At 44.5% G+C, this 144,179-nt stretch overlaps 3 protein-coding genes and 2 long non-coding RNA genes across 8 annotated transcripts in view; 2 read left to right on the top strand and 3 right to left on the bottom strand.

Moving 5' to 3' along the window:
* The first annotated feature begins 21,504 nt into the window (after positions 1-21,504).
* On the top strand, positions 21,505-53,191 carry LOC103190072 (collagen alpha-1(I) chain). Of its 2 annotated transcripts, none has more exons than XM_007910713.2 (53): positions 21,505-21,740; positions 23,855-24,046; positions 25,075-25,091; positions 25,205-25,228; positions 25,362-25,406; positions 25,715-25,816; positions 25,940-26,011; positions 26,540-26,584; positions 26,841-26,894; positions 27,597-27,650; positions 27,998-28,051; positions 28,566-28,619; positions 28,825-28,878; positions 29,009-29,053; positions 29,740-29,793; positions 29,927-29,971; positions 30,078-30,131; positions 31,373-31,471; positions 32,197-32,241; positions 32,577-32,675; positions 33,397-33,450; positions 33,621-33,728; positions 33,840-33,893; positions 34,335-34,433; positions 35,639-35,692; positions 36,091-36,189; positions 36,724-36,777; positions 36,891-36,944; positions 37,531-37,584; positions 37,699-37,752; positions 38,336-38,380; positions 38,503-38,601; positions 38,821-38,928; positions 39,569-39,622; positions 39,795-39,848; positions 40,598-40,651; positions 41,092-41,145; positions 41,742-41,849; positions 41,970-42,023; positions 42,832-42,885; positions 43,704-43,865; positions 44,628-44,735; positions 45,546-45,653; positions 46,546-46,599; positions 46,711-46,818; positions 47,032-47,085; positions 48,064-48,171; positions 48,281-48,334; positions 48,988-49,095; positions 49,222-49,504; positions 50,011-50,201; positions 51,530-51,775; positions 52,639-53,191. In XM_007910713.2, the coding sequence occupies exons 1-53, from the start codon at positions 21,659-21,661 to the stop codon at positions 52,783-52,785; spliced, it is 4,389 nt and encodes a 1,462-aa protein (XP_007908904.1). In that variant the 5' UTR covers positions 21,505-21,658; the 3' UTR covers positions 52,786-53,191. The 2 variants fall into 2 exon arrangements, with proteins under 2 accessions (XP_007908904.1, XP_007908905.1); XM_007910714.2 differs by having other exon boundaries at positions 25,081-25,091.
* A 12,009-nt stretch (positions 53,192-65,200) lies between these two features.
* LOC103190071 (epsilon-sarcoglycan) lies at positions 65,201-83,656 on the bottom strand. The gene is made up of 9 exons (XM_007910712.2): positions 83,567-83,656; positions 82,423-82,545; positions 80,022-80,182; positions 73,998-74,070; positions 73,203-73,401; positions 68,642-68,795; positions 67,894-68,102; positions 66,178-66,204; positions 65,201-65,785 (listed from the first exon to the last, which is right to left on the bottom strand). Exons 1-9 carry the CDS (start codon positions 83,601-83,603, stop codon positions 65,593-65,595), a joined length of 1,176 nt encoding a protein of 391 aa, XP_007908903.1. The 5' UTR covers positions 83,604-83,656; the 3' UTR covers positions 65,201-65,592.
* Positions 83,657-88,283: 4,627 nt separating this feature from the next.
* LOC103190070 lies at positions 88,284-93,436 on the bottom strand. The gene is made up of 3 exons (XR_489121.2): positions 93,301-93,436; positions 90,690-90,779; positions 88,284-88,365 (listed from the first exon to the last, which is right to left on the bottom strand). It is a non-coding gene; the product is annotated as an uncharacterized LOC103190070 (long non-coding RNA).
* On the bottom strand, positions 93,435-97,460 carry LOC121850650. The gene is made up of 3 exons (XR_006085696.1): positions 96,765-97,460; positions 94,373-94,475; positions 93,435-93,487 (listed from the first exon to the last, which is right to left on the bottom strand). It is a non-coding gene; the product is annotated as an uncharacterized LOC121850650 (long non-coding RNA).
* The window catches only part of LOC103183850 (neurabin-2), a 60,793-nt gene continuing 11,941 nt past the window's right edge, over positions 95,328-144,179 (top strand). For 2 of the 3 annotated variants that reach the window (XM_007901562.2, XM_007901564.2), the window contains exons 1-5: positions 105,194-105,374; positions 105,890-107,572; positions 131,697-131,829; positions 135,694-135,814; positions 143,163-143,267. In XM_007901562.2, the coding sequence (XP_007899753.1) occupies positions 106,061-107,572; positions 131,697-131,829; positions 135,694-135,814; positions 143,163-143,267 (1,871 nt within the window). In that variant the 5' untranslated portion in view covers positions 105,194-105,374; positions 105,890-106,060. Of the gene's footprint in view, positions 95,703-105,193; positions 105,375-105,889; positions 107,573-131,696; positions 131,830-135,693; positions 135,815-143,162; positions 143,268-144,179 lie in introns of those variants that run through there. The other variant, XM_042343290.1, reaches the window with a different exon arrangement.

Here is a 144,179-nt window from a genome sequence, read left to right on the forward strand (position 1 = left end):
GAAATGTTGTGCAAGTTTCCTTACTCCACACCCCTCGTTTATCCAGCAGTAAGTAGGAATCCAGTTGTTAGTCAATTGGTGGATCACTTGTACGGAGGTAATAATTCCTTCAAAAAAAAAAGAATTGGTCACTTCGATCCACGACTGTTTGTGGGACACTGCTGTGTGCAATTGGTGCTGTACCAAGTGTGCGGATTATTATTATTATTTTGGGTGAAGTGTTTTGAGATGCCATCCCAACATGAAAGGCACTGTGTCATATATAAGGAATTCTATTGTTATTATCATTAATAATATTTTTTTTAAAAAACAAATATACCAAAAAGTTAATTGTAGTTTTTTAAGACCTGGTCTTAGCAGGTCAGTCCAATCCCTCCCCAGACTTTCTATACACTGCGAGAAAGTTTTTCAACTTGTTTCCACAAGTTCTTGTCAAAGTGAGAAATGGCAGAGCTGAAAATGTGGCAGATTCAACTGACTACACAGACTTCTGAGACTGGAGATCTCATTTGTTTTTATCCTGTCGAGGCCGTTTTGTTTCTTAAAGATATAGGAATTGTGCAAAAAATTGCTGCGGATTCTTAAATTCGGTCTCAGTTTGGAAATCTTTTTTAAGAACTGCGGAAAAGCGGCTTTGAAGATCAGACTCAATTTTCCACCATTTTGCACGATGTTATATCTTATAACATTTCACCCACAAAACATACAGTCAATTCACTTTACAGTATATTCTGTGAAGCACTTTGAGACCTCTCAAAGACGTGATAAGGCGTTATATCCAATGCAAGGATTATTATTATTATTTATTATTGCTAAGACAAAATAGTCCTAATGAGCTAAGCCTATGGGGATTTTCGAGTCTCTGATTTCTTATCATTGATAATAGTGATAATAATACTTGCATTGCATGTAATGTCGTTTACATTGGGGTGGGGCAGGTGGGTGGGTGGGGACTTCTCAAACAATTTCACAGGATTTTAGTGTAAAATGGAGTGTGACTATATTTGATGAGCAACAACAACAACAACTTGCAGTTATATAGTGCCTCTCATGCTGGGTAGTGTCCCAGGGAGATAGCAGCAGCCAATCGGTGCACAGCAGCGTCCCACAAACAGCTTTGGAGGGAAATTGATCACAGTGACATCCGCTTTGACTTGTTTGGCACGAATACACACCTTGATTGTAATATTAACCTGGGCTTAGCAAAAATCACTTGAATATGTCTTTGAAAACTTATGGTTAATTTCTGCAGATTTCTTTCTCTTCGAGAGAGAGAATAGGTTGCAGTACTTTTCAAAACAATATAATGACAGGTTTGCTCTTCACCTGAAATGTGCCTTTTATTTGCAAAAACTACAGTAATTTATCATTATGGCCTCTTTGAGGGTCTGTATGACTAAGCCAGCTGCCGAGAAGAAAAAAATATTTAAACCCGTCTGAACTTGTTGACTCTTCCAACTTTCTTTACAATCGCCTTAGAAAGAAACGCAGTGGAACTTTGGTGTATAACATTTCAAGTATATTTTTCAATGATTTCAATATATCTGATGTGAATTATCACATCAACTGCATTATTGAGCTGTACAAATTTGAACCCATGTAAAGCAATTGTTATAATAATAATCTTTGCATCAGATATACTACCTTTCATATTGAGAGGACATTTCAAAGTGAATCGCAGGATTTTTGTGAAGTGTAGTGACAAACACAACAGCCTATTTGCGCCCAGCAAATGTCGCACAATCAGTCATGGAGTGAGTGACCCATTTTATTTGGGGGTTGTTGACCAGGACACCAGGAGAGAGAAACTCCCTTTGTTTTTTGAGTAGTGCCGTGGGTTCATTAACAATCACCAGAACAGACGAACGGGATCTCAGTTTAACATCTCATCTGAAGGATGACGCCTCCAACAATACAACATCCCCCCAGCACTGCATTGGCGTGTCAGCCTAGACTCTGTGCATTCCATGCTCTCACTTGGGGCTTTTGGAATTGGAAGTTCATTGTCTTCTACTTTATGTTTGAAAGAAGTTCAAAATTGTTGTTGCTTAATTATTGTAATTGTTAGACCACTGAAGTTTCACATTAAATAAGACGTTAAACTGAGGTCTTCCTATTTCAGGTGGGCGTTAAGAGCCCCAAGGCAGAAACTCTGTAGAGGAAGATCTGATCAGAGGTGAACATCTGCACCCAGACACGTCTTTTGACTTGAGACAGAATAAATTTATGGCTGAAAGCATGATCAACCAAAAGGAAACAATGTTCATTTTAAAGGCACATGTTTCTCTTTGTACCTGATGTCCAAGCCACTATGTTGCACCATTCTACAACAGCCTGCATAATAATAATAATAACAATGATTCCATTTGATTTTGCGCTTTATCATGTCTTCGAGATGTCTCAAAGTGCATTGCAGAATATAATGTAAAGTGAATTGACTGTGATTTTGTGGGCGAAACACGGCAACCAATTGCGCACAGCAGCGTCCCACAAACAGTCTTGGATTGAGTGGCCAATTTATTATTTTTATTAAGGAATTATTATTCCCGGAAAAGCAATCTGCCAATCGACTAAAAAACGGGTTCCTACATACTCCTAGGTAAACAGAGGTGTGTGGAGTAAGGAAACTTGCCCAACATTTCGCCCTGCCCGGGAATCAAACCCAGGTCCTCTCGCTTGCAAGGCGAATGCTCAATGTATAGCAAGATATTTGAGAACCGTAAATCTTAAGACAGTGTGAAACGACGGTATTCACAAAGTAAAATAACACCTATTAATGAGGAGCAATTACAGGTCGATGACAATAACAGGAACTTTTTAACACTGGAAAGAAAAGTAAAGTTTTCACCAGGTTGATGTATTTTACCCTCCAAAATGTGTCATTAACTCTGTAAATATCTGGTCGGAAATTCTTCCCTTCAAAAGTGCTTAATTATCTTTGGCGTTAGGTACTTTTCCCTCTTGAAGTTATCCTTTTCTTGATAAACAGTATAATGCGCCAAGCACCATCTGGGAATCACTGCAAGTAAACACAACTGAGGTAATAAGAGTTTGTAGAACATGGACCATTAGCTCAATAGCAGAAAATGCCGCCAGTTTTATTGGGTCAAAGAACTGATTTTCTGGCAATATTTTATAATTTAATATTTAAAAATTGCTATTTGGTGGAACAACAACAATAGAAACTTGGATTTTTTGGCACCCTTTAGGTACGATAATGTCTCAGAGCGTTAAGCGGTGACTAGTTCGGATGCCAAGCAAAGGAAAAGGGGGATCAGGGGGAATGAGGAAGATGAGCATAAGAGCGGAAGAAAAGGAGAAATTTTTAGGTGGGATTTAAAAACAAATAGATAGGGGTTGAGATGGGAGAGTAAAGGGAAGGAGCTCAGGAGGTTAGGGCCATAGAAGCTGAAGGCTCGGTGATGGTGGAACCGTTACAGTTAATCTGAGGCAATAAAACAGCTTCCATGTTTGGACTCCCATAAATTAGCTCGCTCGCCTACCAAGCGAGAAGACCCAAGTTCGATTCCCAGCAGGGTGAAACCTTAGGCAACATTCTTTACTCCATACACCTCTGTTTATCTAGCAGGAATCCGATTGTAAACCAATTGGCAGATCGCTTTCTGGGGGCAGTAATCCTTCCAAAAAAAAATGTGGTCACTCAATCCATTGTGGGACATTGCTGTGTGCAATTGGCTGCTGCGTTTCTCCCACAAAATACACGGTCAATCCACTTTACAATATATTCTATGAAGCACTTTGAGAATTCTCAACAACATAATGAGGATATATATTAAATGCAAGGATTGTTATTATTATTAAGACCACATTTTCCACGATTGTGCTCCAGGTTAAGTTTTTTAGACAAAATGGTTTTGCAGGACCAAGTGGGATTTGAACCCTTGACGGCCTTGAATTTGTCCCAATAAGGCAATCTTGCTCTTTTAGTCCCCTCGTGATTAGGTTGCAGAGTCTAGTCTACAGATAAATTTTGAACCATGTGATCTTGAAAGTTTCCTTCTCGAAAGAGCGAAAACACTGCAATTTCAAGGAACACTACTTTTTTTAATTCTGTTCCTGGTGTGCTATCTCAGACAGCCTCCTGGTGTGATCTGAGAGCACCAATGGAGCAGGGATTAAATTAACCTCTGGTCACATGGAGGATGATCGAGAACGTTGAAGGAATCAGCAGCTTCTGAAGGTTTTTTGTCTCTGCTTCTAATATAAACTTTTTTGTGTGTGTTCTTTATAGTGAAACCTGCTCATTACTTGCAAGCGAAAAATGTATTTTAGATGTGGGTGGTTTTTTCACGAAGGAATCAAGCGCTAGGGCTCTTTTTCGTTAATAATTATTCTTGCGTTTGACACATCGGGTTTCATGGTTTCGACGATTAATCTCAAAAGGTCTCAAACCCCTCACAGGGGATACTGTTAAGTGCCACTATGTAATAGGTAATGAATGCAGCATCCAATTTGCGCCCAGCATTGTCCATAAAGTGAATGACCAATATTATTTGGGGGAACATTGGCATTGGGAAAAACTCCTTTCACTTTTTCGAATAGCACAATGCATCTTTAACCTTTGCTTGAATTGGCAGACGGACCTCGGTTTGACATCTCTTCTAAAGGACAGCATCTCCAACAATGCAGCACACACCCACCAGCACTGCATTGGAGTGTCAACCTAGACTGTGAGTTCAAAGTCTTGAGGTGGGGTGTGAACTCACAGCTTTCTAACTCAGAGACGAGAGTGCTATCAGCCCAAAGCCCTCCGAGCCATCAGCTATTTTATACACAAATAAGACTGTCACTGCGCTAGAAACCTTTGGGTCTAGGAAATAAATAAAGTCACGTTCCCTCAAATCTGAGACGATTGACTGCCATCTCATTTAATATTCTTTCCCGGGGTTTGGCAGAATTTCATCAGGGACTAAACCTAATAAAAACTGCAACTGAGAAGCCTGACTCGGGTACGGTTCTTGTGGAAACAGATCAGTCTGATGAGAGAGGTGAGCAGACATCTGGGCAATTCAGATTAGTGAGTGATTGGCTTTGGTCCACGAGCTTCACTGTCCAAACCTGAGGGAGTCTTCACTTAATCCAAGGTTGTTGATGGTTGTCCATCGATGGGTGAGCTTTCTGCCATTCTTCAGAAATGTCATTCTTTGCTTCTCTGTGGCTCTGTGGAGTCCTGTAGCTCAGTGATTAGAGCACTCGCTTTGCAAGCGAGAGACCTGAGTTCAATTCCAGGCAGAGGGCGAAACCTTGGGCAAGTTTCCTTACTCCACACAGAGCCTAATAATAATCCCTCCAAAACCAAAACCAATAATAAATTGGTCATTTTCAATCCATGACTGCTTGTGGGACATTGCTGTGCGCAATTGGCTGCCGCGTTCGCCCACAAATATACAGTCAATTCACTTTAAAGTGTGTTCTGTGAAGCGCTTTGGGACGTCCTCCCGACGTGAAAAGCGCTATAGCAAGGATTATTATTATTATTATTATTATAAAGCCAGCCTTAAAACCTACTCTTTCAACTGTGCTTTCGATAGTAAGATAGAGGAAGAGTTTATAGAATGTATTAGGGATAATTATCTAGATCAGTATGCCGAGGAGCCAACCAGGGAACAGGCCATATTAAGCCTTGTTTTGTGTAATGAAGCAGGGCTGATCAACAAACTAGAACTTAATGCTTCTCTAGGGCAAAGTGATCATAATATGATGGAATTTAGCATTAAGTTAGAGAGAGAAGTAGTTAAGTCCGAAGCAAAGGTCTTAAATTTAAGTGAGCCAATTTTGCTGGTATGAGAGAGGATTTAACTAAAATAAACTGGGAAATTAGACTTAAGGATTTGACAGTAGACCAGCAATGGCAGACGTTTAAGGAGGTGCAAAATTCCCAGAGAGCACGTATTCCTTTGAGGAATAAGAATGCCACGGGAAAGGTGGCCCAACCGTGGCTAACTCAAGCAGTTAGGGAAAGTATAAAGTTAAAAGAAGAAGCCTATAAAACAGCTAAGATGAGTAGTAAACCTGAGGATTGGGAGAATTTTAGGGATCAACAAAGGAGAACAAAAGAAGTGATAAGACGGAGAAAATGGAATAGGAGGGCAAACTAGCGAGGAGCATAAGGCCAGACTGCAAGAGTTTTTACAAATATATAAAGAGGAAGAGGCTGTCAAAGGTAAATGTGGATCCGTTACAGGTAGAGATGGGGGGAATTACAGTAGGGGACAAAGATATGGCAGAGTCATTAAACAAGTACTTTGCTACTGTCTTCACCTTAGAAGACACTGAAAACCTACCAAGAATAGAGGGGAACCAAGAAGACAATGTTAGCGAGCAACTTGGGGAATTAATATTAGTAAAGAAATGGTTTTAGGTAAATTGTCAGGTCTTAAAACTGATAAATTTCCTGGACCTGATGGCCTACATCCTAGGGTTTTAAAAGAGGTGGCTACTGAGATAGTGGATGGCTTGTCTTTGATCTTCCAAAATTCTCTGGATTCTGGAACGGTTCCCATTGATTGGAAGATTGCAAACGTAACACCACTATTTAAGAAGGGTGGGAGAGAAAAGATGGGGAACTATAGACTTTAGTCTGTTATCAGTGGTAGGGAAAATTCTTGAGTCCTTAATTAAGGATGTCGTTATAGGATTCCTGGAAGACCATAACAAGATTAGGCAGAGTCAACATGGCTTCACAAAAGGGAAGTCATGCTTAACTAATCTTTTAGAGTTCTTTGACGATGTATCTAGCTGGTTAGATGGAGGGAACCAGTAGATGTAGTATATTTAGATTTTAAAAAGGCATTTGACAAAGTGCCACACAAAAGGCTATTGCACAAGGTTAAGGCCCATGGGATTAATGGGAACATATTAGCATGGATTGAAGAGTGGCTAACGGGTAGAAAACAGAGAGTAGGGATAAACGGGTCATTCTCGAATTGGCAGGATGTGACTAGTGGAGTGCCACAAGGATCAGTGCTTGGGCCTCAGCTATTTACAATTTACATCAATGATCTAGACGAGGACATTGAATGTAACGTATCTAAATTCGCGGATGACACTAAACTAGGTGGAATAGTAAGCTCTGAGGATGACGCAAAAAGATTGCAATGGAATATAGATAGGCTAGGGGAGTGGGTGAGTAGGTGGCAGATGGAATTTAATGTGGAGAAGTGTGAAGTTATTCACCTAGATAGCAAAAATAGAAAAACAGATTATTTTCTGGTGAGGGAGAGATCAGATAGCGTTAGTTTTCAGAGGGATTTGGGTGTCCTTGTACACCAGTCTCAAAAAGTTAGTTTGCAGGTGCAGCAGCAACTAAGAAGGCGAACGGCATGTTAGCGTTCATTGCAAAAGGTTTAGAGTACAAGAGTATGGAAGTCTTGCTGCAACTGTATAGGGCTTTGGTGAGACTGCACCCTAGAGTATTGTGTGCAGGTTTGGTCTCCTTATTTAAAAAAGGACATACTTGCCCTAGATGGGGTGCAGCGTAAATTCACTAGGTTAGTTCCTAGGATGAGGGGACTGACTTATGAGGATAGGTTGAATAAACTAGGGCTGTATTCTCTGGAGTACAGAAGAATTAGGGGAGATCTTATTGAAACTTATAAGAATCTTAAAGGGCTGGATAAAGTAGACACTGAGGGTCTGTTTCCCCTGGTAGGAGAATCTATAACCAGGGTCACAGTCTTAAAATTAAGGGTCAGCCTTTTAGAACAGAGTTGAGGAAACATTTCTTCACTCAGAGGTTAGTGAATTTATGGAATTCACTACCCCAGAAGGCTGTAGATGCTCAGTCCTTGAACATTTTCAAGGCTGAGACTGATACATTTTTTAAAAATAGAGGGATTAGAGGATATGGAGATAGGGCGGGTAATTAGAGTTAGGTCAGAAGATTAGTCATGGTCTTGTCGAATGGTGGGGCAGGCTCAAATGGCCTACTCCTGCTCCTAATTCTTATGTTCTTACGTACATTGTCAGGACCTCTGAAAGCACTACACAGGATCTTTACTGTTAAGTGCAGTGACTTTGTATTTTGTAGGCGAACAAAGCAGCCAATTTGCTCACAGCAATATCCCCCCCACACAGCTGTGAAGCGAATGACTCATTTTATCTGGGGGGATGTGGGGGCTGGTAGTTGCTGGCTAGAACACCAGGAGGAACTTTCTCCTCTTTTCGAGATGAGGCATGAGATCTTCAAGGTTCGCCTGAACAGGCAGGTGAACGTTTAATTTATGTGTCATCCAAAGAATGGCACCTCTGATAATGCAGGGATAGCTCCCCCGAGACTGCACTGGATTGTTGGTCTAGACTGTGAGCTCAAGTCGTTGCTGCCTGGCATAAAAGGGCAGATTTTCTGATATTTTAGTTAGTTTTGTGTTGTCTTTTAAACAAGTGCATGGCTCCTTATGGAACAGGCTCCCTAGGGAAACAGTGGAAGCAGAAAATATCAGTTGTTTCAAGAACAACAACAACAAACTGAAACTTATATAGCGCCTTTCATGTCGGGAGGATGTCCCAAGGTGCTGGACAGAGAGAGTTTTGGATCCGAGCTGAGGGTCGGGTTGGGGGAGGGGGGAGGGCAGGAGATCGAAAACACAATCGAAGAGGAGAGTCTTGAAGTGGGTCTTGAAGGTGGCGAGGGAGGGGATGAGATGGAGGGACTGTGATGCAGTTCCAGAGGGTAGGTGCAGAGTGGAGGATGACCCGACCGCCGATACTTGGGCGAGCAAGGCGGGGGACGTGAAGCAGGCCAGAGCCCGCTGAGCGGAGGGAGCGAACAGGATAGTAGGGGGTTAGGAGGTCAGAGAGGTAGGGGAGAGCAAGACGATGGAGGGCTTTGAACGTGAGGACCAGGATTTTGAACTGTATCCTCTGTGTGATGGGAAACCAGTGGAGTTGGGCAAGGATGGGGTGATAGGGCAAGGAAGAACAAATGAGATAGGCTTCTGCTAGAAAATAATATTTGGGGATACAGTGTATAGTTTGGGACACGACATGTCAAGCGACTGCCAGGATGGTGGAAGGCGAACTAGATGGACCTTGGTCTTCTTTCGCCAGTAAAATTCTTATGTTCTTATGCTCCTGTGGCACTACCAGAGTTTCAGATGCAGCAAACACTGTGCTTTGTGACTCGTGTTCAAAGTAAAAAGTCAGACAAACAGGGAGTCAAAACAGATTGATTCCCTGACCACTAAATCAGCCAACACTTGAACCAGATTTTAGAAAGCAGATCACTTATTAAAAGGCTTATTAAAAAGCTAACACCGAGTGGATGAAATGACTCGCACGGGACGATGTTAACTCGTAGAGAATAATAATTCCGCCTCGGGTTTAGGGCTAAAGTGCGCTCGTTCAATTGTCAACAGTTGGTGGTTGGCATTTGTCAAATGTTTTCCATCTGAACCAAGCAGAAGAAGAGGAGAAGTCACTAAACAATTAAGATTTTTCTTTTACTCACTACAATGTGCTCTCTTTTTTTTTGCTTCTCCACCTAATGAAGAACAGATTAAATCCACATGTACGGCAGGAACTAGATACGTTTGGACAAAAGGAAAACGGTCGTATCTGGGAAAATCTTGGCAAGCCACGGGTCTGATGATTTGTTTCAGCTGAGTGTGGAGTGAAAGTTGGAGAGCTGAAGGGGAGCCCAATGCTAACAGATGGAGTCAGGCAGAGAGGAACAAAGCTTTGCATGAGACTCGAGAACAAATTTCCCCAAAATGTTGATTTATTCAACAATTTTTGTGCTAGCACTCTCTTTAATTTTTACTTTTTTTATAACAACAACTTGCACTTATACAGTGGCCCCCATGCTGGGTAACATCTCAGAACACTTCGGTAGAGTCTCTTCTCTTTTTTCACACACACACTTAAATAAGAACTCCAAAACATCATTTTGCACAGTGCTTTATCGCCTCCAAAACACGTCTCAAAGTGTCTTGTGGGATTTTCTGTGACCGTGTATTTTGTTGGCGAATTTTTCGGCTAAATTTGAGCCCAGCGATTAAGTGAATGACTAATTATTATATATTTTTTATCTAGGGGATTATTGTCTAGTCTTGACACAGGAGAAAACCCCTTCTCTTTTTGAGTAAGGTCACAGAATCTTTTAACGTCCACCTGAATGGGCAGACGGACCTCGGTACAACATTTCGTATGAAGTCCGATACCTCTGACAATGCAGCATTCATCCCCACCACACACTAAAAAAGCTGAAACGGAATTCTGAATCAACATGTATTGTTTTGCACAGATCATTATTTTTGATCAATAATGGGCCAAAACAGGGTGATATCAACATATGCAGTTTGGTCAATTGATGTGAGAGCTCAAAAAAGCTATTTTTGTCAAAGGAGAGGAAACAAACAAAATCCAAAGTATCTCAATGTGGATTGATTTATATCACAGGTGTGTGCCCATTCAATAAAAATGAACTGGGGATTTGATTGCCTACAGGGTTATTATTTCACACATCTGAAGATTTAAAGTGTTGTTTCACATCTGGAAATTAACCCTCGCCATAGGTACTCCAGGGCGGGTTTAGCCTCTCAGTCCAAAATTCTGGAGGTTTAAAGGAAAGGGATTTTGCAAAGCAGGTTTGCTTTAATTAGACAGGGTTGGGGCGGTGTGGGGGGGAATGGAGGGTTTATTGCATTTTATCATATTTTGTGAATCTGCAGTCTCTTTATTCCTCCCATGCTTCTTCCCTCGTGCATGTATGCCTACAAAACACACAGTCACTACACTTTGCTGCATATTCTGCAAAGCTCTTTGAGACTCATAAAAGCATAAGAACATAAGAAATGCTAGACGAAAAAAGACAACGGTCCATCTAGCTTCCACATTCCTGGTGATCACATGCACATATTTCCTGAACTACCTCTACACTATATCCCATAATGTTATTTCCTAAAAGAAAACTATCTAATCTGTGTTTGAAGGAATCAACATTTCCTGCTTCAACCATCTCCCTAGGGAGCCTGTTCCACAGGTTCACTATTCGCTCACTAAAATAGTGTTTGCGTAGATTTGCTCTGAATTTACCCCCTTCAATCACAGGCCTCTGGTTTTACTATTCTGGACAAGTTGAAATAGCCTGTTATGATCTATATTGTCTTGCCCCTTTAGAATCTTAAAGACAGCAACCATATTGTCGCTCAATCTTCTCTTTTCCAGCGTGAACATGCCCAATTTACTTAGTCGCTCCTCATAGTCCAGTCCTTCCATTCCCGCAATCATTTTGGTTGCCCTCCTCTGCACCTTTTTTTACTGTGGCGGCCAGAACTGTAGACAGTACTATAAGTATGGTCTCACTGATGATTTATACATTGGTAGGATTACTCCACTATTTCAGCTTGCCATTGATTTTTTGATACATCCCAACTTGAAAGGGGCTCTATCAAATGCAAGCGATATTATTCGCTTCAGGCTGGTCTTAGTCAAGAATGGTTAGGAGAACATTAATGTCACTCACACATCGACCAACATGAGATGAACGTCAGTGAAGCAGGACTGTCTCGCTGTTTTTCTATTCCATCCGCGCCCCCACCATGCCCGCCACCGCCCCCCACCCCCCCACACACACACTTCTCTTGCACCCCCAGATGAAATAATTTGACATTCTTCAGCATCTTCCACAGCAATTCAACCAACAAATGCTTCTGTTCAATGAACGAAGCCAGGTGTGCTTAGCAACTTGGGTTTTAACTGATTGTGGAGTCCTGTACCATATCAGTTTAGAGCACTCACCTCACAAGCGAGATGACTTGGGTACGATTCCCTAGGCAAGTTTCCTTACTCCTCATGCCTCTGTTTACCTTACAGTAAGTAGGAACCTGGTTGATAGTCGATTGATGGATCGGTTTTTGGAGGTATTAATCCCTTAAGAAAATGATAATAATAATAATTGGGTCACTCAATCCACGACTGTTTGTGGGACACTGTTTTGCGCAATTGGCTGCCACGTCTCACCCACAAAATATACAGTCAATTCATGTTACAATATATTCTATCAAGTGCTTTGAGATCATAGAATCATAGAATTATACAACACAGAAGAAGGCCATTGGCCCATCGTGTCTGTGCCAGTGTTTTCATTATGTATTTGAATTGCCTTGGTTCATAATGATTCAACATGGTTATCTCCTTCCCCCACACTCCCTTCTCTCCTCACACTGTCCCCCCCAGTCCCCCCGTCCCCCACCTCATCGGGCTCAGTGTCCCCTCTCCCATTGTAAAGTGCTCCGAGACATTATTCTATGTGAATGTCACATATAAATGTAGGTTGTTGTTTTATTCATTATCATATTAAATACAAACAATTATGACTTCAAATACAAAATGAAACCATACTAGTTACAGCTCTCACTGTACAAATGGGCAACTTGTTCCAGTCATTAATTATCCTCTGGTTAAAGACAAACTACCGGTGTCTGTCTTGAATTTGTTTTTTTGCAACTCTAAACCTATGACCTAAGAAACAGACAGCTTGTTCTGCAAGCCAGTACAGACTTGATAGAGAGAATGGCCTCCTTCTGTGCTGCAAATTTGTCTCATTGTATGATATGGGGTGTCCCAGAGGGGGACCTTTTTGAGGTGTATAATAATATAATAATAATCCTTGCATTTGACACAGTGCCTTTTCACGTCGTTGAAAGGTCTTGAAGCGCTTCTCAGAATGCATCACAAAGTGGGCGAAAAGTGTATATAATAAGATGTGTGTCAGCCTGACTCAGTTGCTAGCACTCTCGTCTGTCTATGAGTCGGAAGATTATGGATTAAAGCATGACATTGAGACTTGGAAAGCATACAGTCTACACTGACACTCCAATGCGGTGCTAAGGGTCTGCTGCATTGTCGGAAGTTCCATCTTTCATGATGAGACGTTAAACTGAGGTCCCATCTGCCAGTTCAGGTGGACGTTAAAGATCCCACTACACTACAGATGATATGAGTTCCATGTCCGGACATCCTACAATTTCTGACTCGGGACAGAGCCCTACCAACTGAGCCTGGCAATCACCCATACATAATGTGTCAGATGGATTCTGACTGTTATTTTCTGTAGGCATCACCCCTGCTGCTGACAACAGGAGCACACCTGCACAGCACACTGCAAAGTTGTTTCATAAGGAGCTATGAAATGCATAGCTGTTAGCATAGCATGAAATGTTAGCTGCAATGCATGTGCCTTTTTTTGGCAAATATTCGGGCTGTTACTGGTGTAGGAGCAATAGAGTGCTGAGCAGGTGGGAGTGAGCAGCCACAATACCTGCTGGGACTTAAACAGGGCCATTATCTCTCCATAATGAGGCCTTGAAACCCCTCCAAAACAGCTTGCCATCTCCTAACAAGTCATGTCATGTGGGTCAGTGTCTGCACAGGTTTGATTTGATCTTGGCTGCCCACAGACGGAGATGGCACTGTGTTGCTGTCACAATGGACTTACCAGCATCACCTGGCTGATGTCCGTTTGCCACCAAAGAAATGAACGAACTCTGCTGTATCATTCATTTTTCGGTGCTTGTGGTGATCTTTGATAGCTCTTTTAGTGCTCGCTGTGAGAAGAAACCCTTTGAAACCCTGAGAAATTTGTCTAGGTTTTCACACACTCTGGAACTTGTCTCAAAACCTAGACTGCCCTGTCTCACGACCAAGTCTAAACTGTCTTCGCACCCAGTTCTGCCCTTGCCTCCACATCCAGTCTGCCAAGAGAGGTCTTCTAATTGTAGTTAAAATTAGAGAAATTTCCTTCAATGTCCCTCTAATTATGTCTTCTCCACTCCACTATCCTTCTCGATAGAGGAGTGAGTAGGGGGGTGGGAGGGAACCACATGGGTGGAGTTTCTTTGGAGCTGTTCTGGCTCCAAGTTATCCGCAGACATGGGATAAATTTCCACATGTATACGGATGACACCCAACTCTATCTATCTGCCTCCAGCCTCAACTCCAGGACTACTGGCGTCCTAACCGACTACCTGTCTGACACCAAGTCCTGGACGAGAAACAACTTTCTCCAACTGAATGTCAAGATCGAGGCCCTCCTGATTGGCTCACGCCAGGGCCTCCGCACCTCGGATGCTGGCAGCATCAGCAGCCATGGCTGCATACTCAACTTCACTAAGCCAGTCAGGAACCTGGGTGTCTTGTTTGACCCTGAACTGTATTCAAGACTGAGACAGATAGATTTCTTATTGCAAAAGGGATTAAGGGATATGCGGATAAGGCAGGGTTAGGTTATTAGCTGGAGTTAGATTAGAAGATCAGCCATGATTGAATGGTGGGGCAGGCTCGAAGGGCCGAATGGCCTACTCCTACTCCTAAATGTTATGTTATGTTATGTTATGTCCTTAATCCCCCACATCCACGCCATGACCGGCACTGCCTACCACCACCTCCACAACATTGCCAGACTCCGCCACTGCCTCACCCCTCAGGCTGCCGAAACCCTCACTCATTCGGCCGAAAACCTCACCCACACCTTTGTCACATCAAGGCTCGATTATGGAAACTCCCTCCTCATCAGCCTTCCCAACTCTTTCCTTCACAAGCTGCAGATCATCCAAAACTCTGTAGCTCGTGTACTCTCGCGGATCAGTTCTCTGTGACCCCATCACTCCCACCCTCGCCCGACTCCAATGGCTCCCCATCCCTCAGAAAATCGAATTCAAGATCCTCGTCCTCACTTTCAAGGCCATGCACGGCCTTTACCCACTCCTACCTCTCTGACCTGCTGACTCCCTACCAACCTGCCCACTCCCTTGGTTCAGCGGGCTCCGATCTGCTCCATGTCTCCCGCCTGACCTGCCCTACCATCGATGGCCGGGCTTTCAGCCTCTCTGCCCCCACACTCTGGAACTCCATCACACAGTCCCTTCACCTTGCTTCCTGCCTTGTCTCCTTCAAAGCCGATCTCAAGACCCTCCTACTTCGATCGTGCCTTCAGTCGCCCTCCCACCTCTCTGCTTTCCCTCACCCCAACCCTACTCCTCCCCCATGCTCAAGTCCTGACCCCTGACTGTCCAGCACCTTGGGACATCCTCCCGACGTAAAAGGTGCTCTATAAATGTAATTTTGTTGTTGTTGTTATGTGTTTAGCTACAGATTGTTGGAATCATGTTCCTCTGCTCAGGGGGTCTTGTGATAAGATTCCTGAGCCAGGCAGGTCCGCACTGAAACACTAATTTGCTTCAGAAAGTGACTTTGGGGTTTTCTTGTCCTTCTGATTGTATCAACCGCTTGAAATAATTTTGAAGTCTGTTCCACATGTTTCTATTTACAGAGTGCCACGTCGATGCTAAACGTTGAGAGTTCCACACAGAACATGGTATCATAGGTTCCGTTATCCCACAGGAGTTTTATTCAACTGTGTTCATAAAAATAGTGTTTGTAACAGAGGCTACAGACACTATATAGACTAGTTACTTTTTTAACGCTGCTTCCTAATGAAGTATGTGTGAAAATTATTGTCTCTCAGTGTAGATTTCCAGTAAGAAAATCTTAAAATGTACCATCAAAAATTCAACTATGGACTAAAACGAAAATCCTTCAATGTTAAAATATGAATGATGAAATATAACCATTATTACTCATTTGTTAGAAACATTATGATTAATTGATTTTCACTCATCTGTTTTCGCAGCCAGGTCTTGCACCATTTAATTTAACCAGTTTAACACTTTTGTGAAAACCCCAACACTCCACTCGTTGCACTTTCTTAAATGCTATTGCCAAGGTGTCAGACTGGTTCAGTTGATGGTACACTCACCTCTGAGTCAAAAGGTGGTGGTTTGAAGCTTCAGTATATTATGTGAAGCACTTTGAGACGTCTCGAAGACGTGATAAGGTGCTATATCAAATGCAAGGATTATTATTTATTATTGTATCAGGACTTTGAACTTGTATCATCCTGACTGGTGCTCCACTGGAAAGATGGCACCTCTGACAATGCAATAGATGTAGAGAGGGGATGCTTTTCCCTTACTGATTTATTGCAATGCACAGTGGGCAACACACAACCACTACTCTATTTAGCTCGGGCGGGGTTTGTTAATTATGTATCAAACAGACAGAAAGACTCAATTCTTTATAAAGAAAATAATCATTAGCTGGAGAGGGTTACCAAGGATGCTGTTTGAGGTCAAAATAATAATAATTATAATAATAATCCTTGCATTTGATATAATGCTTTATCACGTGGTCGAGATGTCTCAAAGCGCTTCACAGGATATACTGTAAAGTGGATTGTCTGTGTATTTTGTGGATGAAATGCGGGAGCTAATTGGGACATAAATCGTAAATCATCTTCATTGTAGAATAAAGTAACAACATTATTAGATTTAAAAGATGTCCATTCAGTCAACCACCAGCTACGTAACTATCGCCTGCCTCCAGCACTCTGGGACACTACCCTGCGTGAAGGGCGCTATGTAAATGCAAGTTGTTGTTGTTGTTCCAAAGCTGGAATCATTTCCTGGAGGTGCTTTTCCAAGGAATATCAATCACTCACTTTGTGGCTGTTTGTGGGAGAGTGTACAGGTGGCCTGGCAGAATCGCCTAAAAAAACAGTCACTGCACTTGACAGTGTATCCTGCAAAGCAGTTTCACATCTCCTCCTGACAGGAGCAGTGCCACATCAAATGAGAGGATTAATATTATTTTATTATAGGTTTCATGTTGAGCCCAAGCTACTAGGTCGATCCAAGACACAGTTATTCCACATTCTCGGCATCAGTTTGATACAGAAACCACACAGAGTCAATGACACAATGGGTGGTATAACTACAGGGTTAAGGATCCCACTCAGTGAAATATCTGAAGCCACTTGTGTCCTGGTAAAATAGGAACATAAGTAAAGAGAAGGAGGCTATTCAGCCCATCAAGCTTGTTACACCAGTGACAATTTTTTTATTTCCAATGCTCTGCCCTTTCACCCATCCCCCTTAATACCTTTACAACCCAATATTTTGCCCACAAAAATACAGTCAATTCACTTTACAGTATATCGTGTGAAGCGCTATGAGACGTCTCGAAGACCCGAAAAGGCTCTTTCTCAAATGCAAGGATTATTATTATCATTGTGGAGTCCTGTAGCTCAGTGTTTAGAGCACTCGCTTTGCAAGCGAGAGACCTGAGTTCAATTTTCAGGCAGGGCGAAACCTTGGGCAAGTTTCCTTACTCCACACGCCTAATAATCCCTCCAAAACCAAAACCAATAATAAATTGGTCATTTTCAATCTACGACTGTTTGTGGGACATTGCTGTGCGCAATTGGCTGCCGCATTCGCCCACAAATATACAGTCAGTTCACTTTACAGTGTGTTCTGTGAAGCGCTTTGGGATGTCCTCCCGACGTGAAAAGCGCTATATCAAATGCAAGGATTATTATTATTGTATTGTGGAAGAGCTCTTAATCCCAATTCCTGGCCTTTTACCCATATCCCATAATACATACCTTCCAAGTATCTATCATTCCTCTAGACATTCAAACTCATTCAGCATCCATCGATCCCTACATCAGGAAATATCATATTTGATATATCATACCCATGCCTTTTTTTTCAAAAAATGGCAATGGGTTACACATCGTGAAATTAAGACAATTTTTTTTACCCCCAAAAATATTGTCGCCATGATAGATTGCTTTGCCCTTCCAAGTTTTCAATTCAGCGCTATCTCTCTTTCTGTCTGTCTTGCTCTTTCTTTGACTTCCCACCTAACTGTACATTTTGTGATTGCAGTAACTTGTAACTGTATAACTTTGGAATTGCAGGATATGTGAAATTAAAATTCTGGAAATGATTGTAGGGGGAATAATAGTAATCTGTGCATTTGATACATCGCCCTTCACATCAGCAGGGCGTCTCAAAACGCCTCACAAGGTTTACTGCAAAGTGCAGTGACTGTGTATTTTGTAGCCAATTTGTACATAGTAATGTCCCACAAACAGCCATAAAGTTTTATCTGGGGGATTGTGGGCCAGGAGACAGGAAGACACTCCCTTCTCTTTTTGAGTAGGATCTTAAACGTCCACCTCAACAGGCCTTATCTGAATTAGGCAGTGAGATGCCAAAATGTCAATTACCAATTCACTTACCATTACAAGTCGGATGAGTTTGAGATCAAATATTACTTTTGAATGATTTTTTTCGTTGAATCGATTTGATTCAACCAAAGTGTAAGAAAATAAAGGGCTTTGTGTTTTTTTTTAAAATGTAAAAAAAAACACAGAGAAGATTGGCTTTTTGCCTCTATTGGCTACGTGAACAATATAAAGCCAAACCATCCAGTCTGACATTCCTCTTTTCTTAAGATCCAAAAAACATGTTAAGTAATTCGTCCCATCTGCAGCTGGAATAGTGTTGATGTAAACGAGTGTAACGCTTTCCAGATGATGAACTGTTTGATGAGAAAAAAGAAGTCAGTTTGCTTGTATAGACTGGGATAAGCATTGCACCACCATATTCCTGGCATCTTTTTGTCCTTCACAAATTTAGGATTGTATAATATAATAATGGTAGAGAGCTGAAACACTTTCCCGACCAGATGCAGGACTGCAAACGGGGTTAATAATGAACTGGGTGATTCAAGTTAGTTCTACAAAGTTCCCTGTTGCATATCAGTTCCCTTTGCACAATGCGGGGCAACTAGTTATTGCTTTGCTTTAAAGTTTTAGAAGCAACCAAAGGTTTTTTTGGTAAAGAATCGATCTCAGATCTGACCGTGATAATAGGTTTTATTATCATTATTATTATTATGTAAGGAAATCTGGCAGGAAGGAGGGCGAGATCAGAACGAGAGAGAGTGCTTCAAGCAAGTAGTGTGCTGAGGTGTCTGTCTTTCGATTCAGACAGAGGGGAGAATGATGAGGGAGAAGGGAGGGATTATGTCTTAAATCGTGGAACCTATTTCTGTCAATCCCACAGACTGGGAATTCTACCTGAAAGAGGAAGGATTTGAATATACTTTGAATACAAAGCCCTATTAAACCATTTACCAAACACCCACCAAACTGGGCTTAACATTCCTCGAGTTTCCATTATTATTTCGTGATATGTCTCTCTATCCCCCCCACCTCCTCCCCACACACACTCAGACACACATACACCCCCCACACACCACCACCTTAACATCAGTCACAACTTTCTTTACCCCACTAAACAAAACGATTAAGGAGTCAAACCTGCAAAAAAAATCTGCAAAGAGAAGTCTTATTTTTCTCTAATCGACGCTGACAATTTTACTTCCCTTTTCACCCGCCCCCCATTCATGATTTTAACCCTGGATTGGGGCGTTTGAGTCAAGTAATTGTTTTTCTTTTTTTAAAGAAAAACTCTTGTCACTAACTTTTCTAATTTTTTTAAAAAAAACAAAAATGTTTTTCTTGCTGCAAAAAAAACACGTAACCCTGAACTGAGCTGACACATTTCCGCCAACCCTTCGGTTGTTAAATAGATCCTTGATGGCATTCAGATGAGTTTAACTCTTTAAATCCTGTCTATGAATTGTCGGGTTTGAACAATGAACGAACAGACGTGTTAATTACACGCGTTAAAAATCACTGCGACCTCACCCCAACCTCGACATTAATTAACCATGTCATTAATTACTCAAACTTTCAGCCAAAGCAGTCACACAACACAAATTTCAAGTGAGGAATTTTTTTCTCTCTTAAATAAATAAAACGTTCAAAAAAAAACAGCTCAGCTCTTTATGTCTTTACAATCCGCAAGGGTTTTGGGTGATAACGATTTTCGCAAACGATGTTATCGAACCGAGAGAGTATCCGCAGATTAACTTGAATCTGCAAACCCCACTACCCACCCGCATTAAAAAATCTATTTTCAAACGAAAAAATTATTGCAAAACATTTTTTGCAAGATTTGTTTCACGTGCGGGAAGCACGTTATTAATAATTTGATGTTAATGTTTTGACGTTAATTGCCATTCGAAGAGTTTTAGTTTATAATTTCAAAGTATACATTAATTGGCTGTAAATCAGAAAAACGCAGGTCAGCTCTATTGCCCTTGATTTCAGTCTTTGAGCCATGTAAACCGTGTTAAAAGGGACACCCTTTTCAGCTTTCATTGAATCGAATTTCACTTTAAAAGAAATGTCAACAATGATGGGGAGTGTGTGTGTGTGTGTGTGTGTGAGAGAGAGAGAGCATCTCTCGTCAATAAATCTAATTAAGTCCTAATCGTACCTGTGAAAAGCAACGGCCGGACATTTAGCAGGTGTACAACTGATGCTAAAATAAAGTCAATTTGGCCCCAGTGCGAGCCAAACAGTTGGTATTTTACGACTTGGGTGCACTATCGAATCGTTTGAACGCTTGATTCTGAACGCAAGGCGACAGCAGTTTTCGCGGCTTCAAGGGACACTCTACACTACACCGAGCAAATATGCACATACACACACACATATATATATATATACAACTGATTTGTAGTGAAATTGGATAGAAAGAGGGGAGAAGCCAGTTCATCATCGAATACAATTGAGTTTTCTACTCTGGAGGGTTTAGACCTCCCTGCTTCATAGGAAGTTTGTGCAGTCACAGAAAATTTAATGTACAAAACCACACACTCACTTGTTAAAATTATCGATGGATTTATTTGAAAGGGTTTTTTTGGGTGTGGGGAGAAGGGAAGAGGGGAAGGATAGACTTTTTTTCTCATTCGATCAATGGGCTTATTTTTTGTGGCAAAAGTTTAGTACTGTAATTCTTTTGTTTTTTGTTGCAAAAGGGTTTCTTGGCCGTGGTGATCAGTCGTTTTAGTTTTAGCCACAGTTAAAAGTGAGAGAGTTAAAAGCAGAGAGAGAAAAAACACCCTGATCAGATGGCATATCGATAAAAGTGATTACGTGTAAGTTTGGTTCGTAAAATCGAAGCCACCCATTCCTTAGGCTTGGATAATTTCCATCTCCCCCTCCACACACACACACACCCTCTCATTTCCTTCTGTGACCCAGTCAGACTGCGACGTGTCTTTCCACTCTGGCATCTCTGAAACAATGCCAAAAAAATGGGGGGCGGTTGGAGAGTTTATGTCCCATTTTTCCTTTAGAAGAATGGGTTTCAATTAGTTTTTTTGGGGTGGGTGGGGGGAGGAGTTGTGTGTGATGGTGGCGGGTGGGGGAATAGGCAATGATGGCTCTTGAAAATGGGAGCGTAGATGAAGAGTGGGTGAGGGAGGGAAAGGAATGGGTTGTGGTGTTGGGTGGGGGGGAGTGAGAGACTAATGCACTGATCTGATGAGATCTGATGTCCAAATAGTGGGTGAGAACCAGTGTCCAGATTCCCCTTGTCCCACCAATTTAATTGGAGATGGTGGTGGTGGGGGTGGTGGAGAAGACATGTCAATTTCAGCTGGATACAAGTTGAGCATGGAGGGTGGGGACTGTGTCGATTTCAGAGGGTGAAATGGACTACCCCCCGCCTGAGAGGGGCGGCAACTGATCACACCTCCAAACTCAAGGCGAACATAAAAGGGGACGTGGGTCTGTAAACGAAGCAGTAGGAAGTTTCTGCTGGGGTTTGGTGCTGAGTTTGGAATTACACACACCCAGAAACATTGTATGTCCGGACGCTAAAGCGAGTTCCTTTTTTTTACCCCAAAGAGTCTACATGTCTAATATTTAGACATGTTCAGCTTTGTGGATACTCGGACTTTGCTGTTGCTGGCGGCAACGTTAATATTGGGACAGTGTCAAGGAGAGGATGATGGTGAGTTTACAAGTTGTTGTATGTTTTTTTTCGCCCTTCAACCTACCTTTTCGTCCGTTTGATGTTGAGGGTTTTGTTATGGTGTGTTGTGTGTGTCTTTGTCAAGAACTAATTGTTCGTTTCTAAACTTATTGTTGTTGTCCGACGGATCAAATAAAAAGTTATTGATGGGGAGGTTTTTTTCCTTTGGAAGAACATGCTGTATTTTTTTCGAGGGAGGGGGGGAAAGTGAGATAGAGATAGATAGAGAGAAAGAAGGAAATAGCTGGGGAAATTGGGGTTGACCTCAATTTTACACGGTGTAAAAGTGCCTTTTTTTCGTTAAGTTTTTTTTATGGTTTTGTGAGTTCAGGAGAAGCAGATGTTTTTATATTGAAGAAGCAGCAGCAGAAGAAGAAAAAAAGTGACCTTGGAAAAAGTTTGGATACTTTTGCTGTTTTTGTGGCAAAACGAATTCCTCTTTTTTTTGGTTTCTTGATGAGTTATGTCTTCATCCCAAGGGAATAGCGTACAAGAGAGAGAGAGAGGAGAAACAACATCTGCCCAATGTAAAAAACAAACTGGGCTTCTAAACATTGTAGAGATTTACACCGCCTTGTAGAGATAGCAGGAGACTCGCAAAATTGTGTTTGTTGTTTATTTGTGGGATTTTTTTTAATTGAAAAAAGGAGAAAAGTGAAATTAAGACTGGAGGGGATATTCAAATGTTAGTTTGACTGTGGTTAAGTCAGAAAACGAAGAAGAATGAAAGGGAAATTCTTGTGTAAAACAGTCTCCTACAGAAAGTGGGTGTGTCTCACCAACTCTTGAGTCTCAACAAGTTAGTTTAGACAGTAAGAAAACACTATCCCCAGGCAAGGTAATAATCTGGACAGTGATTTACCAGATACTTAAGGGACTGATTAGAAGGAAAGAGAAAGGAAGGGGGTGGGTGGAGGAGAGAACAAACCCAGACTAAATATTTTAAGTGGAGTTTGGATGTGAGTCAGTCCTGCCTGGATGAATATCAGTCTGGAGGCTTGAGGGAATTTCAGTGCGTAGGACGACTCCCCGTGCCAAGTTCGAATCTGCTTTTTGTTAAAAAGAAAACAAAATGCAAGCCAGGGGGAGCTGAATTGTGTAAGGGAAAAGATTACGGTTTGGAAATTGGAGCAATCCAGATGTTTGCGTGTGAGATGCAAAGCCACTACAAGTTGGAAGGAGAGGCTCTGTGCCACAACTCAACACTGCCATCTACCATCAATGAATCGAATAGGTACAATTTCTCCCCTTACCCACCCCACCCCCTCAAGCTCATCCCCTTTTTTCATTAAAACTGGAGTTACACTTCTGGAAAGTCTTAAATAACCATTTATTTAACAAAAAATAACAAACATTAACGTGTTTTACAATCAATTTTGATGGGAAATGTAAAGGATGAAAGTGACTTGGCCCAGTTGGGTACCATTTCTCATGGCGAGTTGGTTCAGTTGGACAATTGGGTCAAACACCCCAATGTTGGGTTATAGGGCCATCTAGTGGTTCTTCTCTTCGTTCATAAATTGGATTGGATTTAACAATCCTACTTGTTCTGAACACTTGAGGGAGCCTGAAACAGTTGCGGGTAGAAACAAAATGACCACCAACTGGCAGCAATGGTACAAAAGTGACAGTTCTGGGATGGTTAGAGTTATGTATTAAAACTCATAATGTTGAACTGAAACACAATAAAGTGCAGAGTGTGGATTTCAGTTGTGTGCAAACTGTATTGGGCACTGATGGAGGTAACCGAACCACGTTGTTCAGTGACTTTATCTGTACAGTATTTAATGTTAATCAGTGTGGGTTTTCTCATATCTCTCAATTTGGACCCGACTCCCAGCTCGTGTCCGAAACACTGACTGTCCAGCACCTTGGGATGTTCTCCTGATGGAAAAGGCACTATACAAATGTAATTTCGTTGCTAAGCAACAAATAACCTGTTAGTTATGCTGACCTTACCTCCCCTCTAACTGATGGTGTTTTGTATTTTTTTCGTTGCATTATCATTTGGCTCATGTTGTTACATTTCTACACCTGTGAGAGGGTACTGGAGACACTAGTGGTTGGTGAACTTTGTGTCGGTTTCCTTTCAGCTGAAGTTGGGAGCTGTGTAAAGGATGGACAAAGGTACAACGATAAAGATGTCTGGAAACCAGAACCATGTCAGATCTGTGTCTGTGACAGTGGTCAAATCCTCTGTGATGACATAATCTGTGAGGAAACTAATGATTGCCCCAACGCTGAAATCCCCTTCGGAGAATGTTGCCCTATCTGTCTCGGGGACCGTAAGTGCAAGACTTTTTTTTTTGTCTGCAAAATACACAGTTATTACATGACACAGTAACTCCTGTGATCCGTTTTGAGGCTTCCTCTCGATCTGAAAGGCTCTGTTTCTAATGCAAGGATTATTATTATTATCACCATCCTTCAGTGTTATCAGTTATTATGTGATCATGAGTTTGCCCTTGATTTCAGATGGCAAAATGCACGATGAAATGGCCCTCTATGATCCTCTGAATTTAACAATGGTTAGAAATTGGTGACATGTGGTCCTCATCTGAGCTTAGGAGACCCATTCAAAAATAAAGGGAATCCGATAGGAGTAACAGAATTGTGATCATTGCAATAATTTTGAAAGCTATTGGGCAACACATGCTCATGTTGTCACATTATAGGAGCAATATACCATTGCGGTAGAGTGATGATTCTTAGATTCTCAGCACTTTAACAGCAATAATCGTCGTTGAATTGTCAGTGATTTTTGTTAATAATACAGAAATATTTTATAGAAACCATTGGAAATTGCATTGAATGTTTTGCCCACAAGTCATTCTGCAACATACTAGTGATGTTCACTATGTGTTGTCAAATTAATTATATTTAATTTTTTTTAAGTTGGGGGGTCGGGACAAAAACAAACAAGGAAAACAGTGCAATGTCCCATTCTTGATCACGAGATAGAGTTCCAATGAGCTTGATTCACACCAGTTGATGCCATTAATGACATAGTCAAATCAAGACATTAAATGATTGTAATAAAACAATTGGGTGATTATTTCTGTCCCCTTCCCCTCCCCGCCCCCCAAAAACTTTTATTCTGTTCAGGATAAAAGCGGACAGCATTCACTCAATCAATCATGTTCTCCCCAACCCACAAAAAAAAATGAAAGGATATGAAATACAGGTTATACAGAATTTTGACTTACTGTCACACTTAATAGTATTGTTGAGCAATGAGGCATATGTTTACAAGCTGAACTTCACAACTCAAAGACTATCTCTCTTTCTCTCTTTCTTCCCCTCTTCCTTCCAGCTACAGGCGGAGATCAAGTAAGTACAGACTCTTTCTTTACAAAATTCTGAGTGACATTGATGTGAAACTTGTTGTGGTCCATATGTTTTTGCTTGCATTGTTCTAACCCATTGTCTTTTGTTCATTCCAGTACCCCGTTGGCCCTGAAGTACAGGTAATCAACTAATCTGCCTTTACTATGCGCAATATAGCACAACTGATCTCAAAAATACCTTTGGATGCGCTGCCAGTGTTTCCACTTATAAAATGAACTTACAGTTGTGATTTTCTCTGGTTTTATTTTCCAGGGTCCTCCAGGTCCCAAGGGAGATCGTGGTGCAAAGGGTGATTCAGTAAGTAATTGTTTTGTGTTTTTTTTTTTTTATTTAGCTTAAAACCGCCTCACTATTGCTGTATTGCTATGTACGCATCCCGAATGCGTTGCTGCTTTTTTAGACACCAGAACAAACACCTGTTGAAAGTGTGAGGACGACGACGCCTTTTCATTTTAAGAAACCCATGAAGAAATACTGCAAATTGGACACCAATGCAGCAAAAGTGGGAGCGCTATCCCCACTGTTTCTGTGCAACTTTAGTTTCTGTTGGCTTCTTTATTTTTAGTGCGTTATTAACCCCAAACCTTTCTACCCTCTCAATTCAGGGTCTTCAAGGTCCACGAGGAAGAGATGGAATCCCAGGCCAACCTGGTCAGCCAGGGTCCCCTGGTCAGCCCGGTCCCCCAGGCCCACCTGGCCTTGGCGGAGTAAGTCAGCTTTTCATTTGCATTGCTTTCGTGACTTTCCGTCAATGGCTGAATAGTTTGACGGCTCTTAGACAGTTTTGCAGCCCGAGAGAGAGTATTTAACAGCATCTCGCTCTCTTCCAGAACTTCGCTTCTCAAATGTCTGGCGGCTACGACGAGAAAACATCTGGTGGCATCCCCATGCCTGGACCTATGGTAAGAACTCTTTCTTTATTCTCTGGCTTCTTAAGGATAAAGAGCCAACCCTCTCTCTTTGCTATGAAAAAAATGGGTGCAGTTATTTGAGCACATGTGAATTCCTTCAAACACAATTAGATTAGTTTTCTTTAAGGAAATAACATTACAGGATATAGCATGTAGGTAGTTCGGGACTTATGTGCTTGCGACTACCAGGATAGTGGAAGTCAAACTCGATGGACCTTGGTCTTTATTTCGCCTGGGCATTTCTTATGTTATGGTCTTACGTTAACATACAATGAGAACACATCTGGGGAGGGTTTCCAGCTGTGAGAAGCAAATGCAGGCTGTAACTTAATGTCAAAACAAATTGTGTGACCTTCAAATGCATTTGGATCACGGTGAGTGCTGTAAGCACAGTGGGATGTCTGTAACAATTCGATCCAATCCAGTCTAACCCCAAAAGGTCAAATGACATGCATGACAACTCCACAAAGTATCTGGCCTCTTCAATAAGTCATTTGTTTCTTCTCTGTTCTATTTCAGGGCCCAATGGGACCCCGAGGACCTCCCGGCCCATCTGGACCATCTGTAAGTCCAATTGCCGCTAACTCACTGGTCTCCCTGCCCACCCACCTGCTTTCATGTCTGCCTGTCTGCCTGCCCGTTGTTTCGCTGGAAACATTGACCTGCATGCTCTACTCCCAACAGATTTTTGCCCGATTTAAGAAAAGAAAATGTGAAAGAAGAGAGAGAGAAAAGAATAACATGGAATTTTTTTTCAAGAGCCCTTTAAAATCAGGGGTCCACCATTCACACAATGTTCTCTTGTTTCTCCAATCCCCAGGGCCCCCAAGGATTCCAAGGACACCAAGGAGAGCCTGGCGAGCCTGGTGCAACCGTAAGTAACGAGAAACTGCATTGTCGCGCTTGGAGTAACCTCAGAGACAGTCAAGAGGAGTAACTTTGCAAATTACTGACCCATGCGCAGGGAGAAACTCTATTTGAGAGGCTTGACTCCCAAATTAACAGCCCTGAACAAACACACACTGCTCATCACCCAGCAATGACCCTCAATGCAGTACAATGAACAACAACAACAACAAGATTTCATTTATAGAGCACCTTTCACGTCGGGGGGACGTCCCAAGGCACTGGACAGTTGGGTCAGGACCCGAGCAGGGGAGAAATGGTCAGGGTGAGGAGAGGGAAGGGAGGGAGTGAGGAGGGGGTAGAGAGTCGAGAGGGGAGCTGAAGGCACGGTCAAAGAGAAAGGTCTTGAGACCAGCCTTGAAGGAGGAAAGGTAGTCAAGTTGACCATAGGAAACAGTGATCTTTTGATTGCTGTTGTTTCTTCTCCCCGCGCCCTCCCCCTTTTTTATTTTATTAAATAAAAATAAATTGGTCACGTCAATCCACATCTGTTTGTGGGACACTGCTGTGCGTAATTGGGCTGTCAAGTTCGCCCACAAAAATATACAGTCAATACACATCCGTGTATCCTGTGAAGCGCTTTGAGACGTCTTGAAGACGTGATAAGGCGCTGTATCAAATGCAAGGATTATTATTGTTATTAATATTGGGATACATTTTATTTCTCCAGGGTCCAATGGGTCCACGTGGTCCTCCAGGACCTTCCGGAAAGAATGGTGATGACGTAAGTACTGATAAGAGTGTGGATGAGACTCTCTTAACAGGTGCCTGCTTACCTGCCATCGGGTTAAGGGATAGAACTGATTTGAGTGAGCAGAATCACAGTAGAAGTCATTCAGTTGCATTCAATAACGGGAAATCAATCTTTCTTGTTGAACTGCCCTGATTCACCAGTGGTTAATGAAATCGTACATGGGAGGCTAGTGTTAAGATGGGGGCTTGTAACACCATTGACCCACATCATGATTACGTGTTAGCAGTGATTTGGAATCAGAGTCTGATTTCTTTTGTAGCTTAAGCTGCGTCTTAACCTTTTTTTTCCCTTCTATTTCTCCCCACTCTCTTGTTCAGGGTGATCCCGGCAAACCTGGTCGCCCTGGTGAGCGTGGAGCCCCTGGACCCCAGGTAAACCATCTCCTACATTTATCGCTGAGTAGACATGTTTAGAACTATGGAAATATACAGACGATGTCTCCTCCCCCTTCCCCCCCACCCCACTAATTGTGCCTGTACCAGCTCTTTTAAGAACAATCCTTTCAGTCCCATTTCCCTGCCTATTACTTGTATATTTCACCACAAAACATACAGTCAATTCACTTTACAGTCTATTCTGTGAAGGAAGCGCTTTGAGACACCTCAAAGACATAATGAGGCACTGTATCGAATGCAAGGATTATGATTATTATTATTTATTATTGTTCACTGTCCAACTTGAGGGATGGGGAAAGAAAACTTAAGGCGAAAGATTTTGATCGAAAACAAACGAGTAAATGTATAATTTGCATCAGGATTAAATCCTCACCCAAGATCACACTGAGTTTATCTATATATAGAAGGGATAGGCATTACTGCAACAGGCAAACAAAAAGACTATGGACTTGTGTGTCCTTACGTCTCACATGTCTTTACTCTTTCCTAGGGTGCACGTGGCTTCCCTGGAACTCCTGGACTTCCTGGCACCAAGGGACACAGAGTAAGTCTGTGTTTATGTGGTTCTTTATGTGGTCAGATGAGCAAACTTGCAACCTTATTGTTGACTGAGCAATTGCAACACCCACTCTTTATATAAAAAAAAGTTCACAACTATTGAGTAACCAATGCCATGGTGTGAATGCCACACACAAAGCGAAAACACGGTCAGCGGAATGCTAAAACATTGTCTTGTTATTCCTTTTCAGGGCTACAATGGTTTGGATGGCGCAAAGGGTGAATCTGGTCCTGCTGGCCCCAAGGTAAACACTCTGTTTTCCTTTCTTGGGCTTTAAAAGGCTCTTTCGACCCTAGTTCTGAAGACCAGCCGATATTATTTGGGCTGTGATGACGCTGTGCTCTGATTGCATTTGTTCTGTTCCTTCTGTACAGGGTGAGACTGGTGCCTCAGGTGAAAATGGTGTTCCTGGTGCAATGGTAAGCACTTTTCCCCCCATCTCCTGCAATGACCATATTCGATCCACAATGCTAGCCTGACGCCTTTGCAGTAGAGAGGCTTACTAAATGCGAAGGACAGGACGGGCCACACTTCGGTCACATTTTAGCAGAGTAATTTATCAATGTTTCCTTTGCATTGTAAAATGGCATTGCCAATAACCACCAATATGCCTATAAAATACACAGCCACTGCATTTTACAGTATTACCTGTAAACAGCTTTGAGATGTCATCCCCATGTGAGAGGCGCTGCACTGAATGTGGATTAATATTACCATTATTATTACTTATCATGACTCATGTGAGTCTGAATTGCACCTTACACCTTACAAGTTTCCTTACTCCACACACCTAATAATAATCCCTCCAAAACAAAAAACAATAAATAAAATTGGTCATTTTCGATCTACGACTGTTTGTGGGACATTGCTGTGCGCAATTGGCTGCCGCGTTCGCCCACAAATATACAGTCATTCACTTTAGAGTGTGTTCTGTGAAGCGCTTTGGGACGTCCTCTCGACGTGAAAAGCGCTATATCAAATGCAAGGATTATTATTATTATTATTCATAAGGTGTGAACGTGCAAACTAAATCACATACTTTTGCACTTAGAGTCAAAACGCCTGAAATACGATGGAATAAGATGATTTTGTTTTATTTTGCTAGGGTGCTCGTGGTCTTTCCGGTGAGAGAGGGCGCTCTGGACCGCCAGGACCCACTGTGAGTACAACATTGCAAGTTGATTCCCACACCTTGCGTGGTTTCCATCGCACCCCATTCACTTTGCCTTGTCCCCGCCCCCACCTCGGGAGCTGGCGTTGCTAATAAATTCTCCCCTTTTACATTATTCCAGGGCGCTCGTGGTAATGATGGTGCTCCTGGTAGTGCTGGCCCTCCCGTAAGTATCTTGGCTTGTTTGCCTTTTTGTTCTCAGCATATTTCTAACAAAGAGGAGATCTCGCAGACTGAAATGTAATCGATCTCTCATTGCATTCATTTCTTAGGGCCCTGTTGGACCTGCTGGTGCTCCTGGTTTCCCCGGTGCTCCAGGTGCAAAGGTACAAAACTTTTTTTTACCAGAACAGAACACTGAATGGTTGCGTTTGAGACTCACCTCACCTACCCACAATATAATATAGAGGGCTTTTCAATGGGCACTAAGAACATAATAGTGGGCATCAATCTGCATGGACAGGTCAGAGACTTGGAGGAAATCTTACCCCAAAAGGACACCCAACGCTTATTCACAATATCAGTGCAAACATGGTCAGGGCTTTTATCTAGAAGACTAGAATCTACTGTGTTTTAGGCTGAGGTCTTATTTTTGGGTTGTCTGGCAACCTTGGCTGGACCAGGGTTCTAAGATTCTAGCTCTTGTTTTACTATGAACACTTGTACTCAACTGGACTGAGAATGGGAGAGTCACAAAGGGATAGGAAATATCAGGAGCATTAAGCACTCAGGGGAGAGGTAGAGTTATGTATACTCTAAAATCCGAAGAAAGAGCATTTTTCCTGAAGGCTTGGCCATGGAGGAGACTGACGGGTTAAGTTTTGAGGCATTCACTGACATACCTCATACTAAAGCCACATTACACCCTCCTCTGTTTCTTTAAGTCACCAACGTTGGGAGCAAAACTCATTATTTTTACATTTCTACAGATATGTTTTGCTCATTTTGACTTAACCTGTTCAAATAGTCCTGCATCACACAGACTAGCAATGACGTTGGGTTGGGAGGTTGTCATTCCTAAGACGTTCAAGGAACTATGATGGAGCTAGGCAATGTCTCTCAAGCTATTTGGCTCATACCAAATAACTCTCAACAGAGGGTCAAACATTGCTCTTTCCTCTATTGCCTTCCTCCCAATGTGAATGAGCCATTCGGACCACCATAGATGTTTAGCAATAGTTTACCGACTACTAAGTTTCAAAAGTTTTTCAGGACAGTTTTGGGGGAACTCAACTTTGAGTTATTGGTTCAGGTGGAACTTCTAACACAGAGGCTGTTGAGAATGTGGAACTCCAAGCCTTAAACTGTGATCTTGGCAGAAAGCATTGATTAGTGGAAACTTGTGGAGAAAGAATTGAGTATGGCAGAGAAGGAGAATAGCAGGCCTAATGTGGAGGACAAACATGGGAATTGACAAATTGGGAGCGAATGACCTATTTCCATGTTGTGTTGTATAGTTCGGTGGAATAATGCTTGGAAGGGCACTATGCCTGAGACTGTATCGCTGACACTGAGCATCGCTCAACATGTAGCGTTCTATAATGTTATCTCTTTGCTTTGAATTCAGGGTGAAATCGGTGCTAGCGGAAGCCGTGGTGCTGAAGGAGCCACAGGAGGTCGTGGTGAAATTGGCACCCCTGGCCCCGCTGGCCCAGCTGGTGCTCCTGTAAGTCGACAACAACAACTTGCACTTATGTAGCGCCTTCCACGCGGGGCAGCATCTCGGAGCACTTGATCTTCGGTCTTCAGCGTGGACATTCAACTGCAGTGTCACATTAGGCATGGGAACCAGTTGACAAATCACAGTAGAAACAACACTGGACCCATCAGTCTTACAAAACACCCAGTCAGTCACTGCACTTCACAGTAAAAATCCTGCGAAGCGCATTTGTCACTTGCTCCTGATGTGAAAAGATGCAATAATCAAACTCAAGAGTCACTCGATGCCTGAAAAGACATCACTCTGTAAACGATTGAACATTGTGGGACGTTGCTGTCTGTCTACATTTCTGCATTCGTGCAGTCACTTTGCATTACGGTAAACCCTGTGAGAAGCACTTTGAGACCTCTACCTCTTAACATGAACATTCGGCGGGAGAGGGGAAGAAATTACACCTGGGTCCAGATCAACGCCTCTGGCATGACAAATGTCCAGAATTTGACTAATTGATGAAATTGGCCTTAACTTTCAAGCCTGCTTTCCTATCAGTTCTCAAAGGAAACCCACGGAATCAAACAGGCCTTGAAAATTGATTTAAGAATTTGCCAAACCATCGAGTGAAAAGAGTGAATCAAGAGACTCTGGTGGAATTTCTCTCCCGTCAAATTGGCGACTGCGTTGTGTTGGAAGTTCTGTGTTCTTACCCCTGTGTTTTCTTTTTTCACCACTAGGGCGCTGCTGGATCCGACGGCCAACCTGGTGGAAAGGGATCAACTGTAAGTAACTCATTTAATTGGGGAAAAAAAATCAATTGTGCTCAAATGTTTCAGTGAGAATCTGAGTTATCTGACCTTGTATCTAGTGCCTTCAGCTTCTCTGCCCCCACCCTCTGGTACACCATTCCCACAGTCCCTCCCTCCGCCTTGGACTCCTCACCTCCTTCAAGATCCGTCTCAAGACCCTCCTCTTCGACCATGCCTTCGGTCACCCTCCTGCCCCTACCCAACCCTGCCAGCCTTCCACCCCTCCTGATCCCAACCATCAGCTTGCGTGCGGATCCCTGACTGACATGAAAGGCTCCATACCAATGTAATTTTTTCTTGTATCCCAGGGCGCTCCCGGAATTGCTGGTGCTCCCGGCTTCCCCGGCCCACGTGGACCCGCTGGTGCTCAAGGTGCTGGAGGTGCTCCTGGACCCAAAGGCAATACTGTAAGTAATCGGCTGAGCCCACATAATGGACTGGACTGGGAGTTGGTTACAAGACTGAGACTGGGAGAATCCCATTTGCACTCATTTTGGTGGCTTTCCGGCATGATCGATCAATCACTCTTTGATCCCCAAAAATATCAGCATCTCAGTTGGTTCGCTAAACTGAAAAATGACCTCCGATGCCTGGCCGTTCTAGTTCACCATTTGCATGAGAACAGTGCCATGGGACGTCCAATACATCCATTCCATTGGAGTTTGACCCATTTAAGCAACCAAGCAAGTCAAATTTCCAACAACTTTCCAAGTATTGTTGGCATAAGTGGTTAAAATAACTCATCAATAGATGGGAGAAGATGTTGAATTTAAGTGAAAGTAACAGGTGGAGGAGATAGTTGAGCATCCATCACACAATCTCTTCAAACCAGCCAACGTTTCATCACGTTGAGCACACAATTAAACATTTGTTCGCGTTAGTGCAAATGATGATCATATCTTCTCTCCACCCTTGCCTGTCATATCTTCTCTCCACCCTTGCCTCTCCAGCCTTGCCTTGCCTGTATGTTTGAGGATGTAGAATTGTAGGCAGAATAATTAACTTGAGACCAACATCAACTGTAATGCTGATGGATTACAAGATAACTGAGTGGACCTGAAAGAACCTGGAATGTGAAGCTTTTTTTGATTGACCGATTGGGGCTTTAACATTGTCTTCCTACCTTAGGGCGAACCTGGTGCTCCTGGAGCCAAGGGTGAACATGGCGTGAAAGGTGAAGCTGTAAGTACATTGTTTCACTTACAATTAATAATCCGTTGCAATCACTGGAGCCCTTGCGGCTGTGATTATTATTGCATTATAACCCGATCGACTCGAAGAATAATACACTATTGCAGCAGAATTACATAAGGCATCCACTGACGATACAACTCTGATTGATCAATCTCTAGGGTCCTGTTGGCCTTCAAGGTCTGCCTGGCCCAGCTGGTGAAGAAGGCAAGCGAGGTGCTCGTGGTGAACCTGGTATTCAAGGTCTGGCTGGTGCCCCTGGTGAACGTGTAAGTTGAGGAAGTTGACATTGAGATAAATAATCGAGCTTCCATTTCCATTTCCAACATCGGCTGCAGTTTGGCAACACCTTATAATGATCCTCTCTCTCTTTATTACAGGGTGGCCCTGGAAGCCGTGGTTTCCCTGGTTCTGATGGTCTGCCTGGTCCTAAGGTATGTCTGTTACCCTTTATACCCTTTGTGCTCTTGTAGCTCAGTGTTTTAGAGCACTTACCTCACAAGCAAGAAACTTGGGTTTGATTCCCGGCTGGGCGAACGTTGGGCAAGGTTCCTTACTCCGCATGCCTCTGTTTACCTAGCAGTAAGTAGGAACCTGGTTATTAGTCGATCGCCGGATCGTTTTTCCGGGGGTAATAATTCGTTCGAAAAATAATGATAATAATTTGGTCACTTCAATCCACGACTGTTGGTGGAACACTGCTGTATGCAATTGGCTGCTGCGTTTTGCCCACAAAATATACAGTCAATTCACTTTACCGTATAATCTGCGAAGCGTTTTGGGACGTCTTGAAGACGTGATAAGGCACGATATCAAATGCAAGGATTATCATTATTATTGTTAACGTGTCCTTGTGTTTTTGTGTTGTACAACAGGGTCAGCTTGGTGAGCGCGGTGGAGTTGGTGCTGTCGGTCCCAAAGGTGCAACTGGTGAACCTGGCCGACCCGGTGAGGCTGGGCTTCCTGGCCCAAGAGTAAGTATTTCACACCTGACCAAGCAGTGAGCGAGTGCAAATGCGTTGGAGGCGAACAAGGCCAAAATGAATCTATCCGAGAAGTAAAATCAGATCGCTAGGAACGCCTGCAGAGATGCTGTTTGTGGTGTCACTGCTGTGTGCAATTGTCTGCTGCGTTTGGCCCACAAAACATACAGTCAATTCAATTTACAATATATTCTGTGAAGTGCTTTGAGACGTGATAAAGCGCTATATCAAATGCAAGGATTATTATTATTACTATTATAGTGACCGTATCTATTACAAAGCCATGAGCCAACAAAGTAAATACACCTATTTTATTGTGCACGGACTGTTTGGCTTGTGTCATTGAGAGAAAGGGGCAAAAATCCATGATCTCTTTGCAATATTGCAGATGACATTAGAACATGCACTGACTTAAGATTGTTCGAAAACCTTTGTCCTATTTGCTGGTTAAAAAGTCAGCCATTATGGTATAGGGACTTAGACCGACTCCATTTATGTAACATTTGCGCAGCTGGTGTTGCCAGGGATATCTAGATATCAAGAAAGATAGGACAGTTAAGAGGTTTTCTCTCTAGAGTTGAGAGGGGGACCAGATAGAGGTGTTGAAAGGATTCCATAAGGTGGATGTTGATGGGTTGTTTCCACCTGTTTGAATTAAAAACTGGAAGGTATAAATATAAGCTAGCCAGGAGCACATCTAAATGGAGTTTAGCAGGAACTTCACTCGGAGGGTGGTGAGAACTCATTGCCGGAAGCTGCGGTCAAAGCAAAGAGCATCAACATATTTAAGAAGAAACTTGATGAGAGAGAGAGAGAAGGAAATAGAGGGGTATAGGAGAGGTTATTGGAAGGGTGGGGACTCGTGTGGAATATTAACACGGTCACAGACTGATTGAATATCCTGTTTCCATGCCATATGTAACTCTATATGCAATCCAGAATTGAGCAAATTGTTAAATTTAGTAAATCGTTGAGAATTCAATATTAAGCTTGAAGTTTTTTTTCTCTGGCCAAATTAATTAACAATACTGGACATATCAAGTAAACCTAGACCCGTTGCATTTCTAGCATCAGTATCAGAATTCAGGCCCACTGTTGAGAAAGATCGGTTAATCGTGTGAGTTAGAACTTCTCATCGTCCATCTCACCCGACGATCTCTCTATAATGTGACCATTTGCCTTTCTTCCTTGTCTAGGGTCTGACTGGTAGCCCTGGAAGCCCTGGTCCTGACGGAAAGGCTGGCGCAACTGTAAGTACTTCCTTCTTCCCTCCTTTTCCTAATAACTCTACATTGGGTGGGTACAGCAGCAAAAAAAACACACATAGTGACGTAAAATAGCTCACACACACATTTGTTTAATAAGACCATCCCTGCTGCCTATTATGTTCTCGCAATCCCAAACGTAGAAATCACTATTTTATTCTCAGCTCTCAAAAACACAATCCAACAATACTTCCAAAATCCCTTTAGTTACTTCCCCCTGTATCCTGCTTTATACTTACGGATCCCCTTTCATTGATTCCCAGTCATTTCTTCTTAAAGGATATCCAACAACTGCCTGTTATTCCATTATTGGGCTTGACACTTGTGGGGAAATTTGCATATATCTCTGTTGCCTAAAATGTATAATTTTTAACCTTAAAAAGGGTCCTCCTGGTCAAGATGGTCGTGCTGGTGCACCAGGAGGTGTTGGTGCCAGAGGTCAACCTGGCGTCATGGGATTCCCTGGTGGTAAGGGCGCTGCTGTAAGTATTCGCATCGAATCAACACGACGTGCTTTCTGATCGCTTTGGTGACAGAGAGAAGAGTAGAAGATGAGCCAGCGTTAAATGCCCCCAAGGCATCCTCCAGCTTTAGGAGAAATTTCAATCCTCTATGCACTTATTTTACGGTGTGTCGGCCTGGCCAGAAGGTTGTGGGTATAAATCTACAGTGTTAGGGATTTTGAGCTCACAGTCAAGGCTGAGTCCCCAGTGCAGTGCTGCTTTGTCGAAGGTGGACATTGGAAGATTCTGAAAAGAGAAGGGAGTTTCTCCCATTGTCCTGGCTGACAATCCCTCCTCTGATTAAAATCGATCATTTACTTTATGGCAGTTTGCAGAATGTCGTGAACGCAAATTGGCCGCAAATTTACGTTGAATCCTGTGAAGCGTTTCAAAACAACCTCCTAATGTGAGGAGCGCTGCATCACAGGGCAAGGATTATTAATTATTAATATTATCGACTATCATGCACTGCATGCCACAAGCCCCTGTTAAGTCTTGTCTTTTGTTGTACAGGGCGAGCCTGGCAAACCTGGTGAGAAGGGAGTTGCTGGACTTACTGGTGGAGTGGTGAGTACATTGGTTTCCATTGGTTCTTATTTCAAGGCATTTATTGCCAATTAGATTAAGTTACAGCATGGGTAAAGGTGCATTGAATCTCTTTATACCTCTTTCCTCTTTAGGGTCCTGCTGGCAAAGATGGTGAAGTTGGTGCCCCTGGATCTCCCGGCCCAGCTGTAAGTAAACATCTAATGAATTGTATGTGAGGGTGGGTGGGTGGGTGGGTCAGAGGGGAGAATGCTTTGAAACTAAGTCAGCACATTATAGCCTCGAAGAATCCCCGGTTTAACACTGCAGACAATAGAAATTCACACAAAATACATGTGGACATCTTGACTCTTCGTGGACAATTTTGCCAAGTTTGCCAACTTGTACAGCATAGGTTGTAAGGCAAAGTACATGCTGAAAAGATGGTGTGGAGCGTGGTGGAGAGAGAGAGAAGGCAGGATTCTCCCTGAAGCAGAGTTTGATGGGTCACTGGACTCATTGTCACTCCTTGCCCCTGCCCCAATCTCTGGAGGCCGTTTCCGTCCAACAGTTACCCTTCAAGGCGGCTGAGTAGCCACTTATTTTAGTGCTGATTAATATAAACTCTTCAGTAAAAAAAGAATCTCCACATGTAAGATTTTTAAAATACGCGCTTGCTACACTTTACAGTAAAATCCTGTGAAGCCCTTTGCTGCGTTGCGCTGATGTAAAAAGACACTGTATCAAATGCAAGGCTTATTAAAACATATTTAATCAATTTTTTTCCAATCCTAGGGTCCTGCTGGAGACAAAGGTGAACAAGGTCTTCCAGGACCTGTTGGCTTCCAGGTATGAACAACTTTTACAATCCCTTTCACAAAAAAAAATCAGTGCAAGGGTATTTTTTATGAATAAAAGCCCTAATGCTTTACTCATGCATTATATTTGTATCTTACTTTATAGGGCCTTCCCGGGCCTCCAGGTGCTTCTGGTGAAGCTGGCAAACCCGGTGAACAGGTAAGTACCTCAAAGGGAAGGTTACATTTTGTGATACTACGACTAGCATGCATGAAAAACAACAAAATACTGGTCAAAATCCATTGCAAAGTGCTTTTCAATGCGCTTGATGGAAGGCTGAAAGTGCGAGTCCCTTGGCTGTATTTAATTGGCCATTGCAAAAGCCCGCTTGTCAAGGAAAAATGGAGGATTATTATTTTAGTGTTTGCTTCATCTGACACTGAATTTGTGGGTAAGTTTACAATAATTAATAATCTCACAAAATCATAGAAATTTCAGCACAGAGAGAGGGGACATTTGTTAAGCGTTGCACTAACTTCCCCCCCTCCCTCCCCAGATGTAGCTAAGCAACACCTGGCAAAAAGTTTGTTCTAAATTCCACACCTTTGTAATGCGTGGCTGGTACAGTGGTACATGGAATGAGACTGGAGTTGCGTTCTGTGTTCGCGGGTTGACAACGAAGGAGAGTATACTGCAATAATGGGCAGGGTTAGAATGAAAGCCTTCTCTAGAAGTCTTGCAGTATTGTCAAATCTATGAAAAAGTCAATTAATCTAATGCTTATTTCTTCTCTTGTCCATAGGGTGTCCCCGGTGATGTAGGTGCTCCAGGTGTTGCTGGTGGAAGAGTAAGTCTTTCCAATACTTTTCAGTCGATCTTCCTCGCTCTCCACTCTCCCTACCGATATGACTTTGCTTCATTGGTTGTTACCATCTATCTAATGGGATGTTGGGATCTCCTCTGCTCTAGGGTGAAAGAGGTCTCTCAGGTGAACGTGGTGCTACTGGCCCCATGGGTTCTCCAGGTGCTCGCGGTTCACCAGGCGCTGCTGGTAATGATGGTGCCAAGGTACGTTCACGCAACAAATGTGCAGGCCACACAGACACACACACACATACACACACACAGACATCTGCACACAAATGTACACAGACATACATGGGCACAGAGACAGACACACATTCATGCCACACATACACATGCAACTCACACACAACACACACACACACTTACACAGACACACACATACATTTGGTGCAAGGTTTAATTGTTCCTCATCCCCTTTAGGGAGACCCTGGTGCAGTTGGTTCCCCTGGTGTCCAAGGACCCCCTGGCCTCCAAGGCATGCCTGGTGAACGTGGTGCTTCTGGCCTTCCTGGTATCAGGGGAGAGAGAGTGAGTATCCGCATAGCCATCTATATTAACACTCAGATACGTCCAATGGAAAGGTCCTCAAACCAGTAGATAGTGTCAAACAAGAGATAACAACAGGAGCTCAGATGATAAAGGCCCTTTCATCCCATTTGATCTCATCCTTCCACAATGTCTATGCTCCCATTGCCGTGTCAGTCAAGCTGTTTTTTCCAATGATTCCCAGTGTCCTGGCCTGAACCTCCTTCCTGTGACCTCGGGTGACCCATTCCAGTCATTAATTGCCCTCTGGTTAAAGAAATACTTACTGGTGTCTGCCCTGAAATTGCCCCCTTCCGCAAACAACGAGCTAATGCCTGCTTATTCTACTGTATCAGTACAAAAGATCTGGGTTTAGTTACTCAATCCCATTTAAAATCTTGCATGCCCTGCAAGGTCCCCTCAGCGATATCTCTTTTCAATAGGCCTAGCCTGTCTTATCATCCCTCATAGCTCAATCCTCTTACACTGGGGATCACCCACATTGCTCAGGGCAAGGGCGGGTATTTGGAGTTGAAGTGCAGATCAGCCATGATCTTATAAAATGGTGGAACAGGCTAGAGGGACTGTTGTTTCTATGCTATCCTCTGCCCTGCTTCAACTGATGTAATTCTCTCTCCACTAGGGTGATGGAGGTCCAAAGGGAGCTGACGGTGCCCCTGGCAAGGATGGAATCCGTGTAAGTAGTTGAAAACGATAGTTTTGACATCACTCCTATTAAGCAGAAGCTTTCTGTTAATGCATTAAAATAGACTCATTCCATTGCCATTTGCTGGTGTACAGATTTCAGCACAGTCAATATTGGCTGACCACGGAGAGTTTCATTTCAATAACCCTGTTATCTTGTTTAGGGTCTCACTGGTCCAATTGGTCAACCTGGTCCTCCTGGTACATCTGGTGACAAGGTAAGCTTTTTCATGTTCTCTTGCTGTTAATACTATTTTTCCGTAAAATTGGGGTTAATCATCCATCCAATGTGGGTAAATCTCCAAAGCTTGCTGTAAACAATCTATCTCCTGGATTTTGTTGTGATGCCTGAAATCCCTTTCAGAAATAGTTGTTTTTTCGTCTAGTCATCCGTACCATTCCATGTCCGCTTGAGCCTGAACGTAATTTCACTGAATAATAATTTTTCTATCTTTTGGTTGGCGAGTGTCTGACTGACATATTACCATTACCGCGCTTAAAAGCCTCCATCCAAAGTATTCCACGTGTTTCAGCATGACTGGAATGGCTTGTGCTCCTTCTCTCCCGGGTGAGCCACTCTCTGCTGAACCAAGCACTCTCTGCTGGGCAAGAACCAAGACTTGGCGGGACCCCAGACTGTGCAAGGAGAGGCCATGGGAAGGGGGTGGGGGGTGGACGGGGGTGAAGAAGAGAGGAGGAGTGCGGTAACGTCTGTAGGTTAACTAGTTGATTTGCCAGTTTGACTACTAATAAGGCACTAAAACACACAGTCACTACACTTCACTTTATAGTAAAATCCTGTAAAGCGCCTTCAGAAGCCCTCCTGACATGAAAGGAGTTGTATCAAACGCAAGGATTACCATTGTTGTTTAGTGGTTTGTATTGGGATTTGGAAAAGTGCAGCAAATTCTCAGTGTGTCTGTAACTCCCGACGGCATTAATGACCACCTTTATGATCTGTGTCTAGGGTGAAGCAGGTCCTCCTGGCCCAGCTGGTCCCAGTGGTGCTCGTGGTGCTGCAGTAAGTGACCTTTACACAAGGCTTGACTTCAGTGAACAGTATGTCAGGGTTTGCCTTCTCATATAAATGTAGATAATTCCATTAACTTCACGGCTCTTTGTGTGTGCCTACAAACACACAGTAAAATCCTGGGAAGTGCTTTGGGACGTCTGAATGAAACAATATCAAACACAAGGATTATTATTATTATTGTGTTTGTGTGTATACACATATATATATACTGGTGAACTTTCTTTGAGATTTCTTTCAAACTTTTAAGCATTCAAAAAACACAAGTATGCAAAACAAGTGTACAACATACACATGCGAGTGCCGCAATGTGCTTTAAGACCTCCTCCCAATGTGAGAAGCACCATTGTGAATGCAAACATTCTTCTTGTTATTAATAATAATTTTCTGAACTCCAGGTCTTTAAATAACCTCTACCTTTACTATTTCAGGGTGAGCGTGGTGATCCCGGTGGTGCCGGACCTGCTGGATTTGCTGGTCCTCCTGTGAGTATCCCAGTAACAAAACTTGCAAAAACACAACATTGATGGCCTTAATCCTTCAATGGCAACTTTCTTTCTAAAACACCCGTAGAAGCATAAGGAAGTTAGAGCACAGAAGAAGGCCATTTGGCCCAATCATGTGTCTGTGCTGGCTCTTTTAAAGAGCAATCCTTTTGATCCCATTACCTGCCGTTACTCTCATAGCCTTGGCTTGGCAGCAAGCAATATTCAAAAGCAAAAATCACAGACGATACGATTGTTAAAAAAAATGAATAGCAAGCACCGTTATGATTTGAGCAACATTTATTTACGACAAACTTTCGGAACATTCATCACTTTAATTCATAACCAAAAGCCCCTGATTGTCCAGCGCCTTGGGACGTCTTTGGGATGTGAAGGGTGCTGTGTAAGTTGTTGTTTAACTGTTGCATTTGTGCACTATGAGCACAAGGGTGGGTTGGCGGGTGGGTGGGTGTTTGGGGGGGACACTCAATGTTAACTCTATTTAACATTTGCACTGGCTTTTAATGTGGTGTGCGGAGTTGGCTCTCAAATACCAAAGGGCTCATTGATCTTTTTTCTGCTCCTGTCAATCACAGGGTATTGATGGTCAGCCTGGTGCTAAGGGAGAGGCTGGTGATCCAGGTGCAAAGGGTGATCCTGGTCCCTCCGGGCCATCTGGTCCAACTGGAAGCCCTGGTCCTTCTGTAAGTAAAACACTTCTTCTGTAATAACCTTCTCTGATTGGTATGCTCCTATTCCCCTCCAGCGGAGCTGACTTAGGTAACTGGCTAATCTCAAGTCTCTTCTCTCTCCTCCACACACAGGGCCCGGTCGGTGCCCCCGGATCTAAAGGCAGTCGCGGTGCCCCAGGCCCACCTGTGAGTTCACGGCTTCAACTCTCCCCCTTTTCTCTCTCTCTCTTTCTCTCTCTCTCTCTCTCTCTCTCTGTCTCCTCTCTCTCTCTCCTATCTCTCTCTCTTGTCTCTCTCTTGTCACTCATACTTCCCGTTTGAGCAAAGCGAGAGTTTCAGCATCGGCAAAGCACGCAAATGTGATGTGCACTTGAGTCTAAATTGAACTGTTGCTGCTCACACACAATAGGACATAGCTTAGCGCACAAATAGTTTTCAGGAAGTGCACACCTTTGCTTAGAATATGTCCTAGACATATATATTTTTTTAATTATGCAATTTTACGGCTTCAAAGAGAATTCAGCAACAGAACTTGCCAAAAAATTCTGACATTTAAATCGAGTGAATCCACACCTGGGTAGAATTTTGGCCCTAATCATATCTGCCAGATGCAGACAAAAAAAGATTAACATGTAGGACTCGTGGAGTTCTGTAGCGTGATGGTTGGCATGCTCGTCCCGTAAGCGAGAAGACCCGGGTTCAATTCCTGGGCGGGGTGAAACCTTAGGCAAGTTTTCTTACTCCACACGCCTCTGTTTACCTGGCAGTAAGTAGGGACCCGGTTGTTAGTTGATTAGCAGATCGCTTTCCGGGGGTGTAACCCCTGAACGCAATCCACAAGTGTTTGTGCTGTGCGCAATTGGCTGTAGGGTTTCACCCACAATCAATTCACTTTACAGTATATTCTGTGAAGTGGTTTGAGACGTCTCACCAACATTGTATCAAATGTAAGAATTATTGTTATTAGCATTAACAGCTTTCTGCTCTCCTCTAGGGTGCAACTGGCTTCCCTGGTGCTACTGGACGAGTCGGTCCTGCTGGCCCCTCTGTAAGTGCCTCGAACTCTTATCCTCAGAGAAAAGCAATGTTGAATCGGGGAGTTTTGTAACAGGAACCATTAGTGTCTGCTTAGCTTATTGGTCCTGATCTCGGCTGTGGGTTCAGGTCCCCACAGGCCGGATATGAGGTCACAGGCCAGGCTGACGCCCCGGTGAATAACCATGAGAGCAACAGAGGTGCTGTCCTTTGGATGAGACGTTAAACCAAGCTCCCGTCTACCTATTCAGGTGGACGTTAGAGATCCAGCGGCACTATTGGAAGAGAGAAGGTAGCTTCTCCCTGCCCAGCAATCCTCCAGATAAGTTTAACGTTCACCTTGTAGCTGTTGGTGGGACATTGCTCGGCACAAAATGGCTGCTGCATTGTCTGCAAGATGCACAGTAACTACACTTAACAACAATTGCCAGTGGAGCGAAAGGCACTTTCCTCGTTCTGTTTGTGCCACCATCGGTGGTCGTGCTTTCAGCCACTGCACCCCCTCCCCAAAACTTCATTCTCTTCATTTATCCCCCTAGTTTGCCCATCTTCAGATTCTATCTGAGGATCTTCCTCTTTGACTGTTCCTAGGGTCACTTCCCTTCTCTCCCCAGCTCAGGGTCAGCTTCTGCCTCTGTTAGAGATGCTACCCCTGCGTGAAATGGCGTGGATAATTGCAAGCTCTTGTTGCAATTGAAGCTCTTCGAGATGTTTCCGTTGGCGTAGGCACTCACACCGCCAGGAAACGGGGTATTCGAGGAGTGGTCAGTGAGGTTATGAGCTGGAAACGATTGCGCTTTAAGCTTGAACGTCTCTGCCATTGGCTTCTAGGGAAACACTGGCCCTGCCGGCCCAGTTGGTGCTCCCGGAAAAGATGGTCCTAAAGGAGTTCGCGGAGAGTCTGGTGCTGTTGGTCGTTCAGGAGAACCCGGACCTGCTGGCCCCCCAGGACCATCTGGCGAGAAAGGATCCACTGGTGCTGATGGTCCTCCTGTAAGTAACTCAGTACAGGTTCCACCTCCACCCCCCCACCCTGACCCCAACATGCACACCAAATGCACACCTCGCTTCTCATTTCAACTCGGGTCAGTACAGCTTTGTTCCGACCAAAAATTTAGACCGTGCGAGTGCAAAAGAAACCCCTCTTTGTCCCCAACCTTGAAAACCCAAACCCTGATATAGAACCTAAGAATTAGGAGCAGGAGTAAGCCATTTGGCCCCTCTAGCCTGCCCCGCCATTCAATAAGATCACGGCTGATCTATTCTAACTCCACCTACCCGCATTATCCCCATATCCCTTAATCCCTTTATCCACAAGAAATCTATCAATCTCAGTCTTGAATATGTTCAAGGACTGAGCATCTCCAGCCCTTTGGGGTAGAAAATTCCATAAATTCACTACCATCTGAGTGAAGAAGTTTTTCTTCAAGTCAGTACGAAAGAGCTTACCCCGAATTTTAAGACTGTGACCCCTCATTATAGCTTCTCCAAACAGGGGAAAAAGTCTCCCACTTTCTATTCTGTTGTGCCCCTTAATAATCTTATAGGTTTCTATAAAATCACCTCTTATTCTTCTATATTCTAGAGAATATAGGCTTAAATTGCTCAACCTATCCTCATAACTCATCCCCCTCATCCCTGGTACCAACCTAGTGAACCTACGTTGTACTCCCCTCCAAGGCGAGTACATTCTTTCTTAGATATGTGTCTGGAGATCGGATGCTAAATGGTGCCATTTCGTGTTCTCTTCTTTAGGGCCCCGCTGGTCTCTCTGGAGCTCAGGGTCTTGCTGGACAACGTGGTATTGTTGGTATCCCAGGAATCAAAGGTGAACGTGGTTTCAGTGGTCTGCCTGGCCCATCAGTAAGTAACCGATCAATCACTTTGTCCTCCCAATTTTACCAATACTATACGCTTCACCTCTTCACAGAATACACAGTTAATTCACTTTACAGTGTATTCTGTGAAGCACCTAGAGGTGTCTCAATGACATGATAAGGCCCTATATCAAATGCAAGGATTATTATTATTAGCTAATTAGTTGGTTGCAACACATTAAAGATAAATGTTCTCAGAACTGTTGATGTAAATACTGAGGAGAGATATCCAGCAACTTGCGAAGTGCTCTTGTTTACATCTGACTTTGCCAACACTCCTCTCTTGGACGGAGAGGCCTGAAAGGAACCTTGGTTGAAGTGTTTCTAAGATCGCAAAAGGTTTAGAGATGTTTGGATTCTGATAAGTTTGCCCAGACATTCCAAAATCCACAGTTCATATCTTCAAAATGAGGGCAAAAAAAACCAGAATAGAAAACACAAGGGAATTGTTTTTTTTCCAGTAAAAGAGTGATGGGAATATTTAGATTCAATCTAGACTGTGCACGTGGCTAATCTCTTCTCCCTGACACACTGCAAAGGGTTTCAAAGAGGAACTAAGCTTGTGCTTGTTGGCTAAAAAGGGTGAAAGTTAGTAGATTTGGAGATGGATCCTTGAAGGAATCAAGTTCCATAGATTACTGTTACCCGATTCTTAACTCTTCTTTTGATAAGCAGTGAATCTTATATTTGTTGTATACTGTGTTCTGTGTTTGTTGATAGTTGCGCTGTTTGTCCTAATTCTCTTGTTGGCAACCTCTGTTGGGATTCAAGCTAAAACGATTGTCTTTGCTACTAGGGTGAACCTGGAAAGCAAGGTCCAGTTGGTGGACCTGGAGATCGTGGTCCTCCCGGGCCAATGGGTCCCCCTGGTTTGTCTGGCCCACCTGGCGAAGCTGGTCGTGAAGTATGAATATCTTTATTGAACACTGGAGCTCTCTTCCCTCAATCCCTTCTGTCTTACCCCCTCCCTTCTTGTCTGAAGACCTTCCTTTTTTGATCGTGCTTACAGTCACCTTCCCTCTCCCTCTCCCCCTGGCTCGTTGTCAGACCCTACTCTGTGTGAAGGGCGTTATATAATGCAAGTTGTTGTTGTTATTGTATTTGTTAGGAATAGCAATCTTTTAGCATTGTAATTGATCACCTGTGATCATCTCTGCACAATGAGGACCTATTCTCTAACCGCCAACCAAAGCTGTCAGTGGTAGGACTCTTTCCTCTGAGCCAGAAATTTGTAGGTGGAAGCCCCCATTGAGATTTTGAGCTCACAGGTCTAGGCAGACACCCCAGTGTATTACTGGGGGGAGCGCTGCATTGTTAAATGTGCCATTCCTTTTGGATGAGGCCTCAAAATGTGGTCCCATCGGCGCCTGTTCAGGTGGATGTTAAAGATCCCGTGGCGCTATTCAAAAAGAGAAAGGGGTTTCTCCTGGTATACTGGCCGACGATTCCCCCTGAGTTAGTGATTCATTTCATGGCTGTTTGTGGGGTATTGCTGTGGACAAATAGGCTCTCACGATCACCCACAAAATACACAGACATTGTGCTTTGAAACGTCCTCCCGATGGACATGAAAGACACTGTATCAGATATAAGGATTATTAATGTAAAGATTATTTTTATTTTACCTACAACAATATCAAAATAAATTCTCTAAACCAGCGCACGGAGGTAGCGCTGAGGAACGAAGGTCTAGTTGATGTATCATTCACAAGAACCATGTGAAAAATCAGCTTTTAAAAAAAGGGAGTTGGGTGTGAACATTAAATGAAAGTGTAACACAGATCTTTATCCTGTAGGGCTCTCCTGGAGCTGAAGGTGCTCCGGGTCGGGATGGTGCTGCAGGTTCTAAGGTCAGTTGTCCTTTCTCCATCGTTAGCTTGTATACTTGCAATTACCGATCAATTTATTTTCAACGCTCTTCCCTCCTGATAACTGACTGATGCTTATTGTCTGGTATCTAGGGTGACCGCGGTGAAACCGGCATGTCTGGCCTTCCCGGTGCCCCTGGCGCTCCTGGTGCTCCTGGCCCAGTAGGCCCTGCTGGCAAGAATGGTGAACGTGGTGAGACCGTAAGTATTCATATTGGGTTGTTTTTTTGCACCACCTTTCCATTTCACTTTAAAACGTGATACATGGTAGCTACCCTCTGGCTACCCTCTGGCTACCCTCTGGCTACCCTCTGGCTACCCTCTGGCTACCCTCTGGCTACCCTGTCTTATATAAACCTAGGAAAAATTTCTGTTTTTTAAAGTGTGATTTGACTTTATTTCTCTCTTTTGCAGGGTCCCGCAGGCCCTCAGGGCCCCGCTGGTCCAATGGGAGCCCGTGGAAGCACAGTAAGTATCTACCTTGTCTCTTTCGTGATGTTAATATCACTTAAAATTTACCACGCAGCTGTTTGTGTAGGACATTGCCACGTGCAAACTGTCTGCCGCTTTCGCCTACAAAATACGAAGTCACCGCACTTGACAGGAAAATTCTGTGAAATACTCCAAGATATTTTGATGGTGTGATAAGGCGCTGTATCCAACGCAAGGTTTACTATAATTTAGTTGGATATGGTTACTCACCGCTCATTGGAAGAGTTCAATTGCTGCAATGGCTCCATTCTCAACATCTTCCCTTTTAAATTGGCCTACAAATATCCAGTCACTACACTTTACCTGTTGGTTTGAAATCTAAGGCATTGCACCAAAACAGTACCCATTGCCTTCGTTCCTCTGGGTCTGGCCTCCTCCTCGTCTCCCGAGTCCTCCGCTCCACCCTCGGCGGCCGTGCCTTCAGCCACTATGCCCTTAGGCTCTGGAATGGCCTTCCTCACTCCCTTCATCTCGCTCCCTCCCTTCCCATTTTCAAGTATCTGCTGAAGACCTTTCTTTTTGATCGCGCCTTTTTTCACCTTCCCCCCTCTCCCCCTGGCTTGGTCCCGGGATCCATTACTGTAAAGCGCTCTGAGACACCGTCCAGTGTGGAGGGCATTATATAAATCCAAGATATTATTGTTATTGTAAATGCGAGGATTTTAAAAAAAAGGACTGAATTATGGACGCCTAAACTCTGAGTAAACAAATTCGATCAAATTGGATTGCAAATGCAGCAAAGTGCATTCCCTTTATTCTATGGAGAAATAAATCATTAGTTTTGAGGAAATGCAGATTAAAAAGGGCCTCTCAAACTTTGCAAATGCAGGTATTGTGATTGAACTCAGTGGGGGAGGGGGTGGGGGGAATTAGCAGAGCTTGTCCAAAGCACTGAAGGGAAATGATGCAAATGTTAGCCACTAAAATAGCATCTTGTCTTCTCTTGTGACCTAGGGTGTCGCAGGTCCTCGTGGTGACAAGGGTGAAACTGGTGAGTCTGGCGAGAGAGGAATAAAGGGTCACCGAGGATTCCCTGGTTTGCAGGGTAGCCGTGGGCCACCCGTAAGTGCACTTCACTCATTCTGTCTTGAGCTTTCCTTTCTAAATCATTCTGCCGCCTATTTGCCAGTCGTTTTTGTGTCTCAAAACATTTTTTCTTCTTGTTCCAAAGGGTCCTCATGGTGAACAAGGTCCCGCTGGATCTTCAGGTGCTGCTGGAGCAAGAGTGAGTATTGTTAAAAATCCAGCGACGATTCCGCTGTGCGATCACCACCACCCCCCCACCCACTTCAAAACTGGTCACTGTGTCTCTCAGTCCAATTTGTGTGTCAGCCTGGCTCAGTTGGTAGCGCTCTCACCTTCTGAGTCAGAACGGAAGGCTCTGGGTTCAAACCCTCCCCCACTTCAGGACAGTGCGAAGCTCCATCCTTCAGGTGATACGTTAAACTCTGGTCCCGTCTGCGCCCCGTCTGTTTGGGAGTATGTTAAAGATCCTACAGAGCCACTCAAAATGTATTAGCAATTCACGAACCAAACGATTCGGGAGATGGCGGGCCTCAAATATTAGGGGCAGCCACAAAAAAAACAAGAAAACTGCGTAGCTTTTTTTTGGCTAGTTAGTAAATTCTATCTGGTAAATTAGATAGAAAATAATATCTCGGGATATAGTTTGGGACATGACATGTCAAGCGACTGCCAGGCAAAGTAGATGGACCTCGGTCTTCTTTCGCTTGAGCAAATTCTTACGTTCTTATGTCGTGTGTGTCGAACATCGTGGATAAGTGTGTCGAGTGTGTCGAGTGTGGTGTGATTTCTGGCGGAGGCTGATGTGAATATCAGAAGGCTGAACCATCATCAAATGCTTTGTTTCCCTTTCAGGGTCCCTCTGGTCCAGCTGGTACTTCTGGTAAAGATGGTCCTAGTGGTTTGCCCGGTCCCATTGGACCTCCAGGTCCTCGTGGTCGCACTGGTGAAGTTGGCCCAGCTGTGAGTAGTCTTTCTTGATCCCCGTCATTCATTGTACAGGACTGCTTTGAAATCGACGTGTATTTTGACCGTAAACCCCTAAAACTCATGTCTTGACCGACCCATCTTGTCTCATCCACTGTACAGGGTCCACCTGGACCCCCAGGTCCCGCTGGTGCCCCCGGCGCTCCGGGCGGAGGCTATGAATTTGGTTTTGGAAGCTCATCCCAGCAAGAGAAGGCCCAAGATCCCCTGCGCTACTTCAGAGCAGACGACGCCGGTGTTGTCAGAGATCGCCACGCCGAGGTCGAGACCACGCTGAAATCCCTGACCAAGCAGATCGACAACATCCGTAGCCCTGAGGGAACCAGGAAGAACCCAGCCCGTACCTGCCGCGACTTGAAGATGTGCCACCCAGAATGGAAGAGCGGTGAGTATCCATTATCCAGCTCGCACTCCCTAACCATCGGCGCCTTTGCGGGTGGTTTGAAGGGGGTCCAGGCTGTGCCCACCTACCCAGGTTTGCCTTGGATTACTGTGACCTGCCTGTATCAAGGGCAGGTGAGCGAATCGCCTTTGGAGTCAGTTTACTCAAGGGACATATTGCATTTCAATCAATGCTGTACATTTCAACATTTATTTCATTGGTGATTTTATGTCATCGCTTTCGATTTTTTTTTTTACTTAGTTACCCGGGTGTCTGAAACACACGCAAACGCACCACTGCGCTTAAGATTACCCAAACAGGACTTTGTTAGCTCGGCGTCTACACTCAAATAAACTTTACAATGGGTTATAAATAAAATAGATCTGCGTAAACTTATATTTTAGTTGGACGAAGCTTAATTTATTGGATCGGTTTCAAACTCAGCTGAGAGTAGCCTGGATGAATCAAGCGTGAAGCCTTATTAAGATGTGCCTCATTTTGACCCACAGGAGACTACTGGATCGATCCTAACCAAGGCTGTTCTCTGGATGCTATCCGCGTGTACTGTAACTTGGAAACTGGTGAGACCTGTGTCTACTCAAGCCCACAGTCCATCCCACAAAAGAACTGGTACACAAGCAAGAATCCCAAGGAAAAGAAGCACATCTGGTTCGGCGAGAGCATGAACGGTGGCTTCCAGGTATGTTATTCCTAATGTCAAACCCTAAACCGGAGCATTGAGGCTTCTGATGCTGTCTCCTTCTAACAGATTATTAGGTTGAAAACGAATCGAGAAGTGAATCTGTTTGAGGCAAGGGTCATTTTATCTCTTGCAAGACCAGATAACGGGGCTACAAAGTGCACTCGCCTTTGGCAATCGTGGCCACTGATAGGATGTCTCCATTGTGGTCATTCAGAACTCTGCAGCTCATGTATTGTCCCACACCAGGCTTCGCGACCACATGACTCCCACCCTCGCTCGCCTCCACTGGCTCCCCATCCCCCAGAGGATCAAATTCAAGATCCTTATCCTCACCTACAAGGCTATTCCTACCTCTCTGACCTACTATCCCCCTACTTACCTGCCCACACCCTCTGTTCCTCTGGCTCCAGTCTGCTCCACATCCCCTGCCCTAACCGCCCTACCATCCGTGGCCGGATCTTCAGCCCCTAGGGTCTGGAATGCCATCCCCCAGTGCCTTCGCCGCTTCCTCCCTTTCCTCCTTCAAGGCCGGTCTCAAGACCTTTCTCTTCGACCATGCCTTCAGCTCCCCTCTCGACTCTCTACCCCCTCCTCGCTCCCTTCCTTCCCTCCCCTCACCCTGACCATTTCCCCCCTGCTCGGGTCCCGACCCAACTGTCCAGCGCCTTGGGACGTCCTCCCTACGTGAAAGGCACTCTATAAATGAAATCTAGTTGTTGTTGGCATTTGTGGAGTCCTGTAGCTCAGTGGTTAGAGCACTCGCTTTCCAAGCGAGAGACATGAGTTCAATTCCAGGCAGAGGGCGAAACCTTGGGCAAGTTTCCATACTCCACACAGAGCCTAATAATAATCCCTCCAAAACCAATAATAAATTGGTCATTTTCAATTTATGACTGTTTGTGGGACATTGCTGTGCGCAATTGGCTGCCGCGTTCACCCACAAATATACAGTCAATTCACTTTACAGTGTGTTCTGTGAAGCGCTTTGGGACGTCCTCCCGACATGAAAAGCGTTATATCAAATGCAAGGATTATTATTATTATTGTCAGAAGCATTTGCACCAAGCGGAATTCTTGACCACAGTGATTCTTAGAGTTTGACAATATCGCCCACAAAATATAGTCAATTCACTTCACAGCATATTTTGTGAAGCACTTTGAGATGTCTCGAAGACATGATAAGGCGCTATATCAAATGCAAGAATGATTTGTTATTATTTTGTATCCCCCCACAAAAAAAGTGCAACATCTCATCCCAAAGTGACAGTCCCTGACTAAAGGAACAAGCCACCAATGTTTTTTGTTTCCCGCTCCTCTCTTTGCAGTTTGGCTATGGTGCTGATGATGGTGTACTTGCTAGCGACGTTGCCATCCAAATGACCTTCCTGCGCTTGATGTCCTCCGAGGCAACCCAAAATGTCACATACCACTGCAAGAACAGCATCGCCTACATGGATGAGGAAGCAGGCAACCTGAAGAAGGCTGTGCTTCTCCAGGGCTCCAACGAAATTGAAATCAGAGCAGAAGGCAACAGTCGATTTACATACAGCGTCAGCGAGGATGGTTGCACGGTGAGTCGCTCAATATTGGCATTGGCGCTCCATGCTTATCACCCTTCCATAAAGTCAGGACGCTCAACGGACAAGGGATGGGAAGCAGATTCAATAGCGAATTTCAAGAGAGAAGTGGGTAGATATTTGGGGAGTTCAAATTCTCAAGGCTATAGGGAGAGAGCGAGCCGGGGAGTGGGATTCATTTGGATAGTTCTTTTTAAGAGTTGGCATGGGTCAAATGGCCTCCTTCTATACTGTATGATTTTATGGTTCTAACTCTTAGCGTGAGCGAGTTGGGTTTTTAAGACTCTGGCCAGAGCTAGTCTCGATCTTTAACTTATTTAACTTATTATAACTTTAAGTTGCTTTTTAAAGGCCCGGATGTCAAAAGTGGTTTATACCTCAGGTAAAACAAGAGCGATGGGTAAAACTGTTAAGTTGAGCGGGTTGTACTAGATATGAGTGGGGGAAAAGCAGAGAAGCAAGCTGCTCAGTGAGTCAGTGACTGGAGGGCATCAAAGTAAGATAGCAGCAAACCAGGGTGACGAGAAAAATCTGNTTTTTTGTGCATAGAGTAGTTAGGATATAGAATGCCCTGAGGGGAGAGGTAGCTGCAGAATCCATCTTAGCTTTCATAGAGGATCCAGATAGATAACTAAAAAGGAGTCAACTACAAAGATATGGAGGAAATGACGGGTAAATGGGACTGAAAAAATGCTCTTTAAGAACCGGCCCAGTGATGATGGGCCAAGCGGCTGTTTTCTGAGCTGTAGATGTCTGCAGTTCTACCAAAGATCTGCCGTGATCTTGTAAGCTGGTGGAACGGGCTCCATGAGTTTCATTCTTATACTGATCCTTTGTGTTTTTCCTTTGACCCACAGCGACACACTGGTGAATGGGGCAGGACAGTCATTGAATACAAAACAATGAAAACATCACGACTGCCAATTATTGACATTGCACCTATGGATGTTGGTGGCGCGGATCAGGAATTTGGCGTTGAAATCGGCCCAGTCTGCTTCTTGTAAAATGGACTTGAAATTTACTTGCAGTCATCTCTAAACTTTTTAATGCATTGAGTTCTAATTCATTCAACAGCAATGGTCCACTTGCTTAAACTTCGGGCCTCAAGACGGGCAGGAGAACAACAAGGACACTTTTTTAATGTTCTCTGTTTCTATGGCAACACGAAAAAATAGTACTTGTCGGTGTTAAAACTCTTTACCCCCACCTGTCCCTCCACACATTCCCCCCACTCTACCCTCCATCCCTCTATCCCACCCACCCACATTCCCTTCCCCCCCTTCACCCCACCCACCCTCCCAGAGTTAAGAGATCACTGCAGGTTACATTTGCCATATACCACTGCAGAGGAAAAAAAGATTGTATTGTACCGTTTTTCAGGTGGCAAAAAAATAAATTTTAAAAAATGTTGAAAGTTTGTTATTGTCATTCTAACACATGATGAAAGAGCGAGAGAGAGCGAGGGCGGGAAAAAAAGCAAAGAAAAAAAAAAGCAACAGAAACGAAACCATCAAAAAACAAACGCAAATCTTTTCTTTCCTACCTTCTGGCACACGCAGACCTTTTAAAACTCTTCACGAAGATTGAACTTTGTAAAGTGCTACCTCACAAAGATTTTAAGGTGCTACCCAGTGCATCAGTGTACCGGGAAACATTACACACTTCACAGCTATCACAATAGAGAAGGTGCTATTTGTGTTTATGTCCTTACCACAGGCAGCTTTTTTGATCGGTGCTAAGAAACATTCCTCGATGTCTAAGAAACAGTGAATATGCAGATAGTCAAAATGAGGTGCTATGTAAAAGTATCTGTTTATACTGTAGGAGAAAACATTTTATGTACAAGAGACCNAAAAAAACCACCACAAACTTGCCTGTCTTACTCACAATTTATGCATGTGGATCTCTCCTCCCCCCCAACCCCTGCCCCACCCAACCACCCACCCACCCCAACTTTGCCATTTTTCTCGTCATCTCAGTGCCTTTTTTGTGCTTTTTTTTTAGTAACAGCTTTTTTTTCTACTTTTAGAGGAGAAAAAAAAGAGGCAGACATTTCCGGGGCAAGTACATGGATAATGTACCTATTTTGTATATGTATAATAATTTGAGATGTTTTTAATTATTTTGAATGCTGAAATAAAGCATGTTTAAATGATCCAATAAACCCTGTTCGATTTATGTATTCTTCACTCACGGTTTTCACTCTTTATAGCAGATTAAACTCTACAGCAATTACCTGACCCCCTTTTCCCAAGCCTTGGCTCTCACCAATCTGCCTAATGCTCTCTGCAGTTAGGTGACCGGGGTGCGTTCCCAGACAGGGGAGGTTTGAACGAGAGTGCATTGCATTCCACACCCAAGCGCTATTTCCACGTATAGGTGGCCTGCATGGAATTCTCAGTTTGGTTTGAATACTCTTAAGCACGGCGATGGGGTTTCCGTGAGTGTGTGTGAAACCCTTGTTTGATTCCCCCACAAAAAAATCCTTTAGTGTTTACTCCTAGCTGCTAGCCGATTGACTCAAAAGGTTTTTTTTGTAAAATAAATCAATAACACAACCAAACAGCTTATGAAAGCAACATAGAAAGCCAAGATCTGACATTGACAAAGCACAATGGATAAGGAGACAAAAGCTGTATAATGAGAAGGAGCTGAGACCAAATGTCAGGAATGATAAGAGTAAGAAAAGTAACTAAAAGGCTTTATTCGCTCAGGTGGAACCTGCGGCTGGATGTGTGGCAGCAACGAGGGAAGATAGGTAAAGGGGAGAGGAATGTGCACAGTAAGAAATTAATAGTTGTCTTGGGTACCAGATGAGAATGGTGGAAGATGATCTATTGATATCACACTGGTGGTCACCATTTAAAACTAAAGCAAGTACTGTATCAGCACAATTATCTGCTGCGTTTCACCTACAAAATACACAGCCTCTACACTTTACAGTATATCCTGTGAAGCGCTTTGAAACATCTCAAAGACATGATAAGGCGCAATGTGCATTCTGGTATATTGTGCCCTACACTGACTTGTTCCGACCTTTACTCTTTGGCCTTTTTTAGTGGCATATCATTCACAGCACCAGACGCACACAGGGCTAAGGCCAGGGCTCAGTGTGGAAGCGCAAAGCCACAGTGCAACCCATGTTGGCTCCTGATGTATAAAAACAAATACCTTCAGAGGGGACGGTGCTGAGGGAGCACATTTTTGGAATGTGATGTAGGCTTGACTATGTGTCACACTGGCAAACAGGGCTTTGCGCTCAACACCAGAGGCATAGCTACAAGTGGGCCTGGGTGGGCAACGGAGCATTGTGGAGAGCAGCGGGAAGAGAGCTGGAGAGGGAGGTATGTGTGTAACATTGCGCATGTGTGTGTGTAATACTGTGTAACACTCTGTACGTGTAAATATGTAACATTGTGTGTGTGTATAACACTGTTCATGTATGTGTGTGTAATACTCTCTATGTGTGTATGTGTGACACTGTGTGTGTGTGACACTGTGTGTGTGTATATGTGTAACACTGCGCAAATGTGTGTGTAATACTGTTCATGTATATGTGTAACACTGTGCTTGTGCGTGTAACATTATGTATGTGTGTGTAAAACTGCGTGTGTGTGTGGCACTGTGTGTGTGTAATACTGTGTGTGTAACACTGCGTGTCTGTATATGTGTAACTCTGTGCGAGTATGTGTCTGTAACATTCCGTGGGTGCATGTGTGTAATTGCCCATCATCCACCATAAGTTGGTGCCCACCCAAATTTCCATTCCTAGCTGTGCCACTGCTCAACACAGAATAAAATAATAATAATAATCCTTGCATTTAACAAATTGGCATCCAGATTTCGGCCAGTTTGCACACAGCTACACTGCACAAACAGCCCGTGAAGTCAATGACCATAGTAATAATACAATAATGATCCTTAGATTTGATACAGCAACTTTTATATCGGGAGGATGTATCAAAGCGCTTTACAGGACTTACTGTAAAATATAGTACCTGTGTGTTTGTGTAGGTGAAACTGTAGGGTATCAAAACAGTTTTAAGTTTTGAATACTCAAAGGATTATTTTCCCTTAAATAGTACAAACTATTTAGTGAGGCAAAACCATAGGCAAGTTTCCTTACTCCACACGCCTCTATTTACCTAGCAGTAAATAGGAACCCAGTTGTTAGTCAATTGGCAGATCGCTTTTCCAGGGGTAATAATCCCTTCAAAAATGGTCACTCAATCCACGACTGTTTGTGGGACATTGCTGTGTGCAATTGGCTGCCGCATTTCGCCTACATACACACAGTCAATTTACTTTACAGTATATTCTGCAAAGCACTTTGAGACATTTCAATGATGTGATAAAGTGCTATATTAAACGCAAGGACTATTATTTTTATAACAGGAGAGGGATTAACACAATGTGATTTACATTTATACGGTATAGCGCTTCTCACGTTGGGAGGTAGTGTCAAAGCGCTTCACGTGCTACTTTTAGCAATGGTTCATTTATAAATGTGACAATTCTCTGCACGTCTCAAGTGTGACTTAGGGACTGCCCAGGACTTGAGAGCATCGCATTTCCAAAGATTCCAGTTACTTCCCAAAAAGGTCCTGCCTCTAAGCCATTGCTCCAGCCCTCTGAGAGTGTGTTCATCCAAACAATTTTGGATTTCTCAGTTTGCCGCTCTACAGAGTTTGTGCTGCAGTCTCAGCTGAGGTCTTAGGGGCAGCTTTAAGGAAAAATAGGATTTCGGAATCAGTTAGGTCAAACATGTTTTTTTTTAAAAAAGTATTTTCTGTGGTGTGAAACCAAAATTGTTTCATTCTATTCCATTTGTCTAAAGCTAGAAATTTTGCCCAGAATGTGGCGTTCCGTTTTGCTTTGGGGGTGGTGTGGTGGGTGAGAGGATGAGGGGGGAGGGGAGAGATGATGGGGGGAGAGTGGGGGCAGCACTGTGTTCAAGTGGACAAAAAGGCTTTATTGAAGGAGAGTGTGAGGGGGGAGGAGGTCACACAATGGGGCAGTGTTCACTGGGCAGACCTGTAACTGAAAGACACTGTCTGATTCCCAGCGAAGGAAAGTAAGCTCTCTTTCCCCCCTGACATGTTATTTCCAGTCTTTTTACTTTAGTCTCAGCTGGGAGGAGCGAGAGGAACGCAGCACAGATACTGAGAGTCGTGAGTAGGTTGCGAAATGGACACGGAAACTACAGCAACAACAACAACTTGCATTTATATAGTGCCCCTCACACGGAGTAGTGTCTCAGTGGTTCGAACTCAGCAAAGGAGCCTTTAAATCTTCTGAATTTTCATTCTTCTGTTAGCAACTGCCTCTTGAGTTTGTGATTTGTTTGTTTCAGGTACCGTGGAACCGCAACTGATCTATACAACAGCGACAACGACAACAACAACAACGACAACAACAAAGCCACCTGGAAATGGATTGTAATATGACACAAAATAGAGCAAGTTTGTCTGCTTATGTTCCCATAAGTTTGCTGTGCTTGTCAGTGCATCATTTCAAAAAGGGTTATTTAAGTGAGGGTGTGGGTTCAGTTCCCAGGGTCGCTGGGTAAACTAACGAGACGACCAGCTATCGTATTAAAATGAGAGATATCAAGCCATACATTTGAATCTCACATAATTTTGTCAGTGTGATAACAGACATATTCCAAATGCATGCAATAATTGTGTCCCTTTTTCAATTGTAACTTTGCTGATCCTTGTTCAATTAATGAGTGGAAGATAAGCCGGAAGATAATCACATCGAATCTAAGCATTTCATTCCCTCCCGGGACGTGATATTTTGTTTTGTTTCAGGCAAAAATTTGAATTAAGACAGTGGGTTTCGTATATGCAGATAATTTAATCCTGTATCTACATATCCCAGGGCACAGCCAAGCCTGGACTATTTGTGGGGCACATGGGCTGCCTCGTTCGTCTACAAAAGACACAGTCAATACCTTTAATTCCGTCAATTGAATACAGTCAATTCATTTTACAGTATATTCCGTGGAGTCGTATACAGTATACTCTCATGGAGTCCTGTAGCTCAGTGGTTGGAGCACTTGCTTTGCAAGTGGGAGACCTGAGTTCAATTCCAGACAGGGTGAAACCTTGGGCAAGTTTCCTTACTCCACACAGAGCCTAATAATAATCCCTCCAAAAACCAAAAAAAAAAATTGGTCATTTTCAATCTACAACTGTTTGTGGGACATTGCTGTGCGCAATTGGCTGCCGCGTTCGCCCACAAATATACAGTCAATTCTCTTTACAGTGTGTTCTGTGAAGCGCTTTGGGACGTCCTCCTGACGTGAAAAGCGCTATATCAAATGCAAGGATTATTATTATTATTATTATTCCGTGAAGGGATTTGAGACGTCTTGAAGACATGATAAGGAGCTATATCAAATGTAAGATTTATTATTATTAACAGAAAAATTCTTTCAAGCGAATTGAGAGGTCCTGATATGACTGTGTCAAATGCAAGGATTATTATTATTGTAATTGTTGTGGATTTCAACAGATGTTTTGAATGATACGCAGCACTGTATTCTGTCCTGAACTGCTCCTTTAAGGGCTCAAATGTAAGTATTACTACCTTTTTTGTAGACTGGTCGAACGCTTGAAAAACATTATTGGGTAACGTGACTTTTAATAATTATTTTGTTTTAAATGTTATGTGTCTTGAATTTATTTTAATAATTTTTGAAAGCGGAGTTATCCAAATGCAATGGAGGGTGGTGTTTATGATCATACTTTTCTTAAAATTAGAGGCAATGTGAACAATGTCACTTTCACGTGAAAACACACACCAGCTGTTAGTGATTTCCTGTGGTGATCCATTCACTCACAAGTAAAATATAAATTATTCCAAGGAATGGGGGCTCAGTTTAATGGAGCTCCGTTTAATACTGTATATGTGGCACACAGGAAAAAAAAGCAGTGCTTGAATATGGAAGGAATTGAGTGGCGATAAACACAACACAGAGCCGCCAACATCGATTTTGTGGAGGTTTAAATGTTTCGCAGTAAATTGCAAGTACTATTAAACCGCAGGAGAACGTTAAAGAATATTAATCTCTGTGGATTTATTACCACCACAGCTTATTGCAGAGCAGAGAGGCAGCTGTGTTATTTGTTATAGTCCACTTCTTTGACTGTTTGTTGCGGTGTTTTGAAGGGTTTAAACGACTGCATAGACGCCATCCAGTGTGAAGGGGCTATATAAATGGAAGTTGTTGTTTTTGCGTGAGTGTTTGTTAATTCTGTGCTAGAGATCGCCTACTGCTGTCACACCAGCGATATCCTGCGCTGGAATCTTTAAGTGTTCTTCAGTCCAAGGTGTGTGGTAACAGGGAGCTGTAGATTGCTGCCTCTCTCTCTCTGTTTCCCTCTGGAAGCAATGCTACTTGTAGTACTTGTTGCAGTGTAATGCTCCCCAGCTGGGCAGGATTGAGTGTAGTTGTGCAAAGTGTTGGTTTTCTAGTTTTGGACTTTCTGGGTTTTACCTGAGGGATCGCTGAAGTGTGAGTGATGTGCAGCACCGTTGCAGTGTGTGAGACATGAAGCAATATTGCAGCGTGTGAGAGATGCGCAGCAGTAAGTGTTGTAGTATTAAAGTGAGTGAGAGATAATAATAATAATCCTTGCATTTGATATAGCGCTTTTCACGTCTTGGAGGTGTCTCAAAGTGCTTCAACAGAATATACTGTAAAGGGAATTGACTCCATATTTAGTGGGCGAAACACAGCAGACAATTGTGCACAGTCGTGGATTGAAGTGACCGAATTATTTTTTTTTGAGGGATTATTATCCCCAGAAAAGCAATCCACCAATCGACTAACAATTGGGTTCCTACTTACTGCTAGGTAAACAGAGTGGCACAGAGTAAGGAAACTTGCCCAACATTTTGCCCTGCCGGGAATAGAACCTAGGTCTCTCGCTTGCGAGACGAGTGCTCTAACCACTGAGCTACAGAACAACGCAGAGAGATGTGCAAGGCTATTGCAGTGTGTGAGGTTATTGCATAAAATCCAAACGTAATGACCCCTTTATTGGGGAACGGGGACGTTTTAATAATTGTTTAGCTTTAAAATTCATGCGGCGTTAATTTATTTAAATATGTTTTTGAAAGCAGAGTGAAAGAAACGTGGCAATGGTATGTTATGATAATATTTCTCTTAAAATCAGAGGCAATGCCAACAATGTGATTTTCAAACGTAAAAACGCAAACACACACATTACAACAAACACTCGTCAATCAATCGTGTTTGAAGTTGTATTTTGCACGTGAGAAAGAAACACATTAGGTCAATACTCTTGAGGTCCGCTGCCAAATGTTGACAATAATCTATTACTTATTTTAAGTATCATTAAAGGAACTGAAATGGGGGAACCAGTAGATGTAGTATATTTAGATTTTAAAAAGGCATTTGACAAAGTGCCACACAAAAGGCTATTGCACAAGGTTAAGGCCTATGGGATTAATGGGAACATATCAGCATGGATTGAAGAGTGGCTAACGGGTAGAAAACAGGGAGTAGGGATAAACGGGTCATTCTCAAATTGGCAGGATGTGACTAGTGGAGTGCCACAAGGATCAGAGCTTGGGCCTCAGCTATTTACAATTTATATCAATGATCCAGACGAGGACATTGAATGTAAGGTATCTAAATTCGCGGATGACACTAAACTCGGTGGGAGAGTAAAGCTCTGAGGATGACGCAAAAAGATTGCAATAGGATATAGATAGGCTCGGGAAGTGGGCGAGTAGGTGGCAGATGGAATTTAATGTGGGGAAGTGTGAAGTTATTCACCTAGGTAGAAAAAATAGAAAAACATCTTCAAGGCTGAGACTGATAGATTTTTAAAAAACAGAGGGATTAAGGGATATGGGAATAGGACAGGTAATTACAGTCAGGTCTGAAGATCAGCCATGATCTTATTGAATGGCAGGGCAGGCTCGAGGGGCCAAATGGCCTACTCCTGCTCCTAATTCTTATGTTCTTATGAAAGCAACTTTTTGCTGCAAAGCGTGGACACATCCAACGCTGTACGTATATTTTTTTTCATTAATCTGTTGAATAAAATGTTGATATGAATGACCCCATTACTTGGTACTGTTATTACTGCTGTATATTCAGCTCAAATGACACTAAACTCTAAACGCCAACAACAACAGCAACAACTTGCATTTTTAAATACATTCATTTCTGGGCATCGCCCTTTAGGCATTGGAGAGGGTGCAAAGTAGGTTTACCAGGATGGTACCAAGAATGAAGGACTTTAGTTATGAGGAGAGGGAAGCGAAACTAGGATTATTCTCCCTAGAGCAGAGAAGATTGGACTGGGAAAAATTGTTTCCACTGTCATGTGGGTCAGTAACCTGAGGACACCGATTTACGATAGTTGTTAAAAGAAACAGAGGGGAGTTTGGAAAAAAAATTTCACCCAGCGAGTTGTTGGGATCTGGAATGCATTACCTGAAAGGGTAGTGGAAGCCGATTCAATAACGACTTTTAAGAGAGAAGTAGATGGGTATTTGGGGAGGACAGGATTGCAGGGCTATGCTGCAAAAGCGGGCCAACGGGATTGAGCTGGAAGCTCTTTTCGGAGCCGGCGCAGAAGCGATGGGCCAAATGACCTCTTTCTGTGCTGTCTGATTATATGATTCTATGATAAAGTGCTCTTCACATAGAACAATGTCTCAAAGTGCTTTTGTCCTGAGCGTTGCCTTTTATTGTACAAAGATAACACAATATCTTCAGCAATGTGTAGCAATGACCTTTTTTGTTAAAAAATCAACTCGCTAAATTAAAGTTACACATAAAATCTTCCATTACACAATTTGGTCAGAAACAATCCCATTTTGGTTCATTTATAAACGATTTGGTTTCAACCGAAACATTTGCCGTCATTGTCCAGAATCATTTGAATGTGGCACCGAAACCAACGTTTATTTAAAACAATTTTATGTCCTTTAATCTTTGCAGCTGGTTTACATACATGCCCAAAATTAGCTGTGCAGCAAAGATGGCCATTATAAATGTTAACACAAAGCCAAGTATACATACACTAAAAAGATTATTTTGGTTCCTGGTCTTTGTCAGATTGAGTACAATCCTGTCTTTTCCTTATTCACCTAGTTTAAAAAAAACACAGTTAGTGCTCCACAATTACTTAGCATCAACTTCTCAAATGCCCTCTTTGCCGATCTCCCCAGTTCCCCATGCACAGATTTCCAGCTGATCCAAAACTCCACTGCCTGCATACTCACCCGCACTGAACTCTGTACCCCCAATACACCGGTTTTAGCAAGGCTCCATTGGCTCCCTATCACACACACTAAACTCCATACACCCATCACACCAGTCCTCGCGAGGCTCCAAGTCTCCCTATCACCGAACAGATCGATTTCAAGATCCTCACGCTTGTTTTCAAATCCCTTCATGCCCTGGCCCTTCCCTACCTCTCCCACCTGCTTACTCCCCAACCCGATACCCGCTGCCTCCACACGACTGGCTCCAGGCTCCTGCATGTCCCTCGTGCCCTCCGTTCCACTATCGGTGGCCACGCTTTCAGCCACTACCCTCTGAATCTCTGGAACACTATTCCTCTATCCCTCCTCCTTCCGCATCTTCAAGTCACGCCTGAAGACCTTCCTCTTTGACCAGTGCCTACAGTCACCTTCCCCCACTCCCCCTGGCTCGACGTCGTGCTCCGTCTTCTGTCAAGCACATTGGAATGCTGCACTGCTGTAGCATGAGCGAAAAACATTGTAAAGTGTAGTGACTGTCTAATTTTTAGGTGAATGCAGCAGCCATTTTGTGCACAGCAATGTCCCGCAAAAAGCCGTAGTGTAGTGAGAGCTTTAAGACGCCTTGTGATTTTCAAACTACTTTTAATTAATTTCTGCTTGTATTTAAATATTAACCAGTGTCTTGTTGTTATTGAGTCTTTGGCTGATTTCTGCAAGAGACCAAATCCATACAACGTGAAAACAGGAGTGAGATTATTCAGGGATTTATTGTTGTAGTACACTTTGCTCAACGGTAGGTGTCGTGAGTTATAGTCAGTGAGTGGAGCTTGTAAATATTATTGTGGTATCATAAATAAATTTAGACAGACTTCTCAATGGATTGCAAACCCTGGTAATTCTTACACATGATTCCTGAACCCAATCTCCCACCACCTCCTGCTCGGGTCCAAATCCCTGACTGTCCAGCGCCTTGGGATGTCCTTCCGATGTAAAAGGAGCCCTACAAATGTAATTCTGTTTTGTATTATATTAATGATCTGATCGATTCACAAAACGAGGACAAACGTACCTGGGCTATGCTAGGGCTCACTATCTGAAGAAAAGATAAATAGTTTTGAAACGTTTTGAATCAAGAAAAAAACAGCGAATAAATAGTAATAATGATAAATAATCCTTACATTTGATATAGCACCTTTCATGTTGGGTGGACGTCCCAAAGCGTTTCGCGGGATATACTGTGAAGTGTAGTAACTATATTTTGTAGGCAAACTGAAACTATTTCAAGTTAAATCACCTATCATATAACGTAGAACCATAGAAATTTATGACACAAATGAAACCCGTTTGGCAAATCCTGAATGGAGTTGAGGTACAGATGAGCCATGATTTAATAGAATGGCAGAACAGCTCAAGGGGCTGAATGGTTTATGATAATAATAATCCTCGCCTTTGATATGGCGCCTTATAATGTCTTTGAGACGTCTCAAAGGGCTTCACAGAATATACTGTAAAAAGAATTAACTGTATAGTGTGTGGTGCAAACGCGGCAGCCAATTGCGCAGAGCGTCCCGCAAACAGTCGTGGATTGAGTGACCAAATATTTTTTTTAACTCCTTTTCTTTTCCTATATTCATCTCAAAGCATTTTACAGAGAGGTTGCTGGGCTCTGAGCAGAGAGAGTGGGGTGGAGAGAGCAAGGGGGAGGAGGCTAATGACCATTCTGTTGTTTTATTGCACTATTTATAAATGTGCCTGTTGCAAATGAAAGTGCTGTATGAATCTATTGCTGAACTGCGTCTGTGATAAATGAGAACACCAATGTACTTCGAGTAGCTATTTAGGATCAGGGTTGCAGGGGAAAGAAAGGACACCATAAAACCATGAAATTTATATGAACACCAAAAATAATAAGATCATTCAATTTGTTTTATTGCTCTCTATTCATCCATGAAGGAATTCACTGCATGTATTATTAGATTATTATCATAAATAAATGGGTTTGGCTTCTTACATATGAATAAGTGCTGAATATGTTCATTGAAGAATAATAATAATAATCCCTGTGTTTGATATAGTGACTTTCATGTCTGGGAGATGTCTCAAAGCGCTTCACATCATGTACCGTAATGTCACAGGAATGACTGAGAAAAGCTAAGAAAATAATAATATATAATATACAGAGCTCAGCTATAATATAACAATAATATAATCCTTTCATTTGATATAGCGTCTTATCACTTCTTCGAGACGTCTCAAAGCCCTTCACAGAATATGCTGTAAAGTCAATTGAATGTATATTTTTGTGGGCGAAACGCGGCAGTCAATTGCGTACAGCAGGTTCCCACAAACAGTCGCGGATTGAGTAACCAATTTTTAACTTTTTTTAAAGGAATTATCATCCCCAGAAAAGCTATCTGCCAATCGACCAACAACCAGGTTGCTACTTACTGCTGGGTAAACAAAGGCGTGTGGAGTAAGGAAACTTGCCCAACATTTCGCCCTGCCGGGAATCGAACCCAGGTCTCTTGCTTGGGAGGTGAGTGCTCTAAGATGAGCTACAGGACTCCATTTAAAATAGACTGAAACGAAACCCAGGCTGAATCTCTCCTCTCAAATGGGATGCATAATCATTGACTGTGCTTGGTAGCTTTCTGAATCATATTTGCTGCAAAAATAATTTTCTTCCTGTTTACATTTAATGCCCTAGCTTTTGGGAATGGTGACATTAGGGCAGAGTGCTCGCTCAATCTCATTCTCTTTTGTGACCAAACATTGCAATCAATATTTCTTATTAAAATGTACCAATTCAAATGCATATTAAACATTAGGAAAGAAAGGGGAAGTGTACAAATATATAGAACACTCCCCAAATATAGAATTTGGGTGCGAACCCCAACACTTGCTCATCAAAAAAGTCGTCTCACTTCCCACGTACAACTCCTGTAGCTCAATGGTTAGAGCACTCGCCTCGCAAACGGGAGGTCCTGGATTCGATTCCCGGCAGGGCAAAATGTTGGACAAGTTTCCTTACTTTACAGGTCTTTATTTACCAAGCAGTAAGTAGGAACCCAGTTGTTAGTCGATTGGCAGACTGTTTTCCCCCTATTTTCAAAAAAAATTATAATTTGGTCACTCAATATATTCTCTGAAGCGCTTTGAGATGTCTTAAAGACATAAGGAGCGATATCAAATGCTATTATTGTTATGATTGTCATATTATTATGAAAGAATGGCCGATTTCCAGGTCACCAGGTTGCAGCTGACATGACTTCCTGTACTTTGCGTTTGAGCTGAAATCAGTGCAGAAGTGCTGATTGGTAATAACATCAACAATTACGGCCTCTTTATAGGGTGACTTGGGAATTATACAGAACTCACGTCTCCCCAACAATCGGATTATAACGGGGCAGTACTGCGTGTCAAAGAACAACAATGACAACAACAAGTTACACTTGTACTGCACCCTTCATGTTGGAAAGACGTCCCCGGGCTCTGGGGTCCTGTGTTAAAGCCGGTACTGGATCCCATATTTCTGCTATGGCGAGAAACAGAGAAACTCATTGCTGAGTCTGGATAAGAGGCACTCGGGAACTATCGAAGTCACAGGAGGAAAGTGGGGGAACTCTTTGTCCAGTTCTGACGTTGAACATCGGCAGAGTGGAGAGAGGCTGTGGCACATCACGGGCTTTGGCCATTTGCCTGAGTTCATTGGTGTTGCCTTGAATTGAGTGATGATGAACAAGTTGGATGCTAAAAGACAAAGGGTACAATGTTAACGGCCTCCGCTTAGTCCGTCCACAGAACCGTAACTATAACCTGTGTTACAATACAATACCATTACCATTTATACAGCAATAGGAGGGCATCGCAAAGAGCTTCAGCGTTGTTGGCTGAGCACCTGAGCTGGAGGTGGTGGGAGCTGAAGAGGGTGGGGGTGCAGATGGGAAAGACGACCGAAAACGGTACATCTCGATATAAGACCCCCGAATGAGGGGAAGGGCTGTGTCAGAGGGACTCTGCGATAGAGCTTCACACAAACGGTGGATTTAAAATCGTTATCGGGAAGAAATCACAAGACGCGACACAAACGAGACGGAAAACAGCGCAGTTGCTCAATTGGGAGCGAAAGGTTGTCAACTTACTCTGATGTCTTGGTGTCTCTTCTTTCTCTGGGAATATAGCGAGAAAGGCAAATATATCAGGAGTTCAAACCAAATAGAAACCGCAAAATGATTTCAGTCATCAACGAACAGCGCAGTGCACAACACACACATTACACCAACAGCGCCAACAGTACTGATGCGGAAAAACCATCCGCAGCGCTTCACAACGGTGGAGTCAAACATCAAAAGCTCAGAGGAAATCGGGAGGACCGTCAGCGTGAAGGTAAAAGGGGAAGGAATTTAGAAAGGGGATAAAAACAGATGGCGAGACGGAGAGGGATGGGGGGAAAGCTCAGGAGGTAATTAAAGGGAAATTTAATATGCCCATATGATACTTTAAATAACTTCCAAAGAGACGTACTGTAACCTAACACTACATTCCTGCTGATAACATTTTAAGAAGCCATTTCAGTTTAATAGAACTCACCGCTTCACTTAAATCGTTACTTTCCATTAAACGTGTTAAGTGCCTGCAGTTAATTCCAATATCAACCCCATCCCCACAACGTGGACACAACTGACACATCTCGTTTTGTGGTAGAGATTTAACAAGTCAGAAAATTTTTAATGCTGACGGATTAATAGGAGCAATTAAGCCAATTATTTCATCTTGAATCCATCCAGCTGAAACCCGCAACAGTTTGTGAATTGATATTTGGTGGCTTTACTGAATGACAGGTGGAGTCCTGTAGCTCAGTGGTTAGAGCACTCGTCTCGCAAGCGAGAGACCTGGGTTTGATTCCCGGCAGTGCGAAACCTTGGGCAAGTTCCCTTACTCCACACATCTCATAATAATCCCTCAAGAAAAAAACCCAAAAATAATAATTTGGTCACTCAATCCATGACTGTTTAGGGACACTGCTTGGCTGCTGCTTTTCACCCACAAAATATGCAGTCTTTACAGTATATTCTGTGAAGCACTTTGAGACGTCTTGAAGATGTGAAAAGACGCTATATGAAATGCAAGAATTACTTTACAGGACTATATTACTGTCCCGGCCTTTTTTTAGTTCTGAATTTGAGACTTTAAACTCTTTTATTTGCACATTACTTTGATTCTTTTGTCAGCCTGGCTCGGTTGGTGGCGCTCTTGCTTCGGAGTCAGAAGGTTCTGGGTTCGAGCCCCCACGTCGGGACTTGGAACTCATGTAGCGGTCCAGTGCAGCGGTCATGTCAGAGGTGCCATCCTTCATGTGGTCATTAAAGATCCTATGAAAACTATTCAAAATGTGAAGCGAGTTTCTCCGGTGTCTGGCCAATCACCAGCTGTTTGTAGGACGCTGCCATGCACAAATCGCCTTCTTCCAGAAAACGCCAAGTTATACCATCAAAAAACCATGTCATATGTGGCATGTAAAATAATAATCCTTGCATTTGATACGGCGCCTTATCACGTCCTTGAGACGTCTCAAAGTGCTTCACAGAATATACTGTGAAGTGAATTGACTGCATAGCTTGTGGGCGAAACGTGGCAGCCAATTGCGCACGGCAGTGTCCCACAAACAGCTGTGGATTGAGTGACCAAATGATTATTATTATTGTTGTAATTTTTGATATCACACATCATGTGATATCATGCGTGATGTCACGGGAGAAGTTTAAAAATCCTAACAGTGGCACAGGCAGCAATCGAGGGGTTAAACGATCAAACCAACACTGCGGGTGAAGGAGGAAAAACATTCAAAGGAAACTCACAGTCCCTCTCGACGGCAATACATTATGTAGGCGAGAAGTAGAAACAGAAGCACAGCAATAGCTAAGGGGACAGCGATTGTCACCGCATAGTCTGAATATAAGTCTCGTCCTTCCAGGGAGCTGGAAGGTGGTTCATACTCTCCGCCCTCTAGGACTCCATCACCAGGAATCACGTCAGTGTCAGGCTGTTCGGGTTTGCTTTTATCAAACTGTGAAATACAGTAATGCACGGCACGTCAACTTTTTTTGTACAATGGCTTCAACATTCGAATCCTTCTGCCAGCGTGTCCTTCCCCGCACCACCCCCCCCACACACAGCGCTATTCAAAGAGAGAAAGGAGTTTCTCTCTCCCAGTGCCCTGACCAACAATCCACCCCACCAAATAAATTTGTTGTCGCTCATTCACTCCACAACTGTTTGTAGGACATTGCTGTGCGCAATTGGCTGCCGCGTTTCGCTCACAAAATACACAGTCAATTCGCTTTACAGTATATCCTGTGAAGCGTCGTTGAGACATGAAGCCTTATTGCATCCCAACGACGTGATGAGTCATTATATCAAATGCAAGGATTATTATTATTTTTATTATTATTACTTCTGTGACCTGGTCACTCCCTCCATTCGGCTAGTTTCTTTATTAATAATAGAAGGAAACCTAGACAGATATCTATTTGACCTTTACTGATTTAACTAGTTGTTAAGACGATTCCCTCCTATCTCTCTCTGTGACCCAGTGGTATGACCTACCAATACAATTTTGCACCAGTCAAGAATGAAGTGAGGACTGAAGTAATCCTCACAGCTCGTGGGGTCCAGATTCTCGTCACACAGCTTGTCAGGGTCCGTTTCCTCCTTCAGACAATCGGGAAAGGGAACAGCAGATCCCACTTTTATGTAAACCCTGGGAAACAAGCATTCCGCATCATACAATGTCAAATGCATTTGTACTCTGGAGTCCTGTAGCATAATGTAGCAAGTGAGAGGACTCAGGTTCGATTCCTGGCTAGGGCGATACCTTAGGCAAATTTCCTTACTCCACACGCTTCTGTTTACCTAGCAATAATCCCTTCAAAAAAATATATTTGGTTGCTCAATCCACGATGATTTGTGGGACGCTGCTGTGCGCAATTGGCTGCTGTTTTTCGCCCCAAAATATACAGTCAATTCACTTTACAGCATATTCTGTGAAGCGCTTTGAGACTTCTCGAAGGCATGATAAGGCGCTGTATGAAATGCAAGGATTATTATTGTTATAAGACAGTGGAACAAGGGAACACAGGTTTAGAGTTTTAAAGGGCATTTTCAGGACAGACAGGAAATATTTCTTTATCCAGAGTGCAATTAACTATTGGGAGAGGTTGTCGGAAAGGGTGGCTGAGGCCAGGACACTGGATTCATTTGAAGAAACAGCTTGATGGTGTGATGTAGGAGAGGGGGCATTCTGGACAGATGAGATCAAATGGACCCGAAGGGCCATCTTTATCTTAACAAATCTTGTGATTTTGTGATCTTGGCTGAAAGTTTAAGAGTTTGAAACTCAGTTCAGAATTAACAGGCATTTTGACTGAATAATACACTATTTGCCAATGGGTCACACATGTTAAGCACATCTCTTGTTTCTCTTCTGCACCACCTAAAGTACAGTGGAAGCCGGTTTAGCCAGACATATCGGGGATGGACGTTTTGTCCGACTTAAGAGGTGTCCGAGGTTAGCTGAAATATCGTTCTGCCCAGCATGGGAGTACCGCAGACAGTGTATAATAATATGTAATAATGTTGTTTCACTTTAAGCAATGTTAACTGACCGGTTCAAGTTAAAATACTCTCACAGAAACGCAATAAAATATATTTAACTTTGTACTTTCCTACCCAGCAGAGGAGATTCCTCCCTCCCTGTTGCCATTTCCGTTGGAATTAGCAATTAACAGTGACGTTGATGTGATTGACAGCCTTGTGAATGGACAACCCACTCACTCACAAGCGGCTCAGCTGTCAATCAATCGCAATTTGACTCCTCCCATTCCCTTTTTCTTTCTCCGAACTCCACTGCCCCCCCAGCCCCCACCCCTCATTGATTGACAGCCCAACTCCAGCTGCTTGTGAATGGCTGGAGTTCGCTGTCAATCAATTGCAATTTCACTCCTGCCATTAACATCCGGGAAACCCCAATGGCTGAAGGCTCGACACGCAGAAGGCCCGAGTGAGTAAATTCAGCAGCGACAGTGGGGCATTTTGCCCGGATTCTTGGCCGAATTAACCGGCATATTTAATACAAGTGAACCGGGTGGGGGGTGCGCTGGCGTTTTGTTCGATTTACCCGACGTCCGAGCTTAACCAGCATCCGGCTAAAGAGGATTCCTTCATGTATTTCATTCACTAAGTGGCTACCTTAAATATTACCTTAAATATTACCTTAAATATTACACTTAAATGTACAGCTGCAAATGTAATAATCCTTAACATTTCATACAGTGCTTTATCACGTCACTGAAACGTCACAAATTCTCTCACAGGATTTACTGTAAAATGTGTCTACGCAACACCCTTGTGGAGCCTGTAGCTCAGTGGTTAGAGCACTCGCTTTGCAAGTGAGAGACCTGAGTTCAATTCCAGGCAGAGGGCGAAACCTTGGGCAAGTTTCCTTACTCCACAGAGAGCCTAATAATAATCCCTCCAAAACCAAAAACAATAATAAATTGGTCATTTTCAATCCACGACTGTTTGTGGGACATTGCTGTGCGCAATTGGCTGCCGCATTCGCCCACAAATATACAGTCAATTCACTTTACAGTGTGTTCTGTGAAGCGCTTTGGGACGTCCTCCCGACGTGAAAAGCTCTATATCAAATGCAAGGATTATTATTATTATTTGTAGGTATTTGGCCCATGCGTTATTTGCTAAGAGAAGGGAGTTTCTCTCCCTGTGTCCTGGCCAATGGATAAATCTGGTCATTCACTGTATGGCTGTTTATGGGATATTGCTGTGTGCAAACTGGCTGTCGTTTTCGTGGCATACAGTAAATCCTGCGAAGTGTGATAATGTGCTCCATCAAACACGTGGTTTATTATTACATACTCACAGTCACACAACAATAAAATAAATACTGTGAAGCACTTTGAGGCGTTTTGATAATCAGGCTCTGCATCAAATGCAAAGATTACTATCAATGCAACAGCAACGACAACTTGCATTTATATAGTGACCCTTTATGTAGGGTAGAGTCTCTGAGCATTATTTATTTGCAATAAAATATAGACAAGCTCATCTAGAAATATCACGGGGATAACTCTGGTTCAAGGAATACCTTGATGCCGTGAGGCAGGGGAATGAGTATTTTGGAAGGAAGTGGCCCCTTTGTGCTAAAACAATGCTCCCAATAAGATGTCTGTTGTTCCCTCAAAGCAGTGCATCAGCAATGAGCCTTGACGGTCAGAAGTGGCTGTATATCAGTAACTTAAGATCATCTTAAATTGATCTCTGTATATGCTGTGTGTGTGAAGAGGCAGAGCTAATGGATTCAGTTACAGGTTAATCCTCTGCACTAATTGGGTTCTCTACATAGGCCACGGTTGCCATGGTAAATATTGCTGGCTGCCAGATTTCTCCTACTCCATCCTTAAAAACACGGTTCGTCTTTGCAAAAGAATTCGAAAATTAACCTCTCTTGACTTCGTGGCTGTGCGCAGAGCTGGGGCTTGTGAGAGGGAAATAAGGGGACGGGTGTCTTTATTTCTGAGTCTGTGGTTTGCTGTGCAAAAAAAAAATGTATTAATTGAGCGTTTTGCCTTTCCTTCTGTGATGGAGCATTGCAGTGTTTTCCTGCATAATAATGAGACGGAGCCCATTCTGCGGTACATAACACTGATCTATTTATATTTGTTCAGGGAGTGAATAAGAAGTGTTCCCAGCCCTGTAGGTAAAGGTGCGCTTCATTATTGCAAACACTGTGTTTGGTTATGCATATTTTAACCCTTCAATAGAACATTCTTCTACACCACAAACCGACAGATGCTGATGTATCACAAACCAAGGCACACTGAGCGGTACTTTAAGTAGTTTTTGTGTCTTTACTCAATAAATATAGGTGTGAGGAATTTATTCTGCCAATTGGGTCTGATTAATTTAGTCACGACTGTTTGTGGGACGCTGCTGTGCATAATTGGCTGCCATGTTTCGGCCACAAAATATGCAGTCAATTCACTTTACGGTATATTCTGCGAAGCCCTTTGAGGCGTCTCGAAGACGTGATAAGGTGCCATATCAAATGCAAGGATTATTATTTATTATTATTTGTGTCCATGGCAAATCAGATTTGTTGCTCCATGTGCAGGAAACAAAGAACAGCAGGAACTTTCTGTAGACCACTTCCTGCTTGTTTGCATCTTCCTGGTTGTGAAAGTTACCCTTATAAAATTGCCTCTCTCTTTTACTGAGCCTGAGCGGAATCCAGATCACGATCTGGAACTCTATCCCCCAGTGCCTTCGCCGCCTCCTCCCTTTCCTCCTTCAAGGCCGGTCTCAAGACCTTTCTCTTTGACCGTGCCTTCAGCTCCCCTCTCGACTCTCTACCCCCTCCTCGCTGCCTCCCTCCCTCCCTTCCCTCCCCCTGACCATCTCCCCCCCAATGCTCGGGTCCTGACCCAACTGTACAGCGCCTTGGGACGTCCTTCCGACGTGAAAGGCGCTCTATAAATGGAATCTTGTTGTTGTTGTTGTTGTCTGCCACCTGCTCACAGGGCATTTGCGGTGGTTCAACAAAGATATTTTCTTATTACCATTAACCCCCTCAATCTTTCTTCTCGCCCTCCCCCTCTGTTATTACTTAGTTAACTCCTAATCCTCAGGGACATATATGGTACTCGCAGGTTTAATAATAATAAATTAATAATCCTTGCATTTGATATAGCGCCTTATCACATCTTCTAGACCTCTCAAATCGCTTCACAGAATACACTGTAAAGTGAATTGACTGTATGTTTTTGTGGACGAAACGCAGCAGTCAATTGCACACAGCAATGTCCCACAAACAGCTGTGGACTGAGTGACCAAATTATTTTTATTTTTTATTTTCTATTACTTTTGAAAGGATTATTACCCCCACAAAAACGATCCGCCAATCAACTAACAACCGGGTTCCTATTTATTGCCGGGTAAACAGAGACGTTTGGAGTAAGGAAACTTGTCCAACGTTTCGCACTGTCTGGGAATCAAACCCAGATTCTCTCTTTTGAGAGGTAAGTGCTCTAGCCACTAAGCTACAGGACTCCACAGTAATGCAATAAGAATCTATAATAAATCACTCTCTTACCCCTCTTTCCTTCCTTTGATGGGCAGCGGAACCCGTCCTCCAACATCTAGTGCTGAAGTGATGTTAATAATGACCAAACGATCAGTTTCCCAGATCTTCCCCATGCTGCTCCTGATATATTCCTGCTCTTGGAGGGGCAGAACTTCCTCCACATTCCTGTTTTTCACAAAGAACTCAGCCTCGTACAGCAGCTGAAGCTCTGCAGCAGGAAATAGATAAATTAGCTTAGTCTAAACCCAACACACACGACAACTTGGATTTAAGATGTCAGCTTGGCGAGGTCGATAACACTCTCGACAAGCCCCAACTTCTGGACTTTGAGCTCACAATGTCCAGGATGACCCTCCAATGCATTGCTTAGTGAGCCGCTGTATTGTTGGAAGTGCCGTGCCTTGGATGAGACGTTAAACTAAGGCCCTGTCTGCCTGTTCAGTTGGATGGTAATAATTCCTCCCCCAAAAATAAATACTTTGGTTATTGAATCCACGACTGTTTGTGGGACACTGCTGTGCGCAATTGGCTGCCACGTTTCGCCCACAAAATACACAGTCACTATGCTTTACATTATATACTGTGAAGCGCTTTGAGATGTCTCAAAGACATGATAAGGTGTTATATCAAATGCGAGGATTATTGTGATTGTTATTTATCAACTGCGCGGATTATTATTATTGTTCTCCTACATTTATATAACATAGCACTTCATCAAATTAAGTACATAAAAGAGAGCCTTTCTTTGTCCAGGATACAGAAACTGAGTTTGTCAAATGGTTAATTAATGTTGCAGAGTCCTACCCATTGGCGGTTTGACGTTAAAGATGAGCATTTGTCTCATAGTTTCGAACGTGTCTCTGTTGTAAGCAGTTACCTGGACGAAAGAAAAAAAATATTTTACAGAAATTGTGTCCAGTCAACAATAATAACAATAATAACAATAACAAAAATATAACAATAACAACAATAATAACAATAACAACAATAATAACAATAATAATAACAGCAACAATAATAACAACAGCAACAATAATGACAACAGCAATAATAACAATAACAGCAATAATAAAAATCACAACAACTTGGATTTATATAGCCGGACGGCGTCTCAGAGCGCTTCACAATAACAGATCCCGGGGCCGAGCTGGGGGAGGGGAAGAAGGTGACCAAAGGCGCGATCGAAAAGAAAGGTCTTTAACCGAGACCCGAATGCAGGAAGAGAGTGGACGAGGCGAAGGGAGTGAGGAAGGGAGTTCCTGAGCCTCGGGGCATAGTGGCTGAAGGAACGGCCGCCGATGGTGGAGCAGTGGATTCAGGGGACAAGGAGGAGGCCAGACCCGGTGCAGCAAAGGCAACAGGCACTGTTGTGAAGAGAGAGGAGGTCAGAGAGGTTAGAGAGTGCAGAGGAGTGGAGGATTTGAAAACAAGAGTGAGGATCTTGAAATTGATCCTCTCTGGGACAGGCAGCCAGTGCAGTCTGGCAAGGACTGGGGTGATCGGGGAGCGGAGTTTGGTGCGGGTTAGAATGCGGGCGGCAGATTTCTGGATGACCTGGATTTTATGAACAGTAGTGAGGGGAGACTGGCGAGGAGGCATTTGAATAGTCCAGCCAAGAGGTGACAAAGGCATGGACCAGGGTTTCGGCGGCATTTGGGGTGAGAGATTGGCAGAGACGGGTGATGCGTCAGAGGTGGAAGAAAACGGTGCTGGTGAGGGACTGGATGTGGGGGAGGAAGGATAATTGGGGGTCAAACCTGACGTCAAGGTTGCGTAAGGGTTTGGAAAGTTTTAGGGGCAGGTCGGGTATGTGGAGGAGGTGAGAACTGTGCGATTAAAGATGTTGACAAGAGCCACAGAGTATGGCTTCCGTCTTGTCAACATTTAGCTGAAGGAAATGCGGGCTCATCCAGCTCCTGATGTCTGACAGGCACCTGACAGAACATCAGAGGACTGGGGGTCGCAAAGTGAGGTGGAAAAATAGAGTTGGGTGTCGTCCGCGTACAACAACAACAACAAGTTTCCATTTATAAAGCGCCTTTCACGTCAGGAGGACGTCCCAAGGCGCTGCACAGTTGGGTCATGACCCGAGCAGGGGGGAAATGGTCAGGGTGAGGGGAGGGAAGGGAGGGAGCGAGGAGGGGGGAAATGGTCAGGGTGAGGGGAGGGAGCGAGGAGGGGGAAGAGAGTCGAGAGGGGAGCTGAAGGCTCGGTCAAAGAGAAAGGTTTTGACACCATCAGCATCCAAGGCTGCACTCTCCACCTCTCAAAGCCAGTCAGGAACCTCGGCGTTTTGTTCGACCCTGAGCTGTCCTTTCTCCCTCACATCCGCACCACAACTGGCACCGCCTTCCATCACCTCCGGAACATCGCCAGACTACGGCACTACCTCACCCCTCACGCCGCTGAAACCCTGGTTCACGCCTTTGTCACCTCAAGGCTGGACTATGGGAACTCTCTCCTCGCCGGCCTTCCCGCCACCTCCCTCCACAAGCTGCAGGTCATTCAGAACTCTGCAGCTCATGTACTGTCCCGCACCAGGCTTCGCGATCACATCACTCCCACCCTCGCTCGCCTCCACTGGCTCCCCATCCCCCAGAGGATTGATTTCAAGATCCTCATCCTCACCTACAAGGCCATTCACGGCCTTGCTCCCTCCTACATCTCCAACCTACTATCCCCCTACCTACCTGCCCGTACCCTCCGTTCCTCTGGCTCCGGTCTGCTCCACGTCCCCCGCCCCAACCGCCCTACCATCGGTGGTCGGGCCTTCAGCCTCTCAGCCCCCAGGCTCTGGAACTCCATCCCCCAGTGCCTTCGCCTTGCTTCCTCCCTTTCCTCCTTCAAGGCCGGTCTCAAAACCTTTCTCTTTGACCGTGCCTTCAGCTCCCCTCTCGACTCTCTTCCTCCTCCTCGCTCCCTCCCTTCCCTCCCCTCACCCTGACCATTTCCCCCCTCCTCTCTCCCTCCCTTCCCTCCCCTCACCCTGACCATTTCCCCCCTGCTCGGGTCATGACCCAACTGTGCAGCGCCTTGGGACGTCCTCCTGACGTGAAAGGCGCTCTATAAATGGAATCTTGTTGTTGTTGTTGTTGTTGAGACCGGCCTTGAAGGAGGAGAGGGAGGAAGCAAGGCGAAGACACTGGGGGATAGAGTTCCAGAGCCTCGGGGCTGAGAGGCTGAAGGCCCGACCACCGATGGTAGGGCGATTGGGGCGGGGGACGTGGAGCAGACCGGAGCCGGAGGAACGGAGGGCAGGTAGGTAGGGGGATAGTAGGTTGGAGAGGTAGGAGGGAGCAAGGCCGTGAATGGCCTTGTAGGTGAGGGTGAGGATCTTGAAATCAATCCTCTGGGGGATGGGGAGCCAGTGGAGGCGAGCGAGGGTGGGAGTGATGTGGTCCCAAAGCCTGGTGCGGGACAGTACACGAGCTGCAGAGTTCTGAATGACCTGCAGCTTGTGGAGGGAGGTGGCGGGAAGGCCGGCGAGGAGAGAGTTCCCATAGTCCAGCCTTGAGGTGACAAAGGCGTGAACCAGGGTTTCAGCAGCGTGAGGGGTGAGGTAATGCCGTAGTCTGGCGATGTTCCGGAGGTGATGGAAGGCGGTGCCAGTTTTGGTGCGGATGTGAGAGAGAAAGGACAGCTCAGGGTCGAACAAAACGCCGAGGTTCCTGACTGGCTTTGAGAGGTGGAGAGTGCAGCCTTGGATGCTGATGGTGTCGGCGCCTGAGGTGCGGAGACGCTGATGCGAACCAATCAGGAGGGCCTCGGTTTTTCGCACGTTGAGCTGAAGAAAGTTGTCTTTCGTCCAGGACTCGATGTCAGACAGGCAGCTGTCAGGACATCGGTGGTCGTGGATTTGAGAGTAGAGGAGGAAAGGTAGAGTTGGGTGTCATCCCCATACATGTGGAAGTGTACCCCATGTCTGCGAATGACATCTCCAAGAGGGAGCATGTAGATCAGAAAGAGGAGGGGGCTAAGGTTAGATCCTTGGGGTACCCCGCAGGTAACCGGATGAGAGAGGGGGGAAGAGCTGTTTGTGCAGATGTACTGATGGCAGTTTGTGAGATAAGACTCGAACCAGGGGAGTGCGGTCCCACTGAGGTGGATGACAGAGGAAAGGCGGTGGAGGAGGATGGCGTGATCAACTGTGTCCAAAGCGGCGGAGAGGTCCAGGAGGACAAGGAGGCAGAGGGAGCCCTGGTACGGATGTCATTTGAGACTTTCACAAGCGCAGTCTCTGTACTGTGGGCAGGATGGAAACCAGACTGGAGGGGTTCGAAGAAGGAGTGCGAAGAGAGGTGCGCGGAGTTGATTGGCAGCAACGCGTTCTAGGACTTTTGCGAGGAAGGACAGGTTAGAAATAGGGCGGTAGTGGCTGGGGTTTGAGGGATCCAGGGAAGGTTTTTTGAGGAGGGTGGTGATGACAGCAGTTTTGAGGGGGGCAGGGACTGATCCAGAGGAGAGGGACTGATTGATGACATCAACCAGTAGTGGGCAGAGAAAGAGGAGCTGGGTGACCAGCAAGTTGGTGAGGAGGGGATTGAGGCAGCAGGTGGTGGGTTTCATCGAAGTGATGGTGGGTTATATAATAATAATAATAGGGTTAGAGGGAGAAAGGAGAGAAGGGGAGGAAGGAATGTAGGATGGGGGTTGGTAGGAGCTGATGATGGGGCGGATGGTGGTGGGTGACAAGAAGCAGGAGGATGAGACTGCGTGGCGGATATTATTTATTTTAGATGAAAAGAAGTCCACGACCTCCTTGCACTTCGGATTTAATGTGAAGATTGAGGAAGCCTGAAGAGGAGCACGGAGGAGGTAGTGGGTGGTGGAAAAAAGGACTTTGGGTTGTTTTTTGCCTCCAAGATGATGTTGGAGTAGAAGGCCGTTTTTGCACGAGTCAAAGAATGGTGGTAGCTGTGGAGATGCCTGAGCCACAGTTGGTGGTGAAATGTCAGGCCAGTTTTCTGCCATCTGTGCTCGAGCAGCCAGGTTTGGGTTTTTAGGGAGCAGAAATGACTATTATACTAGGGGGATCAGGTGGGTTTGGAGATGGTCCCTGGATTTCAAAGGGGACGAGAGAGTTGAAGGTGGAGGAGAAGCGATAATGGAGCAGCTGGACGGCTGCTTCAGGATCTCTGCAGGTGGAAGGCCAGAGGGATAGGATATCAGAGGATGTGAGGGCCTTTGTGAGTGTCTCAGGGGGTAGCTTTTTCCACAGGCAGTAGAGTATGGTTGAGGGCTTGGTGGAGGAGAGAGGGGTGTGAGAAAAGAAGGAGATGAGGAAGTGGTCTGAGATGGCCTTGTCCATTATGCTCAGGTTGGAAATGTCAAAGCCGTGGGTGATGATAAGGTCGAGGGCATGGCCACGGTTGTGGGTCGGTGAATTTATGTGAAGGGCGAGGTTTAGGGAGGAGAGGAGGGCAGTGAAGTCAGAATATGTGGTGCAAGGGGAGTTTAGGTGGAGTTTGAAATCGTCCATTACGAGCAGGCGTTCAGAGCAGAGGACAGGGAAGAGAGGAGAGTAGCGATGCCAGAGAGGAAGGAGCCAGAGGGCTCAGGGGAGCAATAGACCAGAAGGATTTTCAGTTGGAGAGAGGGATGGAAGAGGGTGAGGTGCTCAAAAGAGGGGAAGCAGCCAGAGGAATAGGGGAAAAGACCAAGGGAAGCTTTGGAGATGAGGGCCACCCTGCCACCACATTGGTTTGGATGGGGGGGGGGGGGGGGGGGGGGCTGGAAGGTGTAGCCCGGTCATTGGGGGAGAGCCAAGTTTCTGTAAGCCCAAGAATGTCAAGGTGCTCATCCAGGATGAGGTCATGGATGGTGAGGGCTTTGTTTGTGAGGGAACAGACATTTTGAAGGGAAATGCGGGTGGGTTTGCTGGTGGGAGGAGAGAGTGATATGGAGAGGATTTAGGGTGTACAGAAGAGATGGTTGTGGAGTGTGGGGGAGGGTACGTATGAGGGAGGGGGAAGTTGTGTTTGCCTTAAGGAGGCGCTTTGTGCGAAGGGAGTGAATGATGGGACACTTGGGGTCGCTGCCCTGGGACAGCCAGTGCCTGGAGCCACAATGGGTCCAGCAGAGGATGACCAGGCTGGAGCAGAGGGAAGGGGTGATGGGGTCCAGTAGAGAGAGAAGGTGGAGGGCGCGGTGGGAGAGAAGGACAGAGTGGGAGTAGCGGATAGAGGGGGGGTGGGAGGAGAGACACTTAGAGTGGAGGTGGAGGCTCGAGTCGGGGCAGCTTTATTGTTAATAACAATAACAACAATAATAACAATGACAACAATAATAACAATAACAACAATAATAACAATAACAACAATAATAATAACAATAGAAATAATACCAATAATTAAATAATAAACAAATGCAAGTGTTACAATTATTTGTGGCTCATGGTTAAATGTTAAAGTTATTTCGATAATGCAGTGATTATCAATTTATTTTTGGTCAGCTGGGCATCTGAACCATGCAATAAACTCATAGCTGCTTAATAGTATCCAACCAGACTGAGATTTCCATACAAGCCATCGACACAATTGAAAGCTAAGTTTGTCTGGAATGGGGGATACAATACAAAATTACATTTGTAAAGCGCCTTTCGCTTTGGGAGGACGTCCCAAGGCACTGGACAGTCAGGGATTTTGGACACGAGCTGGGGTTTGAGATCAGGCAGGATGGAGGGCAGGGAGGATAGGAGGATGGCCAAAGGCGCAGTTGAAGAGGAGAGTCTTGCCTTGAAGGAGGAAAGGGAGGGAGTGAGGCGAAGGGAATTTGGGATGGAGTTCCGAAGGGTGAATACAAGGTAGAATACCAGGTCAAAGATTTTACCTCAATTACAGTCCTTCCAATATCGTTCAACGTGGGTGTGCCATAGAGTATTCCATCATGATGTACGGTTCTCTGTGTGTAACGAAGCCACTCAGGCCGGTCAGGGTGTCCTTTCAGATTGGTGGCAAAGCTGAGACAATCGTTGGTGTCGGAAATTATGTCTGAAACGGGTGGTTCGGAATGAAGACAAGAACTTAACAATTAATCATGTCACCCTGGCTCAGTCGCTAACACTCTCATCTCTGAGTCACAATGTGGTGGGTTCAAGATCCATGTCGGGATTTTGAGCTCACTGTAAGCTGAACTACCATTGTCGCGGGTGCCTGAACAGCTACACATGGGACCTCAGTTTAATAATAATAATAATAATAATAATCCTTGCATTTGACCTAGCGCCTTATCATGTCATTGAAAATCTGCTTCCAGAATTAAGACTCCACTTCTAACTGTGTTGCACAATTATGTCCCGATGATACATTTTATGGCAATGGTTTTAAGCCTAGGGTAAATTTGGGTTCCCTGATGAAATTTTGTGATTCAAAATACCCATTTGTTTCGATTGCTAGCTCACTGATTCACCAGTTGAACCTCCAATAAGGCTTAAAATGTTAGCAGATGTTTAACATACAGAGTGAGCATTGTTCAGGGGAGTGTGACCTCAGTCTGACCGCACTAACATTCAGTGGGTATTAGTTTTCAGAACAAATGTGATCATTAAAAAAAATTCTAAAGTCATGGATTCTGACTTTAGCAGGGAGATTAGAGCACAAAGTTTCATTCCGAGTTGTTGGGTGATAGAACTCCCTGCCAAGTGAGGTGATAGACCAAGTAGAGGCAGAATCCATATATTTGTTAGGTCAGGGTATTAAGGGATATGGGGCAAGGTTGGGTAATTGGAGTTAAGGTACAGATCAGCCATGATCTTATAGGATGGCAGAACAGGCTCGGGCTGAATTGCAAGTATATGTCTACGTCCGCACCAAGTTCTGTTGGGCACTTGACTGTGACCTCCAGCGCCTTGCCCCTTCCTACCTCTGTGACTTGCTAACCCCATATCAACCTGCCTGCTCCACGTCCCTCACCCCACCATCGGCGGTCTGGCCTTCAGCCTCTCTGCCCCCACCCTTTGGAACTCCAGGCCATATTCAAGCTTCGCTCCCTCCTTGGCTCTTTCAAGGCACGTCTCAAGACCCTCCTCTTCGTCCTCACCTTCGGCCACCCTCCTACACTCCCTGCCCTCCCTACTTTACTCCCTCATCTCAAGTTTAAATGCAATGGGCTTTTGAAACCCAATCCCTACTCCCATGCCAGGCACTCAAAGCGAGGCCATTTTTGAATGCGATGACCTTGTTTAATTGAAGTACAGATCAGACCGAATTGATTTATTTCGCCTAAAGAACTTCGGTCCGTTTTAATTTGTGGAGTATTTGTGAAATTTGTTCTATTTCAAGGGCAATTCTATGCTGAATTTCTTGTCTGTTGGGAACTTGACTGTGACCATCCAGAACCATTCAATTTTCAGCCCTTAATAATCTTCAAAAGGAAGATACCATTAGTATTTCTTGCTAATCTTCTTCAGAGCCATGGCCTCAAAGTTGATTGAACAGTTTTCTAATACACTGCAGGTGGAATTTTTTTACACCTGAGTCTGGATTTACTCAACATTTTTCAGAGCAAACTTGCAAAATATATGAGAGAAGGGAATAGAGGGTGGAGGACAGGGGAAAAGCAGGGGTTCGGCTTGTGTGGAGTATGAATATGTGCGCAATTCGCTGTTGCATTTCGCCCACACAATACACAGTCAATCCACTCCATAGTATAGTCTGTGAAGGCGTCTCACTTTGAGGTGTCTCAATAATATAATAAGGTCCTGTATTAAATGCAAGGATTATTATTAATATGGACGACTGTAGTTGGTCTGAATGGCCTGCTCCTGTGCCATATTATTCTACTGTGTTTTCGTAGCATTCCAGGGGTTAATACAATACAATACAAAATACAAAATTATATTTCTATAGCACCCTTCATGTCGGGAGGACGTCCCAAGGCGGGGATTGTACCCGAGCAGGCGGGGTTGGGTTCAGGGAGGGTGGAGGGTAGGGGTAGGAGGTTGGCCGAAGGCATGGACGAAGAACAGGGTCTTGAGACGTGCCTTAATGGAGGCAAGGGTTGGAGCGAGGCGAAGAGAATGCGGGATGGAGTTCCAAAGGGTGGGGGCAGGAGGATGTGATCAAGGGCTGAAAATTGAATGAGTCTGGGCGGTCACAGTCAAGTTTGCAACAAACAACAGATAATACCCCTGGTTAGCACGATAGAATATACGAGCAAGGGTTAATCCTACTTGATTACACTGTTCCCTGAGCGACCAGCTGCAACCACAAAGTGGAAGTGTTTTGCTCACTGCTCTGGAAGGAGATGAGGCCATTTTGGAAGTCCATCCTTTTCAACATGTGGATAAATAGGACCCCAGCCACAGGGGAGGCAATGTGATCGGTAAACCCCCAGCAAACCGTAGTGAGCAATACTGCAGGCAAAAAAAACCACATCAGTCAGATAAATTGAAAGCACGATATCAAATGCATAGATCATTTATTTACCGGGGCGTCGGATGGCTAGTGGCAGGCGAAAAAAATACACGTAATGACTTTCAAATGAGTAAAAGTACTTTGGAGGAAAATCTTGAAGTACTGTAAGAGTATTTTGCCACCAAACACACAGTCGGTACAGCTCACAAAACTTTGTGAAGCATTTTGAGATATTATTGACATTACAGGCACTATACCCAATGCAAGCGTTGGTATTAATTTAACTGGAAGGTTATTGTCAAGCTTCGATTGAGAAACTGAACAGAATGTCAAATACAAATGAGCGTGGGTTATTATCAGGCAGCTTATAATGATTGTTATAATGAATACATTTTGGACACAGAGTTTCCAACATACAAACATACTTCACGGCTGTTTGTGGGACACTGCTGTTTAAGGGCTCTAGGACATTACCCTGCGTGGATGGTGCTATATAAGTGCAAGTTGTTGTTGTTGTGTGCACATTAGCTGCTGTGATCTCCCACAAATACACACAGTCACTGCACTCACTTTACAATATATGTGAGGGGCTTTGACTCATCCTCCCAACATGAAAAGCGCTATGTCAAATGTCAGGATTATTACTGTTATTCTAATACAAATGTGCTCCACACTGTGGGTAGAACAACAACAGCAACAAATTGTATTTATATAGCGCCCTTCATGTGTGGTAGCATCCCAGAGCGCTTCAAAGTGGTGGAGTCTGACAACGAGCCAGGGAGAGAGGGAGGGAGTGGGGAAGTGACCGTAAGCACGATCAAAAAAAGGAAGGTCCTTAGGCGAGATTTGAAGGTGGGGAGGGAGAGAGGGAGCAAAGCAGAGGGATTGAGGTAGAGGGTGACAGAGTTTCGGGGCATAGTGGCTGAAGGCATGAGGGGAAAACAGGAGGCTGGAGTCAGCTGAGCAGAGGCAGCGGGTGGTGGAGTTGGTTTAGGAGAATGGAATAGAGCAAAGACTTGCCTGCAGAAGCACACAGCCAAACCTCGGCTTTCGCCATCGTCCTCTGAAGTTCAGAGTCAGAGTGCTGTCGCTTTGACAGACAGCAACATGTGGAGGTCAGACGCACGCGATCTAACTCAGAGAGCTGTATGCGGCTGCACTATTTTTAAATGTCTCTTCAGTGCTCCTGACAGCTGTTTGCTAGATACTTAAAGAAAAAAAACATTCCCTTTTCTCAGCTTACCCAAAGTTGCAAACTTGGGTCAAAAGTCAGCCACCAACCTATCGCATCTCATTCAAGTGTTGAGCCTGTACAGCAGTGTAAGTTATTCTATAAAACCTTGTCTGAAGTACATCGCCACTAAAATGCAGCATTATTATTATTAAGATTATATTTTTTATTATTATCCAGATAGTGCACTCTCACGAAAAGTTAGAATTATACAAAAATGTCTGCCAGGAAAATAACGTTGCATAAATGTACAACAACAACAACAAATCACATTTGTCTATTGCCTAATTAAACAGTGACACTAACTCCAGGAATGACATACATTGCAAGCACAAAGGGGTTACCAGATACAAATTGTCACTGAAGCACAATCAGAATGTAACTTTAGTAACTTGTAAAGTAACCAGGTTAATTTGATCAAATGAGTAATATTGTTATTTTTAAGTCCTGGGTGGGACGTAGTATATATAGTTAATAGCTATCTTGGGATCTTTTTATAGGCTGTAATGCTCTATCACTTTGTATTAGCGTCCCAGCCCTCTGGAACACTGCCCTAAGTGAGGGGTGCTAATCAAGTTGTTGTTGTTATTGTTATTATTTCTTTGCGTAGAGGGTGGTGAGAAGGCGGAAGCAGGCACATGCAGTGGGAGAAAGCATCTTGGGCTTCAAAGATCTCATGGCAACATTCGAAAATGGTGATCGGAGCGTGAATCTTGATGGGCAGCAATGAAGTACAAAGGTCGCAAATTAGCATCCCAGAATGGGAACCAATTCCCCAAGCGTTTCATTTGCCCCTTGTCCCCAGTAAACCGGCTGTTGGGTGGTCAAAATCTGAAAGAAAGCTGTGCAATAGATCACTTCTAATTGTGAAAGGCACAGAAGGGGATTTTTTATTCAGTTGGGCAGACGGACAAAGAAAGATAGGCTTCACTGGAAGTTGATGTGCTGGCTCTGCATACAGCTGTTCTGTATTCAGCCTCCGGAGCATGTGTCTAACAAATGGCTTTCTGTCAGAAATCAGAGCTACCGAGTCTTCAAAGGGCGTATCTGCTTTCTTGCTTGTTGTGAATTAGTCAATTCATTCTGGACATTGCCAGTCGACAGTCCTGCCTTTGTGTGCCAAGCTTTTAACAGGAGGGCAGAGAAAACACTGAACACTAAACAATATTTCTGACTGTTTTTCAAAATCTAGTTCATGTAAGCATGCACCCTGCAGTATTAATTGCATGTGCTACTACCAGACTGCAGAGACAGTGCCATGTCGGGACATTTGCAAGGGTCCATTATCAGCCACTGAAAGAAAGAAAAGTTAAGATATTATCCAGCCCTTTCTGTGTCTTGTGCACTTTGCATGTGTCCATTGCTTCTCACATGACTCCACAGACCCAAACTTACACTTAGATTTAGCCTGTAACGCCACTCATACAACAATAAGAATAATCCTTGCAGTTGACACAGCGCCTTTCACACCAGCAGGATGTCTCAAAATGCTTCACAGGATTTATTGCAAAGTGTAGTGACTATAATTTATAGGCAAACGTAGCAGCGCAGCCAGGTCCTACAAACAGCTGTGAAGTAAATAATAATAATAATCCTTGCATTTGATATAGCGCCTTATCACATCATTGGGATGTCTCAAAGTACTTCACAGAATATACCGTAAAGGGAATTGACTGTATATTTTTGAGCGTTTGTCTGGGAGAATCATCCATTAGGACTCCAGGTAAGAGAAAATAGTGCCGCGGGATCTTTAAGGTTCACTTGAAAAGACAGATGGGACCTCACATTAACGTCTCACCTGAAGGACAACACCTGCAGCAATGAAGGACTCCGCCCGCACCCAGCACTGCATTGGAGCGTAAGCCTAGACTGGGAGTTCAAAAGCCCTGAGATAGGGCTTAAACTCACAACCTTGTGATTCAGAGGTGAGAGTGCTACCAACTGAGCTAGGTAACTAGCACCTCAACAGCAACAACTTGCATTTATATAGCACTCTTCACGTGGGACAGCATTCTTAAGAACCTCTCGTTCTTAAGGATGTTGGCAATCTAGTTCTTAATGATCCTTCTTTCACTGATGGATATTTTAGGCTCGCAATCTTTTCTTATCTCAACATTTACATACTTCCTTTATTGCCAAATTAGACTGCTCGAAGCCTGGTGGGTTTTGTGATAAAGGATGATATAGAATAACAGGTCGCTGTGGCACAGATGTGATAACTTCCTGTCATGGAAATTCCGAGCTAACTCAATGGTTCTGTTCATTATTCTCCATAATAATTTCTTAACTCTTGAAAGCATGAGGTTATCCAAGGCTTGAATATGCTTCCCCAAATCTGGAGAGATATTTACAGCAACTCTCTGTACACAAGCTAAAATAAGCAACCCTTACATTTGATAAAGTGCTTTTCATATTGGGAGGATGCCTCAAAATGCTTTGCAGGATTTACACTGTAAAGTGTAGTCACTGTGTTTTGCATTCACACACGCCAGTCAGTTTTGCGCACAGCAATATTCCACAAACAGCCATGAAACGAACCAACAATTTTATTTGGGGGATTGTTGGTTAGGACACCAGGAGAGAGAAACTCCCTGCTCTTTTCGAATAGTGTGGCAGGATCTTTAAAGTTCACCTGTTCAGGCAAATGGGGCCTCTTTGTAATGTAGGAAGACACCTCTGACAATGAGGCTCTCCCCAGCAAAGTGTCAGATAAGCTGTGTCAGATATGTCCCAACATAAGGGCTTGAACCCACAACCTTCTGACTCAAAGGCGAGAGTGCTACCAGCTGAGCCAGGCTGACACCTGGTTTATTGAACACAATAGATGAATAAAAGTAGATTTTACTGACATGACAATACGGCTGTGTGTAAAAATACTTTAAAAACGGTTTAAAATCGTGCCCAGATCTAAAAGGATAACTGCTCTAAATGAAAATTGAAACGGGCTGCTTTCAAATCTCTTTGAAATAGAAAGTCAGAAATTCAGCATGACATCAAAAACTGCTTTATAGTTGATCATTATAATTATCTATTTTTAACGGGGAAAAGTTAAATTTGCCTGACGCACACACATACCAAACAAAAACTGTAAATATTTTAAACTCAATCCCACACCTTTAAAATTAAAATGGGATTCTTATCAGAGAATTAATGCCAGAGTTTGCAAATGCAAGAATTATTATTAATATTATTATGTCCTCCTGACGTGAAATATCAAATGTAAGGAATATTTTTTAATAAATAAATTGTGCCAGAGGTGATCCTAAAAAGCCTGGAGAGGAAACTGTGAGGTCCACTGTCTTGAGGATCTTATGACAATCTTGCGTTCACAAATATGTTTCTCGATCACAGTCCACACAGTGACAAGAAGTGAAGTGAAAGAAGGCAGATTAAAGGGCCAAGTTAATCCTTAAATCTACGCTCATTTTACGGATTGATACGTGCAGCACCAGTTTAGGTTGGCCTTGCAGAAATCTCTAGGAACCAGTCTAGCAGATAAACATCTCACTGAGTTTTAGTGAACAGTCCCAGACGTGAATGACATCCAGAATGAACTTTTGTGCAGACACTCGGGGCTGTGTAGTCTCTCAATGGCATTGCAGTGGAAGCTTTCACTTGTTCTTTTTTCAGAGACGATTATAAGATCTTAAGTACTCACAGAGCACGTGACAGTTGGAAGAGAGTGTGCTCTTGGCAATCTGAGTTGGTTGTGGATTCAGTGGAGCTCAGCTATAATAATATAATGATAATAATCCTTGCATTTGATACAGCGCCTTATCACGCTTTTGAGACATCTCAAAGCGATTCACAGAATATACTGCAAAGTCAATTGACTGTATATTTTGTAGGCAAAAAGCAGCAGCCATTTGCGCACAGCAGCGTCCCACACACAACTGCTGTCCTTGCATGTATCTTCTTAGACCAGTGCTCCCCAACACACTACAACACGATACAGATTCACATTGCTATTGTGTCTTTCATGTCAGGAGAACGTCCCAAGAAGCTTGGTGTCCCTAGGCTGTAGAAACGGACGCATGTTATAATGGATGCAAGAAGAGACTTGGTACAGTTTCAGGTTTGTGCTGTTCAAGTGGACCTTAAGATCCCATGGAAACTATTAAAGCCCTCTGAGACACCATCGGGCATGAAGGGCGCTATGTAATGTAAGTTATTGTTGTTATTCTAAAAGATAAATAGAGGGTATTAGGAGGGCTTGTGTACAGTATAAACATCGGCACAGACTCGTTGGGCTGAATGGTCTGTTTGTGGGCAAAAAAGTTCACTGTATCTCTATGTTATTCTATGTATCAGGAACTCTGACTGTTGCAGACTGGGTCAGAGCCCAATCTCTGCTACCCCGAGAGATGCGATTGAATACATACTGAGGACTCGCCGCCTAATCTGTATTGTTCCCCTGATGAAAGGTCATGGACCTGAAATGTTAACTCATTTGCCTCTCTCCATAGATGCTGCCTGACCTGCTGCGTGTTCCCAGCGACTCCTGTTTTATTTCAGATTTCCAACATCTGCGGGATTTTGCCTTTTGTTCCTTTGGCTGAGGATTTATCAAACAAGCCATCAGCGACAACTGTTAAAAGAATTTTAATGCAATTGAGACATCTCAAAGACATTTTAAGGTACTGCATCAAATGCAAAGATTATTATAATAATTATAGCTCCATTCAGGCTCGACTGTGACACCCTCTAGAGCAGGGGTGGGCAAAAGACGGCCCGCGGGCCATATCCGTCCCGCCAAATGATTCTATCCGTCCTGTCATTGTGTGCAGCAATAGAAAAAATTATAGTTTGTTCAGTCCCAGAAAGTAGCACAAATTTGGCATTTGAATCAGACCGAACATCAGCCAATCACACGGCTTAGCTGTGCGCGCGCTCCCTCCAGTGCTGAATTAGGCTGACGTCAGAAATGTACGGATCGGGAAATTTTCAAACATGCGGTCGGCAACCGCAGCGATACTGTTCACTGAAGAGAAAGTTAATTCGAAATGAGTTTATCAAAGAAGCGGAAAGTGGACGCTGAAGGCCGAATATTCAACAAAGAATGGACTTCTACATTTTCTTTACCAGTGTGGGTGGAAAATAAAACAAATAAAATAAATAAAATAAAAATAAAAATAAATTAAAAAATAAAATGAAGAAAGAAAATAAACAGTGTGCAGTTACAAAATAAAGTGAACAATTTTGCATATTTTTCACTGGCACTCGATGAGAGTTGTAATATCAAAGATGCTGCCCAGTTGATAATTTTTATTTGAGGTATCACCAAATATTTTGAGCTCACAGAAGAACTACCATCAATGCAGTCAATGAAATATATGACAACTGAAGAATTTTTGGAGGCAGTAAATAATGTATCTTAAAATTAGGAGTGGAGTGGGAAAAATTGGTGAATGTGACCACCGATGAAAGCCCAAATCTGACAGGCAAAAATGTTAGGTTACTGAAAAGAATTCAAAATCAAGTCAAAGATACAAATCAGAACAGAATATTGTTTTTCTACACTGCATTATCCACCAAGAGGTATTCTGTAAGAGTGGTCTAAAACTAAGCAACGTTGTGGACACAGTTATGAAAGTGGTGAACTGCATTCGGGCAAGAGGATTAAACCACAGGAAATTTGTAACTCTGCTTGAGGAATTGGAATCCGAGCACACGGATGTTCTGTATCACACAAATCTAAGATGGCTTAGTTTAGGAAAGGTCTTGAAAAGAGTGTGGGAACTGAGAACAGAGATTGATTGAATTTTGGACATGAACCAAAAGATTCGGATTTCCCACAGCTGAATGATGCAAATTGGCTGTCTGATTTCGCATTTGCCGTTAATATCATGGGCCACATGAATGAACTGAATTCAAAACTGCACCGGAAGGGGGCCTTTGTGCACGATTTGTATTGCAGGGTCAATTCATTTATGATGAAATTATTTCTTTTATCGCATCAGATAGGAAACAGGCTGTTCGCCCACTTTCCCACTTTGCAGCAGATTACTGTTTGCGATCAAAGCCTTAAAAAATATACTTCGTCACTACTTGCCTTACATGCCGAATTTTCTCGCCGATTCCAGAATTTCAATTTGATCGAAAATGACCTGTCTTTGGTCTCTTCACCTTTCTCAGTTGATGTTGACAAAGCCCCAGTTGGAGGTCAAATGGGGCTTTGTCAACATCAAATGAGAAAGGTGAAGACCTTCAACTTGAGCTTATTGACCTGCAATGTGATCCATTGCTTGGGGAGCAATTCAAATTAGTGTCGCTTCCCAGTTTTTACACCTCTCTTAATGAATATACCTTTCCAAAAATAAAGGCTCATGACTGGAGGATGCTTATGCTGTTTGGATTCCGTTGCAGTTTTGAATTCAGTTCATTCATGTGGCCCATGGTATCATCGATGCGAGGAGACATTTTCTGTGATGAAATTCAATAAATCAAAACATAGATCTGTGATGACTGATGACCACCTTGCAGCAGTACTCTGCATTGCAACAACGGAGACGATGCCTGACTTCAATTGTCTGGTTAATGCACATTAGCGCTTTCATTCTTCCCACTGAGTGAGCTTGTCACATTCTCATCAATATGTGAATAAATGAATAAATATCGAATAAATGTCTGCTCAGTGAGTTGTTTTTATTTAACCTAATTTTAATGAATGTCACCCATATAGACTTTATTTTATACACGTAAGACTTGATTTTGAGCTATTATTAAGCATTTGCATCTATTTTAAGTGTGTGGTCCGAAGCTTCACAAAACTCGTGAAGTGACCCGCCAGCCCAAATAATCGCCCACCCCTGCTCTAGAGTCAAATGGTCTGCTGACACTCACTGAAAGGCTCACTGTAATCACTTGGTTGGGCAGGTTGGCAGGTGGACGGGTGCAAAAGGAGGGACTCACCAAAGGGCAACCCATGTCCGTGGAACCATACCCCAATGAGAGGAGGTCAGACCAGGAGGAGTGAGAGGCGTGGGCCAGTGGAGAAGAAACCTAGAAAAATAATTAGGGTTTAAAAAATTATGTGATGATAATGATGACAATGGGTGAAGCTATTTGCCCTTTCTCCATAGTGTATGGTATGTGTGTGCAGTGTGTGTGTGTGTGTGTGTGTGGTGTGTCTGCGTGTGTGTGTATGGTGTGTGTGTAGTGTGTCTGTGTGTGGTGTGTGTTTGTGTTGTGTGTCTCTGTGTGTGTGTGTGGTGTGTGTAGTGTGTCTGTGTAGTATGTGTGGTATGTGTCTGTGTGTAGTGTGCGTGTGTAGTGTACGTGTAGTGTGTGTGTGTCTGGGTGTAGTATGTGTGTGTGTGTAGTGTGTGTGTGTGAGCGCAGTGGGTTTTAAGAAGATTTAAAACAATTATTTTTAACGTGCCAATTAAAGGTTCAAGATTTATTTGTTGGGGTGGTTTTACATGTAAATGAAGGGTTCCAATTTTTCATCACCGCTAATGAGAGCATCTTAAAATACCCTGCCTCATCCATTTATTGTATGCAAATTGCAGCTGACACACGTATCTCTCCAGAGAGGATGGCAAATCACCTCTACAAGCTCGGTGTTGAGCTGACATCAGCTCTACTTGGCTTCCGAGCACCATGTGAACATGTTAGTCTACTTGCATTGCAGAATTTAGGTGACAGAGTTCAGGAGAGAGCGCAAAGACAAAACTCTCCCATTTTCTCAAGAGCAGCCTTGTGCAGTGGAATTTAACTCGGCCTCAACAGACAAACTGCACGTTGTAAATGAGACCCAGGTTATACAGCGCCTTGAGAGGAAACCGGAGGATGGTTTTCACGCACAATGAGCCCAGCTGCTGGCAGTTTTTGTCAGGCCTCAGCAGTTGCACAATGAGCATGCTCCATCCTTCAGAAGGAATGGAGTGACATTGGGTTCATCTCAGTCTCTCAGTCTCTCTCTCTGCATTCTCGTTTCCTCCTCTCTCACTCTCTCTCCATCCCTCTCCATTTCCCCCAATCACTCCCCCCCTCTCTCTCTCTCCCTCAATTTCTCCCTTTCTCCCGATCACTCCCTATGTGAAAGGCGCAATACAAATGTAATTTGTTGTTGTTGGTATTGTAGGCCTCAGCACATTTCGTTCCTTGATTGAAGAATCTCATAAATATTTGTTTTGAAATCCTCACTCTTCCCAAATAATAATAATGATAATAATAATTGTTATGTCTGATATAGCCGCCTTATCACGTCTTCGAAACATCTTAAAGCGCTTCACAGAATATACTGTGAAGTGAATTGACTGTATATTTTGTGGGCGACAAATACTGATAACAATAACCCTCGCATTTGATGTAGCACGTTATCGTGACGCCGAGATGTCTCAAGGCGCTTCACGAGATTTTACTGCCAAGTGGAGTGACTGCGTATGTAGGCAAATGCCCAGCAGCTGATTTGATGACAGCAACATCCCACAAACAGCCACGAAGAAAACAACTACTTTTTTTAATGGGGGGATCGTTGAACAGAACATCAGGAGACACTCCATTTTCGAGCAGTATAAAACTCTTCAGCGTGGTGACAGAAATTAGGCTATGTATACCCCTGATTCATTGTGTTCAACATAATCTTAAAAAAACACTCATCTCTACATGTTTGTTTTGTTTCATTACTTTCCCTTTTACTTTGGTATGTTGTTCAAAAGAACAACAATAATAATCACTGCATTTGCTGAAGCACCTTATCAGTAATCAAGACATCTGAAAGTGCTTGCAGATTACACTGTAAAGTGTAGTGACTGTGTATAGTGTGGACAAACATGGCGACCAGTTTGCTCACAGCAACATCCCACAAACAGCCATGGAGTGAGTGATTCATTTTTCTTGGGGGATTGTTGGCCCGGACACTGGGAGAGAGAAACTTCCTTCTCATTTTGGATGATCATTTGCTTGTACAGAATTGAGTAACTTTGAAATTTCGACTGGCAGATAGACGATGATGTGATGAATTTACAACTGCTTAAGTCAAACCCACATGGGAACTCATTTTTCTTATCTATTATTATTATTATTATTATTATTATTATTATTATTATTATTATCTGTGTCGACAGTGATTCGCTGTGTTGAACATAAGGGACTTCAATTGGCTTTTGACTTCCTGCTTCCTTTCTCCTTCACTATCTACAAAATAATAATAATTTAGTGACTCAATCCATGGCTGTTTGTGGGACACTGCTGTGCTCAATTGGCTGCTGCGTTTCGTCCACAAAATATACAGTCAGTTGACTTTACAGTATTTTCTGTGAAACACGTCTCGAAGACGTGATAAGGCACTATATCAAATACTGTCATTGAACTACATTTGCCACCTACCTGCCCACCTCAAATGCAACAATGATTATTATTATTATTATTATTCCCAGTTTAGAGAGTGGCAGGAAAGAGTGATTTGAAATCAGTTACAGTCCCACCCATCAACTCCCTATTGCCTTTCGTACGTCTGCATTTTTGAATGGTGGTGGAGTTACCGAGCAGGTATGACTCCTGGCAAAGTCAGTCTTACCAGTCAAGTCCCAGCTCACGCTTGCAATGGGCTCTGCTGTTCCGCTTGTTTCCTCTCTCAGATAAAGGACAGTCAGGGGATTCCAGATGCCAATGGTAGGACACAGCTGAGATCCTGTCTGCCTGTTCAGGTTAAACATCCCATAATTCTGCTCAAAAATTGAAGGGAGTTACTCTTGCTGTTCTGGCTTTAGAGAGAGAGAGAAAAAATATGAGTCATTCTCTTCATGGCTGTATGTAGGGCATTGCTATGGCCAAATTGGCTGCCGAGTTTGCATGAATATATAATAATAATAATCCTTGCATTTGATATAGTGCCTTATCAGGTCTTCGAGACGTCTCAAAACACTTTCAAAAAATTTGTTTTGAAATCCTCACTCCTCCCAAATAATAATAATGATAATAATAATTGTTGTGTCTGATATAGCTGCCTTATCATGTCTTCAAAACATCTTAAAGCGCTTCACAGAATATACTGTGAAGTGGACTGTATACTTTGTGGGCGAAACGCGGCAACTGATTGCACACAGCAGCGTTCCACAAACAGTCGTGGGTTGAAAGACCAATTTGTTCCTTTTTTCAAAAAAATTGTGAAGCCAGTCATAATGGTGACACCCTTGGTGCGCCATGCAACAGAGAGTGGCACTGGGCTGTGGATCAGTTCAACAATAGCAGTACTAAACCTATATCCTGGTCATTCAATGTGATCTGTGATATAGTGTTGTGGGATGCCTGTAACTTTGCCAACATTTTTAGGGGGAGGAAGGGAGGGAGGATGTTGGAGGGACTCTGGGATGGAGTTCTGGGGCAGAAAGGATGGGGTGTGTGAAGCAGGCCAGTGTTTGCTGAGTGGCTGAGGGTGTGGAGGGGGAATTAGGAGCGTGAGGAGGTCACAGAGATGGATTGAGGGTGAGGGTGAAGTTGAAGGTGAGGCAGTGGAAGCAGTGGATAGAGAGGATGAGGATCATGAATCTGCCTGCCGAGCGAGGACGTGGGTGATGGGCTCAAGGAATAACAAGTGCACCACAGGAAAAAAACACACATTTTGTCCACGCTGATAAGAAGTCACTTACTTATTCATTTCATAATTTCCGCCACCAGAAGAGGTCACTATTTTACTCTGATCCCATCCCAGTAATGAGAACCTGGTTCATCCCAGGGAACAAGGACCTATGTCTATAAGCAAAAAAACAGGGGGAAGAAAGTCTAGAATATTACTGGAGGCTACACGTCAACATCAACAACAACAACTTGAATCTTTATAGCAACCTTCTTCGGGGTAGCGTCTCAGAGCGTTTCACAGTGGCGGGGGTGAGCACAAAGAGGGAAGTCAACACACACAAAAACCCTCTCAAAATAAGTTCTGTGCCTCTGGAGAGATATGTGTGTGTGTGTGTGTGTGTTGGGGGGAGTGGTGGAGACAAACAAAGGCTATAACTGTTCTTTCTGGAGGTAGGGAACATGGGGCTTATAAAGGAGATATGGGATTGTAATGGAGATATCTGCTATATAAGTGAGCTATGGGGACGAATATTTTTTTTCTGAAATCGTGACTGCACATTTTTATGATGCAAGATATATCTGTGTAACTGTGCCCACACCCAAACTACACATAGAAACACATACACACACAGACGTAGACAGACACACATACAGACACACACAGACATAGAAACACAGACAAACACGCACAGACACATATATAGCACAGACACATACACAGACATAGATAGACAGACACACACACACATACACACACACAGGACAGTGAGTAGGGATAAAATGCACAATGAGGCAGGTTTTACATCACTGAGTGGGGGTTGGAGGATAAGAGGCCAAATGGTCCTTTCTCAGTCTAGACAGCTTTGTAAGCTTAAACCACAGTCTCAGTCTCTCTCTCACACTCACAACAAATACATCGACAATGGCATTTGAGCAGGAAAGGAGTGCTCTCACACGTTGAAAAAAGATATAACAGGATTTGGAAATGAATTGCAAAGCATTATTATCATTATTATTATTATTTGGTGGGGAGGGATGTGCAATGGTTTTTCAAAATGCAATCTAAACATCTTTACCCTCCTTCCTCCTAAAAAATATGTACATACAGGGATAGACATTGGGTATGGGTTTGGGGGGAGAGAGAGGTGTGTGTGTGTTTGGAGGAGTGGGGGGTGGGTAGAGCTGTACGTCAGTGCTGGCAATCCTTTGTGGTGTGTGGCTGCTGTTCAGTGCGGATTGCGGTACATCTCTTTGGGGGAAGAGACAGAGAGACGCAGAGAAAGAGTAGAAACAACAGCAGAGACAGCTGGAGCTGGTGTTCACTCCATCGCTCTGTCTGCCACCCTCCCCCCCTCCTCCTCCCCCAAGGACTGGATCTGAAGGTGACAGCAGAGGAATCGGGTTAGAGACTGAATATTTCCTTATGTCTGTGCTTTCAATTCCTCCTTCTCACTCTCTCTCTCTCTCTCTGTCTCTCTCCTTCTCCCTTCCTCCCTCTCCCTCCCTCCCCCCCTCTCTGCAACGCTTTCGGGATCCTTTTTATGTATGTACGTAAGTGTGTCAGTGTGTGTGTGAGATATAAGATAATTTCCTCTCCAATTATTAGCAATAATACCCAGGAAAAGCCATCCAGGCCTTTTTTTTGTGTGCGTGTGTAGGGTCTCCCTTTTAGGTTCCACTGTTCCAGATATGATTGATTTCCTTCATTTTGGACCAATTTTTTGAAGTCCACACAGTCACACGCAGACCCTCTGCTTCTTATATACATGTGTTTTTTTTAGTATTTTAACATTTCAAAGAAAACCTGGGGTCCTCCCACTTATTGATAGGTGCAAATTGACTGCTTTGAGACGTTTGAATCAAGCAATAATAATAATAGTAATACTAATAATAATCCTTGAATCCGATATAGTGCCTTATCACGTTATTGAGATGCCTCAAAGGCGCTTCAGAGCACATACTGTAAAGTGGGTTGACTGTATTTTGTGGGCGAAACGCAGCAGCCAATTGCGCACAGCAGCGTTTCACAAACAGTTGTGGATTGAGGTGACCAATTATTTTTTGAGAAAGATAAGGCCCCCTATGCCAAATACAAAGATTATTATTATCCTGGAATCCTGTTCGCCATGTTGTTTGTGAGACAGTGTTTGGTGCAAATTACCGTTGTGTTTGCCTGTGTCGCGTTCAACGTTTCCAAGCCAAAATGTTTATGTTTATGTGAAAGGCACCAAGTAAATACAAGTTACTGCCATTATTCATGAACCGCACAATAACCCACCAAAACACCCAGGCGCACTTTCACCACCCAATCTTGCAAACTGTTCCTTGGCCGAATTTGGAACTGTTAATCATCGATATTTATTGAACCGTTTGGATGACGTTGAATGCCACTTTGGAGTAACTTCCCTTGCATTGCTTCAAACACAAAGAGGGTGGAAATTGGTGCTAAGATAGTGGTAATACCTGCGTTATTTCTTGGGTTCAGGCTGACAATCCCACACTCGATCCACTCACTTCATGGCCATTTGTGGGACACTGCTTATTATTATTCTTATTCTTATGATGATGATGTGAAGCTTTGTCCAAGTCAGTCACTGGCGGCAGAGATTTTTCCTATTCAACTCCTGTTAACCCTGCAGGCTAAAGCCTTAATGAATGGGTAGGATGTACTTAGCTGGAAGCTTGCCAGACAGTGCTCTTAACGGCAAGCTACTTGGTTTGAGCTGGCTAATTTCAGCAGTTACCCCAACACACACTCTGGGGTCCCCTCAACTCTCAACCCTCACCAATCTGCACCCAATATTCTCTGAATTAGTTAAACAGCGTATGCCTTTCTGGGAGAGAGAGTATGCATTCCATTTTCAACACAGAGATCTTTCCATGCATGGGTGGCATTAATACGTGGAACTCTCGGTCTGGAGTAGATACTCTTAAGCGCTCTGGTACGCTACCCCTTGTGAAGGGTGCTATATAAATCCAAGTTGTCGTTAAGCACAGTGATAGGTTCCTGCATGGACAATAAATTGTTTGTATTTCATGCACAAATTCTCCGCAGTTGCTCTGCAAATGTGTTCTATTATTCTAATCTGTGTGAAAAACAATAATAGTGCAATAGCCTAATTTGTTAGAGAAAAAAATAGGTTATCGCAGATCAGTAATATGTAGGTTAGAATCTGAAGCAGTTTCAGCACTTGAGTGGTTTCATAGAGGACACTGGCTAGCACTTCACTGACTTGCGCTCCAGTGAAGTGCTCTTGACAAGTCCTCCCAACATGAAAGGCATTTTAAATGCAAGCATTATTGTTATTATTATCACTATTATTATTATTATTATTACTATCATCATTAACAACAACAACTTGCACTTATATAATGCCCTATACCCAGGGCCAGCGTCTCAGAGCACTTAACAGAGGCAGAGCCTGACTCCAGCCGGGGGGAGCGGGCCGTAAGCACTGTTGAAGAGGAAAGGTTTCAGGCAGGACTTGAAAAGGGGAGAGATGGGACAAGGCGGAGGAATTGAGAGTTTTCCAGAGTTTCGGGGCGTAGTGGCTTAAAGCACGACCTCCAATGGTGGGGCGAAGGATGCAAGAGTCGAGCAGGAAGCTGGTTGTCAGTCGAGCGGAGGCGCCGGGTGGTAGATTGGGGAGTGAGAAGGTCGGAGAGGTAGGGAGAGTGTCAGGGGGGGAATGGATTTAAACACGACTGTGAGGATCTTGAACTGTTCAAACCACACACAACCAAACAATCGCTCGACGCTATCAAATGAGACAGGCGAAAATATTAACGAATTGTAGGTTAAAGTGAGTGGATTTTCATAACTTGTACATCTATGTTTTTGTGCTAATGTACACATTAGGACTGAACACTGCAAACTTTATCCTTATTATTTCAAATTAATGGTCATGATCCAACTAAGGATGATCTTTGGCAAACAACTGGATGTTATTTGCATGCATTTTTATAATAATATTCCTGGCATTTGGTACATGACCTTTCACATCGGGAAGACATCCCAAAGTGCTTCACAGGATATACTGTGGAGTGACTATGGATGGAGTACTGTAGCGTATTGGTTAGAGCAAGCTAGTGGACATGGGTTGGGCAAAACCTAAGGCAAGTTTCCTTGCTCCACATGCTTCTGTTAGCCTAGCAGTAAGTAGGAACCCAAGTGTTAGTCGTTTACACATCACTTTCCAGACGTAATAATCTCTCCAAAAATAAAATTGGCCACTCAATCCATGACTATTTGTGGGACACTGGTGTGCGCAATTGGCTGCTGCCTTTCTCACACAAAATATACAATCAATCCACTTCACAATATATTCTGTGAAGCGCTTTGAGATTTCACAATGACGTGATTAGGCGGTATATCAAATGCAAATTATTATTATTTGTGTATTTTAGAGTTTCATAAATCCCCTTTAATTTATATTTCTAAAAGAAAACAATGTGTTATTGGATTCTACAAACATACTACCTTTTAAGGTAATATATTCCACAAACTGAGTGGAGTCCTGTAGCTCAGTGATTAGAGAGCTTGCCTCGCAAGCGAGAAGACCTGGGTTTAATTCCCAGCAGGGCAAAATGTTGGACAAGTTTCCTTACTCCACAAGCCTCTGTTTATCTAGCAGTAAATAGGAACCCGGTTGTTAGTTGATTGGCGGATCGCTTTTCCAGGGGTAATAATCCCTTGAAAATAATAATAATAATTTGGTCACTCAATCCACGACTGTTTGTGGGACACTGCTGTGCGCATTTGGCTGCCGCATTTCGCCCACAAAGCATACAGTCACTTTACAGTATATTCTGTGAAGCACTTTGAGACGTCCCGAAGACATAATAGGTGATATATCAAATGCAAGGATTATTATTATTGCATTTATTAATGCACTTTGTATCTCTTCATTGATCAATTTGAAACACTTTGTATTACTATAATGAAAAGGAATGAATTGCAATTTCTAAACCAGATCTGACAGTTTTTTGACAAAGCATCGTCATTGCAATCTTTTACATACATTGTTTTTCATTTGTTTCTTTGATTTCTTTAGGTCCATAGCTTACCCCTGCTTTGTATTTACGTTGAGTGGTAGGAAATGTACTTTTTGATGATCAAAGTATCAAAGTATAAACAATGATAATAATCCTTGCATTTGATATAGCGCCTTATCCTGAAGTAAATGAGAATTTCCTTAGCAAGTCTTGGCTTTGGTCTGATCTCTTTACTCAGTGAACACACCAGGTTCACAAACTGTATCTATTTCTTCATGGGAGAATCCTTTTATTTTTAATGAAACTTCGCTGCAGAATTGTATCGGGATATTCCCACATTCAGACGTGTGCATTGTTTATTTTGTTTAGTGATCTGCTTTTGTCTCCACTGTAAAGCATATCTTTCCCTTACGTTTCCGTGAAGAACACAGACATTAGCTGAATAGCACACGTACACATCCACTCAAAAGCTATTTCTGGTAGCTTTTGTTGCAGACATGCTAATCAATTAACATACAACAACTTTTGTTGATACAGTGTCCTTCACGAGGGGGTAGCATCTCGGAGCGCTAACGGTTTTGGAGCCTGCCGCCAAGCCGGGGGGAGGGGGGAGGTAACCGTAAGCATGGTCAAAGAGGAAAGCCTTCAGGTGTGATTTGAAAAAGGGAAGGAAGGAGGCAAGGCCAAGGGATTCAGGGAGTTCCAAAGTTTCGGAGAGAAATGGATAGTGTAGTAGGGGAGCGGTGAGGAACTGTTGAGTGGGGAGATGATGAAAGCATGGATGAGGGACTCGGCTGAATTGGGTGTGAGGTATGGTCGGAGGCGGGCAATGTGCTGGAGGTGGAAGAAAGCGGTCCTGGTTAGGGGACTCGGATATGAAGTAGGAAGGACAGCTGAGGTTCGAACCTGACACCCAGGTTCTGCACAGGTTTGCTAAATCTTAGGGGATGTCCGGGGAAATTGAGGAGGTCAGAGCCACAGGAGAGAAGATGTTAATGGGAATGTGGCTTCCTTCTTGTCGACATTCAGCGGCAGGAAATTTGTGCTCATCCAGGTCTTGATGTCTGATAAACAAGCTTGACAGGACATCAGCAGATCTGGAGTCACAGCTGGAGGTAGAGAAGTAGATATATGTTCAGTCGCAAACATGCAGAAGTTTACCACATATGGATGACATCTCCGAGAGGGAGCGTGTAAATGAGGAAAAGGGGACCAAGGATGGAGCAGAGGTGAAGCGATGGCAGTTGGTTAAGTTGGCCTTGAACAAAGCGAGTGCGGTCCCACTGAGGTGGATGAGGGAGAAGAGGTGATGGCGGAGGATAGCATGATTGACCTACATATTAATTAATTTGTTTTGTACATTTTTGCCAATTTAATATGTACATTTTTGGTAACTGCAGGAAGTAGTTTAAGAGTGCCTTCGTATTTTTGCGCTGGTTTGAAATATGCCTTTAAAATAATAATAATCCTTCCAGAAAGATATATTTGATGTAGTACCGTATCATGTCGTTGAGACTATCTCAAACGAGTTCCACAGGATTTTTACTGTGAAAGTGCAGTGACTGCGTATTTGTAGGTAAATGTGGTTGACAATTTTCACACAGTGACGTCTCACAAACAGTCATGAAGTGAATGGGCAATTTTATCTGGGGGGAGGGTGGGGGTTGGGAATTGTCGGCTGGGACACTGAACAGGCAAACAGGGGTTCGGTTTAATGGCTGATCATACCAAGCAGTACTCTCGTCCCCCCCACACCCGCTTCCCTTTCCCATGTCCCCCAACCCACCAGCACTTAATAGGAGGGTCAGCCTGGACTGTGGGTGAGCTCAAAGTTAGAAGGTGGGGTTGAAGGATACAGGATTGGGATATAGCAGAGCAGCAGTCAGTTTACGCTGAGGGATGACCCAGTCCTCTCCCCCCTCCCCTTACACGCACACATCTCCCAATTCCCCCCTTTACACATATAATAATAATAATAATAATAATAATAATAATAATCCTTGCATTTGATATAGCGCTTTTCACGTCAGGAGGACGTCCCAAAGCGCTTCACAGAACACATTGTAAACTGAATTGACTGTATATTTGTGGGCGAACGCGGCAGCCAATTGCGCAATATACCCCCAATCCGCCTTCCACTTTACACACATAGCTTTTAATTCATTACCCCCTCTCCTTATACATTTACCCCCTAATTACCCCCCTTACACACACATTCCCCAATTCCCCCCTTACACATATGCCCCCAATTCTCCCTACACATACCCCCTAATTACCCCCCTCCCCTCACACAAACACTCCCCCAATTCCCCCCTTACAAACACACACACAATTCCCTCTTACACTTTCGAACATACCTTCCCAAATTTCCCCTCCTGTGAACACACATGTCCCCCCCCCCCCCCCCCAGCCAATCAACAACAAGATTCCATTTATAGAGCGCCTTTCACGTCGGAAGGACGTCCCAAGGCGCTGTACAGTTGGGTCAGGACCCGAGCATTGGGGGGGAGATGGTGAGGGGAGGGAAGGGAGGAGGGGGGAAATGGTCAGGGTGAGGGGAGGGAAGGGAGGGAGGAGGGGGAAATGGTCAGGATGAGGGGGGGGGAGGGAGGAGGGGGAGATGGTCAGGGTGAGGGGGGGGAGGGAGGAGGGGGGAGATGGTCAGGGTGAGGGGGGGGGAGGGAGGAGGGGGGAAATGGTCAGGGTGAGGGGCGGGGAGGGAGGAGGGGGAAATGGTCAGGGTGAGGGAGGGGGAGGAGGGGGAGATGGTCAGGGTGAGGGGGAGGAGGGGGAGATGGTCAGGGTGAGGGGGGAGGGAGGGAGGAGGGGGAAATGGTCAGGGTGAGGGGAGGGGGGGAGGGAGGGAGGAGGGGGAAATGGTCAGGGTGAGGGGAGGGGGAAATGGTCAGGGTGAGGGGGGGAGGGAGGAGGGGGAGATGGTCAGGGTGAGGGGGGGGAGGGAGGAGGGGGAGATGGTCAGGGTGAGGGGGAGGGAGGGAGGAGGGGGGCGATGGTCAGGGTGAGGGGGGGGAGGGAGGAGGGGGGAGATGGTCAGGGTGGGGGGGGGAGGGAGGAGGGGGAAGATGGTCAGGGTGAGGGGGGGAGGGAGGGAGGAGGGGGGAGATGGTCAGGGTGAGGGGGGAGGGAGGGAGGGAGGGAGGAGGGGGAGATGGTCAGGGTGAGGGGGGGAGGGAGGGGGGAGATGGTCAGGGTGAGGGGGGAGGAGGGAGGAGGGGGGAGATGGTCAGGGTGAGGGGGGAGGGAGGGAGGGAGGAGGGGGAGATGGTCAGGGTGAGGGGGGGAGGGAGGAGGGGGAGATGGTCAGGGTGAGGGGGGGAGGGAGGGAGGGAGGAGGGGGGAGATGGTCAGGGTGAGGGGGGGAGGGAGGGAGGAGGGGGAGATGGTCAGGGTGAGCGGGGGAGGGAGGGGGGATGGTCGAGAGGGGAGGAGGGGGGTGGTCGAGAGGGGAGGGGGGGGTGGTCGAGAGGGGAGGGGGTTGGTCGAGAGGGAGGGGGGGGTGGTCGAGAGGGGAGGGGGGGTGGTCGAGAGGGGAGGGGGAGGTGGTCGAGAGGGGAGGGGGGGGGTGGTCAACAACAACAACAACAACAAGATTCCATTTATAAAGCGCCTTTCACGTCAGGAGGACGTCCCAAGGCGCTGCACAGTTGGGTCATGACCCGAGCAGGGGGGAAATGGTCAGGGTGAGGGGAGGGAAGGGAGGGAGCGAGGAGGGGGAAATGGTCAGGGTGAGGGGAGGGAAGGGAGGGAGCGAGGAGGGGGAAGAGAGTCGAGAGGGGAGCTGAAGGCTCGGTCAAAGAGAAAGGTTTTGAGACCGGCCTTGAAGGAGGAAAGGGAGGAGGCGGCGAAGGCACTGGGGGATGGAGTTCCAGAGCCTCGGGGCTGAGAGGCTGAAGGCCCGACCACCGATGGTAGGGCGGTTGGGGCGGGGGACGTGGAGCAGACCGGAGCCAGAGGAACGGAGGGTACGGGCAGGTAGGTAGGGGGATAGTAGGTTGGAGAGGTAGGAGGGAGCGAGGCCGTGAATGGCCTTGTAGGTGAGGATGAGGATCTTGAAATCAATCCTCTGGGGGATGGGGAGCCAGTGGAGGCGAGCGAGGGTGGGAGTGATGTGGTCCGAAGCCTGGTGCGGGACAGTACACGAGCTGCAGAGTTCTGAATGACCTGCAGTGTGGAGGGAGGTGGCGGGAAGGCCGGCGAGGAGAGAGTTCCCATAGTCCAGCCTTGAGGTGACAAAGGGTTTCAGCCGCGTGAGGGGTGAGGTAATGCTGTAGTCTGCCGATGTTCCGGAGGTGATGGAAGGCGGTGCCAGTTGTGGTGCGGATGTGAGGGAGAAAGGACAGCTCAGGGTCGAACAAAACGCCGAGGTTCCTGACTGGCTTTGAGAGGTGGAGAGTGCAGCCTTGGATGCTGATGGTGTCAGCGCCTGAGGTGCGGAGGCGCTGACGTGAGCCAATCAGGAGGGCCTCGGTTTTTCGCACGTTGAGCTGAAGAAAGTTGTCTCTCGTCCAGGACTCGATGTCGGACAGGCAGCTGTCAGGACATCGGGGGTCGTGGAGTTGAGAGTAGAGGAGGAAAGGTAGAGTTGGGTGTCATCCGCATACATGTGGAAGTTAACCCATGTCTGCGGATGATGTCACCACAGGGGGAGCATATAGAGGGTGAAGAGGAGGGGACCGAGGACAGAGCCCTGAGGGACACCACATGAGACAGTACAGGGGGTGGAGGAGAAGCCATTCGTTGAGACAAAGTGGTCGAGAGGGGAGGGGGGGTGGTCGAGAGGGGAGGGGGGTGGTCGAGAGGGGAGGGGGGGGGTGGTCGAGAGGGGAGGGGGGTGTGGTCGAGAGGGGAGGGGGGGGTGGTCGAGAGGGGGGGTGGTCGAGAGAGGGGGTGGTCGAGAGGGGGGGGTGATCGAGAGGGGAGGGGGGGGTGGTCGAGAGCGGAGGGGGGGATAGTCGAGAGGGGAGAGGGGGGTGGTCGAGAGGGGAGGGGGGGATGGTCGAGAGGGGAGGGGGGGGTGTCGAGAGGGGAGGGGGGGATGGTCGAGAGGGGAGGGGGGGTGGTCGAGAGGGGAGGGGGGTGGTCGAGAGGGGAGGGGGGGTGGTCGAGAGGGAGGGGGGGTGGTCGAGAGGGGAGGGGGGGGTGGTCGAGAGGGGGGGGTGGTCGAGAGGGGAGGGGGGTGGTCGAGAGGGGAGGGGGGTGGTCGAGAGGGGAGGGGGGTGGTCGAGAGGGGAGGGGGGTGTGGTCGAGAGGGGAGGGGGGTGTGGTCGAGAGGGGAGGGGGGTGTGGTCGAGAGGGGAGGGGGGTGTGGTCGAGAGGGGAGGGGGGTGTGGTCGAGAGGGGAGGGGGGTGTGGTCGAGAGGGGAGGGGGTGTGGTCGAGAGGGGAGGGGGGTGTGGTCGAGAGGGGAGGGGGGGTGGTCGAGAGGGGAGGGGGTGGTGGTCGAGAGGGGAGGGGGGGTGGTCGAGAGGGGGGGGGGGTGGTCGAGAGGGGAGGGGGTGTGGTCGAGAGGGGAGGGGGGTGGTCGAGAGGGGAGGGGGTGTGGTCGAGAGGGGAGGGGGGTGGTCGAGAGGGGAGGGGGTGTGGTCGAGAGGGGAGGGGGGGTGGTCGAGAGGGGAGGGGGGGTGGTCGAGAGGGGAGGGGGTGTGGTCGAGAGGGGAGGGGGGGTGGTCGAGAGGGGAGGGGGTGTGGTCGAGAGGGGAGGGGGGGGTGGTCGAGAGGGGAGGGGGGTGTGGTCGAGAGGGGAGGGGGGGGTGGTCGAGAGGGGAGGGGGGTGGTCGAGAGGGGAGGGAGGGTGGTCGAGAGGGGAGGGGGGGTGGTCGAGAGGGGAGCTGAAGGCACCGTCAAACAACCACCAATGAAACGGGCGGACACGGGGCGGAGGGCGGACGCGGGGCGGAGGGCGGACGCGGGGCGGAGGGCTTTAGGACCCGCAGGAGGGGAGGTTGACAATGTAAGAAGAAGGGTTGAGAGAGAGGGAGAGAAAAAATCTAATATTTGGCCATCAAAAGGATACACGGAGAGCACTGAGAGAGGGAAAAAAGCAGCAATTCATCCCTAGGTTTGTGTTATTGATCCTGTGGTTGCATTTACAAGAGATTGACTGTATTTCTCGGTGTGTGTGTGTATCTGTGTGTGTGTGTGTCTGTGTGTGTGTGTGTGTGTGTGTCTGTGTGTGTGTGTGTCTGTATCTGTGTGTGTCTGTGTCTGTGTGTGTGTGTGTCTGTGTGTGTGTCTGTATCTCTGTGTGTCTGTATCTCTGTGTGTGTCTGTGTGTGTGTGTGTCTGTGTGTGTGTCTGTATCTCTGTGTGTCTGTATCTCTGTGTGTGTCTGTGTGTGTGTGTCTGTGTGTGTGTCTGTATCTCTGTGTGTCTGTATCTCTGTGTGTCTGTGTGTGTGTGTCTGTGTGTGTGTGTGTGTCTGTGTGTGTCTGTATCTGTGTGTGTCTGTGTGTGTGTGTCTGTGTGTGTGTGTGTCTGTGTGTGTCTGTATCTGTGTGTGTGTCTGTATCCCTGTGTGTCTGTGTGTGTGTCTGTATCTCTGTGTGTGACTGTGTCTGTGTCTCTCTATTGTAGATGGAAACAGCATCAGCAGCGGATTGTCGGGCGATCACAACCCACTAGTCGCTAGAATGCGATCGGCAGTTTGATTTCCACCCCTTCCTCCTGCGCTGACCTTTCACTAACTGAGAGCCGGGAGGGAGGTGGAGGGCGAAAATGCGGCTGGGGAAGCGCTGAGAGCGAAACATGATGAGACATGACACGTCTCCGCTAGCTGCCGCTAGCCCGAGGAGCCTATCCCCACACCAGAGCGCCTCTCAGGAGGACCACACACCCGCCAAGGACGCCCAGGGACCCGGGGTGGGCAATGGGGACAAGACCCCCACCGGGGAACTCGAGGGGAGTCGACAGAGGCTGGGCAGGGGCAAGAAGTATGGCTCCAACGTGCACAGGATCAAGAACATGTTCCTGCAGAAGATGGTGACCACCCCGAATGAGGCCACGGGCATCCCAGCCAAGGGCAAGGAGCGCTCCGTCCGGCTGTCCCTGCCCCGCGCCAGCAGCCTCAATGAGAACGTGGACCACCAGGCCCTGCTCAAGCTGGGCACCAGCGTGTCCGAGAGGGTCAGCCGATTCAACACCAAGTCCGACCGGCCCTTGTCCAAACTCCAGGAGACGAGAAAAATCTTTGAGAAGAACATCCAGGAGAAGAACGTGGCCCACCGGGCGCTGCTGAACAAGGAGCGGGCGGGCCTCAAGGATGGCAAGCTGGACGTGGTGGTCCGGTTCAATGGCAGCACCGAGTCGCTAGACAGCTTGGAGACCGAGGCCATCTCGCCCACCGTCAGCCAGCTCAGTGCCGTGTTCGAGAGTGGGGCCAGCAGCAAGAGGAAGGCCGGCGGGGCAGAGAGGGCGAGGCAGGCTGGGTGCCCGCCCAACGCCAAGGCCGTCCCCAAGAAGTCAAGGGCCTTGGCCAAGAGCCAACAGGATGCCGGCAGATGCGAGGGTGGGGGCAAAGCGGAAGGCGGCTTCTCCCTCGATCAGTTGGCCGTGGGCATCGGAGGGCAACAGGTGGGAGGCTCAGGGGGCACCTCACCCTCTGCCAGTGCATTGGCCAGTAAACTGGCATCGCTGGTCAAACATGGGGACAGCCTGAAGGAAAGCAGGGCCCCCCAGCCCGCCGCGCTCAGGCCACAGAGCTGCGAGGATCCCGGGGTCATCAGGCCAGTGGAGGACAGCGGGCAGGGCAGCCCCGAGCCAGGTCAGGGGGCATCAGCCAGGGAGACCGGAGCGGCCAAGGACTCGGCCAATGGCTGTGGTGAACTCCAGCAGGGAGACGTGGCATCAGAGAGCTGGGAATCCAGTTGTATGGAGACCCGAGCAGCAGAAAATGGAGAGATCCCACAGAGGCAAAGCCTGGAACGTCTGCAATCGGCCTCCCTGGATTCCACAGATGGGCTGGCCAACCAAGGCGAGGGGTCCCTGCCCTCGAAAGGAGACAGCTCTGAGGACGGAGAGCAGATCAGGAACGAGCTGGATCTGTACGATCATTGCAAGAGGAGCGAGGACTTTTCGGAGGCTGATATGGTGGACATAAGCGCCTTCAGTGGGCTGGGTGACGAGTCTGAAAGCAGTGTCCTGGATGACGACGAGGATACGTTTGAGCCCGAGAGCGGCTTCACCGAGGTCACAGGATTATCGGACGAGGAGGAACTCGTGCCACATCGGAAGATTCGCTTCAGCACGGCACCCATTAAAGTAAGTAAGTTCACCTGAAAGAGAGCTCATTCGTGGTAAGTATGGGAACAAAGGCAATTTACTCTAAATTTCCACCAATTTCTTCCCCTACCCCCCACTTCCCCCTTCACTTAATATTTGAGGGCACAAGTGTTGAGCAAATTTCCTTGCTCCACACACCTGTTTACCTAGTAGTAAGTAGGAACATGGTTGTTAGTCGATTGTCGGATTGCTTTTCCGGGGGTCATAATCCCTTAAAAAAATTATAATAATTTGGTCGCTTATTCCACAACTGTTTGTGGGACACTGAGTGTGCAATTAGCTGCCGCATTTCGCCCACAAAACATACAGTCAATTCACTTTACAGTCTATGCAGTGAAACGCTTTGAGATGTCTCAAAGACGCGATAAGGGGCTATATCAAATGTACGGATTGTTATTATTATTTACTTGCTTGGTCTTCAGTCACATATCTTTCTCCTTGCTGTATTTTAGGAGTGTAGTAAAGTCTACCTCAACAACAGCAAGAATTATGTAAAAGAGTATTTTCTGTTTGGTTTATTTTCTTGATGGGGCTTGGAGATGGGACAACTCAGAATAATTGTGTTATTCATTTCTCATATGACATAATAATAATTAATAATCCTTGCATTTGATACAATGTTTCTCACATAAAGAACATCTTGGAATGTCTGTAAAGTGTCGTGACTACGTTTGTTTACACCTGGCTTCAGAAAGAGAAGAAAGTTTCTCTCTCATAGTATCCTGGCCAAACAATCCCCCAAATAAAATTGTTCAATTGCTTCATGGCTATTTCCAAGATGTCACTTTGCACAGTTATCACTGCGTTCACCTACAAGATACACATTCACCAGGCTTTACAGTAAATGCTGTGAAAAGCTTTGAAACATCCTCCCTATGTGCAAAGCACAATATTAAATGCAAGGATTAATGTTATGTGTCGGCAAATTGCAGAGGTTTATGAAGTCATTTTTTAGACAACGCCTGATGGTATAAATCATAACTGCAGGCTCAAACAATTTTTGGAAAAATCTGGCTTTGCGAGACAGACTTTTTTAATGACAGTATTATTGATGTAATAATCTGCTCTGTAAAGTTTATTTCATGGCCTGATCAGGAACCTTCTCAGATGGATTCTGGTTCATTCTTTTATGGAACGGAATTTGGCTTTGTTTCTCCTAAGGTCAGATTGTCGTTTTACAATGCCAATCTGACGTTATGAGAAAGAAAAATCTTTAAGGCAATTAGCTTTAAGCACTCAGTCATTTTGGAAATCCATGACAAAAGTTAATGAGATGATCTTGCAGGTGGGTGGACTCAAACAGAATGTATTGGTATATGTGGGCTGGCACTGTTATGGAGCTTGCCATGTACTGTACTGTAAAACTAATTGGAAGTGCTGCAGCATTGGAAGACAGAAATGATGCTTCTTTTGTGATTCAAGGAGTGAAGTTATGCTGAGCCTTATTGGGCTGAGCTGGTTTCAAGCTGACATGCTCGATTATTGGAATGTCTAAGTCGAGTCAACCCTCCGTGTCTCGATAGTCCGGTTCCTGAACCAGACGGATCCGTAGTACTCCAGGTTACTGCTGATGTCAGGCCAGCCCAGCCTGGCTTGTCAGCAGGGCTTGGAGAAACAGATGGGTCACTAGGGACAGAGATTCTTGCCACTCAGCTCCTGTAAGCCAATGTCCTAATATGTAGGGTGGTCTTAGATAGTCGAGCAGCAGAAAGCTTGCCAGACAATGCTATCGATGGCAAGTTATGCAATTTTAGCTGGTTAGACTCCAGCAGTTATTGTATTGACTTACTTGATCATTCTTAAACACATATGGTGCAAGCCACGTATCTAGCTACACAGTGAAATTACCAGGTGTTTATTCAGATTGATGCACACAGGAGGCATTTGTGTACCACGAAAGTCGTTGTAACTAACAATGCTTTTTTTGTTTTTTCCCCCCCTAAATAAGGTTTAGCTTCCAAAACAGTGGAAAAATGGTTGCAGCAGTACTTCCTGTCAATAACAGGAAGGGGCTGAAAAAGCTTCCAGTAAAGACCGTTCTGAATGGTGTTAAATCAAATGCAAGGATTATTATTAAATCAAAGCAATGTTTTTGATAATGGACCTCTTGTTTAAGTGGATCTCTCACAAAAATAATGGAACATTTCTCAAATAATATCCATTTATTCCTAATGCAGTCATTAATTGTCTTTGTCTTGTGATCTTTGACAACCACTGTATCCACTTATAGAGCAGCCAGTGACTGGAGGACATAATCTAACAATAATAATAATCGTTGCATTTTGATATAGCGCCTTATTACGCCTTTCAGGTGTCTCAAAGAGCTTCACAGGATATGCTGTAAAGTGAATTGACTGTATATTTTGTGAAATACCCTGACAAGTAAGATGGTCGAGGCAAAGTCCATTGTGGATTTCAAGGGAGAAGTAAAAGTGTATTTGAAAGATAGATAGGCTTGAAGGAGTATGCGGATAAGGCAGGGCAGTGGGATCCAATGAACAGCTTGTTCTGAGAGCCGGTGTTGACTCGATGGGCCGAATGGCCTCCTTCTGCCCTGTCAATGTATGCTTTATCCGTTTTCTGCTGGTGCTGTGACTTTTCTTAAGGAAAGCTCGTTTATTGCTTTATAATGACAAGGTTTGGCCAAGTGGTTTGGATTACGATTTCTAAAAGTTTGAGGAGCATCAGGATGTAAATCGATGTAAAGTCACAGTCACTACACTTTACTGTAAATCCCCTGAAGAGCTTGCAAGAGCTGTATCAAATGCAAAGATTATTATAATATTATTCGCATTCATAACATCCAGGCTTGGCTACGCAAACTTCCTGCATGTCGGCCTCCACAACTCCTCCCTCCATAGGCTTCAGATCATCCAGAACTCTGTAGCCCATGTCCTCTCCTGTACCAGGCTCCGTGACCCTATCACCCCCATCCTCGACTGACTCCACTGTCAAGGTCCTCCATGACCTTGCTCTACCCTAGTCCTGCGATCTCCTAACCCCCTAACAACCTGCCTGCTCCCTCTGCTCAGCGGGCTTCGGTCTGCTTCATGTCCTCCAACCTCGCCCACCCCACAATTAGTGGGTGGGCCTTCTGCCACTCTACGCCCCACCCTCTAGAACTCCATCCCGCAGTCCCTCCACCTTGCCGCCTTCAAGACCCGTATCAAGACCCTCCTCTTCGACTGTGCCTTTGGTCACCCTCCTTCCGCCACTCCTACACTCCACCCTCCCCGATCCCGACCCCTATCTCGGGTCTGAAACATTGATTGTCTGGTGCCTTGGGATGTCCTCCCGACGTGAAAGGTGCTATACAAATGTAATTTTGTTGTTATTATTTTATCTTTCATCAACCTTTGAGAGCTACAGTAGTGTTATTGCACACCATAAAGAATTAAAGCAGGATTTGACATATGTGCTGTCTCTTGACAGTCCTGCAGAGATACAATATGTGTTTTAGACTGTACATGTCTCACTGTTTCCTGTAATATTCAGACTCATTTATAATCAATACTGCAATTTCTCTTTTGGGAAGAAAAATGCAAAAAAAAAGCATCCTTCGATGGAGGCATCCAATCGATAAGTGACATTGCCTCTATATCTAAGTATCTCTGATATTTAACTGCAGCTTTAAAGGACCTTCAGAAGACCTCACAATATTATATGTATATTTTAACGCGTCTATTTCCCGTTCAACTCAATGCTTGATCTAATACAGGAGTGAGAGAATGTAATTGGACATGATCTAGTGCTCTGGGGCTCTACCCTGCGTGAGGAGCGTTACATAAATGTAAGTTGTTGTTTTTGATTGGCATTGTGGATAAGCAGACAGAATGGATAGATACATAGAAACAGGAGTAGTCCATTCAGCCCCTCGAGCTTGTTCCACCATTCCGTAAGATCATTGCTGATCTGTACTTTAAGTCCAATTACCCGCCCTTGCCCCATATCCCTTAATACCCTGACCTAACAGATATTCATTGGACATTGGATCATTGGACATTACGCAAAATACAAATTGGCCTTAGTGCTATCTAAAAGATTACTTCATCAGGAGTTTTACTGTCAGTGTAGAATCCTGCCTCATTTCTCTTTGCCACTTTCTCTCTGCCTCTCTCTCGTTGTGAATGTCTATGTGCTTTTCTTAGTCTCTCTCTGTCTCTCTGAGAGTCTTAATAACTTCCTAGTTCTCGTTCTCTTCATTATCTCAATTTACAGCCCAAAAATGTATACTAGAAAAATACAATGACTTATCTTTACATTTGTGTGAAGTTGCTGATATCCCAATGTGGTGGGTGGGGAGGGTCAGAGAAACCTTAAGTTACTGCACGTAACTTCACACATGCACACATACAACAGCAATTTTTGCTGGTACAACACATCCGACTTCCACTTTGAAGCCTGTGCTGATAAATGGACATGCAGATAATTGTCTTGCGGATAAATGGTGTTCATCTTTTGTCCATCAAAAAGAAAATTGATCCATAAAGAGTTAAGTCTGCATCTTCCTCATGAGGCTCACAGTTGTTTTCAGTTCAATTACGATTCATTCGATAGATGCTATTCTTTCAAGGAATAATAATCTTTGCCATTTGGTGCAACGCCTTTTACATTGGGAGCACGTCTCAAAGTGCTTTGGAGGGTTTTATTGTGAAGTGTAGTGACTATTTTGTAGGAGAACGCAAAAGCCAATTGGTGCACAGCAATGTGCAACAAACAGCCTTGAGTTGGATAACCAATTTTTGTCAGGGGGTGTGGGGGTGTGATTTATGTACATCTCTTTATTTCACTGTTTTCCCTTCTTTGGTTATCTTCCTACCGCATCGCAATCGGCAGAGAAACTACGTGAACGTATGTTGATGTTGTGAAGGGCGTGCAAGCTGCACGTTCAGGGAAGACTTTTAGGTGCTACAGATTCCAAAAAAAAGTCACTGACACGATTTGGTAGAGTTCCAGGCTTTTTTAATGTGTCGCTTGTCTTGCCTGTTAAATGGGGTCAGTCAGGGACACTGAGGGACTAGGGAATTAGTAAAGTCTCTGATGCAATTTCTCTGCAGTTCCTCTCTGATTTTGTGCCTATTCTAATTCCTATTCAAGCAGGGTTTTGTGTTGTTTGACAAAGTTGCAAGATCGTTTTTTGGTTGAAGAAGGTCCTTCCGTCTTTCTGGGATCTCATTTCCTCCCATCACACCATCAACCCATCGCTTGCAATATACACAGTCACTACACTTGGCAGCAATTCCTCTGAGGTATCTAGAAGTCTTGATAAAGCACTAATATCAGATGCAATGATTATTATTAATAAGAAACAGGTAGGACAGCACACTCTCAGGCATGCTTGAAATTTGACTCAAATGATGCCTTAATTGGACTAATTCCCCATTTCTTTGACATAAACTGTGTGCAGCTTATAATAATAATAATAATCCTTGCATTTGATATAGGGCTTTTCACGTCTTCTAGACTTCTCAAAGCGCTTCACAGAATATACTGTAAAGTGAACTGACTGTATATTTGTGGGCGAACGCGACAGCCAATTGCGCACAGCAGTGTCCCACAAACAGTCGTAGATTGAAAATGACCAATTTATTATTGTTTTTGTTTTTGGAGGGATTATTATGGCATGTGGAGTAAGGAAACTTGCCCAAGGTTTCGCCCTGCCTGGAATTGAACTCAGGTCATGCAAAGTGAATGCTCTAACTACTGAGCTACAGGACTCCACAGCTTCATAGATAAAGGAATATTAGTGTGTGTTGCTGTTAAAGCCAATGCTCTGTTCACAATTGGGTTACTCAGGGCTGATTGTTTAGTTATTCCACACAGTGAATAGAGCAAGGACTCTCTGAATTCTTTCCTGAAAAGTCCTTTTGCCCTTCCTTCAAAATCCCTCCTATAAACTTCCTCTTTGACCAGTCCTTTTCAGTGATCCACTGTCAGGCACTTGCAGACAGTCGGAGAAAATTTCTCTCTCCTGGGGTCATGGCCAACAATCCCCCAAATGAAATTGGTGATTCACTTCATGGTTGCTTGTGCGACATTGCTGTATGCAAATTGTCCCCTACATTTTGCCCACAAAACACACAGTCATTCCACTTGACAGTATCTACTGGGAAGCAATTTGGGATGTCCTCCTGACGCGAAAGGCACTACACCAAATGTAAGGATTATTATTATTTATTGGTATTGAAAGTCCTGCATAATCTTGGGTTTTAAGTCAATGCAGAGAGGAATTTTCGGGGCTCGAATAAGATTGAATCAAGCACCAGAAAACAGCAGGAATCACAAGATTATATTTTGCCAACAACTTGTGGATTCCAGGAAGTTATGAAATGAGTAATGAATTGCTGACTTGTTACTCAATAGAAAATGTGCCGATTTTGACTGATCCTACTGTGAGTCATGTGGAAACTCTCCAATGTTTAAGGAAGTGTCTCATAACTCTTTAACACATCCCAAACGCAGAAGCATTTAATTTGGACGTTAGGAGGTAGTTTGAAGGCATACTGTAATCTACTACAATACAGGGTGAAATGTTGGGCGAATTTCCTTACTCCAAACGCCTCTGATTACCCAGCAGTAAGTAGGAACCCAGTTGTTAGTAGCTTGGCTGATTGTTTTCTAGGGGGTAATAATCCCTTCAAAAAATCCATGATTATTTGTGGGACACTACAGCACACAATTGGCTGCTTCGTTTCGCCCACAAAATTTACAGTTACAAAACTTTACAGTATATTCTGTGAAGCGCTTTGAGACTCTCTAGACATGGTAAGGCACCATATCAAATGCAAGTATTATTATTATTATTATTATTAGTATAATCCTCGCTTTTAATATTGCGCCTTTAAAGTCAAGAACATCTCAAAGCACTTTGCGGAGGTTTCAGCAAAGTGTAATGCAGTGATCGTATAAGTTTTGTGAGAACACGGGAGCCAATTTGCACACAGCAATGCCCCATAAACCATGAAGTGCCCCATGAAGTGAATGACCAATTTAAATGGGGGGAATTCTCTTCTGATGCCCACCTGAACAAGGCAGACGGGACTACAGTTAAATGCATCACTGCAATGCACTGGGAGTCATCTTAGGCTCAACGTCGCGATGTCAGATTATGAATGTTGATAGTCGACTGGCGGATTGTGTTTCTGGGGGTAATTGTTCCTCTTAAAAAAAAGTCACTCAATCCACGATTGTTTGTAGGACAATTGGCTGCCACATTTCGCCCACAAAATATACAGTCAATTCACTTTACAGTATATTCTGTGAAGCGCTTTGCGACGTCTCAAAGACGTGATAAGGTGCTATATCAAATGCAAGGGTTATTATTATTAATAATATAAAACCGCCTGACCCAGACTTGAGAGTGCTACCGACTGAGCCCGACTGACACCATAAAAAAGTAACCATTAAAGATAACACAGGTGAGGAGGTGGTCGAAAATAGGGAAAATTAAGAATATAATTACTGGGTACTTTGGGGAAGTTAACAGCTTTATGAAAGAGCTAGAAATAGAATAAAACTGGAATCTCCTACCTGTGAAATGAAAGACCTCATGAATCGCCTTGTAACGAGCGGAAAATTTGCAATAATGATTTGGTTTGAAAGTTTACGGACGTCAAATTAATGTTCTTGTTTTTATAGGTGCCCGTGAAATCATCTGAGAGATTAATGGGCTGGGCACCTGGCAATGAACGCTTTAATGTGGGGATGGGAGGAGGAGAACAAAGTGTGGGGGGTGGGGGAGAGATGAGAAATAATAAGGGTTTAGGTTTTATTTTTATTCTGACGCTCAGAGCATATGAAAGCAATCTCAGTGCAACTGGAAACGTGTGTGCTGCAGGAAAAGTCCATTGTTATTGGAAAAACTGAGTTATTTAACCCGGGACATTAATTTGCAGATTAAAACTGCAGCCTTTCGAGTCTTTACACAGGGCCAGGCAAAACCTCTCGGTGGTTACTCTCGTTATAGCTGTTTGCAGGACATTGCTGCCACAGAACCAGCCAGCCGGGTTATTGGAAAAGGATTCTGAGACCCTCCTCTTCGTCTGTGCCTTCGGTCACCCTCCCACCCCTCCACGCCCTCTATCCCTCTTGATCCCAACCACCAGCTCGGTTGCAGATTCCTGACTGTCCAGTGCTTTGGGACATCCTCCTAACGTGTACGGCGCTGTACAAATGTAATTTGTTGTTGTTGTTGGAGCAAGTCTTACATTTGATTCAGTGTTGAAATGTCCCCAAACAGTTTACAGTTACTGTAAAGTGTGGTGACTTTACTTTGTGGGCAAATGCAGGAACCCATTTGCGCATAACAACGTCCCACAAAGCGAATGTCTGATAATATCTGGAGGACTGTTGGCCTGGACTTTGGGAGAAACTCTTTTTTCTTTTGGAAAAGTGCCACTGGATCTTTAACATCCACCTAAACAGACACAGACGGGACCTAGGTTTAACGTCTCATCTGAAGTACGGCATCTCCAACGATGCAACACCCTCCTACCAGAGCATTAGCTTATCTTACAGCTAAGCTATGACACCAGAGAGAAATCTGCCCTAAAAACAGGAAAATGGTTCAGTTTACAATGGTCGGGCACTTCATTTCTCAGTAATTAATCTTGTGTCAACTCAGTAAAATAGTTGTGAGAATAGCAATTGTGACATATCTCCTTCTGCCCAGACATGGGCGTCAGTGTGGCTATCAGTCTACTCCCTAGTAACCACAAACCCAGCATTGTGTTCCCCATACTGGATTAAAAGGATGAATGAACTGCAGAGAACAGCGAAAAGTGAGTCAGGACAATGAGTGAGCTATAAGTGACCTTCCCACCAAGTTCTGCTGTATGGTAGAGATGTTGTAAGTTTATTGTAGCATTACAATGTGCAGTCAATTAATTTTACAGTATATTCTGTGAAGCGCTTTGAGACGTAACAAAGATGTGATAAAGTGCTATACCAAAAGCAAGGATTATTATTATTACTCATTTTAGTCATAGAATCATAGGATATTACAGCACAGAAGGAGGCCATTCGGCCCATCGTGCTTTTACTGGCTCTTTTGAAGAGCTACCCAATCAGTCCCACTCCCCCGCTCTTTCCCCATATCCTTGAAAATATTCACTCTACCCCCTATATCCACAACATGCCTCTGCTGGTGCTGGCTCCTCCACAGAAGCTGTTTATTAATGTCCTGCTTTTTTCCCTCCGCATCCTTTCTTTTTAGATACAGTATTGAGCCGATTCCCCTTTTCTCTGTTGTTGGTGTCTCAGCGTGCTTCCATTCAGTGCTCGCTGAATCCCAGGAGCTGCGTTCCGTTGGGCTCTTTGACATTGTTCTCATTCTGCTGCATCTCTCACTTACACTGGCTACAGTAAACCATCTATGCTGCAACCTTTGCCAGAACGTCCACAAAGACAAGAGCAGGAATTAAAAAGGAAAGAGCAGAGAGAGAGAGAGAGACACACACACACATACTCACGGACTCACAGACTATTAGCAGGGGATATGGTTCTGTTGGGACCTGATACCTTAAATTAGATCACTATTTTTTCTCTGTTGCTTTATAATGAACCGTAGCAAGCCTGTGGAAGGTTAATGAGGACAAGCCAATAAAAAAAATCAAGCTACAAAGCTGCAGCCCGACGGCTTCGAAAAGGTCCAACTGTCACATATTGTATAATAATTCCGATGTAGAAATACAGTCACTATAATGCAAACCGAATGGAGTAATCTACAGCAACAACAAAATTACATTTGTATAGTGCCTTTCACGTCGGAAGAACGTTCCAAGGCGCTGGACAGACAGAGTTATGGATCCGAGCTGGGGGTCGGGGTGGGGGAGGGTGGAGGGCAGGGGGGGAAGCAGGAGATCGAAAGCACGGTCGAAGAGGAGGGTCTTGAGGTGGGTTTTGAAGGTGGCGAGGGAGGGGGCGAGACAAAGGGACTGCGGGGTGGAATTCCAAAGGGTGGATGCAGAGTGACGGAAGGCCTGTCCACCAATAGTGGGGTGAGCAAGGCGAGGGACGTGAAGCAGGCCGGAGCCTTCTGAGCAGAGGGAGTGATAGGATGCTAGGGGATTAGGAGGTCGGAGAGGTAGTGGGGAGCAAAACCATGGAGGGCTTTGAAGGTGAGGATCAGAATCTTGAACTGTGTGATGGGAAGCCAATTGAGTTGGGCAAGGATGGGGGTAATCTAATAGTAATAATACCTGTATTTTATACAGTGCCTTTAATGCAGTCAGTACATATCAAACTCTCCAGAGTGTGGACTATAGAGTGCAGTGACTATGTATTTTGTACATGGCAGCCAATATTACGCACAAGAACGTCCCCTAAACAGCCATGAAGAGAGTGACCAGTTTAATTTGGGAATTGTTGGCCAGGGCATCAAAAAACATTCCCTTCTGGCATATTGCCATGAGATATCTTTAATGAACTTGCAGAAGGGAGCTTGGTTTAATGTCTAATTCAAAATACATCCCCATCTTCAGCCCCTCACACACAGCCACACACACACACACACACACACAAACACATGCACTAACCCAGCACTGCATTGGAGTGTCAGCCTTCAGCTCAGAAACCTGACACAATCTTCTGACTCAGAGGCAAGAGTGCTACTAACTAAGCCATAGTCACACAACATATTTCACAGTTTTCTTTACTCAGCGGGTAATTGATGACTGGCACAGGTTGCCAGGAAGGGTTGGTTGAGGCAATGATGATGGGGCTCATTGATAAAGCAGCTTGAAGCTGTGATGAGTGGACAGTTGAGTGAGTGTTCTGCAGGGATGATATCAGATGACTGTTTGTGGGACGCTGCTGTGCGCAATTGGCTGCCGCATTTCGCGCCCACAAAAATTTACAGTCAATTCACTTGATAGTATATCCTGTGAAGCGCTTTGAGATGTCTCGAAGATGTGATGAGGTGCTATATCAAATGCAAGATTTATTATTAGTAGTAGTGTAATTATCAGATGAGCCAAAAAGACTTCATCTAAAATTATCTTGTGAATACAAAAATACAATATCTGAACCTAAAGTGGAATTGAACTAAAACTCCTGGCCAGATAGTACGTGTTAATATAACTCCCATATAATATACAGTATATTTCGCTTACAAAATACACAGTCAATTAATTAATTTTACCGTATATTCTGTGAAGCGATTTGAAACGTCTTGAAGACTTGATAAGGCGCTATATCAAATGCGAGGATTATTATTATACTGAACTTGCCTTTCAGCAGGATCTAGGTTCAAGTCTAGAATGGATTGATGGGATAAATGTCATAGGTTCTAGGAGCTCAAACACAAATTCCATTGAACCAGTAGACCCCAGCTCGGAACTGCAACACAATTGAGTGTGTGTTGAATATTTAAAGGAATAAGTGAAATAGGTTGTGTCACAACATGTGGTGAAACAATAGAATTCCTGATCCAAGCATAATTTTTGATTGAAGGATTTCTTGGCAAAGTCTTGCCGCACTTCATTCAATTTCAGTTTCACGATCTGGCTGTCATCCACCAACCAACTGCAGAGAAAAAAATCCTCAATCGATGGTAATAATAATAATAATAATAATCCTTGCATTTGATATAGCGCTTTTCACGTCGGGAGGACGTCCCAAAGCGCTTCACAGAACACACTGTAAAGTGAATTGACTATTTGTGGGCGAACGCGGCAGCCAATTGCGCACAGCAATGTCCCACAAACAGTCATGGATTGAAAATGACCAATTTATTATTGTTTTTGGTTTTGGAGGGATTATTATTAGGCTCTGTGTGGAGTAAGGAAACTTGCCCAAGGTTTCGCCCTCTGCCTGGACTTGAACTCAGGTCTCTAGCTTGCAAAGCGAGTGCTCAACCACTGAGCTACAGGACTCCACGTAATGGTGATAGAACCATCCTTTGCGAAGAAGGAAACTTAAACTGCATTTAACTCAAACCATCTCCTAATCTCTCAAAAGCCTTCATCAAATATACAGTCAGTTCACTTTACAGTGTATTCTGTAAAGCGCTTTGAGACGTCTCAAAGACGTGATAAGGCGCTGTATCAAATGCAAGGATAGTTATTATTATTATATGACACTTGTCATTACCCCAAGCTACTGATTGTCACTCTTCTTCATTATTCAGTATTGCAAATTAAATTCCCCCAAAATTACTTGTCCTAAAAGTGATAGTTTAGACCCTTCACCCCTAACCTCTAGGACTCTGTCCCTCTCTATCTAGCTTGACTCCTGGCTAAAAAACTACCTCTTCAACCATGCTTCCTTCACCTCCTCCTTCCTCCCCACCCAAGTCACACCGCGTCACTTTGAATCTTGTAAATTCTTGACCCGGATGGAAGTTTTCCCTGAGTAGTGTCTGTTAAATCATCTCTAACTTCTGGAACTCTCTTCCTCTGACACTCTATCTCATCCCCGCTCTTTCAGTCTTTATTTCCCATCTCAAATCCTTTTTTGAACGCACCGAGACATTACCCTCTACAGTGAAAGGTTCTGTTGGGACTTGGACCCTCTATATTCTATGCTGACACTCACGTTGGAGAGACATTGAACCGTGGACGTGTCTGCCTGTTTGAGTGGTTGAAGATCCCACTGCACTATTCAAAAAAGAGAAAGTAGTTCCTCCCGGTGTCCTGGATAACAATCTTCCAAATAAAATCAGTCACTTGCTTCATGGCAGCTTGTGGAACATTGCTGTGTGCAAATTGGTTGCTACATTCGGCCACGAGATATGCACAGTCACACCATGTTACAGTATAACCTGCTATGAGACCTCTCGACACTATGATAAGTTACTATATCAAAGACAGGGCCACAAAAGAAGCCAGAGTTGGCAATCTGGGACAGGGGAGATGGACAACAGCAGATGGCTTAGGTGAAGGAAGGCGCCTAGAGACATTTAGAAACGGCACGCAGAGTTAGGAACTTTCTGCTCGATTCTGCGTCGTCTTGAAATTCAAGACAGCGCAGTCTAACCGGCTAGGATCAGGCAGAATTTCAGGCCTGGGGTGTGTGTTGCTGCTTCAAACACATGTGACTAAACGTATAAACATGTTTCGCCCACAAAATATACAGTCAATTCAGGTTACAGTATATCCTGTGAAGCGCTTTGAGACGTCTCGAAGACATGATAAGGTACTGTATCAAATGCAAGGATTATTATTATAAATGTTGTCTGCTGTAAGTCAGAAGGGCGTCTGGTGTCATTCTGTATCTTACTTCAGTAAATAGGACATTTCAATGAATTACAGCCTTGAATATTGTACAAATTATATGGGTCGAAATTCTATTTTCTTCGAAAATCCCATTGAAGGTCTTGCCAAGAGACCGCAGGGTCTTGTCATTAGTTATTTTTGTTCAATTTAAATCCTGTCAATGAGATTAAAGACCACGACAGTTGCCGTTTTTTTTCTTACCCACCAAGTAAAACACCCGGGTATTTTTTTGTTTTTGTTTTGCTGTTTTGTTTTACTCTGTGGCATTGAGGAGAGGGAGGTAAAGAACACAACAGAACAACTTGCATTTATATAGTGCCCTTCACGCGGGATAGAGTCCCAGAGTGCTTCACAGTGGTGGAGTCTGACAACGAGCCAAAGGGAGAAGGAGGGGGTGAGGTGACTGTAAGCATGATCAAACTGAAAGTCGTTAGACAGGATTTGAAGGTGGGGAAGGAGGGGGCAAGGTGGAGGGATCGAGGGAGAGAGTTCCAGAGTTTCGGGGTGTAGTGGCTGAAGGCACGGCCACCGATGGTGGAGCAGAGTGCCCGAGGGACATCTAGGAGTCCGGAGCCAGCTGAGCGGAAGTGGTGAAGTGGTGGGTAAACAGGTCAGGAAGGTAGGGAGTTGCGAGGGATTGAAGTGATTTGAAAACGAGTGAGAGGATCTTGAAGTCGATCCGTGAATGAAGAATATGCACAATTAATGCACATGTACATTTCTAAAGAAGTCTCTTGTGGGGTACTTTGTCAAAGGCCTTTTGGAAGTCTCCTGTTTGATAAGGTGGTTCAACAGGTCCAGGTGTCAGCCTGACTCAGGCAGTAGGTAACACACTGGCCTCTTTTGAGTCAGAAAATGCCCCCAAACTGGGCAAGTAAATAAAAAAACAACGACTCGCATTTATACAGCACCCTTCACAGATGGAGTAGCATCTCAGAGCACTTAACAGTGGTGGATTTTGATGTTCAGCTGGAGAAAAGGGGCCGGTGACCTTAGGCAAGGTCAAAGAGGAAAGTCTTAAGGTGCAATTTGAAGTAGATTGAAACAGGTAAATAATAATAGTAATAATCCTTGCATTTGATCTAGCGCCTGATCATGTCTTTGAGACGTCTCAAAGCACTTCACAGGACATACTGTAAAGTGTAAGTGACCTTGTATTTTGTGGGGAAACGCGGCAGCCATTTGTGCACAGCAGTGTCCCACAAACAGTTGTACACAAAAATGGTATTTTATGGAGAGTGAATCATCTGTGAAGTGTATCTAAGTGGCTGAGGGTCTGTCGTTAGCCTTGTATCTAAATCACTAGTAGGAGGCAATATTCTGTATGACCTGCTTTCTCCTCCTCTCCCCCAGTGACACCATTTCCCACTGGGATCAGTTGTTTCAAAAGAGTTGATTTATCGACTCCAAAATGTAACTTGCAGGAACGACACTTAGTCCTGCCATGTCAGACTGCCTGGCACTCGCATCTAGCCTGAAATTCTACCTTTACTGTCGCGATGAATAGCAAACATTGTTTGGCCAACATAGCATGTTATCTGATCCAGAGCAGGGAAGGCATGTCCAAGAGCAGTCAAATTGCGCTTTGAGATGGTCAAGGATATTGTCGTCCCATTTCATTTGCTTATTCTATGAGTGTCTGTTGTGCTTTTTTCTGCTTTTTTAAAGCCATGTTGCAAATTCGAATTTGTTTTTAGCTTTGACTTCCAAAACCTTGGAAATATAATTAACAATCCTTGCATTTGATATTGTGTCTTTCATGTGTGGGAGGACGTCTCAAAGCGCTTCAGGGTGGTGAGATCCAGGGGACTCCTCTGAGCTAGATGGTGTGGGTTCACATCCCATGTAAAGGACTTTGAACTCACAGGCTGACATTCCAGTGCAGTGCTGGGGGAAAGCGCTTCATTGTCAGAGATGCCGCTCTTCAGATGAGACATTAAACTGAGTCCTGTTTGCCTGTTCAGGTGACGTTAAAGACATTACTCAAAAAGAGATGGGAGTTTCTCTCGGTGTCCTAATTACCAGATAAAACTAGTCATTCATTTCACAGCTGTTCGTAAGATATTGCTGTGTGCAAATTTATCTGCTGTGTTGCCTCCAAAATACACCTTACTTATACTTACTTGCTAGCTAACTAACTAACTAACTAACTAACTAACTAACTAACTACGTATCCTGTCAAGTGCTTTGAGACATTTTGATGACGTGATGAGGTGCTGCATCAAATGCGAAGAATATTATTATATCATAGGAGTCCTTTCTATTTTCTTTGTAAGGTGTCCTGTGTAGAATGCATGGAGGTTCCAACAGAAATGGGCATTTTTACTGCAGATGAATGGTTGTGAAATTCCACCTATTTCAGCTGTTAAGACTATTTGGTCTTTTCTTTGTCATGCAGGAGCCATGTTTAAGAGTATCCAAGAGTGTGACACATTGGAATCTCCCTGTGTCTAGAAGGAAACGCACACTTTCTCTCCCTAGGATACAGTTCCGCTGACCTAATTCCGGAGAGCTTGAGGCTCAGGTTTGCAAGATTCCCTTAAGGCTTGAGGGGGTCTCCAGAGTATGTGTTGGGGGTAACTGCTGGCCATGAATTTTACACGGGAGCCCTTATGAAGAAAATAGATAGGACTCCAGGTTTTAGATCGCTCAGAATTGTGGAAAATTCTTTGTTTCAGTCTTAAATTCGGAAGCCATTGAACACAAAACTATTGACATGTAATAAATGCGATCAATTTCAATCAGTTGATCGAACCCACTGCCTATCGGGGGGGAGTGAATGGGTTGAATAACGTTTTTAGATCACATGCAGTATGATTGTTGTCAGTCGCACTAAATGAACATGCTCTTTTTTTGTTATTTTATGAGCCATTCTACGCAGAAGAATTGTTAATTGGGCAGAAAGATGCAATGGGCGTCGGGGTGAAAGGACCACTGTTAAACAACGTGCACTGAATTCCCAAAGGGACTGCTGGCTGTCTTGTGTGCGGGTGTTCCTTGTGATTGGGAGCTGAGCCTTTCTCTGCCGCTTGAGGTCATTGTTAAAGCGAGCACGGAGGGAATGTTTGTGAGTTACAGCCTTTTCACACCAAAGATTTTACTTCTAGACACAGGGACATTCCAGCTTCAGTTGATTGCCTGAGGCTTCACATCAATGCCAGAGCGGTTAAACACGTGTGTAAACCGATACGCTTCACAAACCACAAGAATAAAAAAAAATCCTTATAGCACCTTTCACATTGGCGGGATGTGTAAGAAGAGTTAAGTTTTGCCGACTATTCTGTAAAGTGGCAGAAACAGTAATCTGAAAAATATTGAGAACTTGTAGTTGAGTCATAATTTGTTGAGAGGCTTAAGATTTTAGAGTGTAATTTTTATGTGTACATAAATATCTGTGTTCATATATCATATCATCGCCTAAAGTCACCACACTTTACAGTATATCCTTGTGAAGCTCTTTGAGACATCCTTCCAATGTGAACGTCACTGTACCTAATCCTGAACACAAGGGTTATTACGAAAGTGACACTCTGGCTCTCTCTTGGTAGCACTCTTTACTCATGGGCCTTCACAGGCAGATTGGATCTCGGTTTAACATCTCATCCGACAATACACTGCATTGGAATGTCAGCGTAAACAGTCTGAGTTTCAGAGTCCTGACGTGGAGCTTGAACCCACAATCTTCATGACTCAGAAGAATGAGTGCTTCACACTGAGCAAGTTTCCCTTCAATTTGATGCTCAGGAAATCACGCAGCCCAGCCTGACTCATTGGCAAGATGGGCAGACCAGTCATGGGGGGGGGCAGAGAATCCTCCCACTCAGCCTGTTAACCCTGCGAGCCAAAAAGTCCTGATGGATAGGGTGGTCCTAGCTGGACAAGCAACAGGAAAGGTGTGTGTTGATCCCTTGCAGGACTGCACATTGCCTTCTCCAGCCTAAATAAAGCAGTGGTCAGCAATGATCAAGAAACGCAGTTACAGCTTGGGGGAGTAATATAATCAAAGCTTTCATGACCTTATAGATAAAACACACCGTACATATGGCTGAGGGATTTGGGCATCAGACTCCTATTGAGATCTGAACCTGCAACCAACCTATGACTGACCTTAACTCCTGCTCAGCCAGGCTACTCAGGAAGTATGGCTGCTGTGAGCAGGTGCTCAGAAGCAGACCATAGCTTCTGGGTTTTATGAAGAGATCGTCCTGAGAAAATTCCCACTTTGGAATCAAACAACATAGCTACAGTAAAAATCCTTTCTCCATAGATGCTGCCTGACCTGCTGAGTGTTCCCTGCGACTTCTGTTTTTGTTTTCAGATTTCCAGCATCTGCAGTATTTTGTGTTTTTTTTTAACAGAAAACTGATAATTGGTTGCTCCCAGAGAAAAAAGGGCTCAGTGACAAGTTACCAGGAATGGCGAGTTAGGCAAATATATAGATACATAAACAATTGTGGCCAGGATATTGACAGCATGATGACTTAAGCGGTAGGGACAAGTCAAGCCAGGATTAAGTTAACAGGAGTTTACTGTCTAATAATTATAATGTTTTGATATAACCCTTAACACATAGTCGAAACGTCTCAACGTGCTTCACAAGATTTTACTATAAAGTGCAGTGACTGTAATTTGTAAGCAAACGCATTTGATATAGCACCTTATCACGTCTTCGAGACGTCTCAACGTATTTCACGGAATACACTGTAAAGTGAATTGACTGTATATTTGTGGGTAAAACGCGGCAGCCAATTGCGCATAGCAGTTTCCTGCAAACAGTCATGGATTGAAGTGACCAAATAATTATTGTTTTTTTAAGGATGTAAAACAACAACAACAAATTTCATTTACACAGCATCTTTCATGTCGGGAGGACGTCCCAAGGCGCTGGACAGTCAGGGATTTGGACCCAAGCTGGGGGTGGGATCAGGGAGGGGTGGAGGGCAGGGAGGGTAGGGGGAGGAGGATGGCGAAATGCGTGGTCGAAGAGGAGGGTCTTGAGATGTGCTTTGAAGGAGGCAAGGGAGGGAGCGAGGCGAAGAGACACATTTCTTCATTCGCCGCCTTTAAGGAATTGAGAAAAACGGGTTGTGAAAATACAAGGCAGCTCCTCCTTTAAAGCAAAATTAAATTTAGAACTTCTATCTCAAATTACTCCAGAATTTGTGAGGCACAAAGTACACTTGAGAGGGTTCAGGGTGAGTCAGAGCAAGATCCAAAGTCACTTCTTGTTTTGCGTGTAGCAACTGGGCCGGTGAGTTCCATTTTAACTCTTGTTTGACCTACAGAGCTTCCTGATGTACATTGTTGCTCCATATCTTATTATTATTATATCTGGAACTCTGTTATGTGCTGCTGGGATCCGCTTTCTCCTTATCTCTGCAGCGCACTGAGCCACTCACACTACACGTTTATAAATAACGTTGATCATCCTTGCATTTGATATGTCTCAAAGCGCTTCATGGGATTCTGCTGTGAAAGTGCAGTAGGGATTGTGTATTTTGTTAGGTCAACCAACGCATCAGGCAATTTGCGCATAGCGACGTCCCGATAAACAGCAGGAGCTGTTGGTCAGGAAACTAAGAAAAAAACCCTGAATAGTGCACTTCAAGACTTTTATTTTTGTGTGAATGGTGCTGGATAAACGCAGATCACGGTTATAAGTGTTATTGTTAATAAGTTTAAATCTATTCAGTGTTAAATAGCCATTTCGGACAAACACATCCCAGCTTTTCTGCCAACCCTTTGTGTACAACCATTCTTCGATTCCCAATTAATGCGTTCAGTCCAAGTGTTGAGTTGGTGCCAAATCACATGTCAATCTGTCACTATTTTCCCTCTCGGACCCTTTCAGAATTCCGAGCGAGTCTATTTAGACCCTCTCTTAACCTTTCCAATCCAGTGAATACACCCCCTGTTTTTAAGACATTCTGTTGACTATTCTACAGACCACTGTGCAACCGAGTTCTCTCTCTCTCTCTCTCTCTCTCTCTCTCTTTCTCTTTCTCTGATTAATTGTCCAGGATAAAAAATGTAGAAACAAAGCACACTTTATCCCAATACCAATAGGAAGCACATTTGAGCAGAAACCCCAGCAGAGCAGCAAGAGAACCACATGAGAAAACAAAACAATATTACATATTGATTAGCGAGGAAAGTGGAGTTTAATGGGGATAAAATTATTTGTGCAACAAGTTAACTGCCATAGAAGTTGCTGAGGTCACGGGATGAGACTTCCAGCTCAGCACTTCTCCAAACACGCTCTGCTTTTGTTTCCTTGTGGACTTGTGAATAAATAAAAGCTACTTGTGGTGAAATTCTTGATAAAATGCTGAATTATTTTGCCAAGATATGTTTTGGGGGGAATCAGCACTGTGCTGGCATTGGGATCTCTGCACGCAGTTAGCCCACCATGCAAAAAGTTGTAGCAGACCCATTTATTTGTGGAGTCCTGTAGCTCAGTGGTTAGAGCACTTGCCTCACAAGCGAGAGGACCTGGGTTCAATTCCCGGGCAGGGCGAAACGCTGGGCAAGTTTCCTTACTCCACATGCCTCTGTTTATCTAGCAGTAAGTAGGAGCCCGGTTGTCAGTCGATTGGTGGATTGCTTTTCCAGGGGTAATAATTCCTTCAAAAAAAATAATAATAATAAATTGGTCACTTCAATCCACAACTGTTTGTGGGACATCGCTGTGCGCAATTGGCTGCCACGTTTTGCCCACAAAATGTACAGTCAATTCACGTTACAGTATATTCTGTCAAGCACTTTGAGATGTCTCGAAGATGTGATAAGGCACTATATCAAATGCAAGGAATATAGGATGATTTTTTCCCTCTTAAAAGCCCAAACTGGACTTTGCCTCTACCACTTTACTTGGCAGGACATTCCATGTCCCAACATGTGTGAAAAAAAATCTCCTTTTGCTCTTCTTGTGACTATCTTGTATCTTGAAGCCTTTGACTTCACTAACTGTGGAAATGGTTATATAAATGCTCGTTATGAATGCAAGTTGTTGTAACTCAATTGTAAGCTATGAATTATTCAGCTCGAACTAAATTTCAGCATTGAAGTCCAGCAAATGTAGAAATTTTCTTAAAACTGGGAAAGTTAAACAGCAGAACAATAGGGCTTTACAGTGTCTTACATTCGTTGGGTGTTATTACAGATAATTAATTGTGACTGGGCTTTGTGATATCATTTTAATCTTTCCTTCAGTAATTGGCTGATGCAAAGTGCTTTTTATCAGAGACTAAGCTGCGTTGTGGAGTCCTGTAGCTCAGTGGTTAGAGCACTCGCTTTGCAAGCAAGAGACCTGAGTTCAATTCCAGGCAGGGCGAAACCTTGGGCAAGTTTCCTTACTCCACACGCCTAATAATAATCCCTCCAAAACCAAAAACAATAATAAATTGGTCATTTTCAATCTACGACTGTTTGTGGGACATTGCTGTGCGCAATTGGCTGCCGCGTTTGCCCACAAATATACAGTCAATTCACTTTACAGTGTGTTCTGTGAAGCGCTTTGGGACGTCCTCCCGACGTGAAAAGCGCTATATCAAATGCAAGGATTATTATTATTATTATTATTAGTTTATAAAGGGAAGAACTTGCCGTAGTTTTCCTTTAGCGCTTCGTGAACCCGACCAGCCTGACACATGGGGCTCATTCAACAGCTGGAAGAGGTTACGGGGGCATGTTCTCATTTAAGAAGGAGCTCGATCCTGCAATGGGAAAAGGCAGAAGAGTTGACGTTCAGCATTGATGAGATCAGATGGGTCCGTTGTCTTTTAAAGTGCCCAGGAGGATATCTCAAAACACTTCTCGAGATTGTTCTGTAGATTGTAAGGTGTCGTGACTGTGTATTTTATGGGTGAATACAGTGACTAGTTTGCACACAGTAAAATCCCACAAACAGCCATGAAGTGAGAGACTGATTTTATGCTGTGGCTTGCGTCTGTTGTCCAGGACACTGGGAGAAATAAACTTTCTTTTCGCATTGTGTCACAGGATAATAATAATAATAACAATAATAATAATAATCCTTGCATTTGATATAGCGCCTTGTCACATCTTCAAGACCTCCCGAAGCGCTTCATAGAATATACTGTAAAGTGTAGTGACTGTATATTTGTGGGCGGAATGTGGCAGCCAGTTGCGCACAGCAGGGTCCACAAACAGTCGTGGATTGAGTGACCAAATTATTATTGTTTTTTTCCTTGAGGGATTATTATTAGGAGTGTGGAGTAAGGAAACTTGCCCAAGGTTTCGCCCTGCTGGCAATCAAACCCAGGTCTCTCGCTTGTGAGCCGAGTGCTTTAAGCACTGAGCTACAGGACTTCACAAGGGATCTTTATAACGTCCACCTGGACAGGCACAGGTGAGATCTCATCCGAAAAGTGGCGACTGCTTCAATTCAGCACTAGCCGCAGTCCTGTACTGGAGTATCAGCCTGGACTACATACTGGATTGATGTGGATTCGGAACACACAAGCTTCTGACTCAGAGACAAGTGTTATCAACTGAACCATGGCTTGACAGCCACAGCGAAACTCACCACCTCATCCCTTTTGTCTCTGACTAATTGAGGAAGAGTGGTAAGGGACCTGGAAATCAGGTTAAAAGAATAAGAGGAAGTGGGTTAGAATCCGTCGGGAATCCAAAACAGCAAGATCTAACGCAACTTTGGGGCCTTTTGAAGGAGATTGAATTTACATGTTAATGGTAACGACTTTCCCTCAAACCCTCCACCTCGCTCATCTACAATCCTACCTTAAAAACGATCTCTTCAACCACGCCTACGGTCACCTCCCGCTCGCTATGCCTCCACCCCGCTTGGGGTCCGTCCACATCACCGTAAAGCGGCCAGACACGTTACTCTACGTGCAGGGTGCAGTATAAATCCAAGCTGTTTTGATAAAGCATTCTACCAGTCCCCCCCAACTCCCTACTCATACTCAGATGGAAACCTAGGCACACACGGATAAACTAAATGCCTGCGATGATTGGTTCCAGCTTTTCACTGAAGAACATAAATGGCTCAAAGCTCTTGACTTCACGAACCGCTAATGCATGGAAAGTATTTCAGTGAGTGCCCTTCCATCGTGCAGCAGAAGCAGATGTCAAAACAGTTTGTTCCATAATGGCATGTGAGAAAGCTGACTCAAGGTGTCAGCCTGGCTCTGTCGGAGACACTCTCTCCTCTGAGTCAGAAGGTTGTGTGTGCTCCGGTCCCCCGTTGGAGACTTTGAGCTCGCAGTGCAGTGTTGGGGAGAGAACATTGTATGGCTGGAGGTGCAGTCGTTTGGATGAGACGTTCAATCGAGAACCTGTCTGTGCCTGTTTAAGTGGATGTAAAAGAAATCGCAAGGCGCTGTTCAAAAAGAAAAGGGAGCTTCTCACAGTGTCCTGGCCAACAATACCTCAAATCAAATCTTCATTCACCAGTTCAAAGCTACATTGCTATATGCAAAACTGGCTGCCATGTTTGCCTATATATATATATATTGTATATAAAAAATATAGTCGCTTTGCTTGTGTTACGGTGGCCTGTAACCATACACATACAGGAAATATATAGCCTGACCTCTTCGGTGCAGATGTAGGATTGGAAATCGCTTGATGTAGATCATTATTCCGGGGAAGCTTCATTCATTGGATATTTTAGAATTCTATTAGAGCATTCATCAGATCATCTCAACGTTAATCTCGTGCTGATGACATTTTTAAATGTGTTTTCTGTCGCACAGTGATGAAGCTGTTGTTACAATTCCTGGCTGGGGGTACATTCTGAGATTGAGCTCTTTAACTGTATGAGAATTATTACCAGTGAGGGGTAATGCGGGATGACCAAAGAACTTGTAATACCATTACAATGCCTAGTAAGCCTTAGAAAAATGTTTTTTTTTCTAGATAATAGGGTAGCTATCAGGACTTTGGGTCACCCTGTAGTAATGTGGAGAGACTGGAGAAGCTGAGTCTATTTTCATTGCAGCAGAGAAGGTTGAGAGGGGACCTGATAGAGGTGTGCACAATGACAATAATAATAATCCTTGCATTTGATATGGCGCCTTATCAAGTCTCTGCGACCTCTCAAAATGCTTCACAGAATATACTGTGAAGTGAATTGACTGTATATTTTATGGGCGAAATACATAGGGGGTTTTGAGAGGACGAATTTATGAGGGGTTTTGAGAGGTTGACCCTGATGGGTTTCCCTGGGAAAGCAGGCGTTAATTTAGCTTCCCCTTGCAGTCCTGCCTAAGACCAGTAAACTCAGAGCGGACCGGGGATTCGAACCAGCGAGCTTCCGGTCATAGGCAATGCCTCTATTCACTGTACCGTTGGGGCTGCCCCAGCTTCAACTCAGTTATTATTGGGCCAGTTCTGAGCACGTGTTGACAGTTGTTTGCCAGTCAGTGCTATCAATGGCAACTTACATGGTTTTAGCTGGTTAGACTCCAGCAGTTACCCAAATGCACACTTCCCCCACAACAAGCCTTGGCTCTTGCCAACCTGCACCTAATACTTTCCGGAATTAGGTAAGCAGGATGCATCCCTCCATAGAGAGAGTGCGCATTCCATCCCAGCAATCTTTCTCTGGGAATTTCCACATGTAGGTGGGATCCGTGGAATTTTCAGTTTGGTTTGGATACCCTTAAGCACGGTGATGGGTTTCAGACGTGAATGTGTCAGACACCTGGCTGAGCAAAATAAAAATCTCCACTTGGTTGTGAAGCAAAACTGAAACATCAGGATGAGAGCACTTTTCCCAACGCGGAGTGTAAAGCTTGATCCAGGTGTAGCTCGTGCTCTCTGAGTCAGCCTCAGGCTCAACAAATGGCTGGACACTTAGTGATGCTTTTCAGGCTAAAGTTGTTGATTGATTTTTGGGACAGGTTTTCACCACCTATTCCAATGAGGACTACGACAGGCGGAATGATGACGTGGATCCCATGGCGGCATCGGCAGAATATGAGCTGGAAAAACGAGTGGAAAGACTGGATCTCTTCCCCGTGGAACTTGAAAAAGGTAAGTCACGAGATAAGAAGCTGTTGCTTCCCACAGCCCTGCACTGGATGACCAGCCTAGACCGTGAGCTCAAAGTCCCAACCTGGGACTTGAACACACATCCTTCTGACTCAGAGGCGAGAGAGCTACCTCCTGACCCACAACAACAGTAACAAATCGCATTTGTGTAGTGCCTTTCACGTCAGGGGGACATCCTAAGGTGCTGAATAGTCAGGGATCCGCACCCGAGCTGGTGGTTGGAATGAAGAGGGTTGGAGGGCCGGAAAGATAGGGGTAGGAGGGTGTTCGAAGGCACCATACAAGAGGAGGGTCTTGAGACAGGTCTTGAAGGAAACAAGGGAGGAGGCCAGGTGGAGGGACTGTGGGGTGGAGTTCCAGAGGATGGGGACAGAGTGGCTGATGGTCCGCCCGCCAATGGTTGAGTTGGATCCAAAGCCAGTATCCTACAAGCCAACTCTCTCATAGGCCAACAAGACCTGTGGCCTCTGAAGGCTGTATTCAATGATGACTAACACATTATAATTTTCACCCCAACAGCTATTGAGCTGTGAGTGCTACAGGCACTACACAAGTCACGCTAAGTAGATAGCTCGTGACATCACTGTGTTGGTTCCTTCCTAACATACTAGCCCAGAAGTAGCCAACACAAGCCTATCTGCCCCGCTAGTATTATGATTAATTTGATGGATCATAATTGGTACTCGGCGGTCAGATTTGTGCCTATAATTCCATCAGTCAGTACATAGTTGAGAGAGCATTGGACGAAAGATCTAAATGCATCCAATCTAGTCCAATCTAGGCCAAGGGTTTATTGCTTTTTGGGTAAGCATTTAAAGAGAAATGAGTGGGTGGGGTGGGAAGAGATAGGTCGGTTGGCTTTGGGAATGGGTGGATGGAGGGATATATGGATGTGCTATAATGTTTAAGATTCTATTTCATCGTGAGAACATAAGTGTGAGACTCACACTGTTTATAATCATCAGCAGAGCTCTACGATTGAATGCCAGGTTTTATTTATTTGAAACTTTGCCTCCTGCTGCTGTGTGTGATTATAAAGCCAGGTTGCCATGGCAGAGTGAGCAGAGACTTGGCAAGGGAGATAAACAGCACGATCATCAGTTAGCTCTGCGCACACGTGTTGTAAAATCATTTAGAGAAACAGCGCTGGTGAGAGAGAGCGAGAGAGAGAAGTCAGATCAGACAATAATAATAATAATCCTTGCATTTGACATAGCGCTTGATCACATCATTGAGATGTCTCAAAGGGCTTCACAGAATATAATGTGAAGTGGATCGACCGTGCGTTTTGTGGGAGAAATGTGGCAGCCAATTGCGCACAACAGTGTCCCACAAACAGTCGTGGAGTGAATGATGAAATTATTTATTTATTTATTTATGGGTGGGGCCAGGGGATTATTCCCCCGGAAAGTGATCTGCCAATCGACTAACAACCAGGTTCCTACCTGCCCGGGAATCAAACCCGAGTCCTCTCACTTATGAGGCAAAATTGCCAACCACTACGCTGGAGGACTCTAACCGAACATTTCCCTCTTTTGTCCCGTCTCTGAAGGACCACAACAAGTTCTTTAATATTTTGTACGCCAAACAAGTGATGTTTGGTGCATAAAATGCACAGTTGTTTTTCAATGCAACGGAGGTCTCTGTGTCATTTCCCACCTCGACAAAGCGTCAACCACGAAAGCCTCCCAAATCCCCCGTTGTCTTAGCCTTCAAACTATTGAACACACAGACACTGTGCTTCACAGTAAATCCTCGTCCTCCTAAATGTGAAAGGCACTGTATCAAATGCGAGGACAATTATGATCTTAACACGTTGCATCACGCAGTCTTTGGGAAAAAATTATTAAATTAAGTCCTAATGATAAGTGCAAGTTGCTGTTAATTTGGAAGCAGCTTTCACCATAATTCTTACCAACAACTACTTGCATTTATATAGCGCCCTTCAATCGGGATAGAGTCCCGGAGCGCTTGACAGTGGCGGAGTCTGACCCTGAGCGAGTGGGAGAGAGGGAGGGGGGAGGTGACCGAAAGCAAAAAAGGAAGGCCTTTTGGTGGGATTTGAAAGCATCTGACGGACACAGAATCGATGGGGAAGGGGTGGGAAATGGAGTAAAGGGTTGTGGGTGCAGGGGGAAGGGGGGGAGGTGGTGGGGGGTTTGTCGTATATCAACCGCTAAATACAATGATCTTTTGGTTGCATCTTTAAAACGGAAAATAATGAACAAATCTTAATGTCTAAACAATTGGCCATTGACGGATGCCACAGCCTCTTGAACAGACACGATTACATTCTTTCCATTTAAAAAAAGAAAGAAGAGAGACAGTATACCGTTTTACTTCCAACCCCCCAGCATGTTTATACTTCTCCTTCCCCTTCAGTCCATTGATTGCCCACCAGGAATTTGCTCAAGGTAACAAAAGCAGCGAGTGTTTAACTGCAATCACAATTAAGCCACGTATGGGAAAAGTTCACACACTGTCACTAGCAATATGCCAGTGAAACGTTCATCAACAACAACAAAATAACATTTATAGAGTGCCTTTCACGTCGGGAGGATGTCCCAAAGCGCTGAACAGTCAGGTGTCTGGGCCCGAGCATGGGGGAGGGGTGGTGCAGGGCTGAGGGAAGACAGAGAGGTGGGAGGGAGACCAAAGGCACAGTCGAAGAGGAGGGTCTTGAGACCGGCCTTGGAGGAGGCAAGGGAGGAAGCGAGGCAAATGGACCGTGGGTTGGAGTTCCAAATTGTGGGGGCAGAGAGACTGAAAGCCCGGCCACCGATGGTAGGGCGAGTCGGGTGGGAGACATGGACCAGGCCAGAGCCCGCTGAACGGAGGGAGCGGGCAAGTTGGTAGGGAGTCAGCAGGTCAAAGAGGTAGGAAGGGGCAAGGCCATGGATAGCCTTAAAGGTGAGGACGAGGATCTTGAACTCGATCCTCTGGGGGATGGGTTGTGAGTGATGGGGTCATGGAGCCTGGTGCGTGAGAGTACACGAGCTACAGAGTTTTGGATGATCTGCAGCTTGTGAAGGGAAGTGTTGGGAAGGCCGATGAGGAGGGAGTTCCCGTAATCGAGCCTTGATGTGACGAATGCGTGGCTGAAGGTTTCGGCAGCCTGAGGGGTGAGGCAGTGGCAGAGTCTGGCGATATTGCGGAGGTGGTGGTAGGCAGTGCCGGTCATGGCGGGGATGTGGGGGAGAAAGGACAGTTCAGGGTCAAACAAGACACCCAGGTTCCTGACTGGCTTAGTGAGGTTGAGTGTGCAGCCGTGGAGGCTGATGCTGCCAGCGCCTGTAGTGTGGAGGCGCTGGCGCGAGCCGATCAGAAGGGCCTCAGTCTTGCTGACGTTGAGTTGGAGAAAGTTGGCCCGCGTCCAGGACTTGATGTCGGACAGGCAGTCGGTCAGGACGCCAGTAATCCTGGAGTTGAGGGTGGAGGCAAAGAGATAGAGTTGGGTGTCATCCGCATACATGTGAAAATTTACCCCATGGCTGTGGATGATGTCACCAAGGGGGAGCATGTAGAGGGTGAAGAGGAGGGGACCGAGGACAGAGCACTGAGGAACACCACACGAGATGGTGCGTGCCTGGAGGAGAAGCCGTTTGCCGTGACGAAGTGAATATGATACAAATCAGTCATATATGAAAGTTATTTATTAGTCGGATGTTATATGATTAACGAATAACAAATATGCAAGTGCTGTAGTTAAATCTCCAACCGGCTCCAAGTGGGGACTGTTTAACCAGGACAGTCAGATGCTTTGAGATGTCCTCCCGACGTGAAAAACGCTGTGTAAATGTAAGTCCGTATTGTTGCATTGCAAATCTCTGCCTTTTACCCTCGCAGATGACGATGGTTTGGGCATTAGCATCATAGGAATGGGAGCCGGAGCGGACATGGGTTTGGAGAAATTGGGAATTTTCGTCAAGACAGTAACTGACGGAGGAGCGGCTCACCGGGATGGCAGGTACGGAGCTTATTAGATAGTCCTGAATCCCACCTAGCCGCAGATCGGAATTGGGCACTTGGGAATACAGCATGAAACATGAGCGATTGATTGCCAGACATCACAAGGCTTTTGCTACATGAAAAGCCACCGATGATCAAATATTTAAGAGCGCCCTTTGTAATTTGTTGATTTTATGGAGCCCCAATGATGAATACTTAACCAAATATTTGGTTTATGGTTAGATATCCTTCTCCCTCCCACCCCTTAGATGCCTGTGAAAAAGATTTGAAGTGACAGAATCCATTGGGTTAGATATTATCACAATGGAATTTCGGCCTATTGGATCTCAGCCTTCCTGAATCCCAACCAAAACTGGAGCAGAAAGGCATCATTGGAAAATTCATTGACGTCCTTCCTTCCTCCACCCCATCCCCATCTCTGTCCCCCAACCAAAAAGTCTGACTAAGTTGAGAAGCACTCTCACCTCTGAGTCAGAAGGTCCTGGGTTCAAGCCGCACACCAGGATTTTGAACTCACAGTCTAGGCTGACACTCCAATACAGTACCGGGGAGTGCTGCGTTGTCAGAGGTGCCATGAGATGGTAAACTGAGCTCCCCCTCTGGGTCTGTTCAGGTGGACATTGAGGATCCCAAGGCGTCACCCGAAAAAGGAAGGGAATTAATTTCTTTCTGTGTCCTGGCCAAGAATCCGCTCTGGATAAAATTGGTCACTTGCTTCATGGCTGTTTGTGGGGATGTTTGCTGTGTGTCAATTGATTGCTGCAATTCACTACAAAATACACAGTTCCTGCCCTTCAAAGTGAATCAATGGCCTGTAGCGCTCTGAAACATCAGCCTCCTGAAGTGAAAGGTGCTGTATCAAACACAAGGATTATCGTGTTATTACAGTTTTGATCATTCTGTAGAGGTAGTTTCTAAGTGGCTTTCAGTGATGGGTCAATCAGACCTAGAACAAAAAAATACAAAATGACATTTGTATAGTGCCTTTCACATCGGAAATCTTAACCAAATACTTGTGGAGTCCTGTAGCTTAGTGGTTAGAGCCCTCGCCTCTCACGCGAGAGACCTGGGTTCGATTCCTGGCAGGGCAAAATGTTGGGCAAGTTTCCTTACTCCACACACCTGATAATAATCCCTCAAGAAAAAAACAATAATAAATTGATCACTTCAATCCACAACTGTTTGTGGGACACTGCTGTGAAAGGCGCAATTGCATGCCGCGTTTCACTCACAAATATACAGTCAATTCATTTGAAGCTCTTTGAGACGTCTAGAAGACTTGAAAAGCGCTATATCAAATGCAAGGATTATTATTGTTATTATAGCAAGACACTACTACGTTACACTTGAATGGATGTTACTTTTCTCAGTTGCGCCAATGATTATAGGAACTATGCTTGTCTTTTACTGTCCGGCTGCATTCAATTTACAGGTCAACGCACATCCTGATCTTCTTTAGTTCCTTATTTCATACGTGGCCTAATAATTCCTTCAAAAAATAATATTAATAAATTAGTCATTCAATCCATGACTGTTTGTGGGACATTCCTGTGTGCAATTGGCTGCCCAAAAAAATATACAGTCAATTCACTTTACAGTCTATTCTCTGAAGTGCTTTGAGACATCTAGAAGACGTGATAAGGCGCTATATCAAATGCAAGGATTATTATTATTATACCAGTTGGTCTTTGCATCAATATCAAAGTGTTTGCAAATTGTCCAGTGGAGATATTTAACTACATTATTATGTGGATTCAGGTACTCTGATGACTAGACTTGGACATGACAATATAATATATAACAATATGCTAATATTTCATGATGCTAATAACATTATGACAATATATATTAATATATTAATAATTCAAGCCCGACATTGGGACTTGGATTTGCATAGTCTAAGATGACATCCCAATGCAGTGCTGGGGATGGGGAGTGGGGGTTTCATTGTTGGAGGTGTCATCCTTCGGATGAGACATTAAACCGAGGTCCCATCTCCCTGTTCAGGGTGGATCGACTATGAAATCCTTACTCTAGTGTTTAAATCCCTCCATGCCTTGGCACCCCAGTATCTCTCAACCTGCGTTCTCCTCACAGCACTACCTGCTGCCTCCGCTCTACTGGCTCCGGCCTCTTCCTTGTCCTTCGAATCCTCTGCTCCACCTTTGGCAGCCGTGCCTTCAGCCACTATGCCCCGAAGCTGTGGAGCTTCCTCCCTCAATCCATTGCCTCGCCCCCTCTTTCCCCATTTTCAGGTTGTGCCTGACAACCTTCCTCTTCAGCCATGGCTATGGTCACCTTCCTCCTCCCCCTCCCCCTGGCTCAGCCTTGGGCTCCGCCATTGTTAAGTGCTCTGGGGTACCGCCTGGCGTGGAGAGCGCTATATAAATGCAAGTTGTTGTTGTAGTGTAAGGTTAACATCTCCTTGACGTATTTGCAATATATCAAATGAAACGATTATCCTTATTATCAGGGAAGCTGATGGTTCAAATTATCTTTAATGTATAGTATGTAAATTGTAAACCTGACATAAATTTTACAGCAAGGCGATCACGTAACGGAGCTTTTATATCCGTTGTATAAACGTCAGCCCTTCTGTGTGTCCTGTACTGATGGCATGATTCTCAGCTGATGGCCAGAGTCAGGATTTACAGTCCAGTCAGGCCTAGGTGGGAGAATAGAGACTTTGGGACAGGTTTGCTCAACACTGTAGCTGTTAAAGATCCATCGACTCGATGATGGATGTAAACCTTTGAATTTCGTACTTCAGGATTTTAACGCATTTTAAGAATTTGTTTTAGTTTCTTAAAACACTGGCTGTCCCCATCTAAATAATCACCCCCACCCAGAAATCTGAATATTCTTAAGGTCAATAGCTTTTAGGTGCTACAACAGAACTTTATATTTAAGTAGTGTTTTCATATTAGAAGGACATCTCAAAATACTCCTCAGGATTTTACTGAAATGCGCAGCGACCATGTATTTTATAGATGACCTCAGCAGCCAATTTGCACACAGCAATGCCTCACAAACAGCCAATGGCATAGGGGATTGTTAGTGGGGACACCGGGAGAGAGCAACTCCCTTGTTTTCTTTTGTCTTTCTTTCCCCGCCCCCTTCCCTGCTTGTCCTTATAATCTGCTTGCTTCCAACATACCCCAGTTCTGATGAAAGGTCATTGACCTGAAAGGTTAACTAATTTTCTTCTCTCCATGGATGCTGCCTGACCTGCTGCGTGTCCCAGCGACTCCTGTGTTTATATGAGCAAAACTCCTTTCTCTTTTTGAGTAGTGTCAGAGTGACAAAACGGGTCTCGGATCACATACTATCGATTATGTTGGGATATCTCAAAGACGTGATAAGGCACTAATTCAAATGCAAGGATTATTATTAAGGATTATTATTATGTGTATTATTAGGTGAAGAAAGTAAATAGTTCACAAGAGAGGTTCAAATGAAGAGTGCCCTTCAGGCCATTTGATCTCATCCTTTCATGAACAATCACGTTGTCCAAGCTGGTGATTGGGGTTAGTGAAAGTGACTTGCTCTGTCAAAGAGCCGGCACTGACTCGATGGACTGAATGGCCTCCTTCTGTGCCGTAACATTCTATGAATCTATGAATCTATAAATTTCCTAAATTGAGTCCAGGGTCTTGGCCTCCTGTTCCAGGCATTAATTAATGTCTGGGTAAAGAAATACTTCCTGGTGTCTGTCTCTGAAATTGCTCTTTTGCAATCCTAAACCTATGTCCTCTTTTTCTGCTGTCTCGGCATACCTGAACATATCCTTCTGGAGTTTCTTTATCAGACTTATTGAGAGTCATTCAAAGGACATAATAAGCAGATCAGATTTTCAATTATTTTGTCATGTGCGTAGAGGGCAAAGGCATCCTGAATAATTCATCGTGTTAACTGTGAAGCACTTGTCTGAACATTCATAGGCACTGCATCAAACGCAAGGCTTATTATTCACAGTATTATTGGCAATAAAACTTGATTAGTTTTGAATAGGAAAATGAATTGGCGAGAAAAATATGTCTGGCCCGAAATTCCAGCTGGTCTTAGCCCGCAAGACTGAGTCAGCTCAGCATTTACGATAGACCAGAATTGTGGAAAATTCTTTTCAAAGCAGTCGGAATTTAGATATGTTTTTCCGCAGACTTTGAGCTGGATTTAAGAGCTTTGCACAGTTCTGCAATGTTTTAAACATTAAGAGAAAGTGGTCTCAGATCAAGTCTGAAGACATTCCTCTTCGACTGTGTCTAAGGTCACCTCTCGTTTGTGTCTGGCTTCGTGTCAAGCTCTGTCACTGTTAAGTGCTCTGAGATGCTACCCTGCATGAAAGGTGCCATATCAATTCAAGGTCTGGTGGTTGTTGTCTAGATAGCTAAGAGTAAGTGGCATTTCAGGCCTGTAACGGTTCAATGAAGCTCAATAAATTCTAGTATTATACTTATGTACAATGAAGGAAACAGCTCACAGCCAGGATGTGGCTTCAAGACCAAATATTTTACTCCCAACTCTTGTTTAATAAAGGAGGTGAGGCTATAAATAAATTAAACAGGAAAAGGAAGTGCTTAGTGCCCAGCAAAATAAGGGCTGTGGTTGTTTAGAATTTCTCCTTCTTGGTCCTCCATTTCTGCTTTGTTTCCAAACCTTTTTTATTCTGTGGTGGCTACATTTATTTGAGCGGTATTTAAGCAACAAAATCCACACGTCGAAACTTTGAGTGAATAGTTCAGCTCAGTTCAATGGGCGGAACATTGCACTGTCAAGAGGTGCCATGAAACATTAAAACCGAGGTCCTGTCTGCCTGTTCAGGTGGACATTAAAGATTCTAGGGCACTATATGAAAAGAGAAGAGAGTTTCTCCCAGTGTCCTGGCCAAATAAAATTGGTCACTCAATTCATGGCTGTTTTATGGGACATTGCTGTTGCAAGTGAGCGTTTGCCTGCAAAATACAGTCACTCAATTTCATAGCAAATTCCTGTGAAGTGCTTTGATGTGATAAGATGCTATACCAAATGCAAGGTTATATTTTGGCCCCTAACCTCAGGAACTTGTTGCCTGAATCCCTTCACCTCGCACCCTCTTTATCTATCTATAAATCCCACCTGATGACCTACCTCTTCGACTGAGTCTATAGTTAACAGCTCCTCCCTCCCCGTCCCACCCCCCGCCTCTTCCCTTGCTTGACATTGGACCCTGCCAATGTGCAGCAATCCCAGATGTTATCCCGTAGGAAGCCTGCGGTATGAATGCAAGCTGTTGTTGTCGTCATCCTCACGCAAGTTTGCAGGCAGCTCAGAAGGTCGGAAAGGAATGGAGGGGTTTGGAACTGGCTATGAAGGAAGAGGCTGTGAGCCTTTCCCAACACCTCCTGTCTGGCTGAGAACCACTGATGATCAGCTGGCACATTGCCACCAGAGCAATGCTTTGTTTTGCCAGTGGGATGACAGGCTCTGGACAGGAAGGGTCGCTATTCACAGAAGTACCCAAAGCCCCGTGTCCGTTAGCACCACTCCACTGTCCTTTCAGCGCCTTGGACCGTCCTCCCAACATGAAAAACGCTATACAAATGTAATCTTGTTGTTGTTGTTGTCCTCCTGCTCGTTCAGGGGATTCAGGGTGAAAACTGTCCCCAATGATATCTGTTTTTCTTGAAGCTCTTGCCTGCTACGTTTTCGGAAGCTGCTTGTGGAATACGTGTTCTGCTGTTTCCTCCCAGTGCCCGCCTCCCCTCGCTGACATTGCCTGCCCAGCAAAACATTTCCTTCCAGTGACCTTGATGAAATCTTCACCGGCCTTAACCCTTACACGGCAGCTCCACAGACACAGTAACAATCTGTTTGTTGAGACAACGTCTTATCCACATCAATAGACACGTCACAGGGTTTACTGCAACATGTAGGAACTGTGTACCGTGAACTCCTGATAACTTGACCCTGACTTTACTTGTCACTACCATTCAAGTCATCGTGCTGTCAATATCCCGGCCGCATTTATTCATGCATTAATACATGAATAAATAAAAATAATTTGGTCACTCAAACCACGACTGTTTGTGGGACGCTGCTGTGCACAATTGGCTGCCGCGTTTTGCCCACAAAATACACAGTCAATCCACTTTACAGTATCTTCTGTGACGCAATTTGAGATGTCTCAAAGACGTGAAAAGGCTCTATATCAAATACAAGGATTATTATTGTTATTGTTATGCCTAATTGGCCATTCTGGATAACTCGTCACTGACCCCTTTTCCCTTGGAATGACTTGGAATCAGGAGTTTACTATATATTGTAGGTTGAACATAACACAGCAATGCCCTACAACCGGCCATGAAGTGAATGCTTGATTTTTATTTGGGGATTTGTTGGCACGGACACAGGGAGACAAAACTCCCTTCTTTTTTCGATCAGTGCCATGGGATCTTTAACTCCCACCTGAACAGGCACAGACAGGAACTCGGTTGAACATCTCATCCGAAGGACGGCACCTATGACAATGCAGCACATCCCCAGCGCTGTCAATCTGGACTGTGAGTTTAAACTTCCGATGCGAGGGATTGAGCACACATAACAACGGTGACTTAAATCCTACAGAAAACAGAAACGAACTGACAATCCAGTCTAATGCAATTGACTTATTCATGCCTTCATCACCTCCAGGCTCGACCATGCTTATCAGCCTTCCCAACTCCTCCCTCCACAGGCTGCAGATAATCCAGAACTCTGCAGCCCGTGTCCTCTCCTGCACCAAACTCTGTGACCCCATCTCTCCCATTTTTGCCCTTCTCCACTGGCTCCCTGTCCTTCAGAGGATCCAGTTCAAGATCCTGGTCCTCACCTACAAAGCCCTCCATGGCCTCACCCCACCCTATCTCTGTGACCCTTCCAACCCACCTGCGCCCTCCGCTCAGCCGGCTCTGGCCTGCTCCATATCCCCCGACCCACCCGCCCCCTCCTTAGCCTCCTTCAAGTCCCGCCTCAAAACCCTCCTCTTCAACATGCCATCGGTCACCCCCCTTCCCCTCCCTTCTCTCCCCCCCCCCCCCCCCGACCCCAGCTTGGGTCTGAAATGCTGTACACTATCCAGCGCCTTGGGACGTCCTCCCGACGTGAAAGGCTCTATACAAATTTAATCTTTTTATTGTTGTTGTTGACATTTACAAAGGGCGTTGCACATCAGAAGGACACCTCAAAGAGCTTCACACTACTGGCCTACATCTGAGCTGGGGGTGGGGTGGGAGCTGCAGAGGGTGGGGAGAGGAAAGATGACCAAAAGAGGTGAGTCTGGAAACTTGACTTTGAACCTAACTTGCTCTGGTATAATTTCTCTCCTCCAGAATCCAAGTGAACGACCTAATAGTGGAGGTCGATGGGACCAGTCTGGTGGGTGTGACCCAAAGTTTTGCAGCCACTGTGCTTCGGAACACAAAGGGGACAGTCAGGTGAGAATAATTTGGAACAAAACCTCGGGAAATGAGAAATACGTATAAATGATATGTCGTGTACAGCAACGCTTTGTGGTGCAATCGTTCAGAGGCCAGTAGCTCAGTGTTTAGAGCACTCGCCTCATAAGCGAGAGACCTGGGTTTAATTGTCGGGCAGGACAAAAGATTGGGCAAGTCTCCTTACTTCACACGGCTCTGTTTACCTAGCAGTAAATAGGAACGTGGTTGTTAGTCGATTGGCGGATTGCTTTTCCTGGGATAAGAATCCCTTCAAAAATAATAATAATGATAATGTGGCCATTTACTCATGGCTGTTTGTGGGACACTGCTGTGCGCAATTGGCTTGTGCATTTCGCCCACAAAATACACTGTCAATTCACTTTACAGTATATTCTGTGAAGCGCTTTGAGATGTCTCAAAGAAGTGATAAGGCGCTACATCAAATGTAAGCATTATCATCATTATAAGACATTTACTCACCAAAACAACCCAGAAAGCCGCCCAGGCTTTAACAGGAATTTGTTGTGATTTTGCCTGTGCAACACACAGTTGCTTAGCAATGGGGTAAGCACCACAGGGGCAAAAGCTCAGAGCAGGAGAACAATTACAGGCACAGGATCTCGTTGAATTAAATTCATGTTGCCAAATGTAAAATTAATTTTGGCTCATTTTCTTAATGCTCTGCCTTGCCCTACTCCTTGGATCTGTGGCAGTTTTGTCAGTGTGTCCTGATCATTCACGAGTGCCTTCACCACACGTAGCACTGTGTGTTGCTGAGATATCAAGGCAAGAGGTTGTTAAAGTGTCAAAATGTAGATGGCCATCAACATCCACATGACAGCCTATACTTTAAAGTGCAGCAAATTGGAAAGAGAACGACAGCAGGCAAGTAAACAGGCAGTTAATGTT

The sequence above is a fragment of the Callorhinchus milii genome, unplaced genomic scaffold (genome assembly GCF_018977255.1).
Source record: "Callorhinchus milii isolate IMCB2004 unplaced genomic scaffold, IMCB_Cmil_1.0 Scaffold23, whole genome shotgun sequence".
NCBI lineage: Eukaryota > Metazoa > Chordata > Chondrichthyes > Chimaeriformes > Callorhinchidae > Callorhinchus > Callorhinchus milii.

Bases quoted from the DNA above. Each gene is read 5' to 3' on its own strand.
- LOC103190072 (XM_007910713.2), top strand. From the start codon at position 21,659: ATGTTCAGCTTTGTGGATACTCGGACTTTGCTGTTGCTGGCGGCAACG. The intron at 33,894-34,334 runs GTATGTCTGTTA...GTTGTACAACAG, and splicing joins ATGGTCTGCCTGGTCCTAAG to GGTCAGCTTGGTGAGCGCGG. The intron at 46,600-46,710 runs GTCAGTTGTCCT...TCTGGTATCTAG, and splicing joins ATGGTGCTGCAGGTTCTAAG to GGTGACCGCGGTGAAACCGG.
- LOC103190071 (XM_007910712.2), bottom strand. From the start codon at position 83,603: ATGGCGAAAGCCGAGGTTTGGCTGTGTGCTTCTGCAG. The intron at 68,796-73,202 runs GTAAGAGAGTGA...CTTGTTTCCCAG, and splicing joins ATCAAAGGAAGGAAAGAGGG to GGTTTACATAAAAGTGGGAT. The intron at 66,205-67,893 runs GTGAGTTTCCTT...CTATATTCCCAG, and splicing joins TATTGCCGTCGAGAGGGACT to AGAAAGAAGAGACACCAAGA.